Raw genomic sequence first — 144,179 nt, forward strand, 5'->3', positions numbered from 1 at the left:
GGCTTTAAAATTTTCTTTCTAGTGACCTTCGTTTGGGAGAAAAATGCAAAGGTACAAGACAGCTTTTCCTTGCCAATATCTCTCTTTTGCAAAGAGCTGCGCATTGGAAAATTCAGGGCTATGTCGTGTAGATGATGGCCTAACAGCAGGCTTTAACATTTTCTTTCTAGTGTCCTTCGTTTGGGAGAAAAATGCAATGGTACAAGACAGCTTTTCCTTGCCAATATCTCTCTTTTGCAAAGAGCTGCGCATTGGAAAATTCAGGGCTATGTCGTGTAGATGATGGCCTAACAGGGGGCTTTAAAATTTTCTTTCTAGTGACCTTCGTTTGGGAGAAAAATGCAAAGGTACAAGACAGCTTTTCCTTGCCAATATCTCTCTTTTGCAAAGAGCTGCGCATTGGAAAATTCAGGGCTATGTCGTGTAGATGATGGCCTAACAGGAGGCTTTAACATTTTCTTTCTAGTGTCCTTCGTTTGGGAGAAAAATGCAATGGTACAAGACAGCTTTTCCTTGCCAATATCTCTCTTTTGCAAAGAGCTGCGCATTGGAAAATTCAGGGCTATGTCGTGTAGATGATGGCCTAACAGGAGGCTTTAAAATTTTCTTTCTAGTGTCCTTCGTTTGGGAGAAAAATGCAATGGTACAAGACAGCTTTTCCTTGCCAATATCTCTCTTTTGCAAAGAGCTGCGCATTGGAAAATTCAGGGCTATGTCGTGTAGATGATGGCCTAACAGGAGGCTTTAAAATTTTCTTTCTAGTGTCCTTCGTTTGGGAGAAAAATGCAAAGGTACAAGACAGCTTTTCCTTGCCAATATCTCTCTTTTGCAAAGAGCTGCGCATTGGAAAATTCAGGGCTATGTCGTGTAGATGATGGCCTAACAGGAGGCTTTAAAATTTTCTTTCTAGTGTCCTTCGTTTGGGAGAAAAATGCAAAGGTAAAAGACAGCTTTTCCTTGCAAATATCTCTCTTTTGCAAAGAGCTACGCATTGGAAAATTCAGGGCTATGTCGTGTAGATGATGGCCTAACAGGAGGCTTTAAAATTTTCTTTCTAGTGACCTTCGTTTGGGAGAAAAATGCAAAGGTACAAGACAGCTTTTCCTTGCCAATATCTCTCTTTTGCAAAGAGCTGCGCATTGGAAAATTCAGGGCTATGTCGTGTAGATGATGGCCTAACAGGGGGCTTTAAAATTTTCTTTCTAGTGTCCTTCGTTTGGGAGAAAAATGCAAAGGTACAAGACAGCTTTTCCTTGCAAATATCTCTCTTTTGCAAAGAGCTACGCATTGGAAAATTCAGGGCTATGTCGTGTAGATGATGGCCTAACAGGAGGCTTTAAAATTTTCTTTCTAGTGACCTTCGTTTGGGAGAAAAATGCAAAGGTACAAGACAGCTTTTCCTTGCCAATATCTCTCTTTTGCAAAGAGCTGCGCATTGGAAAATTCAGGGCTATGTCGTGTAGATGATGGCCTAACAGCAGGCTTTAAAATGTTCTTTCTAGTGTCCTTCGTTTGGGAGAAAAATGCAATGGTACAAGACAGCTTTTCCTTGCCAATATCTCTCTTTTGCAAAGAGCTGCGCATTGGAAAATTCAGGGCTATGTCGTGTAGATGATGGCCTAACAGGAGGCTTTAAAATTTTCTTTCTAGTGTCCTTCGTTTGGGAGAAAAATGCAAAGGTACAAGACAGCTTTTCCTTGCCAATATCTCTCTTTTGCAAAGAGCTGCGCATTGGAAAATTCAGGGCTATGTCGTGTAGATGATGGCCTAACAGGAGGCTTTAAAATTTTCTTTCTAGCGTCCTTCGTTTGGGAGAAAAATGCAAAGGTACAAGACAGCTTTTCCTTGCCAATATCTCTCTTTTGCAAAGAGCTACGCATTGGAAAATTCAGGGCTATGTCGTGTAGATGATGGCCTAACAGGAGGCTTTAAAATTTTCTTTCTAGTGTCCTTCGTTTGGGAGAAAAATGCAAAGGTACAAGACAGCTTTTCCCTGCCAATATCTCTCTTTTGCAAAGAGCTGCGCATTGGAAAATTCAGGGCTATGTCGTGTAGATGACGGCCTAACAGGAGGCTTTAAAATTTTCTTTCTAGTTTCCTTCGTTTGGGAGAAAAATGCAAAGGTACAAGACAGCTTTTCCTTGCCAATATCTCTCTTTTGCAAAGAGCTGCGCATTGGAAAATTCAGGGCTATGTCGTGTAGATGATGGCCTAACAGGAGGCTTTAAAATTTTCTTTCTAGTGTCCTTCGTTTGGGAGAAAAATGCAAAGGTACAAGACAGCTTTTCCTTGCCAATATCTCTCTTTTGCAAAGAGCTACGCATTGGAAAATTCAGGGCTATGTCGTGTAGATAATGGCCTAACAGGAGGCTTTAAAATTTTCTTTCTAGTGACCTTCGTTTGGGAGAAAAATGCAAAGGTACAAGACAGCTTTTCCTTGCCAATATCTCTCTTTTGCAAAGAGCTGCGCATTGGAAAATTCAGGGCTATGTCGTGTAGATGATGGCCTAACAGGAGGCTTTAACATTTTCTTTCTAGTGTCCTTCGTTTGGGAGAAAAATGCAATGGTACAAGACAGCTTTTCCTTGCCAATATCTCTCTTTTGCAAAGAGCTGCGCATTGGAAAATTCAGGGCTATGTCGTGTAGATGATGGCCTAACAGGGGGCTTTAAAATTTTCTTTCTAGTGACCTTCGTTTGGGAGAAAAATGCAAAGGTACAAGACAGCTTTTCCTTGCCAATATCTCTCTTTTGCAAAGAGCTGCGCATTGGAAAATTCAGGGCTATGTCGTGTAGATGATGGCCTAACAGGAGGCTTTAACATTTTCTTTCTAGTGTCCTTCGTTTGGGAGAAAAATGCAATGGTACAAGACAGCTTTTCCTTGCCAATATCTCTCTTTTGCAAAGAGCTGCGCATTGGAAAATTCAGGGCTATGTCGTGTAGATGATGGCCTAACAGGAGGCTTTAAAATTTTCTTTCTAGTGTCCTTCGTTTGGGAGAAAAATGCAATGGTACAAGACAGCTTTTCCTTGCCAATATCTCTCTTTTGCAAAGAGCTGCGCATTGGAAAATTCAGGGCTATGTCGTGTAGATGATGGCCTAACAGGAGGCTTTAAAATTTTCTTTCTAGTGTCCTTCGTTTGGGAGAAAAATGGCCTAACAGGAGGCTTTAAAATTTTCTTTCTAGTGACCTTCGTTTGGGAGAAAAATGCAAAGGTACAAGACAGCTTTTCCTTGCCAATATCTCTCTTTTGCAAAGAGCTGCGCATTGGAAAATTCAGGGCTATGTCGTGTAGATGATGGCCTAACAGGAGGCTTTAAAATTTTCTTTCTAGTGTCCTTCGTTTGGGAGAAAAATGCAAAGGTACAAGACAGCTTTTCCTTGCAAATATCTCTCTTTTGCAAAGAGCTACGCATTGGAAAATTCAGGGCTATGTCGTGTAGATGATGGCCTAACAGGAGGCTTTAAAATTTTCTTTCTAGTGTCCTTCGTTTGGGAGAAAAATGCAAAGGTACAAGACAGCTTTTCCTTGCCAATATCTCTCTTTTGCAAAGAGCTACGCATTGGAAAATTCAGGGCTATGTCGTGTAGATGATGGCCTAACAGGAGGCTTTAAAATTTTCTTTCTAGTGACCTTCGTTTGGGAGAAAAATGCAAAGGTACAAGACAGCTTTTCCTTGCCAATATCTCTCTTTTGCAAAGAGCTGCGCATTGGAAAATTCAGGGCTATGTCGTGCAGATGATGGCCTAACAGCAGGCTTTAAAATGTTCTTTCTAGTGTCCTTCGTTTGGGAGAAAAATGCAATGGTACAAGACAGCTTTTCCTTGCCAATATCTCTCTTTTGCAAAGAGCTGCGCATTGGAAAATTCAGGGCTATGTCGTGTAGATGATGGCCTAACAGGAGGCTTTAAAATTTTCTTTCTAGTGTCCTTCGTTTGGGAGAAAAATGCAAAGGTACAAGACAGCTTTTCCTTGCCAATATCTCTCTTTTGCAAAGAGCTGCGCATTGGAAAATTCAGGGCTATGTCGTGTAGATGATGGCCTAACAGGAGGCTTTAAAATTTTCTTTCTAGCGTCCTTCGTTTGGGAGAAAAATGCAAAGGTACAAGACAGCTTTTCCTTGCCAATATCTCTCTTTTGCAAAGAGCTACGCATTGGAAAATTCAGGGCTATGTCGTGTAGATGATGGCCTAACAGGAGGCTTTAAAATTTTCTTTCTAGTGTCCTTCGTTTGGGAGAAAAATGCAAAGGTACAAGACAGCTTTTCCCTGCCAATATCTCTCTTTTGCAAAGAGCTGCGCATTGGAAAATTCAGGGCTATGTCGTGTAGATGACGGCCTAACAGGAGGCTTTAAAATTTTCTTTCTAGTTTCCTTCGTTTGGGAGAAAAATGCAAAGGTACAAGACAGCTTTTCCTTGCCAATATCTCTCTTTTGCAAAGAGCTGCGCATTGGAAAATTCAGGGCTATGTCGTGTAGATGATGGCCTAACAGGAGGCTTTAAAATTTTCTTTCTAGTGTCCTTCGTTTGGGAGAAAAATGCAAAGGTACAAGACAGCTTTTCCTTGCCAATATCTCTCTTTTGCAAAGAGCTACGCATTGGAAAATTCAGGGCTATGTCGTGTAGATGATGGCCTAACAGGAGGCTTTAAAATTTTCTTTCTAGTGACCTTCGTTTGGGAGAAAAATGCAAAGGTACAAGACAGCTTTTCCTTGCCAATATCTCTCTTTTGCAAAGAGCTGCGCATTGGAAAATTCAGGGCTATGTCGTGTAGATGATGGCCTAACAGGGGGCTTTAAAATTTTCTTTCTAGTGACCTTCGTTTGGGAGAAAAATGCAAAGGTACAAGACAGCTTTTCCTTGCCAATATCTCTCTTTTGCAAAGAGCTGCGCATTGGAAAATTCATGGCTATGTCGTGTAGATGATGGCCTAACAGGAGGCTTTAACATTTTCTTTCTAGTGTCCTTCGTTTGGGAGAAAAATGCAATGGTACAAGACAGCTTTTCCTTGCCAATATCTCTCTTTTGCAAAGAGCTGCGCATTGGAAAATTCAGGGCTATGTCGTGTAGATGATGGCCTAACAGGAGGCTTTAAAATTTTCTTTCTAGTGACCTTCGTTTGGGAGAAAAATGCAAAGGTACAAGACAGCTTTTCCTTGCCAATATCTCTCTTTTGCAAAGAGCTGCGCATTGGAAAATTCAGGGCTATGTCGTGTAGATGATGGCCTAACAGGAGGCTTTAAAATTTTCTTTCTAGTGTCCTTCGTTTGGGAGAAAAATGCAATGGTACAAGACAGCTTTTCCTTGCCAATATCTCTCTATTGCAAAGAGCTGCGCATTGGAAAATTCAGGGCTATGTCGTGTAGATGATGGCCTAACAGGGAGGCTTTAAAATGTTCTTTCTAGTGTCCTTCGTTTGGGAGAAAAATGCAATGGTACAAGACAGCTTTTCCTTGCCAATATCTCTCTTTTGCAAAGAGCTGCGCATTGGAAAATTCAGGGCTATGTCGTGTAGATGATGGCCTAACAGGAGGCTTTAAAATTTTCTTTCTAGTGACCTTCGTTTGGGAGAAAAATGCAAAGGTACAAGACAGCTTTTCCTTGCCAATATCTCTCTTTTGCAAAGAGCTGCGCATTGGAAAATTCAGGGCTATGTCGTGTAGATGATGGCCTAACAGGAGGCTTTAAAATGTTCTTTCTAGTGTCCTTCGTTTGGGAGAAAAATGCAATGGTACAAGACAGCTTTTCCTTGCCAATATCTCTCTTTTGCAAAGAGCTGCGCATTGGAAAATTCAGGGCTATGTCGTGTAGATGATGGCCTAACAAGAGGCTTTAAAATTTTCTTTCTAGTGTCCTTCGTTTGGGAGAAAAATGCAAAGGTACAAGACAGCTTTTCCTTGCCAATATCTCTCTTTTGCAAAGAGCTACTCATTGGAAAATTCAGGGCTATGTCGTGTAGATGATGGCCTAACAGGAGGGTTTAAAATTTTCTTTCTAGTGACCTTCGTTTGGGAGAAAAATGCAAAGGTACAAGACAGCTTTTCCTTGCCAATATCTCTCTTTTGCAAAGAGCTGCGCATTGGAAAATTAAGGGCTATGTCGTGTAGATGATGGCCTAACAGGAGGCTTTAAAATTTTCTTTCTAGTGTCCTTCGTTTGGGAGAAAAATGCAAAGGTACAAGACAGCTTTTCCTTGCCAATATCTCTCTTTTGCAAAGAGCTACGCATTGGAAAATTCAGGGCTATGTCGTGTAGATGATGGCCTAACAGGAGGCTTTAAAATTTTCTTTCTAGTGTCCTTCGTTTGGGAGAAAAATGCAATGGTACAAGACAGCTTTTCCTTGCCAATATCTCTCTTTTGCAAAGAGCTGCGCATTGGAAAATTCAGGGCTATGTCGTGTAGATGATGGCCTAACAGGAGGCTTTAAAATTTTCTTTCTAGTTTCCTTCGTTTGGGAGAAAAATGCAAAGGTACAAGACAGCTTTTCCTTGCCAATATCTCTCTTTTGCAAAGAGCTGCGCATTGGAAAATTCAGGGCTATGTCGTGTAGATGATGGCCTAACAGGAGGCTTTAAAATTTTCTTTCTAGTGTCCTTCGTTTGGGAGAAAAATGCAATGGTACAAGACAGCTTTTCCTTGCCAATATCTCTCTATTGCAAAGAGCTGCGCATTGGAAAATTCAGGGCTATGTCGTGTAGATGATGGCCTAACAGGAGGCTTTAAAATTTTCTTTCTAGTGTCCTCCGTTTGGGAGAAAAATGCAAAGGTACAAGACAGCTTTTCCTTGCAAATATCTCTCTTTTGCAAAGAGCTACGCATTGGAAAATTCAGGGCTATGTCGTGTAGATGATGGCCTAACAGGAGGCTTTAAAATTTTCTTTCTAGTGACCTTCGTTTGGGAGAAAAATGCAAAGGTACAAGACAGCTTTTCTTGCCAATATCTCTCTTTTGCAAAGAGCTGCGCATTGGAAAATTCAGGGCTATGTCGTGTAGATGATGGCCTAACAGCAGGCTTTAAAATGTTCTTTCTAGTGTCCTTCGTTTGGGAGAAAAATGCAATGGTACAAGACAGCTTTTCCTTGCCAATATCTCTCTTTTGCAAAGAGCTGCGCATTGGAAAATTCAGGGCTATGTCGTGTAGATGATGGCCTAACAGGAGGCTTTAAAATTTTCTTTCTAGTGTCCTTCGTTTGGGAGAAAATGCAAAGGTACAAGACAGCTTTTCCTTGCCAATATCTCTCTTTTGCAAAGAGCTACGCATTGGAAAATTCAGGGCTATGTCGTGTAGATGATGGCCTAACAGGAGGCTTTAAAATTTTCTTTCTAGTGACCTTCGTTTGGGAGAAAAATGCAAAGGTACAAGACAGCTTTTCCTTGCCAATATCTCTCTTTTGCAAAGAGCTGCGCATTGGAAAATTCAGGGCTATGTCGTGTAGATGATGGCCTAACAGGAGGCTTTAAAATTTTCTTTCTAGCGTCCTTCGTTTGGGAGAAAAATGCAAAGGTACAAGACAGCTTTTCCTTGCCAATATCTCTCTTTTGCAAAGAGCTACGCATTGGAAAATTCAGGGCTATGTCGTGTAGATGATGGCCTAACAGGAGGCTTTAAAATTTTCTTTCTAGTTTCCTTCGTTTGGGAGAAAAATGCAAAGGTACAAGACAGCTTTTCCTAGCCAATATCTCTCTTTTGCAAAGAGCTACGCATTGGAAAATTCAGGGCTATGTCGTGTAGATGATGGCCTAACAGGAGGCTTTAAAATTTTCTTTCTAGTGTCCTTCGTTTGGGAGAAAAATGCAATGGTACAAGACAGCTTTTCCTTGCCAATATCTCTCTTTTGCAAAGAGCTGCGCATTGGAAAATTCAGGGCTATGTCGTGTAGATGATGGCCTAACAGGAGGCTTTAAAATTTTCTTTCTAGTTTCCTTCGTTTGGGAGAAAAATGCAAAGGTACAAGACAGCTTTTCCTTGCCAATATCTCTCTTTTGCAAAGAGCTACGCATTGGAAAATTCAGGGCTATGTCGTGTAGATGATGGCCTAACAGGAGGCTTTAAAATTTTCTTTCTAGTGTCCTTCGTTTGGGAGAAAAATGCAATGGTACAAGACAGCTTTTCCTTGCCAATATCTCTCTTTTGCAAAGAGCTGCGCATTGGAAAATTCAGGGCTATGTCGTGTAGATGATGGCCTAACAGGAGGCTTTAAAATTTTCTTTCTAGTTTCCTTCGTTTGGGAGAAAAATGCAAAGGTACAAGACAGCTTTTCCTTGCCAATATCTCTCTTTTGCAAAGAGCTGCGCATTGGAAAATTCAGGGCTATGTCGTGTAGATGATGGCCTAACAGGAGGCTTTAAAATTTTCTTTCTAGCGTCCTTCGTTTGGGAGAAAAATGCAAAGGTACAAGACAGCTTTTCCTTGCCAATATCTCTCTTTTGCAAAGAGCTACGCATTGGAAAATTCAGGGCTATGTCGTGTAGATGATGGCCTAACAGGAGGCTTTAAAATTTTCTTTCTAGTGTCCTTCGTTTGGGAGAAAAATGCAATGGTACAAGACAGCTTTTCCTTGCCAATATCTCTCTTTTGCAAAGAGCTGCGCATTGGAAAATTCAGGGCTATGTCGTGTAGATGATGGCCTAACAGGAGGCTTTAAAATTTTCTTTCTAGCGTCCTTCGTTTGGGAGAAAAATGCAAAGGTACAAGACAGCTTTTCCTTGCCAATATCTCTCTTTTGCAAAGAGCTACGCATTGGAAAATTCAGGGCTATGTCGTGTAGATGATGGCCTAACAGGAGGCTTTAAAATTTTCTTTCTAGTGACCTTCGTTTGGGAGAAAAATGCAAAGGTACAAGACAGCTTTTCTTGCCAATATCTCTCTTTTGCAAAGAGCTGCGCATTGGAAAATTCAGGGCTATGTCGTGTAGATGATGGCCTAACAGCAGGCTTTAAAATGTTCTTTCTAGTGTCCTTCGTTTGGGAGAAAAATGCAATGGTACAAGACAGCTTTTCCTTGCCAATATCTCTCTTTTGCAAAGAGCTGCGCATTGGAAAATTCAGGGCTATGTCGTGTAGATGATGGCCTAACAGGAGGCTTTAAAATTTTCTTTCTAGTGTCCTTCGTTTGGGAGAAAATGCAAAGGTACAAGACAGCTTTTCCTTGCCAATATCTCTCTTTTGCAAAGAGCTACGCATTGGAAAATTCAGGGCTATGTCGTGTAGATGATGGCCTAACAGGAGGCTTCAAAATTTTCTTTCTAGTGACCTTCGTTTGGGAGAAAAATGCAAAGGTACAAGACAGCTTTTCCTTGCCAATATCTCTCTTTTGCAAAGAGCTGCGCATTGGAAAATTCAGGGCTATGTCGTGTAGATGATGGCCTAACAGGAGGCTTTAAAATTTTCTTTCTAGCGTCCTTCGTTTGGGAGAAAAATGCAAAGGTACAAGACAGCTTTTCCTTGCCAATATCTCTCTTTTGCAAAGAGCTACGCATTGGAAAATTCAGGGCTATGTCGTGTAGATGATGGCCTAACAGGAGGCTTTAAAATTTTCTTTCTAGTTTCCTTCGTTTGGGAGAAAAATGCAAAGGTACAAGACAGCTTTTCCTTGCCAATATCTCTCTTTTGCAAAGAGCTACGCATTGGAAAATTCAGGGCTATGTCGTGTAGATGATGGCCTAACAGGAGGCTTTAAAATTTTCTTTCTAGTGTCCTTCGTTTGGGAGAAAAATGCAATGGTACAAGACAGCTTTTCCTTGCCAATATCTCTCTTTTGCAAAGAGCTGCGCATTGGAAAATTCAGGGCTATGTCGTGTAGATGATGGCCTAACAGGAGGCTTTAAAATTTTCTTTCTAGTTTCCTTCGTTTGGGAGAAAAATGCAAAGGTACAAGACAGCTTTTCCTTGCCAATATCTCTCTTTTGCAAAGAGCTACGCATTGGAAAATTCAGGGCTATGTCGTGTAGATGATGGCCTAACAGGAGGCTTTAAAATTTTCTTTCTAGTGTCCTTCGTTTGGGAGAAAAATGCAATGGTACAAGACAGCTTTTCCTTGCCAATATCTCTCTTTTGCAAAGAGCTGCGCATTGGAAAATTCAGGGCTATGTCGTGTAGATGATGGCCTAACAGGAGGCTTTAAAATTTTCTTTCTAGTTTCCTTCGTTTGGGAGAAAAATGCAAAGGTACAAGACAGCTTTTCCTTGCCAATATCTCTCTTTTGCAAAGAGCTGCGCATTGGAAAATTCAGGGCTATGTCGTGTAGATGATGGCCTAACAGGAGGCTTTAAAATTTTCTTTCTAGCGTCCTTCGTTTGGGAGAAAAATGCAAAGGTACAAGACAGCTTTTCCTTGCCAATATCTCTCTTTTGCAAAGAGCTACGCATTGGAAAATTCAGGGCTATGTCGTGTAGATGATGGCCTAACAGGAGGCTTTAAAATTTTCTTTCTAGTGTCCTTCGTTTGGGAGAAAAATGCAATGGTACAAGACAGCTTTTCCTTGCCAATATCTCTCTTTTGCAAAGAGCTGCGCATTGGAAAATTCAGGGCTATGTCGTGTAGATGATGGCCTAACAGGAGGCTTTAAAATTTTCTTTCTAGTTTCCTTCGTTTGGGAGAAAAATGCAAAGGTACAAGACAGCTTTTCCTTGCCAATATCTCTCTTTTGCAAAGAGCTGCGCATTGGAAAATTCAGGGCTATGTCGTGTAGATGATGGCCTAACAGGAGGCTTTAAAATTTTCTTTCTAGTGTCCTTCGTTTGGGAGAAAAATGCAATGGTACAAGACAGCTTTTCCTTGCCAATATCTCTCTATTGCATAGAGCTGCGCATTGGAAAATTCAGGGCTATGTCGTGTAGATGATGGCCTAACAGGAGGCTTTAAAATGTTCTTTCTAGTGTCCTTCGTTTGGGAGAAAAATGCAATGGTACAAGACAGCTTTTCCTTGCCAATATCTCTCTTTTGCAAAGAGCTGCGCATTGGAAAATTCAGGGCTATGTCGTGTAGATGATGGCCTAACAGGAGGCTTTAAAATGTTCTTTCTAGTGTCCTTCGTTTGGGAGAAAAATGCAATGGTACAAGACAGCTTTTCCTTGCCAATATCTCTCTTTTGCAAAGAGCTGCGCATTGGAAAATTCAGGGCTATGTCGTGTAGATGATGGCCTAACAGGAGGCTTTAAAATTTTCTTTCTAGTGTCCTTCGTTTGGGAGAAAAATGCAATGGTACAAGACAGCTTTTCCTTGCCAATATCTCTCTTTTGCAAAGAGCTGCGCATTGGAAAATTCAGGGCTATGTCGTGTAGATGATGGCCTAACAGGAGGCTTTAAAATTTTCTTTCTAGTGTCCTTCGTTTGGGAGAAAAATGCAATGGTACAAGACAGCTTTTCCTTGCCAATATCTCTCTATAGCAAAGAGCTGCGCATTGGAAAATTCAGGGCTATGTCGTGTAGATGATGGCCTAACAGGAGGCTTTAAAATGTTCTTTCTAGTGTCCTTCGTTTGGGAGAAAAATGCAATGGTACAAGACAGCTTTTCCTTGCCAATATATCTCTTTTGCAAAGAGCTGCGCATTGGAAAATCAGGGCTATGTCGTGTAGATGATGGCCTAACAGGAGGCTTTAAAATGTTCTTTCTAGTGTCCTTCGTTTGGGAGAAAAATGCAATGGTACAAGACAGCTTTTCCTTGCCAATATCTCTCTTTTGCAAAGAGCTGCGCATTGGAAAATTCAGGGCTATGTCGTGTAGATGATGGCCTAACAGGAGGCTTTAAAATTTTCTTTCTAGTGTCCTTCGTTTGGGAGAAAAATGCAATGGTACAAGACAGCTTTTCCTTGCCAATATCTCTCTTTTGCAAAGAGCTGCGCATTGGAAAATTCAGGGCTATGTCGTGTAGATGATGGCCTAACAGGAGGCTTTAAAATTTTCTTTCTAGTGACCTTCGTTTGGGAGAAAAATGCAAAGGTACAAGACAGCTTTTCCTTGCCAATATCTCTCTTTTGCAAAGAGCTGCGCATTGGAAAATTCAGGGCTATGTCGTGTAGATGATGGCCTAACAGGAGGCTTTAAAATGTTCTTTCTAGTGTCCTTCGTTTGGGAGAAAAATGCAATGGTACAAGACAGCTTTTCCTTGCCAATATCTCTCTTTTGCAAAGAGCTGCGCTTTGGAAAATTCAGGGCTATGTCGTGTAGATGATGGCCTAACAGGAGGCTTTAAAATTTTCTTTCTAGTGTCCTTCGTTTGGGAGAAAAATGCAAAGGTACAAGACAGCTTTTCCTTGCCAATATCTCTCTTTTGCAAAGAGCTACGCATTGGAAAATTCAGGGCTATGTCGTGTAGATGATGGCCTAACAGGAGGCTTTAAAATTTTCTTTCTAGTGACCTTCGTTTGGGAGAAAAATGCAAAGGTACAAGACAGCTTTTCCTTGCCAATATCTCTCTTTTGCAAAGAGCTGCGCATTGGAAAATTCAGGGCTATGTCGTGTAGATGATGGCCTAACAGGAGGCTTTAAAATTTTCTTTCTAGTGTCCTTCGTTTGGGAGAAAAATGCAAAGGTACAAGACAGCTTTTCCTTGCCAATATCTCTCTTTTGCAAAGAGCTACGCATTGGAAAATTCAGGGCTATGTCGTGTAGATGATGGCCTAACAGGAGGCTTTAAAATTTTCTTTCTAGTGTCCTTCGTTTGGGAGAAAAATGCAATGGTACAAGACAGCTTTTCCTTGCCAATATCTCTCTTTTGCAAAGAGCTGCGCATTGGAAAATTCAGGGCTATGTCGTGTAGATGATGGCCTAACAGGAGGCTTTAAAATTTTCTTTCTAGTTTCCTTCGTTTGGGAGAAAAATGCAAAGGTACAAGACAGCTTTTCCTTGCCAATATCTCTCTTTTGCAAAGAGCTGCGCATTGGAAAATTCAGGGCTATGTCGTGTAGATGATGGCCTAACAGGAGGCTTTAAAATTTTCTTTCTAGTGTCCTTCGTTTGGGAGAAAAATGCAATGGTACAAGACAGCTTTTCCTTGCCAATATCTCTCTATTGCAAAGAGCTGCGCATTGGAAAATTCAGGGCTATGTCGTGTAGATGATGGCCTAACAGGAGGCTTTAAAATGTTCTTTCTAGTGTCCTTCGTTTGGGAGAAAAATGCAATGGTACAAGACAGCTTTTCCTTGCCAATATATCTCTTTTGCAAAGAGCTGCGCATTGGAAAATCAGGGCTATGTCGTGTAGATGATGGCCTAACAGGAGGCTTTAAAATGTTCTTTCTAGTGTCCTTCGTTTGGGAGAAAAATGCAATGGTACAAGACAGCTTTTCCTTGCCAATATCTCTCTTTTGCAAAGAGCTGCGCATTGGAAAATTCAGGGCTATGTCGTGTAGATGATGGCCTAACAGGAGGCTTTAAAATTTTCTTTCTAGTGTCCTTCGTTTGGGAGAAAAATGCAATGGTACAAGACAGCTTTTCCTTGCCAATATCTCTCTTTTGCAAAGAGCTGCGCATTGGAAAATTCAGGGCTATGTCGTGTAGATGATGGCCTAACAGGAGGCTTTAAAATTTTCTTTCTAGTGTCCTTCGTTTGGGAGAAAAATGCAATGGTACAAGACAGCTTTTCCTTGCCAATATCTCTCTATTGCAAAGAGCTGCGCATTGGAAAATTCAGGGCTATGTCGTGTAGATGATGGCCTAACAGGAGGCTTTAAAATGTTCTTTCTAGTGTCCTTCGTTTGGGAGAAAAATGCAATGGTACAAGACAGCTTTTCCTTGCCAATATATCTCTTTTGCAAAGAGCTGCGCATTGGAAAATCAGGGCTATGTCGTGTAGATGATGGCCTAACAGGAGGCTTTAAAATGTTCTTTCTAGTGTCCTTCGTTTGGGAGAAAAATGCAATGGTACAAGACAGCTTTACCTTGCCAATATCTCTCTTTTGCAAAGAGCTGCGCATTGGAAAATTCAGGGCTATGTCGTGTAGATGATGGCCTAACAGGAGGCTTTAAAATTTTCTTTCTAGTGTCCTTCGTTTGGGAGAAAAATGCAATGGTACAAGACAGCTTTTCCTTGCCAATATCTCTCTTTTGCAAAGAGCTGCGCATTGGAAAATTCAGGGCTAAGTCGTGTAGATGATGGCCTAACAGGAGGCTTTAAAATTTTCTTTCTAGTGACCTTCGTTTGGGAGAAAAATGCAAAGGTACAAGACAGCTTTTCCTTGCCAATATCTCTCTTTTGCAAAGAGCTGCGCATTGGAAAATTCAGGGCTATGTCGTGTAGATGATGGCCTAACAGGAGGCTTTAAAATTTTCTTTCTAGTGTCCTTCGTTTGGGAGAAAAATGCAAAGGTACAAGACAGCTTTTCCTTGCAAATATCTCTCTTTTGCAAAGAGCTACGCATTGGAAAATTCAGGGCTATGTCGTGTAGATGATGGCCTAACAGAAGGCTTTAAAATTTTCTTTCTAAGTATACTCGTAACAACTAGTATGACACTATGACGACGGTATAAAGAATGAAAAAAAAACCACGGTTAGGTGGTATATATTATAATAATAATACAATTATGGATGGACGGACTGCCTGCCCACTGCCGACACAGAGGTAGCCACAGCCGTGAACTACCGCACTGTACACTGGTTGATAAAGAGATAGTAGTATACTCGTAACAACTAGTATGACACTATGACGACGGTATAAAGAATGAAAAAAAAACCACGGTTAGGTGGTATATATTATAATAATAATACTACAATTATGGATGGACGGACTGCCTGCCGACTGCCGACACAGAGGTAGCCACAGCCGTGAACTACCGCACTGTACACTGGTTGATAAAGAGATAGTAGTATACTCGTAACAACTAGTATGACACTATGACGACGGTATAAAGAATGAAAAAAAAACCACGGTTAGGTGGTATATATTATAATAATAATACAATTATGGATGGACGGACTGCCTGCCGACTGCCGACACAGAGGTAGCCACAGCCGTGAACTACCACACTGTACACTGGTTGATAAAGAGATAGTAGTATACTCGTAACAACTAGTATGACACTATGACGACGGTATAAAGAATGAAAAAAAAACCACGGTTAGGTGGTATATATTATAATAATAATACAATTATGGATGGACGGACTGCCTGCCGACTGCCGACACAGAGGTAGCCACAGCCGTGAACTACCGCACTGTACACTGGTTGATAAAGAGATAGTAGTATACTCGTAACAACTAGTATGACACTATGACGACGGTATAAAGAAAGAAAAAAAAATACCACGGTTAGGTGGTATATATTGTAATACAATTATGGATGGACGGACTGCCTGCCGAGTTCCGACTGCCGACACAGAGGTAGCCACAGCCGTGAACTACCGCACTGTACTGTGTCTGCTGCTAATATAGACTGGTTGATAAAGAGATAGTATACAATACATACAACAATATACTACTATACTGGTGGTCAGGCACTGGTCACCACTAGTCACACTGGCAGTGGCACTCCTGCAGCAAAAGTGTGCACTGTTTAATTTTAAATTAATATAATATTATGTACTCCTGGGGGCTCCTGCTATAACAACCTGCAGTGCTCCCCAGTCTCCCCCACAATTATTATAAGCTTTGCCTTTTATACATTGATGTGCAGCACACTGGGCTGAGCTGAGTGCACACAGACTGAGTCACACTGTGTGACTGGCTGCTGCTGTGTATCGTTTTTTTTCAGGCAGAGAACGGATATAGCAGAGAACGGATATATTAAAATAAATAAAAGTTAACTAACAACAACTGCACTGGTCACTGTGGTAAACTCTGTCTGACTCTGCACAATCTCTCTCTCTCTTCTAATCTAATTTCTAATGGAGAGGACGCCAGCCACGTCCTCTCCCTATCAATCTCAATGCACGTGTGAAAATGGCGGCGACGCGGCTCCTTATATAGAATCCGAGTCTCGCGAGAATCCGACAGCGTCATGATGACGTTCGGGCGCGCTCGGGTTAACCGAGCAAGGCGGGAGGATCCGAGTCTGCTCGGACCCGTGAAAAAAACATGAAGTTCGTGCGGGTTCGGTTTCAGAGAAACCGAACCCGCTCATCTCTATTAAACACCCCCACCCTCTTTCGGTGTGGGGCTCATGTTGGCCATGCCCAAGCCCCTGAAGCATTCAAGCTGATTTCTTGCAGCAGCTGGGCACTGTAACAGCTTCAGAGCTGCTCTACAAGACAAGTAAAAGGGTGTGGGCCCTGCAGCACCACCTGTAGTTTGCATACACACATATATAGGACAGCATCTCTTATATGCCCCAGGGTCAATAAAATAGTATCCTTGTCTAGGCTATCCATCCCCTCAGATAAGGTATTTGTCCATGCCGCTACAGCACTACACACCCAGGCCGACGCAATTGCCGGTCTGAGTAAGGTACCTGAATGTGTATAAATGGACTTCAGGGTAATCTCCTGTTTGCGGTCAGCACACTCTTTGAAGGTAGCCGTATCCTGGGACGGGAGGGCTACCTTCTTGGATAAGCGTGTTAATGCTTTGTCCACCCTAGGGGAGCATTCCCATCGTAACCTATCCGTTGATGGGAAAGGATACGCCATAAGAATCCTTTTGGAAATCTGCAGTCTTTTATCTGGAGACTCCCAAGCTTTTTCACATAACTCGTTCAGCTCGTGTGAGGGGGGAAAGGTTACCTCAGGCTTCTTTCCCTTGTACATATGTACCCTCTTGTCAGCGACAGGGGGTTCCTCTGTGATGTGCAAAACATCTTTTATTGCCATAATCATAAATCGAATGGATTTTGCCAATTTGGGCTGTAACTTTGCATCATCGTAATCGACACTGGAGTCAGAATCCGTGTCGGTATCTGTGTCAACAATCTGGGATAGTGGGCGCTAATGAGACCCTGACAGTCCCTGCAACATAGGATCAGGCATGGGTTGAAACCCTGACTGTCCCAAAGCTTCTGCCTTGTCTAATCTTTTGTGCAATGAGTTTACACTAGCATTTAAAACATTCCACATATCCATCCAATCAGCTGTCGGCGGAGACACCACATTCATTTGCTCCCGCTCCTCTCTAATATAGCCTTCTTCCTCAGACATGTCGACACACGTGTACCGACACACTACACACACAGGGAATGCTTTTTCTGAAGACAGTTTCCCCACAAGGCCCTTTGGAGAGACAGAGAGAGAGAGTATGCCAGCACACCCCCCAGCGCTATATAACCCAGGAATAAAACAGTAACTTAATGTTTGCCCAGTAGTGCTGCTGTATGTAATTTGCGAATTATGTGCCCCCCCCACCCCTCTTTTCAACCCTCTTGTCTAACGTGGTATAAGCAGGGTAGAGTCCGGGGAGCTTCCTCTCAGCTGTGCTGTGGAGAAAAAATGGCGCTGGTGAGTGCTGAGGGAGAAGCCCCGCCCCCTCGGAGGCGGGCTTCTGTCCCGCTTAAACTGTAAAATTGGTGGGGGCTTATACATATATAAAGTGCCCAGCTGTATATATGTTATATTTTTGCGAAAGAGGTTTATATTGCTGCCCAGGGCGCCCCCCCTGCGCCCTGCACCCTTACAGTGACCGGAGTATGTGAGGTGTATGGGAGCAAAGGCGCACAGCTGCAGTGCTATGCGTTACCTCAGTGAAGATCATGAAGTCTTCTGCCGCCTCTGAAGTCTTCTTTTCTTCTCATACTCACCCGGCTTCTATCTTCCGGCTCTGCGAGGGGGACGGCGGCGCGGCTCTGGGACGGACGGCGAGGGTGAGATCCTGCGTACCAATCCCACTGGAGCTAATGGTGTCCAGTAGCCTAAGAAGCAGGACCTTGCAACTCAGAGAGTAGGGCTGCTTCTCTCCCCTCAGTCCCTCGATGAGGGAGTCTGTTGCCAGCAGTGCTCCCTGAAAATTAAAAACCTAACAAAATACTTTCTGTCAGAAAGCTCATGAGAGCTCCTGAAAAGCACCCAGTCTCCACTGGGTACAGTATCAAACTGAGTTCTGGAGGAGGGGCATAGAGGGAGGAGCCAGTGCACACCCAGAACTAAAGTCTTTCTTAAAGTGCCCATGTCTCCTGCGGAGCCCGTCTATCCCCATGGTCCTTACGGAGTCCACAGCATTCTCTAGGACGTTAGAGAAAATAGGATTTTAATACCTACCGGTAAATCCTTTTCTCTTAGGGGGTAATTCCAAGTTGATCGCAGCAGGAAATATTTTAGCAGTTGGGCAAAACCATGTGCACTGCAGGGGGGGTAGATATAATATTTGCAGAGAGAGTTAGATTTGGGTGGGTTATTTTGTTTCTGTGCACGGTAAATACTGGCTGCTATATTTTTACACTGCAATTTAGATTGCAGATTGAACTCACCACACCCAAATCTATCTCTCTCTGCACATGTTATATCTGCCTCCCCTGCAGTGCACATGGTTTTGCCCAATTGCTATCAAAAATCCTGCTGCGATCAACTTGGAATTACCCCCTTAGTCCGTAGAGGATGATGGGCACCCGTCCCAGTGCGTACTGTGTCTGCAGTTATTAAATGGCCCTTAACTCCAGAACATTTATGTGGAGATGAAAACATCCAAGGAAGACTTGACCATCTTCCTTGGATGTTTTCCCCCTGTGTGACTGCTCTCCAGCCTCGGAGGGTTGCATCCGTGGTCCCTAGGATCCCGTCCTGGATCCCGAACCATCGCCCCTCTAGGTGGTGAGAACTGTGCAGCCACCAATGGAGTGAGATTCTGGTCTTGGAAGACAGGATTATCCTCCGGTGCATGTGTAGGTGGGATCCGGACCACTTGTCCAACAGGTCCCACTGGAACACTCTGGCATGGAACCTGCCAAACTGAATGGGCTCGTAGGCCGCAACCATCTTCCCCAGCAACTGAATGCATTGATGGATTAACACTCTTGCTGGTTTCAGAATTTGTTTGACCAGACTCTGGATCTCCAGAGCCTTTCCACTAGAAGAAAACCTCTTCTGTGTCCAGTATCACTCCCAAAAACAACAACCGCGTCATTGGGACCAACTGCGATTTTGGCAAGTTTAGGAGCCAACCATGTTGTTGAAGAACTGTCAGGGAGAGTAGATGTTTTGCACCAACTGGTCCCTGGATCTCGCCTTAATCAGGAGATCATCCAAGTACGGGATAATTGTGACTCCTTGCTTGCGAAGGAGAACCATCATTTCCGCCATCACCCTGGTGAAAATCCTCGGAGCCGTGGACAGACCAAACGGCAACGTCTGAAATTGGTAATGACAATCCTGAATTGCAAACCTCAGGTAGCTTGATGCAGTGGCTAAATGGGAACATATAAGTAGGCATCCTTTATGTCTACCAAAACCATGAAATCTCCTTTATCCCCCGGACTGGAGATCACTACCCTGAGAGATTCCATCTTGAAATTGAATTTCTTTAGGTAGAAATTAAGGGATTTCAGATTTAAGATTGGTCTGACTGAGCCGTCCGGCTTCGGGACCACGAAGAGGCTTGAATAAAAACCTTCTCCCTGCTGACTAAGGCTGATTTGAACAATCGGTGAGGGGGAACGTCTTGAAACCCCAGTTTGTACCCTTGGGACACTATTTGTAAAACCCACGAGTCCAGGTCCGAATGAATCCAGAACTGACTGAAGAGTTTTAGACGTGCCCCCCACTGGTGCGGGCTCCTGCAAGAGAGCCCCAGCGTCATGCAGTGGATTTGGCAGAAGCAGAGGACGATCTCTGCTCCTGCGATCTTGAAGAGGCTACAGACCTCTTCCCTCTTTTCCTTCCTCTACCTGCAAAGAAAGGGGAATCTTAACTTCTTGCATATCTATTGGGCCGAAATGACTGCGTCAGATAATGATGCGTCTTCATCCGTTGAGAGGGAACATAGGGCAAGAAGGATGACTTACCTGCGGGAGCTGCCGAGATCAAATGAACTAGGCCGTCGCCAAACAAGGCTTCACCTTCATAGGGAAGAGACTCCCTTTCTTCTTGGAGTCAGCATCAGCATTCCCTTGGTGAATCCACAATGCCCTCCTATCCGAGACTGCCATGAAATTGGCCCGTGAGCACTTGTGCCCGGTGTAGGATTTTTAAATATGTGTAGTTTACTGTATGCAAGGGTTTAAAACCTTTTAGGAACTGAGCTCTAAGGTGTATTACATGTAGTTTAAAAAAAACAAAAAAGGTTTATTTTATGGCAGTAGTTTCCAAACTGGGGTTCTTGCACTGGTAGCATAGTTTGGTGGTCCAGGACCAATTAAAATTATTTATACTTTATTAAATTGGCAAAACCATTCCCTCACAACATAACTGAACCTGAGGATGACATGCTATAAACACAATTTACTTAATTTTATATTTTTTTCTGAATTTCTCAATAAAAAAAACTTTGGCCTAGGGGTGCCGTGAAACAAATTTTGATACTCTAGGGCAGGGGTGTCAAACCCATGGGCCGCATGCCGCCCCCAATGCATCCTTTTGTGGCCCACAGGCCGGGGTCCGGCAGGGGTCCGACAGGGGTCCTTTTGTGGCCCGATCACCTTGCTTAGAGCGAGGGCAGGAGAGTGCAGCCAGAGTCTTTGCTTTCTATGTGCGGCACCATCTTCCCGAAGAGATCACCGGGAAGATAGTGCCCCTTCCACTGGCTACAGCACAGGTATACTGGGGTGGGGTAGCAAACTGGGGGCCCCAATGGGCCCCTCCAGCAGTCCCTCTACCAAAACACGTCTTTTGGTGGTTTTGCGGTGTTGTTATAACTACATGGTGACGATACTGTAGCACAGAGATTTTCAACCATTTACAACTCACGTCACACAGAACAAGATTTAAATATTGACAAGGCACACTGAAATATAATGGTGATGCATGGTGCAGTATCGTGTCCTAGGATGTCATGTCGCAGCTTCTCCATAGGTAACGCCTGAACAGGCCCGGTGACAGGGGGGACAAAGGGGACACTTGTTCAGGGCTCCAAGTATTAAGAACAGAAATAATGGGGCCACAGTGCCAATATTGCTTTTTAAAGTGTATCCACCAACTGCTCAATTTAAGCAGGAAAACAATTAACAGGCCAACTAAACCCTCCCCCCTCCTTTTACCCCATCACTTTGTCCAGTCCCTGTGGTCCATACTGTATTGCCATTATTATGCATGTTGCTGTGCTGGCCCTTTTCTGAATGTCCCTGCCACCGCCACCGAAGAGCTGGATAGCCCAGTATGAAAACCACCTGCCGGCCTCACTGACGGTCCGAGTCAAAGGCTCCATTTTTTTTTAAAGATCCCTCTGCCAAGTTAAGGGGGGGTTGAGGGGGCCCCAGAGATATCAGTGTACTGGGCCCCAAGATTTCAGTTGCTGGCCCTGACCCTCAGGGGCGTATCTACCCCTTGGCCAGGATGGCACTTGCCAGGGGCACCATCCAGCTGTGCCAACCGTGGCTAAGGGATAGAGTTCTGCAGTCTCGAAAAGGGCGCTATGGCAATCAGCGTGGGACTGACCAATTAGACGGTGAGGGAAGGATACTGAAATTGTCCCAACCCTGTTACAGTTTGAAACGCCCCTCAACTGCTGTCCACTGCTTCACTCCTAGCTCTGCCCCTTTGAAATTATTAATCCCTACCCCCCGGTAGGCGGAGTTCTCCAGGCCCATACTCAGGAGTCACCACTGCTGTACATTATGTGCCGGTTGTAGAGGCAGAGCGGGGAACATCAGAGAACGCCACAAATTACACAGTGGGCAAGGAGATGGCTGGAGACAGCTGCACAGCCATGCCTTGCAAGTTCGAGAGAGCTGTTGAATTTCAGCACTTCAAGTCAGAGCCTGCCCCCTGCTGCCCAAGCAGTCCGTGACAGTTAGTGTCGAGGAGGGGGGGATTTGTGCATGTGTGCTATCAGTGTGTGTGTGGGGGGGGTGGGGGGGTGGAGGATGTGTGTGACTGTGAGGGAGCTGTCAGTGTCAGTGGGGAGAGGAGCAGGAGGGAGTTGTCAGTGTGTGGAAGTGATGAGAGTTGTCAGTACTGGGGAAATGTGTGTGTGTGTGTGTGTGTGTGTGTGTGTGTGTGTGTGTGTGTGTGTACTAGATTTAGGAGTGTGTGTTTGTGAGAGGTTTCAGTTGGGGAATTAGAGTTCATACAGTAATTAAATGTTTTCATATTGAGAACTACATCTCCCAGCATATACAGTGTGCTGGGGATGCTAACAAGCTTTATTTAAAAGTTTAAAAAACATTGCTTTTATGACTGCAATGGTTAAAAAGGGAGAGCTATAAATCAATTTATCAGTGAATGATCGCAGTTTGAGCTGTTACATTTTACTGAACCACCTATCCCTCCACACTCACTACCTGTCCTCAGGATACATTTACCATCCCGGCAGACGGTATACCGGCGGTCATTTGACCGATGTTGGAATCCTGACACCACTTGGGAGACTGGTGCCGGCACACAGACAGCCAACATCCCGAAGGCGAGTATTGGAGGGAGGGTTAGGACCGGGGGAGGGGGTGTTAGGGAAGGCACTAGGAGGGGGGGGGTTAGTCCTAGCTGCCACCCCCTGAGGGTTAGCCCTATCCGCCACCCCCCCAGAGGGTTAGGATTAGGATTAGGTATCATGTGACTGCTGGAATCCCGAGCGCCGGATGCCATACCCAACCCCCTTTACTTTTTCAGGCATTTCTATCTCTCCTCTCTCTATGGTGTTCCGATTGCCCACTTTCCCTTGTGCTTTTCTCTCTCTCTCCTTTGTTTAGAGCATCAGTTTCTGTAGTCCACTTTATCCTTATTTTTTCCAGTGTTTCACTATCTCTCTGATGTAATGAGGATGTATGGTCTAGAGGGATCAGTAATGCATTGTACTGTATAGAGGCGTCAGGGATGTAGCGTAGGGTATAGAGGCGTCAGGGATGTAGCGTAGGTTATAGAGGCATCAGGAATGTAGCGTAGGGAATAGAGGCATCAGGGATGTAGCGTAGGGTATAGAGGCGTCAGGGATGTAGCATAGGGAATAGAGGCGTCAGGGATGTAGCGTAGGGAATAGAGGCATCAGGGATTTAGCTTAGGGAATATAGGCATCAGGGATGTACTAGCAGGTATATAGAGGTCAGTGTACTGTATAGAGGGGTCAGTAATGCAGTGATGGTTATAGAAAGGTCAGTGATGTAGTGTAGGGTATAGAGGGGTCAGTTATGTAGTGTGGGGTAAAGAGGGGTCAGTAAAGATACTAAGCTGAAGTACTTAGAACACTTCTTGAATTAAGACACAACCTGCAAGAAAAAGTATGCAATATGGGTGAAAAGGCAAATGTCAGAGGTCTGATACAAGTGACCAGCTCCACACCTTGCACCACATAGCGTTATGTTAAACTGGGATATGTTCTTTTTTGGTGTGTGTGTGTGTGTGTGTGTGTGTGTGTGTGTGTGTGTGTGTGTGTGTGTGTGTGGGGGGGGGGGGTGCCAAAGGAAATTTTTGCTATTGGCTCCTTTGGTCTAGAACCAGCCCTGATCACAAAATATTTTTGTCTGAGCAGACTGGACACTGATCAGCGTTGGCTCATTCTCAGCCCCCCGCCCAGCCTCTGCTGCCAACAGACTGCTATTAGCTAGTTAACCTTCTGCCTTCCCTATCTATGACACAGACTGCTGCTAATGCTACCAGAATGTTCCCAGTGGCTTCACACCAACAGTGAATCCCAGCCGATGATGTAGGGCAGCGTGTGGGGGAGGGGGTCAGTTGCTGTGGCTCCAACATGGTAACCGCCAATGGACTGCAATGCTTTATCGAAAGGGGGGGCGCCAGTCCCTTACTTTGCCAGGGGCGCTTGGACCCCTAGCTACACCTCTGTTGACCCTAACCGATACCCCTAAACTAACCATAATTCCTGCAGTAAAAATCCATGTTTCTATGTATATAGGGGGTCATTCCGAGTTGATCGCTTGCTGCCGTTGTTCGCTGCGTAGCAATCAGTTGAAAAAAAATGGCTAATCTGTGCATGCGCATGCTCCATTACGTTACGTGCATGCGCATCGTACGGGTACAAAGTCCATTGTGGTTTTGCACTAGTTCTAGCGATTATTCCAATCACAGAACAGGCCACAAGGAGATTGACAGAAAGAGGGCGTTTCTGGGTGTCAACTGACCGTTTTCAGGGAGTGCTTGGAAAAATGCAGGCGTGGCAGAAGAAATGCAGACGTGGCTGGGCATTCGCTGGATGGGTGTGTGACATCAAAAGCCGTCCCTCGGTTGTTAGAATCAACGCACACGAAGTGTAACTACAGTGCTGGTCTTATTTTGAAACGATTTTGCAGGCGCTCTGCTGCTCAAGTGTTCGCACTTCTCCAAAGTGAATATACACTCTCCAGTGGGCAGCGACAATGCGTTTGCATGGCTGCTAAAAACTGCTAGCGAGCAATCAACTCAGAATGACCCCCATAGTGTATTGCAAGAAAATATCTGTAAATCCAATGGTACCGTAAGTGCGGTATATACTCGCACTTCTTTGCGGGGTGAGAACATCTCCCCTAAGTGAAGTCAGCCCTATGAATAGAGTTTGTGTTTGAGTTAGCTACAATAATTATCCTGGGTACTCACTAGACCAGTGGTTCTCAAACTGCACCCTGGGGTGCCTCAGGACACTTGCAGGGGTGCCTTGGATTGGTGGTCCAGGACCAATTCAAAATATTTATAGTTAGTGTTATAGGCAAAACCAGTGCTGTTGGCTGGCAATCATAACAGATGTGCACAAGCAGAAGCAAATCCTGTCCCCTACCAAAGGGCCAGTGCTAGGGTGTTTGGCAAAACTATTAATTTGGGCCCTCTCTCCAATACTTAATAAAGGGACAGTGCGCTCCTTAAAAAAAGAAGGTGTGGTATCACAAGGAAGGGGCATGGCCACACAATAGCACCCCAAATCAAAATACGCCACACAGTAGCACTATCTTATTGTCATTACACCGCATGTAATAATAATAATAATAATAATAATAATAATACCCACAGTCGCAGTGCCCTTTATACACATAACCACCATATCAGTGCAGCTTACACACATAATGCCAACAGTAGCAGTGCCCCTTCTACACATGCCCACGGTGGCAATCCTTTACATGGCAAATATCAACCTGGTTTTGCCATGTAAAGGATTGCCACTTTAAAAAACAAACAATAAATAAAAAAAAAAACAACAGGAAAAAACACAAAATCTCTCACTTTCTGATTCTCACACCCTATTACATTCCTACCTATATATTTAAATGTTTCTATTACTGTATGTTCCCTCTTCCCTTCTCCAAACTATACACATAATCTTTTAGTATTTCCAGGTAAGTTTTGTGATGTAGGCCATGCACAATTTTAGTTGCCCTAATGTATTTACAGCCTTCTGGAGATATGGCTTCTGGAACTGAACACAGGATTCTAAATGTGGCTGTACCAAGGACCTATACAGTGGCATTACAGGTTGAGTATCCCTTATCCAAAATGCTTGGGACCAGAGGAATTTTGGATATCGGATTTTTCTGTATTTTGGAATAATTGCATACCATAACGAGATATTATGGTGATGGGACCTAAATCTAAGCACAGAATGCATTTATGTTTCATATACACCTTATACACACAGCCTGAAGGTCATTTTAGCCAATATTTTTTATAACTTTGTGCATTAAACAAAGTGTGTGTACATTCACAGAATTCATTCATGTGTCATATACACCTTATACACACAGTCTGAAGTTCATTTAATACAATATTTTTAATAACTTTGAGTATTAAACAAAGTTTGTGTACACTGAGCCATCAAAAAACAAAGGTTTCACTATCTCAGTCTCACCCAAAAAAGTCCGTATTTCGGAATATTCCGTATTTCGGAATATTTGCATATGGGATACTCAACCTGTATTACTTTTTTCTGCTACTGGTTCTTTAACCTATGCAAACAAGCATCTGACTTGCCTTTCCTATTGCTTTGTTACATTGCTCACCTGAAATAGTAATACTTAGATAGCTTTCCTCTTGCCATTATAATGCCCTTAATATTATAGTTAGCCTTTGCATTTTTGAGACGTGTATGATTTTGCATTTTTTGGCATTAAATGTTGCCATGTTCTTGACCATTCCTCTAGTCCAGGGGCAGAACTGCCAGAGACAACGGAGTCAGTTGCCGCCGGGCTCCAGCCCTGAAGGGGCTCCAGCCCTAAAGGGGCTTCCTCCATTGCCCCCCGGCTGTTACGTGCCCTTCCTACTAAATAGACAAAGGCGCTACCAGCAGGGTCTCGCAGTTTGTACATTCCATGCCGTAACACCCTTCTTTCCACCTTTTTCAAGACCCAGCCCAGCAGCCTCGCCGCTGCCACCACCGCTAGCTGCAGCACTGCCAGCGGTGGGGTGCCCCTGCTTCTTCTCACACCACAGATAGCTGGGCAGCACTGCAACTGCCTGCCTGATTGCTCCGCCCCCTTCCGGCTCCCAAGCACCTCTGCTGCCCAGTGATCCAGTAGCCTGCTGCTAGGAAGAAGTGGCCGAGCTTCAGCAAGCGAGTCTGGACACTGGCGGAGGAAGCCATGATAACCAGATAATGGGGAGTGGAGAGCCAGTTCCAAGGTAATACTTTATACAGCTGGTTGAGATCCTGGTCGGTGGATATGGATTCCAAGAAAACCCTGGAGGTGCTTCCTTTCAAGGGAGACACTCTCTTTGGAGAAGACCTCAATAAGATTGTAGCTGATCTGGCTACTGCTAAAACAGCTTGCCTACCTCGTATGACTCCTACCACGCAGAAGGCTAAAAGTACTTTCCCTTGGCCCTTTCATCCCTCAGGTAAAGCGTACCCAAGGTCAGGCATACCCAAAGAAAGCTCATGCTTCCAGACCTGCCAAGCCCAGACTGAAGCAAGCCTGGGCTGCCCATCAGCCTGCTTCCAAAACGGACAAGCCTGCCGCATGACGGTGCAGGCCTCCCTCTGGGGGATCCCAGGGTGGGGGGCCCGACTTTTAGGTTTGGCATAGAAAGGTATAATTCTAAGCTAGAGAATTCTGTTTGGAGCTCACCTTGTACTTTGTGAAGAAATAATCAGCATTGTGGCTGAGCAGATACATGTAGTGTGTGGCTGCAAACTGCATGGATCTGCTGCGTTGTAATGCTGATACTTTTTTTTTTGCAAAGTACCAATAGCTTCATATAATGTTCACAATTTTTATGCAGGATCAAATAGCTCAATAGGTAGGGTGTTTGATTAGAATTCAACAGGTTATAGGTTTGAATCCTGGGTATGGTAGTTTGAGATGTGTTATTTAATAAAGTATGTTGTTCTGACTGCTGGGATATCATACTAAATAAATGGAGTTGATCAATTTTTTTTTTATTTTTTTTTTAAACTAGGGACAATTTCCAGATACTTTTCTTTATAACTGAGATTGCCCCCTGGAACTTCACATCAGTTGACAACTATGCATGAGTGGGCAGTGCTTGCTCTGGATCTGCCCACCCATTTATGTGCCGTCATAAAAGAAAGCACAACTGACAGTTATCCTGGGCGTACACTACACAATTATCTGTCAGGCTATCTATCCAGTCTGGATGGATGGAATGAAAATCTGGTAATGTATAGTAGCAAATGTCAATTAACCATTTGCTCCCAAACACTAGAAAAGTGGTCAAAAATGGTCATTACACAAATTGGTTAAACCCAAAATTTAACCAATTTGTTTAGGGGACCATGTTTGTCCATTTTCTAGTGTTTGAGAGTAAATCGTTGATGGTCATTTGCTCACATAGATAACCGGATTTCTATTCCAACCAGCCAGTGTTGGAGATATGGTCTGCCAGATTACATAATGCATACCAGAGCCATAACTAGACTTTTTGGTGCCCTGTGACAGAGAATTATATGCCCCCCCCCTCCCCTCCCCATTTTTGCAATATGGACAAAGGGCGCATGCCTTGTGGGGAAGGGGCATAACAAGATTGGTCTCAGAGAAAGCACATGAGATATGAAGATATATCTAGTATACTTGACACTCAATGGTTTGTGGTATTGCCGGGGTGCCCTCCTTAAATGCATATACAGTCACACATGGCGTGTTTGTGCAAATGGCATATCAGCAGTCAGCACTAACTGGTGACATGCCATTTGTACAAGTAAGCCATGTGTGACTAATATATAAACATACTTTATTAAATAACACCTCAAACTATCATACCCAGGATTCAAATCTATAACCTGTTGAATTCTAATCAAACACCCTACCCATTGAGCTACTTGATCCTGCATCTATTCTAACCTCCAAAAACAGATTCAGTTGCATTTTCCAGCGTGTTTTGTTTGCGCCTTTGCAAATGTCTTACATCGACAAACTTATTTAGTACTATTTTGCAAATAGGGTTACATTGTCGCAACATTGTGTTCCCTAATTGCTTGATTTTTTAAATGCAACAATTGATAAAGACACCTGATAATTGCTCTGTGGAGTGTTATTTTGTGTCTACTTCTTATCTACATTTAATTCCCTACCTCTAATCAAGGCATTTTTAAATGCTGGGGGCTGCCAGGACGTGAGGCCTACCTAGACTTTAGATCGGAATTTGAATGTACTTGTGAACTAACTTAATTTCCTACTTCTAAATTCATTCCTAAATTCACTACTTACATTAATCCTGTAGTTGGGCATTTTGAGCCTTCAATTGTGGGTATTGTTTTGTGTCCAGACCAGCAGCTGGTGGTGTGCATTTGCTGGAAAGGCATCGAAGACCTCCGATATGCTGCATCTCCTGATGTGTGTCTCCCTCAAGTGGCTGTCAGCAAATGCATGCTAGACACCCCATTCCAAGCTGATTGTGACATCACGGAACATGCATCATAGAACAGGCATGCTAGAATATGGGTCTTCAACCTGCGACCCTCCAGCTGCTGTGGAACTACATATACCAGCATGCCCTGCCTCAGTTTTAGCATACCTTAATAGCAAAACTGTGGCAGGGCATGCTGGGATGTGTAGTTTCACAGCAGCTGGAGGGCCACAGGATGAAGACCCATGTGCTAGAGCCAAGCCGCAGGTACATTGAATGCTAGCAAGCTGAATGTTTAAATCCTTTTTGTTCCGCAGCATTCCAATGCGGAAGATTCCATGGAACCAGAGATTATTCCATTGAGAAGGACATGCTGCCTGGATGACTGCACTGTGCAAATTAAATCACGGAGCCAGTTGGCTTGTGGGTGGCTCTGGTGACTGGGTGGTTGGGTGGGCGGTGTGTCAGAGGTGGAGCACATGCAAATGAATGTGTATCATCCTGCTAGTGAGAGTGAAAACTCATGCAGGAGTGTGCCTGCTTGTCAGTGGGTTATGCACCTTGCCAGGCGTCAAATCTACATGGAGCAGCTGGAGGGGACAAGAGCAGGTTTGCAAAATATAGATAGAAGAGCATATATGCTGGCTCATTCTCCATGATTGTGTCAGCTTATGTTTTGGTGCACTGCACTTTCCTCCGCTAAGTTTTAGCCATTTTGGTTAAACGCAAGTGTAGTTGCTTCTCGCCCTTTTGGCTGTGATCTTGTATCGTGGTTGAAGAGTCTGCTGGAGGGATTGTTTTCTTCATTGACGAGAGACTGAAGATATTACAGGATGGAAGGCTTGGGAACACTATCTGTTTTTCAGTTGTGGAAGAGTTGAAAGACAGCTTTTACTTGCCAATATCTCTCTTTTGCAAAGAGCTACGCATTGGAAAATTCAGGGCTATACCGTGTAGATGAAGCACTAACAGGGGGCTTTAAAATTTTCATTCTAGTTTCCTTCGTTTGGGAGAAAAATGCAAAGGTACAAGACAGCTTTTCCTTGCCAATATCTCTCTTTTGCAAAGAGCTGCACATTGGAAAATTCAGGGCTATGCCGTGTAGATGATGGCCTAACAGGAGGCTTTAAAATTTTCTTTCTAGTGTCCTTCGTTTGGGAGAAAAATGCAAAGGTACAAGACAGCTTTTCCTTGCCAATATCTCTCTTTTGCAAAGAGCTACGCATTGGAAAATTCAGGGCTATGCCGTGTAGATGATGGCCTAACAGGAGGCTTTAAAATTTTCTTTCTAGTGTCCTTCGTTTGGGAGAAAAATGCAAAGGTACAAGACAGCTTTTCCTTGCCAATATCTCTCTTTTGCAAAGAGCTACGCATTGGAAAATTCAGGGCTATACCGTGTAGATGAAGCACTAACAGGAGGCTTTAAAATTTTCATTCTAGTGTCCTTCGTTTGGGAGAAAAATGCAAAGGTAGCTTGTGCCATCGCCACTCTGCTCCTTGTGCCGCCTTGACGGTTTACATGAGCCACTGCGGTGACGTTGTCTGACTGGATCAGAACCGGTTGGTCGCAAAGTAAGGTCTCCGCTTGACGTAGGGCATTGTATATGGCCCCTAGTTTCAGGATGTTGATGTGAAGACAAGTCTCTTGACTTGACCAAAGCCCTTGGAAATTTCTTCCCTGTGTGACTGCTCCCCAACCTTGGAGGCTTGCATCTGTGGTCACCAGGATCCAGTACTGAATGCCGAATCTGCGTCACTCGAGAAGGTGAGCACTCTGCAGCCACCACAGGAGTGATACCCTGACCCTGGGGGACAGGGTGATCAACCAATGCATCTGTAAATGTGACCCAGACCACTTGTCCAGTAGGTCCCATTGGAAAGTATTCGCATGGAACCTGCCGAATGGAATGGCTTTGTATGATGCCACCATCTTTCCCAGGACTCGAGTGCAGTGATGCACTGACACAAGTTTTGGTTTCAATAGGTTCCTGACAAGAGTCATGAGTTCCTGGGCCTTTTCTATCGGGAGATAAACCCTCTTCTGGTCTGTGTCCAGAATCATGCCCAAGAAAGACAGACGAGTCGTAGGAACCAACTGCGACTTTGGGATATTGAAAATCCAGCCGTGTTGCTGTAACACTTTCAGTGAAAGTGATACGCTGTTCAGCAACTGCTCTCTTGATCTCACTTTTATGAGATCGCTCAAGTACGGGATAATTGTGACACCTTGCTTGCGCAGGAAAACCATCATTTCCACCATTACCTTGGTGAAAATTCTCTGGGCCGTGGAGAGACCAAACAGCAACGTCTGAAATTGGCAATGACAGTCCTGTACCGCAAATCTGACGTACGACTGATGAGATGGATAAATTTGGACATGAAGGTATGCATCCTGTACACAAATGCGGACAACAGGTGTCAAACCGTGTGTTGCCTTTGTCAAGCTGTAATAAGTAGGGGTAAGGACGTTAACCACCTCAGAACATCCTCCCTTATACGTCACCTGCAGCGCATTAATCATAAGTCAGTGACAAGTTCAAAAACTTTGGATGACAGCGGAAGCAGTCCACTGACCACTAAATCCCTTCCTCTTGTAACCAATCTCCTGCAAACCACACCACCAACTCCCTCAGTGTCAATTTCCTCCTTAGACAGGAGAGCCAATAGTCCTGCAGGCCATGTCACTGGCAAGTCTGACGAGTCCTCTCCTGCCTGGGATTCCTCCGATGCATCCTTGAGTGTAACGCCTACTGCTGCTGGCGCTGCTGTTGTTGCTGCTGGGAGTCGATCGTCATCCCAGAGGGGAAGTCGGAAGACCACTTGTACTACTTCCAGTAGGCAATTGACTGTCCAACAGTCCTTTGCGAGGAAGATGAAATATCACAGCAGTCATCCTGCTGCAAAGCGGATAACTCAGGTCTTGTCAGCCTGGGTGGTGAGAAACGTGGTTCCGGTATCCATCGTTAATTCAGAGGCAACTAGAGACTTGATTGAGGTACTGTGTCCCCGGTACCAAATGCCATCTAGGTTCCATTTCTCTAGGCAGGCGATACCGAAAATGTACACAGACCTCAGAAAAAGAGTCACCAGTGTCCTAAAAAATGCAGTTGTACCCAATGTCCACTAGTCCACATGTCCGTGGTTAAGTGGAGCAGGGCAGACTCAGGACTATATGACTGTGACAGCCCACTGGGTAGATGTATTGCCTCCCGCAGCAAGAACAGCAGCGGCGGCACCAGTAGCAGCATCTCGCAAATGCCAACTCGTTCCTAGGCAGGCTACGCTTTGTATCACCGCTTTCCATAAGAGGCACACAGCTGACAACCTCTTACGGAAACTGAGGAACATCATCGCAGAATGGCTTACCCCAATTTGACTCTCCTGGGGATTTGTGACATCGGACAACGCCACCAATATTGTGCGTGCATTACATCTGGGCAAATTCCAGCACGTCCCATGTTTTGCACATACATTGAATTTGGTGGTGCAGAATTATTTAAAAAACGACAGGGGCGTGCAAGAGATGCTGTCGGTGGCCCGAAGAATTGCGGGCCACTTTCTGCATTCAGCCACCGCGTGCCGAAGACTGGAGCACCACCAAACATTCCTGAACCTGCCCTGCCATCCTCTGAAGCAAGAGGTGGTAACGAGGTGGAATTCAACCCTCTATATGCTTCAGAGGATGGAGGAGCAGCAAAAGGCCATTCAAGCCTATACATCTACCCACGATATAGGCAAAGGAGGGGGAATGCACCTGACTCAAGCGCAGTGGAAAATGATTTCAACGTTGTGCAAGGTTCTGCAATCCTTTGAACTTGCCACACGTGAAGTCAGTTCAGACACTGCCAGCCTGAGTCAGGTCATTCCCCTCATCAGGCTTTTGCAGAAGAAGCTGGAGACATTGAAGGAGGAGCTAAAACAGAGCGATTCCGCTAGGCATGTGGGACTTGTGGATGGAGCCCTTAATTCGCTTAACCAGGATTCAATCTGTTGAAATCAGAGCAATAAATTTTGGCCACCGTGCTCGATCCTAGATTTAAAACCTACATTGTATCTCTCTTTCCTGCAGACACAAGTCTGCAGAGGTTCAAAGACCTGCTGGTGAGAAAATTGTCAAGTCAAGCGGAACGTGACCCGTCAACAGCTCCTCCTTCACATTCTCCCGCAACTGGGGGTGCGAGGAAAAGGCTAAGAATTCCGAGCCCACCCGCTGGCGGTGATGCAGGGCAGTCTGGAGTGAGTGCTGACATCTGGTCCGGACTGAAGGACCTGGCAACGATTACTGACATGTCGTCTACTGTCACTGCATATGATTCTGTCACCTTTGAAAGAATGGTGGAGGATTATATGAGTGACCGCATCCAGGTAGGCACGTCAGACAGTCCGTATGTATACTGGCAGGAAAAAGAGGCAATTTGGAGGCCCTTGCACAAACTGGCTTTATTCTACCTAAGTTGCCCTCCCTCCAGTGTGTACTCCAAAAGAGTGTTTAGTGCAGCCGCTCACCTTGTCAGCAATCGGCGTACGAGGTTACTTCCAGAAAATGTGGAGAAGATGATGATCATCAAAATGAATTATAATCAATTCCTCCGTGGAGACATTCACCAGCAATTGCCTCCAGAAAGTACACAGGGATCTGAGATGGTGGATTCCAGTGGGGACGAATTAATAATCTGTGAGGAGGGCGATGTACACAGTGAAAGGGGTGAGGAATCGGAGGATGATGAGGTGAACATCTTGCCTCTGTAGAGCCAGTTTGTGCAAGGAGAGATTGATTGCTTCTTTTTTGGTGGGGGTCCAAACCAACCAGTCATTTCAGTCAGCCGTGTGGCAGACCCTGTTGCTGAAATGATGGATTCGTCAATGTTTTTCTTTTCAATCTAAGCCCCTGCAGTTTTTTGTAAGAATCTGCTTCGCTATGATGATCAACAAGTCACAAGGGCAAACACTCAGGGCTGGAGGCGTAGATCTTAGGACCAGCTGCTACAAGCATGGCAAAGGTGTCACTATCATTGGTGACACCCAGAAAGGTAGCGAGGGAGATTGTAATGCAGTGCGCGCAGATAAGCAGCGCAATGGTAAAATGGAGGCATGGTCTCATAGGTAGGGGTGTGGCCTGTTGGCCTGAATCTCCATTTTGTTGCTCCGGGTATCCCGGGGGTTGAGTGCTGCACCCGGGGACTAGTGTGTGAGTGGTGCTGGCTCCTGCACAGTGACAGAAACTGGGTGTTGCACGTAATGTCACAGTGAAACACCCATATTCTGTCACTGAAGAGGAGCCGGCACTTTGGTGTCACCCCCCTTGGCGGGTGACACTCGGGTGTGGGCCGCAACCCCGTTGTGATGCCACTGACCCATGGGAAGCTTTACGTGGCTTACCCATGTGTTAGTAGCCCCAAGCATCTTTTGTGTTAGTCCCTGAAGAAAAACTTCAAATATTTACAAATAAATTTTGTAATCAATGGGCCTAATTCAGTAAGGATTGCAAATTCTGCTAAGTAACAGGATTTGCAATCCTTTGGTTCGCATGCTGGGGCCACCCAGCATGCCGCCTCCCTTCTTGACCACGCTGAAATTGCAGTCGCAGTGCAGTTCAGCGTGATCATAAAAAATGGGTTAGCCTCCTGTTGGTGCAGACTGTATGTGTGCGCAGGAAGCCGCCACCATTTTTGTGATCGCAGCTGCTGCATGTGATGTCATGCAACCGCTCTGACCACGCCTCCTGTTTCTCCGTTGCCGACCCCATTTTGAAGCCCTGCCCACGCACCGCTCCATCTCCGACTTGGAAATGGAGTGTTGCTGACCCCCCCCCCCCCAGCACCGATTGACAGTCAGAGGCGATCGCATTAACTGCGGGGTGCCGCAGAAAATGCAGGCGCATGCGTATGCTCTTAGCAATTTTTGCAGTTGGACTGCTTATTGCGATTGCAATCCAACCTGAATCAGGCTCTATTACCTATCACAATGCACTGCGGGTAGTACAAAATGGGGTTAATATAAGAGAAAACCCCCCAGAGCTGTGCTCCTTAACTGTCCCTGGTGGCTAGTGGAGCGGCTGCCCAGTAATCAGTGTCCACGCCAGTGCGCACATGGCCCGCCCCCTACAGCCACGCTGGATCACGGTATAGTGTGGGCACAGAAGTCCCTTACCTCCCTTTCATCAGCGGCCTCGTGATCCCGGAGGGCGGTGTGTGTGTGACTGACCTTAGGAAGAAACCGGAGCCTCCGCTGCAGTGACCCAGCAACCAGGGCGCGGGAGTATACTGCGCCGCTGGGAGTGATGGAGCTGCAGTAAAGATGTCTATTAGACCTAGCCTGCTGCAGCCCTTGTAGATTCTTATAAAAAAAAGTTCTTCTTTTCTTGTCAAAATTAATAGCTAAAAATAGGCTGCCTGAGGCAGCCCCCTCTTAAGTGGCCTGCTACTGAAGGCACCAACTACAAACTGAGCTCCCTGTTCATGGAAGCGAGGTTATAGAGGAGGGGGCGCTGAGCATCTTGGGAACAGTCAAAAGCTTTGAGCCTGTTGGTGCCTCAGATCAAGATCCTACTCTACACCCCAATGTGAATCCTTGTGGAGTCCAGTGTACCCCACAGAAGAAATGAATGTGTCACACCCATTGGCAGCAACATTAGAATAGCTGTTGATGGGCACAATTGAGAAAGGAAGGGGGAAAAACATTTGAATCCAGCACATATATGTAATTTGAATATGTAATTTGTACCTTCCTACTTTAAAATGTAATGGATGAACCTCACCCTGTGAGAACTATCTTCATGATCAAGAGATCTCATATGCAAGAAAAGCATGTGCTGGGATAGGGCTGTGGAGGGCGGCTGCTCGGGCACACACCCGTCAAGTTAAGGAGATTCAACTGAGGAAGCACAAGGGAACTGCAGGGAGACCACATATTTTCAGATGAACATGAGAGGGCGGAAGGCTGCCTAATACTGAAGCACCCTCAAACATCAAACCATATGCAACAACTAGTACAAGCATTCCTGGGGAAAGGTCTGCAGCAGACGGATTTGCATACAGTGATGTCATCCAAGCAATGGGCATAGTTGGCTGCAACCCTCGTCTGCATATGAAAAGAGAAAATGGTCACGCAGGGCATGGCGGCCTTTGTGGGGTTGCGCTTGGATGACCCCTAGATCGCTTTATACACCCCCATCAGTGTGGGGCTCATGTTGGCCATGCCCAAGCCCCTGAAGCATTCAAGCTGATTTCTTGCAGCAGCTGGACCCAGTAACAGCTCCAGAGTTGCTCTACAAGACAAGTAAAAGGGTGTGAGCCCTGCAGCACCACCTGTAGTTTGCATACACACATATATAGGACAGCATCTCTTATATGCCCCAGGGGCAATAAAATAGTAGCCTTATCTAGGGTATCCGTCCATGCCGCTACAGCACTACACACCCAGGCCGACGCAATTGCCGGTCTGAGTAAGGTACCTGAATGTGTATAAATGGACTTCAGGGTAATCTCCTGTTTGCGGTCAGCAGACTCTTTGAGGGTAGCCGTATCCTGGGACGGGAGGGCTACCTTCTTGGATAAGCGTGTTAATGCTTTGTCCACCCAAGGGGAGGATTCCCATCGTAACCTATCCGTTGATGGGAAAGGGGAATCCTTTTGGAAATCTGCAGGAGATTCCCAAGCTTTTTCACATAACTCGTTCAGCTCGTGTGAGTGGGGAAAGGTTACCTCAGGCTTCTTTCCCTTGTACATATGTACCCTCTTGTCAGGGACAGGGGGCTCCTCTGTGATGTGCAAAACATCTTTTATTGCCATAATCATATATCAAATGTATTTTGCCAATTTTGGCTGTAACTTTGCATCATCGTAATGGAGTCAGAATCCGTGTCGGTATCTGTGTCAACAATCTGGATAGTGGGCGCTTATGAGACCCTGACAGTCCCTGCGACATAGGATTAGGCATTGGTTGAGACCCTGACTGTCCCAAAGCTTCTGCCTTGTCTAATCTTTTGTGCAATGAGTTTACACTAGCATTTAAAACATTCCACATATCCATCCAATCAGGTGTCGGCGGAGACACCACGTTCATTTGCTCCCGCTCCTCTCTAATATAGCCTTCTTCCTCAGACATGTCGACACACGCGTACCGACACACCACACACACAGGGAATACTTTTACTGAAGACATTTCCCCCACAAGGCCCTTTGGAGAGACAGAGAGAGAGTATGCCAGCACATACCCCAGCGCTATATAACCCAGGAATAGCACAGTAACTTAATGTTTGAACAATCGGTGAGGGGGAACATCTTGAAACCCCAGTTTGTACCCTTGGGACACTATTTGTAAAACACACGAGTCCATGTCCGAATGAATCCAGAACTGACTGAAGAGTTTTAGACGTGCCCCCACTGGTGCGGGCTCCTGCAAGAGAGCCCCAGCGTCATGCAGTGGATTTGGCAGAAGCAGAGGATGATCTCTGCTCCTGCGATCTTGAAGAGGATGCAGACCTCTTCTCTCTTCTCCTTCCTCTACCTGCAAAGAAAGGGGAATCTTAACTTCTTGCATATCTATTGGGCCGAAATGACTGCATCAGATAATGATGCGTCTTCATCCGTTGGGAGGGAACATAGGGCAAGAAGGTTGACTTACCTGCGGGAGCTGCCGAGATCAAATTAACTAGGCAGTCACCAAACAAGGCTTCACCTTCATAGGGAAGAGACTCCCTTTCTTCTTGGAGTCAGCATCAGCATTCTCTTGGTGAATCCACAATGCCCTCCTATCCGACACTGCCATGAAATTGGCCCGTGAACTCAAGAGTCCTATATCCCTTGCAGTCTCACGTAAGTATGCTGCAGTGTCCTTGATATGATACAACGTAAGGAGTATCCCATCTCTCCAGGGTATCTATATCGGATGACAAGGTATTCGACCAATTCTTGAATACTACTACTCACCCATGCACATGTAATGGCAGGTCTAAGTAATGTACCCGTGGTTACATAACTAGAAATAATGTAGCTTCCTGCATACGATTCGCTGGATTTGTGACAGGGCCCCGTGCAGAACAGGGGGCGACTCCCACTTTATTCTGTCCGCGGCGGGAAATGAATAAACAACCAGAATCCTTTTGGGGATTTGAAACCATCTTGTCGAGCTGGCCCAGACTTTCTCAAACAGAGATGGAGGAACGTTACATCAGCTTTCATTATATATCTATATATACATACATATAGACCCCTTTGTCAGGAACAGCAGGGTCTTCAGTGATTTTAATATGTCCTTAATATCCACAATCATGTACTGAATGCTCCTTGCCAATATTGGATCTAATCAGGAAACATTATGGTCGACATAAGTATCAGTATCCGTGTCAGTATCAGTGTGTAGTAACTGGGCAAAATAACATTTTTGCGACCCAGCGGGGCCTGAGGGAAAAGAAACATAGCCATGAATATCACATCTATTCTCTACGTCTGTGTCTGGGACACAGATTTATCCAACCTTACTCTGATATTACTGAAACATTTACCCAGTCAGTTATTGGTGGTGCCAACAGGGCCACCATCATATGTCTGCATTCCTAATATAGTTTCCTCTTGGGAAAAACATTCAGCCACCGACATGTTGACACACATATACCAAGTACCCACAGACACACCGGCTTATGGGGGACAGACCGTCAGTAAATCTGTCAGAGGGACACAGAGGATTTTTCAGCTCACAATCCAGCGCCAAAAGTACACAGTCTGGGAAATAATAAACTCTATAGTGATAGACTTGTAATGCTCTAAAGATGTTCTGGTGAGGTGAGGAAGAAGCCCCGCCGCTGTAATGGCGCGTATCTGTCCCGCTCAGAAATAATTAATTACGCTAGTGGGGTAAGGACAGTGCCCAGGCACTAATGTCCACTTTTTCCAGCCTTTTGTGAGGAATTTATGCTGCCCAGGGTGCCCCCCCCCCCCGTGCCCTGCACCCTGCAGTGCCTGTGTTTGTGTGTGAGCATGGCGCGCAGCGTTCCGCTCGCTGCTCGGTACCTCAGAATGCTGTCACTGAAGAAGAAGTCTTCTGTTCTTCTGCTACTCACCTGTCTTCTGGCTCTGTAAGGGGGTGACGGCAGGCTGCGGGAGTGTGCATCTAGGCGTACCCAGCGATCAGCACCCTCAGGAGCTAATGGTGTCCTGTCAGCCTGAAGCAGAGCCATTGAACTCACTAGAAGTTGGTCATACTTCTCTCCCCTAAGTCCCACGAAGCAGGGAGACTGTTGCCAGCAGCCTCCCTCAAAATAAAAAAAACTAACAAGTCTTTTCAGAGAAACTCAGTAGAGCTCCCCTGTAGTGCATCCAGTATCACTGCGCACAATACTAAAACTGGAGTCTGGAGGAGGGGCATAGAGGGAGGAGACAGTTCACACCCTTTGAAAGTCTTAAAGTGCCCATGTCTCCTGCGGATCCCGTCTATACCCCATGGTTCTTAATGTGACCCCAGCATCCTCTAGGACGTATGAGAAAACAAATAACGCACACACGAGGAGGAGAGAACTAAGGAAGCTATAAGGAGAAGAGGGGAGGGAGGGGGGGGGTTGAAAGGTAAGGTAGTAAAGGCATATTGGATAAACTACAACCTTATACATATTCATTAATGTACCAGTAGTTAGAAGTAGAAGAGCTCTAACAGAAACCACAAAGCTTATCTAAAGCCACACCACACTGGATATGCCCAATCTCATTTGATTTTTGAAGCAAAGCAGTATTGGACTTTGTTAATACATGGATGGGAGACTGCTTGGTAGTATCAGATTCTTTAGGTGTTTTTAAACTAGCAACACCATTTTCTTGGTACATTTAATTTTTACATGTATTCTTTTATGTACCAGAAGTTAGAAGTAGAAGAGCTGTAACAGAAACCACCAGCTCATCTACAGCCACAGCACACTGGATTTGCCCAATCTCTCCTGATCATGGAAGCTGAGCAGTGTTGGTCCTGGTTTTAGTACTTGGATGGGAGACCACAAGGAAATACCAGGAGCTGTGTGTATTTTTACAATACTAACACCGTTCTCTTGATGCATTCCATTTTGAAACATTGGGGCAGATCTATTAAGCCTGGTGAACTGATAAAGTGCAAGGTGATAAAGTACCAGCCAGTCAGCTCCTAACTGTCATTTTTCAAACCCAGCCTGTGACATGGCAATTAGGAGCTGATTGGCTGGTACTTTATCACCATGCAAATTATCATTTCACCAGGTTTAATAAATCGGCTGCTTACTCATTTATGTACGAGTAGTTAGAAGTAGAAGAACTCTAACAGAAACCACTAAGCTCATCTACAGCCACACCACACTGTATATGCCCAATATCACCTGATTTTAGGCCTGGTTTGTTCTTGGATGTGAGACCACCTGGGAATACCAGGTGCTGTAGGTAGTTTTATACTACCAACACCGTTCTCTTGATGCATTATATTTTGAAACTTATTCATTGATGTACCAGTAGTTAGAAGTAGAAGTTAGAAACAGCAAAAATCATCTACAGCCGCATCACACTGGATATGTCCAATCTCATCTGATGTTGGAAGCTAAGCAGTGTTGTGCCTGGTTAGTTTTTGGATCTCAGGTCCTGCCTTCTGGTTTGGCCACGGCACCTCGGAAATTCACCAAGGTCATGGCCGTGATGACGACCCTTCACCATCGGTGGACCAGGGAGGAATCTCTCCTCCCGATAAACATTCTGGAATTGCGGGCAGTGTTCAATTCATTGACACTGGCCCTGCCTCTAGTACAGAACAGGCCTGTTCAAGTACAATCGGACAACGACACCACGGTAGTGTACACAAATCATCAAGGCAGCACTCGAAATTGCATGGCAAAGCTGGAAGTATCAAAAATCCTCAGTTGGGTAGAACGTCATCTGCCAGCAATATCGGCAGTGTTCATTCCCGGAGTCCTCACCTGGGAAGCGGATTTCCTCAGTCGTCAGTACGTTAACGCTGGAGAGTGGAGAGGCCGCAGCAGAAATGTCTGCACTGGTGTCAGTAGGTGACTGAGGCAGGGATGACTGGGAGATAGTGGGTGACTGAAGCATGTATGACTAGGAGATAGTGGGTGACTGATGCCGGGGTGACTGGGAGATAGTCAGTGACTAAGGCAGGGGTGATAGGGATATAGTGGATGACTGTGGCAGGGGTGACAGGGACAGTAGGAGACTGAGGCAGGGGTGACAGGGATAGTGGGTGACTGAGGCAGGGGTGATAGGGTGACAGTGGGTGACTGAGGCAGAGGTGACAGGGATAGTGGGTGACTGAGGTAGGGGTGATATGGAGATAGTGGTTGACTGAGGCAGGGGTGACAGAGATAGTGGGTGACTAAAGCAGGGGTGACTGGTATAGTGGGTGACTGAGGCAGGGGTCGCAGGTATAGTGGTTAACTGAGGCAGCGGTGACTGGGAGATAGTGGGTAACTGGGGCAGGGGTGACAGGGAAAGTGTGTGACTCAGGCAGGGGTGATAGGGAGATAGTGGGCAGCAGATCACTGCCTCGCTGACAGCAGCACATCCCTGCTTCACTGACAGCAGCACATCCCTGCCTCATTGACAGCAGCACATACCTGCCTCACTTATAGCAGCACATCCCTGCCTCACTGGCAGCAGCAGATCCCTACCTCACTGGCAGCAGCAGATCACTGCTTCACTGACAGCAGCACATCCCTGCCTCACTGGCAGCAGCAGATCCCTGCCTTACTGACAGCTGTATTCAGACCTGATCTCTGCTGTGCATATTCACACAACAGGAGATCAGGTCTGAAGTGTGTGTGTGTGTGTGTGTGCTGGTGCCGCAGTGCACCGGCACATGCCAGAGATGCGATCAGCATCTCTGCCCAGTGAGCGCCTCTGCCAACACATACTTATCTTGCATATGAGATCTCTTGATCATGAAGATAGTTCTCACAGGGTGAGGTTCATCCATTACATTTTAAAGTAGGAAGGTACAAATTACATATTCAAATTACATATATGTGCTGGATTCAAATGTTTTCCCCCCTTCCTTTCTCAATTGTGCCCATCAGCAGCTATTCTAATGTTGCTGCCAATGGGTGTGACACATTCATTTCTTCTGTGGGGTACACTGGACTCCACAAGGATTCACATTGTGGTGTAGAGTAGGATCTTGATCTGAGGCACCAACAGGCTCAAAGCTTTTGACTGTTCCCAAGATGCTCAGCGCCCCCTGCTCTATAACCTCGCTTCCATGAACAGGGAGCTCAGTTTGTAGTTGGTGCCTTCAGTAGCAGGACACTTAACAGGGGGCTGCCTCAGGCAGCCTATACTTAGCTATTAATTTTGACAAGAAAAGAAGAACTTTTTTTATAAGAATGTACAAGGGCTGCAGCAGGCTAGGTCTAATAGACATCTTTACTGCAGCTCCATCACTCCCAGCGGCGCAGTATACTCCCGTGCCCTGGTTGCTGGGTCACTGCAGCGGAGGCTCCGGTTTCTTCCTAAGGTCAGTCACACACACACCGCCCTCCGGGATCACGAGGCCGCTGATGAAAGGGAGGTAAGGGGCTTCTGTGCCCACACTATACCGTGATCCAGCATGGCTGTAGAGGGCGGGCCGTGTGTGCACTGGCGTGGACACTGATTACTGGGCAGCCGCTCCACTAGCCACCAGGGACAGTTAAGGAGCACAGCTCTGGGGGGTTTTCTCCTATATTAACCCCATTTTGTACTACCTGCAGTGCATTGTGATAGGTAATAGAGCCTGATTCAGGTTGGATTGCAATCACAATAAGCAATCCAACTGCAAAAATTGCTAAGAGCATACGCATGCGCCTGCATTTTCTGTGACTGTCAATCGGTGCGGGGCGGGGGGGGGTCAGCAACACTCCATTTCAAAGTCGGAGATGGAGCGGTGCGGGGGCAGGGCTTCAACGGAGAAACAGGAGGCGTGGTCAGAGCGGCTGCATGACATCACATGTAGCCGTTGCGATCACAAAAATGGTGGCGGCTTCCTGCGCACACGTACAGTCTGCACCAACAGAAGGCTAACCCATTTTTTATGATCACGCTGAACTGCACTGAGACTGCAATTTCAGCGTGGTCAAGAAGGGAGGCGGCATGCTGGGTGGCCATGCCCTGTGATGGGTGGCCCCAGCATGCGAACCAAAGGATTGCAAATTCTGTTACTTAGCAGAATTTGCAATCCTTACTGAATTAGGCCATTGATTACAAAATTGTAAACAATATTTGAAGTTTTTCTTCAGGGACTAACACAAAAGATGCTTGGGGCTACTAACACATGGGTAAGCCACGTAAAGCTTCCCATCGGTCAGTGGCATCACAACGGGGTTGCGGCACACACCCGAGTGTCACCCGCCAAGTGGGGTGACACCAAAGTGCCGGCTCTTCTTCAGTGACAGAATATGGGTGTTTTACTGTGACATTACGTGCAACACCCAGTTTCTGTCACTGTGCAGGAGCCAGCACCACCCACACACTAGTCCCCGGGTACAGCCCCCAACCCCCGGGATACCCGCAGCAACAAAATGGTGATTCAGGTCACGCCCCTACCTATGAGACCATGCCTCCTTTTTACCATTGCGCTGCTTATCTGCGCGCACTGCATTACAATCTCCCTCGCCGCCTCTCTGGGTGTCACCAGTGATAGTGACACCTCTGCCATGCTTGTAGCAGCTGGTCCTAAGATCTACGCCTCCAGCCCTGAGTGTTTTCCCTTGTGACTTGTTGATCATCATTGCGAAGCAGATGCTTACAGAAAACTGCAGGGGTTTAGATTGAAAAGAAAAACATTGACGAACCCATCATTTCAGCGACAGGGTCTGCCACACGACTGACTGAAATGACTGGTTGGTTTGGGCCCCCACCAAAAAAGAATCAATCAATCTCTCCTTGCACAAACTGGCTCTACAGAGGCAAGATGTCCACCTCATCATCCTCCGATTCCTCACCCCTTTCACTGTGTACATCCCCCTCCTCACAGATTATTCATTCGTCCCCACTGGAATCCACCATCTCAGATCCCTGTGTACTTTCTGGAGGCAATTGCTGGTGAATGTCTCCACGGAGGAATTGATTATAATTAATTTTGATGATCATCATCTTCTCCACATTTTCTGGAAGTAACCTTGTACGCCGATTGCTGACAAGGTGAGCGGCCGCACTAAACACTCTTTCGGAGTACACACTGGAGGGAGGGCAACTTAGGTAGAATAAAGCCAGTTTGTGCAAGGGCCTCCAAATTGCCTCTTTTTCTCCACCATTCTTTCAAAGGTGACAGAATCATATGCAGTGACAGTAGACGACATGTCAGTAATCGTTGCCAGGTCCTTCAGTCTGGACCAGATGTCAGCACTCACTCCAGACTGTCCTGCATCACCGCCAACGGGTGGGCTCGGAATTCTTAGCCTTTTCCTCGCACCCCCAGTTGCGGGAGAATGTGAAGGAGGAGCTGTTGACGGGTCACGTTCTGCTTGACTTGACAATTTTCTCACCAGCAGGTCTTTGAACCTCTGCAGACTTGTGTCTGCCGGAAAGAGAGATACAATGTAGGTTTTAAATCTAGGATCGAGCACGGCGGCCAAAATGTAGTGCTCTGATTTCAACAGATTGAATCCTGGTTAAGCAAATTAAGGGCTCCATCCACAAGTCCCACATGCCTAGTTGAATCGCTCTGTTTTAGCTCCTCCTTCAATGTCTCCAGCTTCTTCTGCAAAAGCCTGATGAGGGGAATGACCTGACTCAGGCTGGCAGTGTCTGAACTGACTTCACGTGTGGAAAGTTCAAAGGGTTGCAGAACCTTGCACAACGTTGAAATCATTCTCCACTGCGCTTGAGTCAGGTGCATTCCCCCTCCTTTGCCTATATCGTGGGCAGATGTATAGGCTTGAATGGCCTTTTGCTGCTCCTCCATCCTCTGAAGCATATAGAGGGTTGAATTCCACCTCGTTACCACCTCTTGCTTCAGATGATGGCAGGGCAGGTTCAGGAATGTTTGGTGGTGCTCCAGTCTTCGGCATGCGGTGGCTGAAGGCATAAAGTGGCCCGCAATTCTTCGGGCCACCGACAGCATCTCTTGCACGCCCCTGTCGTTTTTTAAATAATTCTGCACCACCAAGTTCAATGTATGTGCAAAACATGGGACGTGCTGGAATTTGCCCAGATGTAATGCACGCACAATATTGGTGGCGTTGTCCGATGTCACAAATCCCCAGGAGAGTTCAATTGGGGTAAGCCATTCTGCGATGATGTTCCTCAGTTTCCGTAAGTGGTTGTCAGCTGTGTGCCTCTTATGGAAAGCGGTGATACAAAGCGTAGCCTGCCTAGGAACGAGTTGGCAATTGCGAGATGCTGCTACTGGTGCCGCCGCTGCTGTTCTTGCTGCGGGAGGCAATACATCTACCCAGTGGGCTGTCACAGTCATATAGTCCTGAGTCTGCCCTGCTCCACTTAACCACAGACAAGTGGACATTGGGTACAACTGCATTTTTTAGGACACTGGTGACTCTTTTTCTGAGGTCTGTGTACATTTTCGGTATCGCCTGCCTAGAGAAATGGAACCTAGAGGGTATTTGGTACCGGGGACACAGTACCTCAATCAAGTCTCTAGTTGCCTCTAAATTAACGATGGATACCGGAACCACGTTTCTCACCACCCAGACCTGAGTTATCCGCTTTGCAGCAGGATGACTGCTGTGATATTTCATCTTCCTCGCAAAGGACTGTTGGACAGTCAATTGCTTACTGGAAGAAGTACAAGTGGTCTTCCGACTTCCCCTCTGGGATGACGATCGACTCCCAGCAGCAACAACAGCAGCGCCAGCAGCAGTAGGCGTTACACTCAAGGATGCATCGGAGGAATCCCAGGCAGGAGAGGACTCGTCAGACTTGCCAGTGACATGGCCTGCAGGACTATTGGCTCTCCTGTCTAAGGAGGAAATTGACACTGAGGGAGTTGGTGGTGTGGTTTGCAGGAGCTTGGTTACAAGAGGAAGGGATTTAGTGGTTAGTGGACTGCTTCCGCTGTCATCCAAAGTTTTTGAACTTGTCACTGACTTATGATGAATGCGCTGCAGGTGACGTATAAGGGAGGATGTTCCGAGGTGGTTAACGTCCTTATCCCTACTTATTACAGCTTGACAAAGGCAACACACGGCTTGACACCTGTTGTCCGCATTTGTGTACAGGATGCATACCTTCATGTCCCCATTTATCCACCTCATCAGGCGTAACTCAGATTTGCGGTACAGGACTGTCATTGCCAATTTCAGATGTTGCTGTTTGGTCTCTCCATGGCCCTGAGAATTTTCACCAAGGTAATGGCGGAAATGATGGTGCTCCTGTGCAAGCAAGGTGTCACAATTATCCCGTACTTGGGCGATCTCATAAAAGCGAGATCAAGAGAGCAGTTGCTGAACAGCGTATCACTTTCACTGAAAGTGTTACAGCAACACGGCTGGATTCTCAATATCCCGAAGTCGCAGTTGATTCCTACTACTCGTCTGTCTTTCTTGGGCATGATTCTGGACACAGACCAGAAGAGGGTTTATCTCCTGATAGAAAAGGCCCAGGAACTCATGACTCTTGTCAGGAACCTATTGAAACCAAAACTTGTGTCAGTGCATCACTGCACTCGAGTCCTGGGAAAGATGGTGGCATCATACGAGGCCATTCCATTCGGCAGGTTCCATGCGAGGACTTTCCAATGGGACCTACTGGACAAGTGGTCCGGGTCACATTTACAGATGCATTGGTTGATCACCCTGTCCCCCAGGGTCAGGGTATCACTCTTGTGGTGGCTGCAGAGTGCTCACCTTCTCGAGGGACGCAGATTCAGCATTCAGGGCTGGATCCTGGTGACCACAGACGCAAGCCTCCAAGGTTGGGGAGCAGTCACACAGGGAAGAAATTTCCAAGGTCTTTGGTCAAGTCAAGAGACTTGTCTTCACATCAACATCCTGGAACTAAGGGCCATATACAATGCCCTACGTCAAGCGGAGACCTTACTTTGCGACCAACTGATTCTGATCCAGTCAGACAACGTCACCGCAGTGGCTCATGTAAACCGCCAAGGCGGCACAAGAAGCAGAGTGGCGATGGCACAAGCCACCAGAATTCTTCGCTGGGTGGAGAATCACGCAAGCGCACTGTCAGCAGTGTTCATTCCGGGAGTGGACAACTGGGAAGCAGACATCCTCAGCAGACACGACCTACATCCGGGAGAGTGGGGACTTCATCAGGAAGTCTTTGCACAGATTACAAGTCGGTGGGAACTGCCACAGATAGACATGATGCCGTCCTGGCTCAACAAAAAGCTACAGAGGTATTGCGCAAGGTCAAGAGACCCTCAGGCAGTAGCTGTAGACGCCCTAGTGACACCGTGGGTGTTCCGGTCGGTCTATGTATTTCCTCCTCTTCCTCTCATACCCAAGGTGTTGAGGATAATAAGACAAAGAGGAGTGAGAACAATCCTCATTGTTCCAGATTGGCCACGGAGGACCTGGTATCCGGATCTGCAGGAAATGCTCACAGAAGATCTGTGGCCTCTCCCTCTAAGACAGGACCTGTTGCATCAGGGGCCCTGTCTGTTCCAAGACTTACCGCGGCTGCATTTGACGGCATGGCGGTTGAATGCCGGATCCTAGCATTCCGGTTGAGGTCATCACTACGCTGATAAAGGCTAGGAAGGATGTAACGTTAAAACATTACACCGTATATGGCGAAATTATGTTTCTTGGTGTGAGGCCAGGAATGCTCCTACGGAAGAATTCCATCTGGGCCGTTTCCTTCACTTCCTACAAACTGGAGTGAATTTGGGCCTAAAATTAGGCTCTATTAAGGTCCAGATTTCAGCCTTATCCATTTTCTTTCAAAAAGAATTGGCTTCTCTTCCAGAAGTTCAGACTTTTGTAAAAGGAGTGCTGCATATTCAGCCTCCTTTTGTGCCTCCGGTGGCACCTTGGGACCTTAACGTGGTGTTAAGTTTTCTAAAATTACACTGGTTTGAACCACTTAAAACAGTGGAGTTAAAATATCTCACATGGAAGGTGGTCATGTTATTTGCCTTGGCTTCGGCTAGGCAAGTGTCGGAATTAGCGGCTTTGTCACATAAAAGCCCATATTTGGTATTCCATGTGGATAGAGCGGAATTGCAGACCCGTCCTCAATTCCTACCAAAAGTGGTCTCATCTTTTCATATGAACCAACCTATTGTGGTGCCTGTGGCTACGCGTGACTTGGAGGATTCCGAGTTACTTGATGTGGTTAGGGCTTTGAAAATTTACGTGGCCAGGACGGCTAGAGTCAGGAAAACTGAAGCGCTGTTTGTCCTGTATGCAACCAACAAGATTGGTGCCCCTGCTTCAAAGCAGGCTATTGCTCGCCGGATTTGTAACACGATTCAGCAAGCGCATTCTATGGCTGGATTGCAGTTACTGAAATCGGTCAAGGCCCATTCCACGAGGAAAGTGGGCTCTTCTTGGGCGGCTGCCCGAGGGGTCTTGGCACTACAGCTGTGTCAAGCTGCTACTTGGTCGGGTTCACACACCTTTGCAAAATACTATAAGTTTGATACCCTGGCTGAGGAGGAACTCATGTTTGCTCAATCGGTGCTGCAGAGTCATCCGCACTCTCCCGCCCGTTTTGGAGCATTGGTATAATCCCCATGGTCCTTACGGAGTCCCCAGCATCCTCTAGGACGTTAGAGAAAATAAGATTTTAAACCTACTGGTAAATCTTTTTCTCGTAGTCCGTAGATGATGCTGGGCGCCCGTCCCAAGTGCGGACTACTTCTGCAATACTTGTATATAGTTATTGCTTCAATAAGGGTTATGTTATAGTTGCATCGGTCCTGCACTGATGCTATGTTGTTTTTTCATACTGATAACTGGGTAGTTTATCACAAGTTATACGGTGTGATTGGTGTGGCTGGTATGAATCTTGCCCAGGATTAACAAATTCCTTTCCTCATACTGTCCGTCTCCTCTGGGCACAGTTTCTCTAACTGTGGCATAGAGGGAGGAGCCAGTGCACACCCAGAACTAAAGTCTTTCTTAAAGTGCCCATGTCTCCTGTGGAGCCCGTCTATCCCCATGGTCCTTACGGAGTCCCCAGCATCCTCTACGGACTACGAGAAAATGATTTACCGGTAGGTTTAAAATCTTATTTACTACTTTATTCTTTTCTATCCTAGTTTATTACGACCAACTCTCATCCAAGGAGTTTGATATTCTACTACCTGCATGCAATTTAAATTGCTTAAATTGTTTATATGGTTGATTTGTCCTTCACAATCCATAATCTGCAACTTGGATGTACTTGTGTCATTGAAAATCTTATAATAAAAATGTATATACAGATACTCAACCTGTATATTGAAAAAAAAAAAAAGTTATAAGACATATGCATTCAATATTTGAAGAAACAAAATAAAATAAAGCTATCTATTGGGTTTCACTAACAAGCACATTGGAAGACTTGACTACTGTTAAAAGACATGCATTACATGGTATAGAGCCACAAACCACAATGTAGTAAAATAAAAACAAACTTACATGTGTATCAAACCTATGTGAGGCTTACATTGATAGTGCAAGATCAACACTCTATCAACTGTGCAAACTAGACTGCACATAAATGCCATAAAATTTATCTGAGATTTTAGTAAATAAGGCCCGTTGCTGTCCGGGTCACGCAGCCGTCACGGCCCGCCCCCATACGGTCCGGTCATGTCTGCGTTGTCCTGACTGTGCCCCCAAAATGGCGGCACAACGCCGCTGGCCCGACTCCTCCTGCCCAGTGACCGCCTCTGCCTGTCAATCAGGCAGAGGCGCTCACTGGGCAGAGATGCTGATCGCATCTCTGGCATGTGCCGGTGCACTGCGGCACCAGCACACACGCACTTCAGACCTGATCTCCTGTTGTGTGAATATGCACAGCAGGGATCAGGTCTGAATTAGGCCCTATATACAGCTGTCAGTAAGGCAGGGATGTGCTGCTGCCAGTGAGGCAGGGATGTGCTGCTGGTAGTGAAGCAGTGATGTGCTGCTGTCAGCGAAGCAGTGCTGTGCTGCTGTCAGCGAGACAGGGATGTGCTGCTGTCAGCGAGGCAGGGATGTGCTGCTGTCAGCGAAGCAGGGATGTGCTGCTGTCAGCGAAGCAGGGATGTGCTGCTGTCAGCGAAGCAGGGATGTGCTGCTGTCAGTGAAGCAGGGATGTGCTGCTGTCAGCGAGGCAGGGATGTGCTGCTGTCAGCGAGGCAGGGATGTGCTGCTGTCAGCGAGGCAGGGATGTGCTGCTATAAGTGAGGTAGGGATGTGCTGCTGTCATTGAAGCAGGAATGTGCTGCTGCAGTGAGGCAGAGATATGCAGCCCACTATCTCCCTATCACCCCTGCCTGAGTCACACACTTTCCCTGTCACCCCTGCCTCAGTTACCCACTATCTCCCAGTCACCGCTGCCTCAGTCAACCACTATATCTGCGATCCCTGCCTCAGTCACCCACTATACCAGTCACCCCTGCTTTAGTCACCCACTGTCACCCTATCACCCCTGCTTCAGTCACCCACTATCCCTGTCAACCCTGCCTCAGTCACCCACTATCTCCCAGTCACCCCTGCCTCAGTCAGCCACTATCCCTGTCACCCCTGCCTCAGTCTCTTACTGTCCCTGTCAGCCCTGCCACAGTCATCCACTATCTCCCTATCACCCCTGCCTTAGTCATTTATTATACCTGTCACCCACTTTCTTCCCATACTTACCCAACCCCTTCCTATCACCCCTCCCTCAGTAACCCACTATCTCCCAGTCACCCCGGCCTCAGTCACCCACTATCTCCCACTCATACATGCTTCAGTCACCCACTATCTCCCAGTCATCCCTGCCTCAGTCACCTACTGACACCAGTGCAGACATTTCTGCTGCGGCCTCTCCACTCTCCAGCGTGAACGTCCTGACGACTGAGGAAATCCGCTTCCTAGTTGAGGACTCCGGGAATGAACACTGCCGATATTGCTGTCAGATGACTTTCTACCCAACGGAGGATTTTTGATACTTCCAGCTTTGCCATGCAGTTTCGAGTGCCGCCTTGATGATTTGTGTACACTACCGTGGTGGCGTTGTCAGATTGTACTTGAACAGGCCTGTTCTGTACTAGAGGCAGGGCCAGTGTCAATTAATTGAACACTGCCTGCAATTCCAGAATGTATATCAGGAGGAGAGATTCCTCCCTGGTCCACCGACCCTGGAGAAAGTGTTGCTCCAACACCATGGCCCAGCCCAAAAGACTGGCATCCATTGTCAGGAGGACACAGTTGGAGATCCAGAAGGGATGGCCCCTGCTCAACTGTTGGTCCTGTAGCCACCAGCTCAGTGTCAGACGAACCTCCGGAGTCAAGGAGATCATTTGAGACATCATCCGATGAGGCAGGCCGTCCCACTTGGAGAGGATTAACCTCTGCAGAAGGCGGTAATGAAATTGAGCGTACTCTACCATATCGAAAGCCGACACCATGAGGTCTAGTACTTGCATCGCTGTGTGTATCAACACTCTTGGGCGAGAGAGGACGATACTGTCCTGAATTTTCAGGACTTTCTCTGGAGACAGAAACAATTGTTGGCTGTGTGTGTCCAGCAGTGCCCCTAGGTGCACAATGTTCCGAGCAGGGACCAGCGAGGACTTTTTTCAGTTGATGAGCCACCCGTGGACTTTTAGGAATTGGACCGCCAGTTCCAGATAACTGTGGAGAACCTCTTGGGAGTTCACCAGGATCAGCAAGTCGTCCAGATTTGGCAGGATCCTGATTCTCTGATGGTGAAGGGTCGTCATCACGGCCATGACCTTGGTGAATATCCGAGGTGCCGTGGCCAAACCAGAAGGCAGGACTTGAAATCCAAAAACAAACCAGGCACAACACTGCTTAGCTTCCATCATCAGATGAGATTGGACCAGTGGCGTAACTACTGCCCCCGCAGTCCTCGCGGTGGCTTGGGGGCGAGGGGCTGCGGGGGCGCCACTGATTTACAGCAGACTGACATGCGGACGAGCGTCCGCATGTCAGTCTGCAGTCTCCTTCCCTCCGCTGCTTTTTGGAGGGACACGGAGGGCACACAGCGCGCCTCCCTGTGTCCCTCCTGCTGCATCATCTCCGGCGGCCGCGGGTCTAATAGGGGGAAGTGCCGTCCGTGAGCTCTAATTGGCTCACGAACCGGCACTTCCCCCTATTAGACCCGCGGCCGCCGGAGATGATGCAGCAGGAGGGACACAGGAGAGACGAGCTGTGCCCTCCGTGTCCCTCCAAAAAGCGACGGCGGGGGGGGGGGGGGGTAAATATCTGGCACTGGGGGCATATATGGCACGGGGGGGGGGAGGGAGGAATATCTGGCACTGGGGCATTTCTGGCACTGGGGGGAATATCTGGCACTGGGGGCATATCTGGCACTGGGGGGGATATCTGGCACTGGGGCATATATGGCACTGGGGGGGAATATCTGGCACTGGGGGCATATATGGCACTCGGGGGGGGGATCTGGCACTGGGGGCATATATGGCACGGGGGGCATATATGGCACTGGGGGGAATATCTGGCACTGGGGGCATATATGGCACTGGGGGGGAATATCTGGCACTGGGGGCATATGTGTACCTGGCACATGGGGGGGACGACTATATTTGGCACTGGGGCATGTAAGTACCTGGCACCGTGGGGGAATATCTGGCACTGGGGACATATGTGGCACTGGGAGCACAGCCCTAGCAACAAGGACTACCTCCTAGCAACGAGCATGACACCCAGTGCATGAAACATCTGGCAACGAGCATGACACCCAGTGCATGAAACACCTGGCAACGAGCATGACACCCAGTGCATGAAACCCCTGGCAACGAGCATGACACCCTGAGCATGAAAACCCCTGGCACCGTGCATGGAACCAAGAGCATGAAACCCCTGGCAACGAGCATGACACCCAGTGCATGAAACCCCTGACAACGAGCAGGTAATTGAAAAGTAATTAGAAGCCTTACTGTAGGACTTAATGTGTAATGGGCATTACGGTGTGTGGCATAATGTATCACGGACATTGCGGTGTGTGTCATAATGTGTCGCAGGCATTACGGTGTATGGTATACTATATCGCGGGCATTGTGATATGTGGTATAATGTCTCAGGGTCATTGCAGTGTGTGGCATAATGTATCACGGACATTGCGGTGTGTGTCATAATGTGTCAGGCATTACGGTGTGTGGTATACTATATCACGGGCATTGTGGTATGTGGTATAATGTCTCAGGGTCATTGCAGTGTGGCATAATACATAACGGGCATTGCGATGTGTGGCATAGGGTATAACGGGCAGGGCATTGCGGTATGTGTCACAGGCATTACGGTGTATGGTATACTATATCACGGGCATTGTGGTATAATGTCTCAAGGTCATTGCAGTGTGTGGCATAATGTGTCACAGGCATTGTATGTGCTATAATGTATCGGGCATTGCAGTGTGTGGCATAATGTATCACGGACATTGCGGTGTGTGTCATAATGTGTCACAGACATTGTATGTGCTATAATGTATCAGGGGCATTGCAGTGTGTAGCATAATGTATAACGGGCATTGCGATTCCTGTCATAATGTGTCACAGGCATTACGGTGTGTGGCATAATGTGTCACAGACATTACGGTGTGTGGCATAATGTGTCGGGGGCATTACAGTGTGTGCATATTGTGTCGTGCATTATTGTGTGCGGCATAATGTCTAAGGGCCATTGCAGTATGTGGCATAATGTATACTGGGCATTACTATAAGGAGGAAAAATGACAAATAATGTAAGGGGCATGAATCAGGATTATTTTTCTTTCCTGTGGTGGCCAACGTATGGGCGTGCAGGTTGCAAAACTGGGGTATAAGGTAGTCTTTTCCTGCAATGCCACGCCCCCTTTATGTGAAACCACGCCCACTCCAACAAAACCACGCCCCTTTTTTGACGCGCGCGCCTTAGGCGCGCGCATATTTATCCCTTTCTTGCTCCCAATTATGGAGCATGAAGGGGGGGGGGGGGGGGGCGCCGAAGAATTTCTTGGCTTGGGGGAGAAAAATTTCTAGTTACGCCACTGGATTGGACATATCCAGTGTGATGCGGCTGTAGATGATTTTTGCTGTTTCTAACTTCTACATCAATGAATAAGTTTCAAAATAGAATGCATCAAGAGAACGGTGTTGGTAGTATAAAACTACCTACAGCACCTGGTATTCCCAGGTGGTCTCACATCCAAGAACAAACCAGGCCTAAGATCAGGTGATATTGGGCATATACAGTGTGGTGTGGCTGTAGATGAGCTTAGTGGTTTCTGTTAGAGTTCTTCTACTTCTAACTACTCGTACATAAATGAATAAGCGGACGATTTATTAAACCTGGTGAAATGATAATTTGCATGGTGATAAAGTACCAGCCAATCAGCTCCTAATTGCCATGTCACAGGCTGGGTTTGAAAAATGACAGTTAGGAGCTGACTGGCTGGTACTTTATCACCTTGCACTTTATCAGTTCACCAGGCTTAATAGATCTGCCCCAATGTTTCAAAATGGAATGCATCAAGAGAACGGTGTTGGTATTGTAAAAATACACACAACTCCTGGTATTTCCTGGTGGTCTCCCATCCAAGTACTAAAACCAGGACCAACACTGCTCAGCTTCCATGATCAGGAGAGATTGGGCAAATCCAGTGTGCTGTGGCTGTAGATGAGCTCGTGGTTTCTGTTAGAGCTCTTCTACTTCTAACTTCTGGTACATAAAAGAATATGTGTAAAAATTAAATGTACAGTACCAAGAAAAGGGTGTTGATAGTTTAAAAACACCTAAAGAATCTGATAATACATGGATGGGAGACTGCTTGGTAGTAACAAAGTCCAATACTGCTTTGCTTCAAAGATCAAATGAGATTGGGCATATCCAGTGTGGTGTGGCTTTAGATAAGCTTTGTGGTTTCTGTTAGAGCTCTTCTACTTCTAACTACTGGTACATTAATGAATATGTATAAGGTTGTAGTTTATCCAATATCCCTTTACTACCTTACCTCCCCCCCCCCTCCCCTCCCCTCCCCTCCCCTCCTTATAGCTTCCTTTGTTCTCTCCTCCTCGTGTGTGCGTTATTTGTTTTCTCATACGTCCTAGAGGATGCTGGGATCACATTAAGAACCATGGGGTATAGACGGGATCCGCAGGAGACATGGGCACTTTAAGACTTTCAAAGGGTGTGAACTGTCTCCTCCCTCTATGCCCCTCCTCCAGACTCCAGTTTTAGAATTGTGCCCAGTGAGACTGGATGCACTACAGGGGAGCTCTACTGAGTTTCTCTGAAAAGACTTATGTTAGTTTTTCTTATTTTCAGGGAGGCTGCTGGCAACAGTCTCCCTGCTTCGTGGAACTTAGGGGAGAGAAGTATGACCAACTTCTAGTGAGTTCAATGGCTCTGCTTCTGGCTGACAGGACACCATTAGCTCCTGAGGGTGCTGATCGCTGGGTACGCCTAGATGCCCACTCCCGTAGCCTGCCATCACCCCCTTACAGAGCCAGAAGTCAGAAGACAGGCGAGTAGCAGAAGAACAGAAGACTTCTTCTCCAGTGACGGCATTCTGAGGTACCACGCAGCGAGCGGAATGCTGTGCGCCATGCTTCCACACAAACACAGGCACTGCAGGGTGCAGGGCATGTGGGTGGGTGGGGGGGGGCACCGTGGGCAGCATAAATTCCTCACAAAAGGCTGGCAAAAGTGGACATTAGTGCCTGGGCACTGTCCTTACCCCGCCAGCGTAATTAATTATTTGTTTCTGAGCGGGACAGAAGCGTGCCATTACAGCGGCGGGGCTTCTTCCTCACCTCACCAGCACATCTATAGAGCGTTACAAGTCTATCACTATAGAGTTTATTATTTCCCAGACTGTGTACTTTTGGCGCTGGGTTGTGAGCTGAAAAATCCTCTCTGTCCCTCTGACAGATTTACTGTAGGTCTATCCCCCATAAGCCGATGTGTCTGTGGGTACTTGGTACATGTGTGTCAACATGTCGGTGGCTGAATGTTTTTCCCAAGAGGAAACTATATTAGGAATGCAGACATATGATGGTGGCCCTGTTGGCACCACCAATAACTGACTGGGTGAAAGTTTCAATAATATCAGAGTGAGGTTGGATAAATCTGTGTCCCAGACACAGACGTAGAGAATAGATGTGATGGCGTTACCTATGGAGAAGCTGCGACATGACATCCTAGGACACGATACTGCACCATGCATCACCGTTATATTTCAGTGTGCCTTGTCAATATTTAAATCTTGTTCTGTGAGACGTGAGTTGTAAATTGCTAGGAGGTAGTCCTTGTTGCATGGCTGTTGAACACCGGATCCTGAAGGAAAAGGGCATTCCGGAGGAAGTCATTCCTACGCTGATCAAAGCCAGGAAGGACGTGACCGCAAAACATTATCACCACATATGGCGAAAATATGTTGCTTGGTGTGAGGACAGGAAGGCCCCAACGGAGGAATTTCAACTGGGTCGATTCCTGCACTTCCTACAGTCAGGGGTGAATATGGGCCTCAAATTGGGGTCCATTAAGGTCCAGATTTCGGCTCTGTCGATTTTCTTCCAAAAAGAACTGGCTTCCCTGCCGGAAGTTCAGACTTTTGTTAAAGGAGTGCTGCATATTCAGCCTCCTTTTGTGCCTCCAGTGGCACCTTGGGATCTCAACGTGGTGTTGGATTTCCTTAAATCACATTGGTTTGAGCCACTTAAAACCGTGGAGTTAAAATATCTCACGTCGAAAGTGGTCATGCTATTGGCCCTGGCTTCGGCCAGGCGTGTGTCAGAGTTGGCGGCTTTGTCATGTAAAAGCCCTTATGTGATTTTCCATATGGATAGGGCGGAATTGAGGACTCATCCCCAATTTCTGCCTAAGGTGGTTTCAGCGTTTCATTTGAACCAACCTATTGTGGTGCCTGCGGCTACTCGGAACTTGGAGGATTCCAAGTTGCTGGATGTAGTCAGGGCCCTGAAAATTTATGTTTCCAGAATGGCTGGAGTCAGGAAAACTGACTCGCTGTTTATCCTCTACGCACCAAACAAGATGGGTGCTCCTGCTTCAAAGCAGACTATTGCTCGCTGGATATGTAGCACAATTCAGCTTGCACATTCTGCGGCGGGACTGCCGCATTCTAGATCAGTAAAAGCCCATTCCACGAGGAAGGTGGGCTCTTCTTGGGCGGCTGCCCGAGGGGTCTCTGCTTTACAACTTTGCCGAGCTGCTACTTGGTCGGGGTCAAACACATTTGCAAGATTTTACAAGTTTGACACCCTGGCTGAGGAGGACCTGGAGTTCGCTCATTCGGTGCTGCAGAGTCATCCGCACTCTCCCTCCCGTTTGGGAGCTTTGATATAATCCCCATGGTCCTTACGGAGTCCCAGCATCCACTTAGGACGTCAGAGAAAATAAGATTTTACTCACCGGTAAATCTATTTCTCGTAGTCCGTAGTGGATGCTGGGCGCCCATCCCAAGTACTTGTACATAGTTATTGTTAACAAAAGGGTTATTGTTGAGAGCCATCTGTGCAGAGGCTCCGTTGTTGTCATACTGTTAACTGGGTATAATATCACGAGTTGTACGGTGTGATTGGTGTGGCTGGTATGAGTCTTACCCGGGATTCAAAATCCTTCCTTAGTGTCAGCTCTTCCGGGCACAGTATCCTAACTGAGGTCTGGAGGAGGGTCATAGGGGGAGGAGCCAGTGCACACCAGGTAGTCCTAAAGCTCTCTTTAGTTGTGCCAAGTCTCCTGCGGAGCCGCTATTCCCCATGGTCCTTACGGAGTCCCAGTATCCACTACGGACTACGAGAAATAGATTTACCGGTGAGTAAAATCTTATTATATATATATATATATATATATATATATATATGACTTGGGGTTTGTTTTATTAGATAGAGCATGTCCCTGTGAAGTGCCTTTTGGGGTTGTGGTTTTTCAGAAAGTTACAGGTTTTTTTTAATTAAGAGAAATATGCCCCATTATAGAGATCGGGCATTTCAATTTGTTGCGCCTGCGCAGTGGCCGCCAGCAGGGGGTGTACTAGAGTGCCTTCTCTTGAGAGCCGCAATGTGGCCGCCTTCTCCCCGGTTATTCTGTAAATAGGAAAATAACCTCACAGGTTCACATAGGGCAGAGTTGCCACTACTAGTGCAGGGCTGTAACTTACAGTACTAAGGAAAAGCCATATACTAAAGCGGCACGGTGACCTCACCCCTCTCAGAGACACCAGGGCGCAGCACACTGGTACACACACCTGTTAGCTCAGGGCAGCACTATAGGACCCTCCTGTAATGCTGTGCTGGCGGCGTGTAGTGATCAGGGCACTGGGAGACTGGCTGGCTGGTCTCCGTCTCTGCTGCCTATAGAACTTCCACCTCTGTTATATATCAGGGCTGCTCTCCTGTTGTTATGATTCCAATACTCTGGTCTGGGGATATCTTATAGCAAGGACCTGAGTACTGGAACGTAATGCTTGGAAAGGGAGTGGGAACGGGAATAGCCCCTGGCGCCCTATCTCCGTTGTCTCGCCCGTGCTGTCAGAAATCTCTTGCGAGACTATGGTTGCTTGGGCCCATGGCAGCCGCGTTTGAAGGGCGGATTACGTCTGCCCAACTCCGATGCCCCCTCAGGTCTTAATGGGAGACAAAGAGAAATCCGAGACAGGGTGATAACAAGGGGCCCTCTACTAAACAACAAAGCCAGGGGCTCAAAACTAACTTTAAACTAGAGTATGTGCGGAAAACCGCCAGGGAAAAGGACAACCAAAATACCCACTTGTCCACTCTTCTACCCGGCACTGGCGAGTTCCGGAGAGGAGTGTGGGAGCGTAAACCTCCGCAAATGCACCAACACAGAATACAAAATAAAGCGGCCTAGGCCGCAGCACGCGGCAGAGCCGCCACTCACGAAAACCACACGAGATCCTCTAGCGACTGTTGCGGGTAAATGAGGACTGGAAGACTCCTTGGGAAGAGATGACAACACTAAGATTCAGGAACTCTGAGGACAGGAATGACCGGACACAGCAGAACTGGAACAGACGTCAGCAAACCAAAGCAGCATGCAGGAAGCTATTACCGGCGTCTGTGTGAAGCACTGAGAAGGTATTTAGCAGGGAGTCCTTCAATCAGAAGTTCAGAGCCTGATTAGCACAATGCCGTGCAGCTGCCTTGCTGCACGACCAGAAGACAAGTGTGTGTGTGTAGTTCACTTGATTGACCCTGCAAGGGGAGCGCAGTCCGTCCGTGGCGTCCCCGTTGCTAGGGTCCAGGCGGCTCAGCGCGCCCGGCGTCCTAGCGTTGCTAGGGAGCCGGCGGCTAGCACGCTCGGCGTCCCTAGTTGCTAGGCGCCGGGCCGCGAGGACATCGCGGACCACGGCGCCTAACACCTGTGTGTTCTCTTCCTCTCCTACCTCACACTGGAACTGGCCGCCCAGAGAACGAGAGGGCAGCGGCTGACATCAGAGAGGGTGCAGCAATCTGTGTGGGCAGAGCCCCTCACAGCAAGGTGTCCTTATGCTGTGCCCCGTGTAATCACTGTGATCCATACAGACTCTCACCCTGGTATGCTCTCTATTATTTATTTTTTTACACTGCGGCATGCTCGAGGGAAGGGAGCAGGCACCACCCCACCGCCACTACTCCTCCGCCAGCATCACTGCCGAGCCGGTCAGTGTTCCGGCGGCAATGAGCAGTAGGCAGCCACCAGCAACAACAGTCAGGAAGCTGTTACTCCCGGCAGCAGTAGCGTCAAGCTGCAATTCAGCCAGCGGCACGATGATCCGGGAGACAGTGGCAGCACAGGGAAGCAGTACCCCCTCCAATCGCAGCACCAACTAGGAGACTGAGGCAGCAACCTGCCCCCAGCAGCAGCACCACCCTGATGATAGGTAAGATGCATTTTGGTGTCACAAGAAGGTGGCCGGAGTAGTGGCTGGCTGTGGTCACACCCCGGGGAAAAGTGATAGTGATTTCAGTGTTCCCTTGCGCGGGGATTGGATGTGTAGATGTATGGAGGCTATGTATGTATAGATGTGAGCGGCAGTGTGCGGATGTATGAGAGCGGCAGTGTGCGGATGTATGAGAGCGGCAATGTACGGCTGTATAACTGCGTCGGTGTGCGGCTGTATGAGTGCGATGGTGTGCGGCTGTATGCGTGCGGCGGTGTGCTGCTGTAAGAGTGCGGCAGTCTGCGGCTGTAAGAGTACGGCTGTAAGAGTGCGGGGTTGTACGGATGTATGAGAGCGGGGTTGTACGGATGTATGAGAGCGGGGTTGTACGGATGTATGAGAGCGGGGTTGTACGGATGTATGAGAGCGGCAGTGTATGGATGTATGAGAGCAACAGTGTACAGTTGTGTGAGAGCGGCAGTGTGCGGATGTATGAGAGTGGCGGTGTACGGATGTATGAGAGCGGCAGTGTATGGATGGCAGCGTCATAGGGAGGGATGTCGGAATGCTGTTATAGGGTTCCTAATACAAAATGCCACGTTGGGCTTGATGGGCAGGTAGTGCGGCAAGCACACCCAAATTGGCATCTGACGTCGCCTGCAGTCCACACTGTTGTGAGGAGTCAGAGTTAATTTTGACTGTGTAGTGTACTCACAGAGGACCTACCGCCCGTCCCCTCCTCGCATCTGAGCAGCAGGTCAGGCTCTTATTTTCTTTTTAATCAGGAGAGGCCGAGTGAACTGTGAGCAGGGGGGCAGAGCTACATGGGACCCAGAGGGGCTGCTGTGCTGTCAGAGAGGGAGAGGAAGAGAGAGATGAAGCTACTGCAGATCCCCAGCTGATTGTGAGGTGCCGGGTTGAAGGGTGATGCCACTGGGCCGCTGGGGACCGCATCTAGGCTTCCTCCATCGAGGGCATGCGGCGCAGCAGTGGGCAGCGTGTAATGAGTTTGTCTGACTCATTATACTGCTGCCTGTTGTGGACACCTCCGTCCGTACGGACTGGTGTACATGCCCAGCACAGAGGTGACAGTGTTGGTGGAAGTGCTGCCCAGTTCTGACCCTGCAGGCCTCCCTGATCTGACTGCGGCCGCTGCTACTGCTGCGGCCCGAAACCCCTGCCGGTCCCCTCCATAGACTTCTGCCTGTCCAGCGCTGAGGTACTAGGGGTATCCCAGCTGCGGGAAGGGTATGTCTCTGGCTTTCTCTCCGGCAGGGGAAGGTGACAGCGGCGGAGGAAGTGTTGCCCACCTCAGACACTGCAGGCCTCCCCGATCCAGCTGCGGCCACAGCTGATGCTGCCAGAACCCCCTGCTGGTCTCCTTTGTTGACTGCCGCATGGCCAGTGCTGAAGTACTGGGGGTAGGCCAGCTACGGGAAGAGTGTCTCTGCCTCGGGCTCTCTCTTTCTGTCAGGGGAAGGAAGGGCTGATTCTCTGGCACAACAGGGAGGGCTAGGCTGCAGGAACACAGCACTGGAAGAAACAGGAGGCCGAACTCATGACCAAAAAGTGAGCAGTGCAGTGATCAGCCCCCTAGTCTTTCCCTCTCTCTGGGTGCAGAGCTGTATTCTACAGAGAGAGCTGGGATGGGAAGAAGGGGAACGGCACCTGACACACACATACACGCGCGGCACCTGACACACACATACACGCGCAACACCTGACACACACACATACACGTGCGGCACCTGACACACACACACGTAGCATCAGACACAATAAAATAAACATGCAGCACCTGACCCACACATACACGCGCAACACCTGACACACACACATACACGTGCGGCACCTGACACACACACACGTAGCATCAGACACAATAAAATAAACATGCAGCACCTGACCCACACATACACGCGCAACACCTGACACACACACATATACACGTGCGGCACCTGACACACACACGTACCATCAGACACAATAAAATAAACATGCAGCACCTGACACATGCATATACACGCAGCACCTGACACATGCATATACACGCAGCACCTGACACATACATATACACGCACACCATCAGACACACACATACACACGCAGTGCCTTACTCACACACACATAGACACGTGCAGCACCTGACACAGACATACGTATTCATGCACAGCACCAGACATACACTTGTACACACGCGGAGCACCTGATACTCACACACATATACACCCGCAACACCTGACACACACACACACACACACACACACGTGCGGCAGCTGACGCATACACACGCACCATCAGACACACTCATATATACACGCAGCACCTGACACACACATACACACAGGAGCTGACACACACATACACAGGCAGCACCTGACACACACACACATATACACGCGCAGCACCTGACACCACGCACTCACACGTACAAGCAATGCATTTCACGCCTACCTCCAGCCTCAGTTACAGGCTGCTGCCGCCTACCCCCCTCCCTGCATCAGCTGCAAAGGCAGCAAAATATTTTGACCAAAGTCTAAAGGCCCGTACACATTAAACGATGTCGCTCTGTGAGCGACATCGTCTAATGTTTCCCCTCCCGGGCCGGCCGGCGGCCGACTGTACACACTGAGCGATATGACCGCTCATATCGCTCAGTGACGTCACGCCCCCGCCAGCCCTGCATGAAGGTCGTGGACGACAGTCCACATCCTTCCTGCATGCCCTACCGACAGCGAAGATTGTTGCCGACCCGCGGGGCCGCGCATCGTTTGTCGCTGGCTGCATACACACTTAACGATAAAATGAGCGACGTCGCTCATTAAATCGTTAAGTGTGTACGGACCTTAAACAATTTGGTTTGGTTAATAAAATAATTTTGCACAGAACAGTGATGTTATACGAACATTTTCATTAAACATTTAAAAAATCAAATGTTTATTCTTACAGTGAAATTTTACATTTCTGAATGAAAAAAATAAATTTAAAAAAAGCGATGAAATTCCATAGACAAAAAACCTTATGGTTTCACATGTCCCATTAAGGCTTCTTAGACATGATCGAAATTTCAGAAACCTGTTGTAACTCTTCCACTCAAACTCCAAAAAGCAATGAAATTCCGATCATTAAGGCTGACGCCTTAATGGACGTGTTCCTTGCGCAATACAGATATGGTATGCCATCACAGCCTGTGGGTAAGTGCAGATTCAGCACTCTCACAGAGTGAGATTGCTGTCACTCACACAATGGTGGAGCTGCTAATTCACAGATTTGTGTGCTCATTGGAATACACACATGCAGTCTATGCAACTGAAGGTCTGAGCAGTTTTGTGGTGCTCCCATCCCACACAGTGCCCACAACCATCCCATTCAGTCAACACAACAAAGCCACCTTGTTACAACATCCTTCTAACTCCATACATCCATCTCACTTAGTATACACATTTAGCTCCCTCAAACATGTCTATGCAACTGAAGGTCTGAGCGGAAGACAAAGCTGCTCAGATGAGGTAAGAGTGTTGTTGATTGGAGGGAGGAGAGCGGTGTGGATGGGGGAACAGAAGTGTGTGGATAGAGGGAACACTAAGCAGCACTAATGGGGGGGACAGAGAAACACAGGGGGTAATTCAGACCGCAGCAGCAGCAGCGATTGCAGTCTGAATTAGTTTGTGAGGTGCGCACGTGCAATGGCCGCACTGCGCGTGCGTACCCCAGGAGCCCAGTGAGATGCTATCACCCTGCCTGATTGATAGGCAGAGGTGGTTGCGGGGAAGGAGGGGGGCGTGCAAACAGCGTTAGAATGCCATTGGCAGGGCATGGTCTGCACAACGGAGGCGTTTCCGGACCACTGGGGGGTGGGCTGTGGCGGTTATCCCCCTGCCAAGAGCGCAGGATCCACTAAATTTACCTTCAGGATGTCAGCTACATGAATAGGGTAAGAGTGGTGTGGATAGGGGGTAGATTAAGCAGCAAGTATGGGAAGGGAGACAGAGCGGTGCAGATGGGGGAAATGGTGCAGATGGGTTGAAAACACTGGCATGGATGGGTAGAAAACTGGTGCAGATGGGAGAAAAGACAGTGTGCCATGTACTGGAGGAGGCAGAGTGACGTTGAAGAAGGAAACACTGAGCAGCACAGAGAGAAGGAAACGGTGGTACAGACAATGCACAGGTGGGGAAAGACAGATGGTACAGATAAGTTAGTACAGACTAGCACAGATGGGAGAACACAGCAGTAGGGATTGGGGAAGACCGGGCAGCATGGGGGTGTATAGGGGAAGTAAGTGTAGATGCATAGACCGTAGATGGGGTATTATAGTTTAGCAATTAACCAAGATGTTTGAGGGAGCTAAATGTGTATACTAAGTGAGATGGATGTATGGAGTTAGAAGGATGTTGTAACAAGGTGGCTTTGTTGTGTTGACTGAATGGGATGGTTGTGGGCACTGTGTGGGATGGGAGCACCACAAAACTGCTCAGACCTTCAGTTGCATAGACTGCATGTGTGTATTCCAATGAGCACACAAATCTGTGAATTAGCAGCTCCACCATTGTGTGAGTGACAGCAATCTCACTCTGTGAGAGTGCTGAATCTGCACTTACCCACAGGCTGTGATGGCATACCATATCTGTATTGCGCAAGGAACACGTCCATTAAGGCGTCAGCCTTAATGATCGGAATTTCATTGCTTTTTGGAGTTTGAGTGGAAGAGTTACAACAGGTTTCTGAAATTTCGATCATGTCTAAGAAGCCTTAATGGGACATGTGAAACCGTAAGGTTTTTTGTCTATGGAATATATATATACATCACAAACATATATGATTCATACATATATCACACACACATACATGATACATACATGAGAAAGACCTGGGATGGTGATGAGGCCAGGGCCCCCTGCTGATGTTGCATTGAGGAAGGCAGTGTTCCAGGGCGGATGCCAGTCGGGGAGAGCGCCGCGCAGCCCGGGAAAAATACTGCTGAGGAGCTACATCTGGAAGAGCCCCTGGGAGGGAGAGTGCCACATGCCCCATCCTGCGCGGCAGACTCTGCAGGCCTGCACATGGGAAGGGAGGTCTCTGGCCACACATACTCACCCTTCTGCTGAAGCCCCGCTGCTGTCCCCATCAGCGATCTCCAGCGGGGAGCGGGGCCAGGATGAACCTCAACCTGTGAGAACTATCTTCATAAACAAGAGATCTCATATGCAAGATAAGTATGTGTTGGGATAGGGCTGGGGAGGGCGACTGCTCGGGCACCCCCCCGTCAAGTTAAGGAGATTTAACTGAGGAAGCACAAGGGAACTCTCGTCTGGGGACAACAACTGCAGGGAGACCACATCTTTTCAGATGAACATGGGAGGGCGGAAGGCTGCCTAATACTGAAGCACCCTCAGACATTAAACCATATGCAACAACTATTGCAATCATTCCTGGGGGAAGGTCTGCAGCAGACGGATTTGCATACGGTGATGTCATCCAAGCAGTGGGCCAAAGTTGGCTGGAACCCTCATCTGTATATGAAAAGAGAAAAGGGGCATGCAGGGCATGGCGGCCTTTTGCGGCGCTTGGATAACCCCAAGTTTGCATTAAACACCCCCACCCTCCTTCGGTGTGGGGCTCATGTTGGCCATGCCCAAGCCCCTGAAGCATTCAAGCTGATTTCTTGCAGCAGCTGGGCACTGTAACAGCTTCAGAGCTGCTCTACAAGACAAGTAAAAGGGTGTGGGCCCTGCAGCACCACCTGTAGTTTGCATACACACATATATAGGACAGCATCTCTTATATGCCCCAGGGTCAATAAAATAGTATCCTTGTCTAGGCTATCCATCCCCTCAGATAAGGTATTTGTCCATGCCGCTACAGCACTACACACCCAGGCCGACGCAATTGCCGGTCTGAGTAAGGTACCTGAATGTGTATAAATGGACTTCAGGGTAATCTCCTGTTTGCGGTCAGCACACTCTTTGAGGGTAGCCGTATCCTGGGACGGGAGGGCTACCTTCTTGGATAAGCGTGTTAATGCTTTGTCCACCCTAGGGGAGGATTCCCATCGTAACCTATCCGTTGATGGGAAAGGATACGCCATAAGAATCCTTTTGGAAATCTGCAGTCTTTTATCTGGAGATTCCCAAGCTTTTTCACATAACTCGTTCAGCTCGTGTGAGGGGGGAAAGGTTACCTCAGGCTTCTTACCCTTGTACATATGTACCCTCTTGTCAGCGACAGGGGGTTCCTCTGTGATGTGCAAAACATCTTTTATTGCCATAATCATAAATCGAATGGATTTTGCCAATTTTGGCTGTAACTTTGCATCATCGTAATCGACACTGGAGTCAGAATCCGTGTCGGTATCTGTGTCAACAATCTGGGATAGTGGGCGCTTATGAGACCCTGACAGTCCCTGCAACATAGGATCAGGCATGGGTTTAAACCCTGACTGTCCCAAAGCTTCTGCCTTGTCTAATCTTTTGTGCAATGAGTTTACACTAGCATTTAAAACATTCCACATATCCATCCAATCAGCTGTCGGCGGAGACACCACATTCATTTGCTCCCGCTCCTCTCTAATATAGCCTTCTTCCTCAGACATGTCGACACACGTGTACGACACACTACACACACAGGGAATGCTTTTTCTGAAGACAGTTTCCCCACAAGGCCCTTTGGAGAGACAGAGAGAGAGTATGCCAGCACCCCCCCCAGCGCTATATAACCCAGGAATAAAACAGTAACTTAATGTTTGCCCAGTAGTGCTGCTGTATGTAATTTGCGAATTATGTGCCCCCCCCTCTTTTCAACCCTCTTGTCTAACGTGGTATAAGCAGGGTAGAGTCCGGGGAGCTTCCTCTCAGCGGTGCTGTGGAGAAAAAATGGCGCTGGTGAGTGCTGAGGGAGAAGCCCCGCCCCCTCGGAGGCGGGCTTCTGTCCCGCTTAAACTGTAAAATTGGTGGGGGCTTATACATATACAGTGCCCAGCTGTATATATGTTATATTTTTGCGAAAGAGGTTTATATTGCTGCCCAGGGCGCCCCCCCTGCGCCCTGCACCCTTACAGTGACCGGAGTATGTGAGGTGTATGGGAGCAAAGGCGCACAGCTGCAGTGCTGTGCGTTACCTCAGTGAAGATCATGAAGTCTTCTGCCGCCTCTGAAGTCTTCTTTTCTTCTCATACTCACCCGGCTTCTATCTTCCGGCTCTGCGAGGGGGACGGCGGCGCGGCTCTGGGACGGACGGCGAGGGTGAGATCCTGCATACCAATCCCACTGGAGCTAATGGTGTCCAGTAGCCTAAGAAGCAGGACCTTGCAACTCAGAGAGTAGGGCTGCTTCTCTCCCCTCAGTCCCTCGATGAGGGAGTCTGTTGCCAGCAGTGCTCCCTGAAAATTAAAAACCTAACAAAATACTTTCTGTCAGAAAGCTCAGGAGAGCTCCTGAAAAGCACCCAGTCTCCACTGGGTACAGTATCAAACTGAGGTCTGGAGGAGGGGCATAGAGGGAGGAGCCAGTGCACACCCAGAACTAAAGTCTTTCTTAAAGTGCCCATGTCTCCTGCGGAGCCCGTCTATCCCCATGGTCCTTACGGAGTCCCCAGCATCCTCTAGGACGTTAGAGAAAATAGGATTTTAATACCTACCGGTAAATCCTTTTCTCTTATTCCGTAGAGGATGCTGGGCACCCGTCCCAGTGCGTACTGTGTCTGCAGTTATTAAATGGCCCTTAACTCCAGAACATTTATGTGGAGATGAAAACATCCAAGGAAGACTTGACCATCTTCCTTGGATGTTTTCCCCCTGTGTGACTGCTCTCCAGCCTCGGAGGGTTGCATCCGTGGTCCCTAGGATCCCGTCCTGGATCCCGAACCATCGCCCCTCTAGGTGGTGAGAACTGTGCAGCCACCAATGGAGTGAGATTCTGGTCTTGGAAGACAGGATTATCCTCCGGTGCATGTGTAGGTGGGATCCGGACCACTTGTCCAACAGGTCCCACTGGAACACTCTGGCATGGAACCTGCCAAACTGAATGGCCTCGTAGGCCGCAACCATCTTCCCCAGCAACTGAATGCATTGATGGATTAACACTCTTGCTGGTTTCAGAATTTGTTTGACCAGACTCTGGATCTCCAGAGCCTTTCCACTAGAAGAAAACCTCTTCTGTGTCCAGTATCACTCCCAAAAACAACAACCGCGTCATTGGGACCAACTGCGATTTTGGCAAGTTTAGGAGCCAACCATGTTGTTGAAGAACTGTCAGGGAGAGTAGATGTTTTGCACCAACTGGTCCCTGGATCTCGCCTTTATCAGGAGATCATCCAAGTACGGGATAATTGTGACTCCTTGCTTGCGAAGGAGGACCATCATTTCCGCCATCACCCTGGTGAAAATCCTCGGAGCCGTGGACAGACCAAACGGCAACGTCTGAAATTGGTAATGACAATCCTGAATTGCAAACCTCAGGTAGCTTGATGCAGTGGCTAAATGGGAACATATAAGTAGGCATCCTTTATGTCTACCAAAACCATGAAATCTCCTTTATCCCCCGGACTGGAGATCACTACCCTGAGAGATTCCATCTTGAAATTGAATTTCTTTAGGTAGAAATTAAGGGATTTCAGATTTAAGATTGGTCTGACTGAGCCGTCCGGCTTCGGGACCACGAAGAGGCTTGAATAAAAACCTTCTCCCTGCTGACTAAGGCTGATTTGAACAATCGGTGAGGGGGAACGTCTTGAAGCCCCAGTTTGTACCCTTGGGACACTATTTGTAAAACCCACGAGTCCAGGTCCGAATGAATCTAGAACTGACTGAAGAGTTTTAGACGTGCCCCCCACTGGTGCGGGCTCCTGCAAGAGAGCCCCAGCGTCATGCAGTGGATTTGGCAGAAGCAGAGGACGATCTCTGCTCCTGCGATCTTGAAGAGGCTACAGACCTCTTCCCTCTTTTCCTTCCTCTACCTGCAAAGAAAGGGGAATCTTAACTTCTTGCATATCTATTGGGCCGAAATGACTGCGTCAGATAATGATGCGTCTTCATCCGTTGAGAGGGAACATAGGGCAAGAAGGATGACTTACCTGCGGGAGCTGCCGAGATCAAATTAACTAGGCCGTCGCCAAACAAGGCTTCACCTTCATAGGGAAGAGACTCCCTTTCTTCTTGGAGTCAGCATCAGCATTCCCTTGGTGAATCCACAATGCCCTCCTATCCCAAACTGCCATGAAATTGGCCCGTGAGCACTTGTGCCCGGTGTAGGATTTTTAAATATGTGTAGTTTACTGTATGCAAGGGTTTACAACCTTTTAGGAACTGAGATCTAAGGTGTATTACATGTAGTTTAAAAAAAACAAAAAAGGTTTATTTTATGGCAGTAGTTTCCAAACTGGGGTTCTTGCACTGGTAGCATAGTTTGGTGGTCCAGGACCAATTAAAATTATTTATACTTTATTAAAGTGGCAAAACCATTCCCTCACAACATAACTGAACCTGAGGATGACATGCTATAAACACAATTTACTTAATTTTATATTTTTTTCTGAATTTCTCAATAAAAAAAACTTTGGCCTAGGGGTGCCGTGAAACAAATTTTGATACTCTAGGGCAGGGGTGTCAAACCCATGGGCCGCATGCCGCCCCCAATGCATCCTTTTGTGGCCCACAGGCCGAGGTCCGACAGGGGTCCTTTTGTGGCCCGATCACCTTGCTTAGAGCGAGGGCAGGAGAGTGCAGCCAGAGTCTTTGCTTTCTATGTGCGGCACCATCTTCCCGAAGAGATCACCGGGAAGATAGTGCCCCTTCCACTGGCTACAGCACAGGTATACTGGGGTGGGGTAGCAAACTGGGGGCCCCAATGGGCCCCTCCAGCAGTCCCTCTACCAAAACACGTCTTTTGGTGGTTTTGCGGTGTTGTTATAACTACATGGTGACGATACTGTAGCACAGAGATTTTCAACCATTTACAACTCACGTCACACAGAACAAGATTTAAATATTGACAAGGCACACTGAAATATAATGGTGATGCATGGTGCAGTATCGTGTCCTAGGATGTCATGTCGCAGCTTCTCCATAGGTAACGCCTGAACAGGCCCGGTGACAGGGGGGACAAAGGGGACACTTGTTCAGGGCTCCAAGTATTAAGAACAGAAATAATGGGGCCACAGTGCCAATATTGCTTTTTAAAGTGTATCCACCAACTGCTCAATTTAAGCAGGAAAACAATTAACAGGCCAACTAAACCCTCCCCCCTCCTTTTACCCCATCACTTTGTCCAGTCCCTGTGGTCCATACTGTATTGCCATTATTATGCATTTTGCTGTGCTGGCCCTTTTCTGAATGTCCCTGCCACCGCCACCGAAGAGCTGGATAGCCCAGTATGAAAACCACCTGCCGGCCTCACTGACGGTCCGAGTCAAAGGCTCAATTTTTTTTAAAGATCCCTCTGCCAAGTTAAGGGGGGGTTGAGGGGGCCCCAGAGATATCAGTGTACTGGGCCCCGAGATTTCTGTTGCTGGCCCTGACCCTCAGGGGCGTATCTACCCCTTGGCCAGGATGGCACTTGCCAGGGGCACCATCCAGCTGTGCCAACCGTGGCTAAGGGATAGAGTTCTGCAGTCTCGAAAGGGCGCCATGGCAATCAGCGTGGGACTGACCAATTAGACGGTGAGGGAAGGATACTGAAATTGTCCCAACCCTGTTACAGTTTGAAACGCCCCTCAACTGCTGTCCACTGCTTCACTCCTAGCTCTGCCCCTTTGAAATTATTAATCCCTACCCCCCGGTAGGCGGAGTTCTCCAGGCCCATACTCAGGAGTCACCACTGCTGTACATTATGTGCCGGTTGTAGAGGCAGAGCGGGGAACATCAGAGAACGCCACAAATTACACAGTGGGCAAGGAGATGGCTGGAGACAGCTGCACAGCCATGCCTTGCAAGTTCGAGAGAGCTGTTGAATTTCAGCACTTCAAGTCAGAGCCTGCCCCCTGCTGCCCAAGCAGTCCGTGACAGTTAGTGTCGAGGAGGGGGGGATTTGTGCATGTGTGCTATCAGTGTGTGTGTGGGGGGGGGGTGGGGGGGTGGAGGATGTGTGTGACTGTGAGGGAGCTGTCAGTGTCAGTGGGGAGAGGAGCAGGAGGGAGTTGTCAGTGTGTGGAAGTGATGAGAGTTGTCAGTACTGGGGAAATGTGTGTGTGTGTGTACTAGATTTAGGAGTGTGTGTTTGTGAGAGGTTTCAGTTGGGGAATTAGAGTTCATACAGTAATTAAATGTTTTCATATTGAGAACTACATCTCCCAGCATATACAGTGTGCTGGGGATGCTAACAAGCTTTATTTAAAAGTTTAAAAAACATTGCTTTTATGACTGCAATGGTTAAAAAGGGAGAGCTATAAATCAATTTATCAGTGAATGATCGCAGTTTGAGCTGTTACATTTTACTGAACCACCTATCCCTCCACACTCACTACCTGTCCTCAGGATACATTTACCATCCCGGCAGACGGTATACCGGCGGTCATTTGACCGATGTTGGAATCCTGACACCACTTGGGAGACTGGTGCCGGCACACAGACAGCCAACATCCCGAAGGCGAGTATTGGAGGGAGGGTTAGGACCGGGGGAGCGGGTGTTAGGGAAGGCACTAGGAGGGGGGGGGGGGTTAGTCCTAGCTGCCACCCCCTGAGGGTTAGCCCTATCCGCCACCCCCCCCAGAGGATTAGGATTAGGTATCATGTGACTGCTGGAATCCCGAGCGCCGGATGCCATACCCAACCCCCTTTACTTTTTCAGGCATTTCTATCTCTCCTCTCTCTATGGTGTTCCGATTGCCCACTTATCCTTGTGCTTTTCTCTCTCTCTCTCTCCTTTGTTTAGAGCATCAGTTTCTGTAGTCCACTTTATCCTTATTTTTTCCAGTGTTTCACTATCTCTCTGATGTAATGAGGATGTATGGTCTAGAGGGATCAGTAATGCATTGTACTGTATAGAGGCGTCAGGGATGTAGCGTAGGGTATAGAGGCGTCAGGGATGTAGCGTAGGTTATAGAGGCATCAGGAATGTAGCGTAGGGAATAGAGGCATCAGGGATGTAGCGTAGGGTATAGAGGCGTCAGGGATGTAGCATAGGGAATAGAGGCGTCAGGGATGTAGCGTAGGGAATAGAGGCGTCAGGGATGTAGCGTAGGGAATATAGGCATCAGGGATGTACTAGCAGGTATATAGAGGTCAGTGTACTGTATAGAGGGGTCAGTAATGCAGTGATGGTTATAGAAAGTAGAGATGAGCGGGTTCGGTTTCTCTGAAACCGAACCCGCACGAACTTCATGTTTTTTTCACGGGTCCGAGCAGACTCGGATCCTCCCGCCTTGCTCGGTTAACCCGAGCGCGCCCGAACGTCATCATGACGCTGTCGGATTCTCGCGAGACTCGGATTCTATATAAGGAGCCGCGCGTCGCCGCCATTTTCACACGTGCATTGAGATTGATAGGGAGAGGACGTGGCTGGCGTCCTCTCCATTAGAAATTAGATTAGAAGAGAGAGAGAGATTGTGCAGAGTCAGACAGAGTTTACCACAGTGACCAGTGCAGTTGTTGTTAGTTAACTTTTATTTATTTTAATATAATATATCCGTTCTCTGCTATATCCGTTCTCTGCCTGAAAAAAAACGATACACAGCAGCAGCCAGTCACACAGTGTGACTCAGTCTGTGTGCACTCAGCTCAGCCCAGTGTGCTGCACATCAATGTATAAAAGGCAAAGCTTATAATAATTGTGGGGGAGACTGGGGAGCACTGCAGGTTGTTATAGCAGGAGCCCCCAGGAGTACATAATATTATATTAATTTAAAATTAAACAGTGCACACTTTTGCTGCAGGAGTGCCACTGCCAGTGTGACTAGTGGTGACCAGTGCCTGACCACCAGTATAGTAGTATATTGTTGTATGTATTGTATACTATCTCTTTATCAACCAGTCTATATTAGCAGCAGACACAGTACAGTGCGGTAGTTCACGGCTGTGGCTACCTCTGTGTCGGCAGTCGGAACTCGGCAGGCAGTCCGTCCATCCATAATTGTATTACAATATATACCACCTAACCGTGGTATTTTTTTTTCTTTCTTTATACCGTCGTCATAGTGTCATACTAGTTGTTACGAGTATACTACTATCTCTTTATCAACCAGTGTACAGTGCGGTAGTTCACGGCTGTGGCTACCTCTGTGTCGGCAGTCGGCAGGCAGTCCGTCCATCCATAATTGTATTATTATTATAATATATACCACCTAACCGTGGTTTTTTTTTCATTCTTTATACCGTCGTCATAGTGTCATACTAGTTGTTACGAGTATACTACTATCTCTTTATCAACCAGTGTACAGTGCGGTAGTTCACGGCTGTGGCTACCTCTGTGTCGGCAGTCGGCAGGCAGTCCGTCCATCCATAATTGTATTATTATTATAATATATACCACCTAACCGTGGTTTTTTTTTCATTCTTTATACCGTCGTCATAGTGTCATACTAGTTGTTACGAGTATACTACTATCTCTTTATCAACCAGTGTACAGTGCGGTAGTTCACGGCTGTGGCTACCTCTGTGTCGGCAGTCGGCAGGCAGTCCGTCCATCCATAATTGTATTATTATTATAATATATACCACCTAACCGTGTTTTTTTTTTCATTCTTTATACCGTCGTCATAGTGTCATACTAGTTGTTACGAGTATACTACTATCTCTTTATCAACCAGTGTACAGTGCGGTAGTTCACGGCTGTGGCTACCTCTGTGTCGGAACTCGGCAGGCAGTCCGTCCATCCATAATTGTATTATATACCACCTAACCGTGGTTTTTTTATACCACCTAACCGTGGCAGTCAGTCCATAATTGTATACTAGTATCCAATCCATCCATCTCCATTGTTTACCTGAGGTGCCTTTTAGTTCTGCCTATAAAATATGGAGAACAAAAAAGTTGAGGTTCCAAAATTAGGGAAAGATCAAGATCCACTTCCACCTCGTGCTGAAGCTGCTGCCACTAGTCATGGCCGAGACGATGAAATGCCAGCAACGTCGTCTGCCAAGGCCGATGCCCAATGTCATAGTACAGAGCATGTCAAATCCAAAACACCAAATATCAGAAAAAAAAGGACTCCAAAACCTAAAATAAAATTGTCGGAGGAGAAGCGTAAACTTGCCAATATGCCATTTACCACACGGAGTGGCAAGGAACGGCTGAGGCCCTGGCCTATGTTCATGGCTAGTGGTTCAGCTTCACATGAGGATGGAAGCACTCAGCCTCTCGCTAGAAAAATGAAAAGACTCAAGCTGGCAAAAGCAGCACAGCAAAGAACTGTGCATTCTTCGAAATCCCAAATCCGAATTCCGAGCCCACCCGCTGGCGGTGATGCAGGGCAGTCTGGAGCGACTGCTGATGCTGACATCTGGTCCGGACTGAAGGACCTGACAACCATTACGGACATGTCGTCTACTGTCACTGCATATGATTCTCTCACCATTGATAGAATGGTGGAGGATTATATGAGTGACCGCATCCAAGTAGGCACGTCACACAGTCCGTACTTATACTGGCAGGAAAAAGAGGCAATTTGGAGGCCCTTGCACAAACTGGCTTTATTCTACCTAAGTTGCCCTCCCACAAGTGTGTACTCCGAAAGAGTGTTTAGTGCCGCCGCTCACCTTGTCAGCAATCGGCGTACGAGGTTACATCCAGAAAATGTGGAGAAGATGATGTTCATTAAAATGAATTATAATCAATTCCTCCGCGGAGACATTGACCAGCAGCAATTGCCTCCACAAAGTACACAGGGAGCTGACATGGTGGATTCCAGTGGGGACGAATTGATAATCTGTGAGGAGGGGGATGTACACGGTGATATATCGGAGGATGATGATGAGGTGGACATCTTGCCTCTGTAGAGCCAGTTTGTGCAAGGAGAGATTAATTGCTTCTTTTTTGGTGGGGGTCCAAACCAACCCGTCATTTCAGTCACAGTCGTGTGGCAGACCCTGTCACTGAAATGATGGGTTGGTTAAAGTGTGCATGTCCTGTTTTGTTTATACAACATAAGGGTGGGTGGGAAGGGCCCAAGGACAATTCCATCTTGCACCTCTTTTTTCTTTTATTTTTCTTTGCGTCATGTGCTGTTTGGGGAGGGTTTTTTGGAAGGGACATCCTGCGTGACACTGCAGTGCCACTCCTAGATGGGCCCGGTGTTTGTGTCGGCCACTAGGGTCGCTTATCTTTCTCACACAGTCAGCTACCTCATTGCGCCTCTTTTTTTCTTTGCGTCATGTGCTGTTTGGGGAGGGTTTTTTGGAAGGGACATCCTGCGTGACACTGCAGTGCCACTCCTAGATGGGCCCGGTGTTTGTGTCGGCCACTAGGGTCGCTAATCTTACTCACACAGCTACCTCATTGCGCCTCTTTTTTTCTTTGCGTCATGTGCTGTTTGGGGAGGGTTTTTTGGAAGGGACATCCTGCGTGACACTGCAGTGCCACTCCTAGATGGGCCCGGTGTTTGTGTCGGCCACTAGGGTCGCTGAGCTTAGTCATCCAGCGACCTCGGTGCAAATTTTAGGACTAAAAATAATATTGTGAGGTGTAAGGTGTTCAGAATAGACTGAAAATGAGTGTTAATTATGGTTATTGAGGTTAATAATACTATGGGATCAAAATGACCCCCAAATTCAATGTTTTAAGATGTTTTTTAGGGTTTTTTGAAAAAACCACCCGAATCCAAAACACACCCGAATCCGACAAAAAAAATTCGGTGAGGTTTTGCCAAAACGCGGTCGAACCCAAAACACGGCCGCGGAACCGAACCCAAAACCAAAACACAAAACCCGAAAAATTTCAGGCGCTCATCTCTAATAGAAAGGTCAGTGATGTAGTGTAGGGTATAGAGGGGTCAGTTATGTAGTGTGGGGTAAAGAGGGGTCAGTAAAGATACTAAGCTGAAGTACTTAGAACACTTCTTGAATTAAGACACAACCTGCAAGAAAAAGTATGCAATATGGGTGAAAAGGCAAATGTCAGAGGTCTGATACAAGTGACCAGCTCCACACCTTGCACCACATAGCGTTATGTTAAACTGGGATATGTTCTTTTTTGGTGTGTGTGTGTGTGTGTGTGTGTGTGTATGTGTGTGTGTGTGGGGGGGGGGTGCCAAAGGAAATTTTTGCCTTTGGCTCCTTTGGTCTAGAACCAGCCCTGATCACAAAATATTTTTGTCTGAGCAGACTGGACACTGATCAGCGTTGGCTCATTCTCAGCCCCCCGCCCAGCCTCTGCTGCCAACAGACTGCTATTAGCTAGTTAACCTTCTGCCTTCCCTATCTATGACAAAGACTTCTGCTAATGCTACCAGACTGTTCCCAGTGGCTTCACACCAACAGTGAATCCCAGCCGATGATGTAGGGCAGCGTGTGGGGGAGGGGGTCAGTTGCTGTGGCTCCAACATGGTAACCGCCAATGGACTGCAATGCTTTATCGATAGGGGGGGCGCCAGTGCCTTACTTTGCCAGGGGCGCTTGGACCCCTAGCTACACCTCTGTTGACCCTAACCGATACCCCTAAACTAACCATAACTCCTGCAGTAAAAATCCATGTTTCTATGTATATAGGGGGTCATTCCGAGTTGATCGCATGCTGCCGTTGTTCGCTGCGTAGCAATCAGTTGAAAAAAAATGGCTAATCTGTGCATGCGCATGCTCCGTAATGTGCATGCGCATCGTACGGGTACAAAGTCCATTGTGGTTTTGCACTAGTTCTAGCGATTATTCCAATCACAGAACAGGCCACAAGGAGATTGACAGAAAGAGGGCGTTTCTGGGTGTCAACTGACCGTTTTCAGGGAGTGCTTGGAAAAATGCAGGCGTGGCAGAAGAAATGCAGACGTGGCTGGGCATTCGCTGGATGGGTGTGTGACATCAAAAGCCGTCCCTCGGTTGTTAGAATCAACGCACACGAAGTGTAACTACAGTGCTGGTCTTATTTTGAAACGATTTTGCAGGCGCTCTGCTACTCAAGTATTCGCACTTCTCCAAAGTGAATATACACTCTCCAGTGGGCAGCGACAATGCGTTTGCATGGCTGCTAAAAACTGCTAGCGAGCAATCAACTCAGAATGACCCCCATAGTGTATTGCAAGAAAATATCTGTAAATCCAATGGTACCGTAAGTGCGGTATATACTCGCACTTCTTTGCGGGGTGAGAACATCTCCCCTAAGTGAAGTCAGCCCTATGAATAGAGTTTGTGTGATCCCTGTGCAGCAGTCACAGAAAGGGTTCATCTCTGCAGTTTGTCACTCAAATTACATTGCTGCATTTTTTCTAGAAGTGGATCTGAGAGCTGTTACCCGCAGACCAGCTACAATAATTATCCTGGGTACTCACTAGACCAGTGGTTTCTTAAACTGCACCCTGGGGTGCCTCAGGACACTTGCAGGGGTGCCTTGGATTGGTGGTCCAGGACCAATTCAAAATATTTATAGTTAGTGTTATAGGCAAAACCAGTGCTGTTGGCTGGCAATCATAACATATGTGCACAAGCAGAAGCAAATCCTGTCCCCTACCAAAGGGCCAGTGCTAGGGTGTTTGGCGCCTCCCTGCAAACTATTAATTTGGGCCCTCTCTCCAATACTTAATAAAGGGACAGTGCGCTCCTTAAAAAAAGAAGGTGTGGTATCACAAGGAAGGGGCATGGCCACACAATAGCACCCCAAATCAAAATACGCCACACAGTAGCACTATCTTATTGTCATTACACCGCATGTAATAATAATAATAATAATACCCACAGTCGCAGTGCCCTTTATACACATAACCACCATATCAGTGCAGCTTACATACATAATGCCAACAGTAGCAGTGCCCCTTCTACACATGCCCATGGTGGCAATCCTTTACATGGCAAATATCAACCTGGTTTTGCCATGTAAAGGATTGCCACTTTAAAAACAAACAATCAAACAAAAACAAAAAAAAACAACAGGAAAAAACACAAAATCTCTCACTTTCTGATTCTCACACCCTATTACATTCCTCCCTATATATTTAAATGTTTCTATTACTGTATGTTCCCTCTTCCCTTCTCCAAACTATACACATCAACATTTTTTTGTATTTCCAGGTAAGTTTTGTGATGTAGGCCATGCACAATTTTAGTTGCCCTAATGTATTTACAGCCTTCTGGAGATATGGCTTCTGGAACTGAACACAGGATTCTAAATGTGGCTGTACCAAGGACCTATACAGTGGCATTACAGGTTGAGTATCCCTTATCCAAAATGCTTGGGACCAGAGGAATTTTGGATATCGGATTTTTCTGTATTTTGGAATAATTGCATACCATAACGAGATATTATGGTGATGGGACCTAAATCTAAGCACAGAAGGCATTTATGTTTCATATACACCTTATACACACAGCCTGAAGGTCATTTTAGCCAATATTTTTTATAACTTTGTGCATTAAACAAAGTGTGTGTACATTCACAGAATTCATTTATGTTTCATATACACCTTATACACACAGTCTGAAGTTCATTTAATACAATATTTTTAATAACTTTGAGTATTAAACAAAGTTTGTGTACACTGAGCCATCAAAACACAAAGGTTTCACTATCTCAGTCTCACTCAAAAAAGTCCGTATTTCGGAATATTCCGTATTTCGGAATATTTGGATATGGGATACTCAACCTGTATTACTTTTTTCTGCTACTGGTTCTTTAACCTATGCAAACAAGCATCTGACTTGCCTTTCCTATTGCTTTGTTACATTGCTTACCTGAAATAGTAATACTTAGATAGCTTTCCTCTTGCCATTATAATGCCCTTAATATTATAGTTAGCCTTTGCATTTTTGAGACGTGTATGATTTTGCATTTTTTGGCATTAAATGTTGCCATGTTCTTGACCATTCCTCTAGTCCAGGGGCGGAACTGCCAGAGACAACGGAGTCAGTTGCCGCCGGGCTCCAGCCCTAAAGGGGCTTCCTCCATTGCCCCCCGGCTGTTACGTGCCCTTCCTACTAAATAGACAAAGGCGCTACCAGCAGGGTCTCGCAGTTTGTACATTCCATGCCGTAACACCCTTCTTTCCACCTTCACAATGAAGCTATTGGTACTTTGCAAAAAAAAAAAAATTTATTAGCATTGCAACTCAGCAGATCAATGCAGTGTGCAGCCACACACTCCATATATCTGCTCAGCCACAAAGCTGATTATTTCTTCACAAAGTACAAGGTGAGCTCCAAATAGAATTCTCTAGCTTAGATTATACCTTTCTATGCAAGGGTAAATAGCTCAATTGTTTGACTGCAATGCCACAGGAAATGGTTTGGATCCAAGACAGTGTGACTGAATAATAAAGAAACCTTAAGATGAGTTCATGAATGTTGTATAAGTATTAGTGAGAGAAGGGGTCAGGAGCATGCTAGGCTGCAAAAAATAAGGTAGGCTGCAAGTGAAAGTAATGATCTCCTATATATTTTCCCAGATCTGTCACTCTGTGTGGCTAACTCTGGGGGAAGTCACAGCAATGGGCGGAGACGGCAACTGCAGGACGATACACCAGTGCCAGCAGCAGACCGTAACAAAGTGACAGATCAAGGAGAATATATAGGAGGTAGGGAGGTGGCCATGGTACATGGCTGGCCAAGGGACACTAGCTCATGTACCCCTTTACCACTGAGGCTGGCCACCAAGGATGGACCTGTCACCAGTGCACAAGCAATAACCTCTTCTGCTGCCCTCTTTGCAACTCAGATTGCCCAGTGCTCCCCTTCGCTAACAGTCCACAAAGTTTCCCCATCTCACGATCTGCCTCCTCACCCCCACTTTCATCTCTACAGCACACGCGCATATCATACAAGATCCCATCATGCGTACGTAGGTCTGAAATGCAAGAGGGAGGTTGGGGGGAGATTGGCATGCGCCAGCAACACCACACCGCTCACTGTGACCACAGTGGAGAGGCGCTGCAACAGGACAATACACCAACCTCGGAGCAAGGAACTGCGTCGGTCAGGAGGAGAACTATTTCAATAGCATAAAAAGGTTAATGCGTCCCACCCTATGGACACCAGACTCATCAAGTCACTGTTGCCAGAGTCTCATACAATGACTCTGAACCTCTAAGCACACTATTTGACTGTCCACACCCTGCTGTGCCTATTACCCATCTCCTCCACCACCCTCAACACTGACCCACACATCATTCACCCACAAAGATACAATAAAGGTAGTTTGGATAAATTAGCTAAATGAAATGGATTTAACCAATTTATCTAAATGACCATTTTTGGATGTTTTCCAGTGTTTGTGAGCAAATGGTCAATTGTCATTTGCTGCCACATATTAGCATAATTTTGTTTCAACTAGAAAAAAAAATTGGACAGATAATCTAAGTGTGGATCCAGTTTAAAGGTCCGTATTCACGGCCCGATTTTGGGGAGAGATGTGTGCTGAGCGAACTGCTCAGCACACATCTCTCCACCCGCTCAGCACAGCGTGATGTGTGCTGAGCATACGGGGGGTGGGGGGGGCGCTCATTTCACCCCCTGTGTAGGGCATTCTGTGTGTATCCAGCTTAACAGGTGTGAGCATCATACAACTACTGACTTGCGAGTAACTATACAGCAGCTCCATACCTTGTGACTTGAAGAAACACCAGTTAACCCCGGGAATGCTGCAGTCAAAGCAACAATTCCTCTTCTTACATTCCGCTGCACTTATTGTGGGGTAGCCGCAATCCCTTCTGCTGTACGGTTCCACATTACATTGTTTCTTGTCACTTCCTGTTGATGCAGTAAGGAAACATCCAGGAATTACAGCAGCTTAGTTTTTTTTTTTTTTAACTGGGGCAATTTAGCTAGATCACAGGGCAATTTAGCTCCTTTGGTCCTTTTTTAGGACCCGTTAATCAGACAGTTGAGCAAACTGAAAAACAGCTAACAGGAAATTTCCACTTAAATGGTATTTTCTAATCTTATCTGACCATGACTAAGAATAAAGGATACACAAGATAAACTCTTAGAGCCATGGACCTTATCCATGTTTAAGCTCCATCAAATCTGTAATCAATAGCACTACATGCTCCCACTTTACCACTGTACTATATACTCTACCTGTGTTTTTAAGGTAAAAACACCATTTAACCCCAGTGACACTTGAATTAAAGCAGCAGCCTCTGGAATAGCATTCCTTAGCATTAATCCCAGGAAATCTGCAATCTTCACGCTCTTTGATAGCCATGCTACATTGCTGTTTACTTGGATGGAGCAGAGAGCACAACATCAGGACATAGGAAATATTACAATGCATGATAAGAAAGGTGTGAGCTCTACAGCAAGGCCTCTAACCCTTCGCCAGTGCCAAATACATAGGGCTTAACTCAGATCTGATCACAGCAGCAAATTTATTAGCTAAAACCATGTACACTGCAGGGGGGGGGGGGGGTATAATATGTGCAGAGAGAGTTAGATTTTGGTGCGGTGTGTTCAAACTGAAATCTAAATTGCAGTGTAAAAACAAAACAGCCAGTATTTACCCTGCACACAAACAATATAACCCACCTAAATCTCTCTGCAAATGTTATATCTGCCCCCCCCCCCATCCCTGCAGTGCACATGGTTTTGCCCACTAGCTAACAAATTTGCTGCATCTGGGAATTACAGCATCTTAATATTTCTTTTTACAGAAGGTTCAGCAAATTAAATTATTTAGTGAAATACTGTAATCATAACAGTTACAGGGATATTGTAGGTAGATTTATTGTCAGTGGATAAATGTAAAAATTAAACCCTTAGGCATAGTTCCAAAATGCTGTCATTGCAATCCAGATTTTAAGGATATCATGCTTGAGCACAGGTGACTTAATTAGAACTTCGGTCAATGTGAATTAACCATTGGACTCAACCATGGTTATCCTTAAAACCCAGGGGTCTATTTAAGATCGATCTTAATCGATGTTGGGCTTCCAGGTTGAAAAAAACACACACATTTACTAACATTTTAAAATTTATATAAAAAAATCATCTGTTCGTAAATGCAGTGCACATGGTTTTGCCCAACTGCTAACAAAAATCCTGCTGCGATCAACTCAGAATTACCCCCCATGGCCCTCATTCCGAGTTGTTCGCTCGCAAGCTGCTTTAAGCAGCATTGCACACGCTAAGCTGCCGCCTACTGGGAGTGAATCTTAGCATCTTAAAATTGCGAACGAAAGATTTGCAATATTGCGATAAGACATCTCTGTGCAGTTTCTGAGTAGCTCGAGACTTACTCTGCCAGTGCGATCAGTTCAGTGCTTGTCGTTCCTGGTTTGACGTCACAAACACACCCAGCGTTCGCCCAGACACTCCTCCGTTTCTCCAGCCACTCCCGCGTTTTTCCCAGAAACGGTAGCATTTTTTCCCACACGCACCTAAAGCGGCCTGTTTCCGCCCAGAAACACCCACTTCCTGTCAATCACATTACGATCACCAGAACGATGAAAAAACCGTGAGTAATATTCCTAACTGCATAGCAAATTTACTTGGCGCAGTCGCAGTGTGAACATTGCGCATGCGCATTAAGCGGAAAATCGCTGCGATGCGAAGAAAATTACAGAGCGAACAACTCGGAATGACCACCTATGTGCACTGCAGGGAAGGCAGATTTAACATGTGCAGAGAGAGTTAGATTTGGGTGTGGTGTGTTCAATCTGCAATCTAATTTGCAGTGTAAAAATAAAGCAGTCAGTATTTACCCTGCACAGAAACAAAATAACTCACCCAAATCTAACTCTTTCTGCACATGTTATATCTGCCTCCCCTGCAGTACACATGGTTTTGCCCAACTGCTAACAAAATTCCTGCTGCGATCATCTTGGAATTACCCCCATCGATTGATGTTTTCACACTGCTCGTGTATATAAGACATAGGGCCTAATTCAGTTTGGATCGTAATACGCGTTCCAACCGCAAAACCTATGAAGAGGATGGGGGCATATACGCAGGGTCCATCCTGTGCGTGTGCCTACATTTTCTCCGGGTGCCCCGCAGAAAATGCGAATGCCTCTGCCTGTCAATCAGTAGAGGGCGTACCTTCGCAGGTATATCGCGATCATGAGCCATGTCTCCCATTTTTGTCATTATAGGTGCTCTGTGAGCTGCTGGCCATGGCCCAGCCCCTCTGTCTCCCGTGAATAGACATTGAGGCTTATTCAGACCAGGTTATTGAGCTTAATACTATAGGATCAAAATTACCCCCAAATTCTATGATTTTAGCTGTTTGAGGTTTTTAAAAAAAATCACCCGAATACAAAATCCGAAAGGGTGGTTTTGCCAAAACGCGTCCGTATCCAAAACACAACTGCGGATCCGAAACCAAAACCAAAACATGAAACACGAAAAATGCCCGCTGCACATCTCTAGTTAGGGGAGAAGCATGTAGCCTTGTAGACTATGCACAGCTATATCTAGAAAAATATACGATCTAATCTTTAACCAACCAATGCAAGAAAGTATTTAATGTGAAAATACGAAACACTAGACTAATTGGAGGTGCGCCCTAAAGCAAATTACAATGTTAGGATTAGGGGGTTCGGAAAGACCTCTAGTGTAAACACTACTATATACATTTTAAGATAGGAAGGTACAAATTACATATTCACATTGCATCTATGGGCTGGATTCAAATGTCCCTTTCCTCCCTCAATCGTGCCCGTCAGCAGCTATTCTAATGTTGCTGCCAACGGGTGCGACATGTTTATTTCAGCTCGCTACCCCCAGGGGAAACAAGCTGAAATGTGTGCAAAGAGACCCATTTGGGCAACCAAACGGTGTCTTTTCATGATCGCGCCCATTACTTTATTCAGGTTTAGGTGCTTTGTGCACCTAAACCAGAGTGTAATGGGCGCAATAATTGAGGGCATTTGAATTTCCCTTATATGTGTGTGTGTGTGATATACACACAGACACACATACTGTATTTCTTTATATAATGGACACCTCAGTTTCTATTCATTCATGTCCTGCCCCCTACTCTGTCAGACCCCTTCCCCTCTACTTTTCTGACCCCAAACGCCACTCATTCTTGTTGAGTGCTGGTGGGCCCATTCAGAATTTTGCTATGGGGCCCACAAAGGTCTAGTTACGCCACTGGGCAGGGTTATAGAGGAGGCGGTGCAAGGCATCCTGGGAACAGTCAAAGCTTTAGCCTGTTGGTGCCTTGGATCAAGATCCAACTCTACACCCCGATGTTAGTGTAGTGCCTTTTGGGGTTAAGGTTTTACAGAAAGTTACAGGTTTTTTTAATTTAGTAAAATATGCCCCATTTTAAAGATAGGGCATTTACATTTGTTGCACCTGTGCAGTACATAGCAGCCTGCAGGGCATGTACAGTGGCTTCATTTGGGTGCACATACATTGCCGGCTCCTGGTCGCAAACTGAAATTATTGTGTGTAAGTGGAATTAGCGGTGTTTATGTCATACAGGGGGGTTGGGGAGGTTTGTGGTTGGTGGGGGGCACGCTGTGTGATTATTATCCTGCATCTATACATACATGCGCTAACACCTGGACATACACTGATGTACCCACACCTAATATCCATACATACACGCCCTGACACCTGGACATACACCAACATTTCCACACCTGCATCTATACATACACATGCTGACACCTGGACATACACCAACATACAAGCACCTGCATCTATATATACACGCGCTGACAAATGGACATACACCGACGTACCCACACTTGCATCTATACATACATGCACTGACATCTGGACATACAAGCACCTGCATCTATACATACACGCGCTGACACCTGAACCTACACTGACGTTCCCACACCTGCATCTATACATACACATTCTGACACCTGGACATACACAGACGTACCCACACCTGCATCTATACATACACGCGTTGACACCTGGACGTACACTGACGTACACACACCTACATCTATATATGCATGGATGCAAATGTGGGTACGTCTGTATACGTCCAGGTGTTAGCATGTGTATGTATAGATGTTAGGTGTGGGTACATCAGTGTATGTCCAGGTGTCAGCACATGTATGTATAGATTCACATGTGGGTAAGCCGGTGTACGTCCACGTGTCAGCATGTGTAGGTATAGATGCAGGTGTGGGTACGTTGGTGTACGTTTAGGGGTCAGCGTGTTTATGTATAGATGTTGGTGTGTGTATGTCAGTGTACGTACAGATATAGGTGTGTGTATGTATGTATGTATGTATGTATGTATATGTATAGAGGAAGGTGTGATACATACATATAACACATACATGATAGATACATACATATATCACACACACGATAGATAGATAGATAGATAGATAGATAGATAGATAGAACGAACACATACATACAAGATAGATAGATACATATATATACACACACATACGATAGATAGATAGATAGATAGATAGATAGATAGATAGATACACATATATATATATATATATATATATATCACAAACATATATGATTCATACATATATCACACACACATACATGATACATACATGAGAAAGACCTGGGATGGTGATGAGGCCAGGGCCCCCTGCTGATGTTGCATTGAGGAAGGCAGTGTTCCAGGGCGGATGCCAGTCGGGGAGAGCGCCGCGCAGCCAGGGAAAAATACTGCTGAGGAGCTACATCTGGAAGAGCCCCTGGGAGGGAGAGTGCCACATGCCCCATCCTGCGTGGCAGACTCTGCAGGCCTGCACATGGGAAGGGAGGTCTCTGGCCACACATACTCACCCTTCTGCTGAAGCCCCGCTGCTGTCCCCATCAGCGCTCTCCAGCGGGGAGCGGGGCCAGGATGAACCTCAACCTGTGAGAACTATCTTCATGATCAAGAGATCTCATATGCAAGATAAGTATGTGCTGGAATAGGGCTGGGGAGGGCGGCTGCTCGGGCACCCCCCCGTCAAGTTAAGGAGATTTAACTGAGGAAGCACAAGGGAACTCTCGTCTGGGGACAACAACTGCAGGGAGACCACATCTTTTCAGATGAACATGGGAGGGCGGAAGGCTGCCTAATACTGAAGCACCCTCAGACATTAAACCATATGCAACAACTATTGCAAGCATTCCTTGGGGAAGGTCTGCAGCAGACGGATTTGCATACGGTGATGTCATCCAAGCAGTGGGCCAAAGTTGGCTGGAACCCTCATCTGTATATGAAAAGAGAAAAGGGGCATGCAGGGCATGGCGGCCTTTTGCGGCGCTTGTATAACCCCAAGTTTGCATTAAACACCCCCACCCTCCTTCGGTGTGGGGCTCATGTTGGCCATGCCCAAGCCCCTGAAGCATTCAAGCTGATTTCTTGCAGCAGCTGGGCACTGTAACAGCTTCAGAGCTGCTCTACAAGACAAGTAAAAGGGTGTGGGCCCTGCAGCACCACCTGTAGTTTGCATACACACATATATAGGACAGCATCTCTTATATGCCCCAGGGTCAATAAAATAGTATCCTTGTCTAGGCTATCCATCCCCTCAGATAAGGTATTTGTCCATGCCGCTACAGCACTACACACCCAGGCCGACGCAATTGCCGGTCTGAGTAAGGTACCTGAATGTGTATAAATGGACTTCAGTGTAATCTCCTGTTTGCACACTCTTTGAGGGTAGCCGTATCCTGGGACGGGAGGGCTACCTTCTTGGATAAGCGTGTTAATGCTTTGTCCACCCTAGGGGAGGATTCCCATCGTAACCTATCCGTTGATGGGAAAGGATACGCCATAAGAATCCTTTTGGAAATCTGCAGTCTTTTATCTGGAGATTCCCAAGCTTTTTCACATAACTCGTTCAGCTCGTGTGAGGGGGGAAAGGTTACCTCAGGCTTCTTTCCCTTGTACATATGTACCCTCTTGTCAGCGACAGGGGGTTCCTCTGTGATGTGCAAAACATCTTTTATTGCCATAATCATAAATCGAATGGATTTTGCCAATTTTGGCTGTAACTTTGCATCATCGTAATCGACACTGGAGTCAGAATCCGTGTCGGTATCTGTGTCAACAATCTGGGATAGTGGGCGCTTATGAGACCCTGACAGTCCCTGCAACATAGGATCAGGCATGGGTTGAAACCCTGACTGACCCAAAGCTTCTGCCTTGTCTAATCTTTTGTGCAATGAGTTTACACTAGCATTTAAAACATTCCACATATCCATCCAATCAGCTGTCGGCGGAGACACCACATTCATTTGCTCCCGCTCCTCTCTAATATAGCCTTCTTCCTCAGACATGTCGACACACGTGTACCGACACACTACACACACAGGGAATGCTTTTTCTGAAGACAGTTTCCCCACAAGGCCCTTTGGAGAGACAGAGAGAGAGTATGCCAGCACCCCCCCCAGCGCTATATAACCCAGGAATAAAACAGTAACTTAATGTTTGCCCAGTAGTGCTGCTGTATGTAATTTGCGAATTATGTGCCCCCCCCCCACCCCTCTTTTCAACCCTCTTGTCTAACGTGGTATAAGCAGGGTAGAGTCCGGGGAGCTTCCTCTCAGCGGTGCTGTGGAGAAAAAATGGCGCTGGTGAGTGCTGAGGGAGAAGCCCCGCCCCCTCGGAGGCGGGCTTCTGTCCCGCTTAAACTGTAAAATTGGTGGGGGCTTATACATATATAAAGTGCCCAGCTGTATATATGTTATATTTTTGCGAAAGAGGTTTATATTGCTGCCCAGGGCGCCCCCCCTGCGCCCTGCACCCTTACAGTGACCGGAGTATGTGAGGTGTATGGGAGCAAAGGCGCACAGCTGCAGTGCTGTGCGTTACCTCAGTGAAGATCATGAAGTCTTCTGCCGCCTCTGAAGTCTTCTTTTCTTCTCATACTCACCCGGCTTCTATCTTCCGGCTCTGCGAGGGGGACGGCGGCGCGGATCTGGGACGGACGGCGAGGGTGAGATCCTGCGTACCAATCCCACTGGAGCTAATGGTGTCCAGTAGCCTAAGAAGCAGGACCTTGCAACTCAGAGAGTAGGGCTGCTTCTCTCCCCTCAGTCCCTCGATGAGGGAGTCTGTTGCCAGCAGTGCTCCCTGAAAATTAAAAACCTAACAAAATACTTTCTGTCAGAAAGCTCAGGAGAGCTCCTGAAAAGCATCCTGTCTCCACTGGGTACAGTATCAAACTGAGTTCTAGAGGAGGGGCATAGAGGGAGGAGCCAGTGCACACCCAGAACTAAAGTCTTTCTTAAAGTGCCCATGTCTCCTGCGGAGCCCGTCTATCCCCATGGTCCTTACGGAGTCCCCAGCATCCTCTAGGACGTTAGAGAAAATAGGATTTTAATACCTACCGGTAAATCCTTTTCTCTTAGTCCGTAGAGGATGCTGGGCACCCGTCCCAGTGCGTACTGTGTCTGCAGTTATTAAATGGCCCTTAACTCCAGAACATTTATGTGGAGATGAAAACATCCAAGGAAGACTTGACCATCTTCCTTGGATGTTTTCCCCCTGTGTGACTGCTCTCCAGCCTCGGAGGGTTGCATCCGTGGTCCCTAGGATCCCGTCCTGGATCCCGAACCATCGCCCCTCTAGGTGGTGAGAACTGTGCAGCCACCAGTGGAGTGAGATTCTGGTCTTGGAAGACAGGATTATCCTCCGGTGCATGTGTAGGTGGGATCCGGACCACTTGTCCAACAGGTCCCACTGGAACACTCTGGCATGGAACCTGCCAAACTGAATTGCCTCGTAGGCCGCAACCATCTTCCCCAGCAACTGAATGCATTGATGGATTAACACTCTTGCTGGTTTCAGAATTTGTTTGACCAGACTCTGGATCTCCAGAGCCTTTCCACTAGAAGAAAACCTCTTCTGTGTCCAGTATCACTCCCAAAAACAACAACCGCGTCATTGGGACCAACTGCGATTTTGGCAAGTTTAGGAGCCAACCATGTTGTTGAAGAACTGTCAGGGAGAGTAGATGTTTTGCACCAACTGGTCCCTGGATCTCGCCTTTATCAGGAGATCATCCAAGTACGGGATAATTGTGACTCCTTGCTTGCGAAGGAGAACCATCATTTCCGCCATCACCCTGGTGAAAATCCTCGGAGCCGTGGACAGACCAAACGGCAACGTCTGAAATTGGTAATGACAATCCTGAATTGCAAACCTCAGGTAGCTTGATGCAGTGGCTAAATGGGAACATATAAGTAGGCATCCTTTATGTCTACCAAAACCATGAAATCTCCTTTATCCCCCGGACTGGAGATCACTACCCTGAGAGATTCCATCTTGAAATTGAATTTCTTTAGGTAGAAATTAAGGGATTTCAGATTTAAGATTGGTCTGACTGAGCCATCCGGCTTCGGGACCACGAAGAGGCTTGAATAAAAACCTTCTCCCTGCTGACTAAGGCTGATTTGAACAATCGGTGAGGGGGATACTGTAGCACAGAGATTTTCAACCATTTAGTTAATTTGATCTCGGCAGCTCCCGCAGGTAAGTCAACCTTCTTGCCCTATGTTCCCTCTCAACGGATGAAGACGCATCATTGTCTAACGCAGTCATTTTGTCCCAATAGATATGCAAGAAGTTAAGATTCCCCTTTCTTTGCAGGTAGAGGAAGGAGAAGAGGGAAGAGGTCTGTAGCCTCTTCAAGATCGCAGGAGCAGAGATCGTCCTCTGCTTCTGCCAAATCCACTGCATGACGCTGGGGCTCTCTTGCAGGAGCCCACACCAGTGGGGGCACGTCTAAAACACTTCAGTCAGTTCTGGATTAATTTGGACCTGGACTCGTGGGTTTTACAAATAGTGTCACAAGGGTACAAACTGGGGTTTCAAGACGTTCCCCCTCACCGATTGTTCAAATCGGCCTTAGTCAGCAGGGAGAAGGTTTTTATTCAAGCCTCTTCGTGCTCCCGAAGCCGGACGGCTCAGTCAGACCAATCTTAAATCTGAAATCCCTCAATTTCTACCTAAAGAAATTCAATTTCAAGATGGAATCTCTCAGGGTAGGGATCTCCAGTCCGGAGGAAGGAGATTTCATGGTTTTGGTAGACATAAGGATGCCTAATTACATGTTCCCGTTTAGCCACTGCATCAAGCTACCTGAGGTTTGCAATTCAGGATTGTCATTACCAATTTCAGACGTTGCCGTTTGGTCTGTCCACGGCTCCGAGGATTTTCACCAGGGTGATGGTGGAAATGATGGTTCTCCTTCGCAAGCAAGGAGTCACAATTATGCCGTACTTGGATGATCTCCTGATAAAGGCGAGATCCAGGGACCAGTTGGTGCAAAACATCTACTCTCCCTGACAGTTCTTCAACAACATGGTTGGCTCCTAAACTTGCCAAAATCGCAGTTGGTCCCAATGACGCGGTTGTTGTTTCTGGGAGTAATACTGGACACAGAAGAGGCTTTCTTCCAGTGGAAAGGCTATGGAGTTCCAGAGTCTGGTCAAACAAATTCTGAAACCAGCAAGAGTGTTAATCCATCAATGCATTCTGTTGCTGGGGAAGATGGTTGCGGCCTACGAGGCCATTCAGTTTGGCAGGTTCCATGCCAGAGTGTTCCAGTGGGACCTGTTGGACAAGTGGTCCGGATCCCACCTACACATGCACCGGAGGATAATCCTGTCTTCCAAGACCAGAATCTTACTCCATTGGTGGCTGCACAGTTCTCACCTCCTAGAGGGGCGATGGTTCGGGATCCAGGACTGGATCCTAGGGACCATGGATGCAACCCTTCGAGGCTGGGGAGCAGTCACACAGGGGGAAAACATCCAAGGAAGATGGTCAAGTCTTCCTTGGATGTTTTCATCTCCACATAAATGTTCTGGAGTTAAGGGCCATTTAATAACTGCAGACACAGTACGCACTGGGACGGGTGCCCAGCATCCTCTACGGACTAAGAGAAAAGGATTTACCGGCAGGTATTAAAATCCTATTTTCTCTAACGTCCTAGAGGATGCTGGGGACTCCGTAAGGACCATGGGGATAGATAGGCTCCGCAGGAGACATGGGTACTTTAAGAAAGACTTTAGTTCTGGGTGTGCACTGGCTCCTCCCTCTATGCCCCTCCTCCAGACCTCAGTTTGATACTGTGCCCAGTGGAGACTGGGTGCTTTTCAGGAGCTCTCCTGAGCTTTCTGACAGAAAGTATTTTGTTAGGTTTTTAATTTTCAGGGAGCACTGCTGGCAACAGACTCCCTCATCGAGGGACTGAGGGGAGAGAAGCAGCCCTACTCTCTGAGTTGCAAGGTCCTGCTTCTTAGGCTACTGGACACCATTAGCTCCAGAGGGATTGGTACGCAGGATCTCACCCTCGCCGTCCGTCCCAGAGCCGCGCCTCCGTCCCCCTTGCAGAGCCGGAAGATAGAAGCCGGGTGAGTATGAGAAGAAAAGAAGACTTCAGAGGCGGCAGAAGACTTCATGATCTTCACTGAAGTAACGCACAGCACTGCAGCTGTGCGCCATTGCTCCCATACACCTCACACACTCCGGTCACTGTAAGGGTGCAGGGCGCAGGGGGGGGGGGGGGCACCCTGGGCAGCAATATAAACCTCTTTTTGGCAAAAATATAACACATATACAGCCGGGCACTGTATATATGTATGAGCCCCCGCCAATTTTACAGTTTAAGCGGGACAGAAGCCTGCCGCCGAGGGTGCGGGGCTTCTCCCTCAGCACTCACCAGAACCATTTTTTCTTCACAGCACCGCTGAGAGGAAGCTCCCCGGACTCTCCCCTGCTTATACCACGGTAGACAAGAGAGTTGAAAAGAGGGGGGGGGGCACATAATTTGGCGCAAATTACATGCTGCAGCAGTACTACTGGGCAAACATTAAGTTACTGTGTATTCCTGGGTTATATAGCGCTGGGGTGTGTGCTGGCATACTCTCTCTCTGTCTCTCCAAAGGGCCTTGTGGGGAAACTGTCTTCAGAAAAAGCATTCCCTGTGTGTGTGGTGTGTCGGTACACGTGTGTCGACATGTCTGAGGAAGAAGGCTATATTAGAGAGGAGCAGGAGCAAATGAATGTGGTGTCTCCGCCGACAGCTGATTGGATGGATATGTGGAATGTTTTAAATGCTAGTGTAAACTCATTGCACAAAAGATTAGACAAGGCTGAAGCTTTGGGACAGTCAGGGTCTCAACCCATGCCTGATCCTATGTTGCAGGGACTGTCAGGGTCTCATAAGCGCCCACTATCCCAGATTGTTGACACAGATACAGACACGGATTCTGACTCCAGTGTCGATTACGATGATGCAAAGTTACAGCCAAAATTGGCAAAATCCATTCGATATATGATTATGGCAATAAAAGATGTTTTGCACATCAGAGAGGAACCCCCTGTCCCTGACAAGAGGGTACATATGTACAAGGTGAAAAAGCCTGAGGTAACCTTTGAGGGGTTCACACGAGCTGAACGAGTTATGTGAAAAAGCTTGGGAATCTCCAGATAAAAGACTGCAGATTTCCAAAAGGATTCTTATGGCGTATCCTTTCCCATCAATGGATAGGTTACGATGGGAATCCTCCCCTAGGGTGGACAAAGCATTAACACGCTTATCCAAGAAGGTAACCCTCCCGTCCCAGTATACGGCTACCCTCAAAGAGTCTGCTGACCGCAAACAGGAGATTACCCTGAAGTCCATTTATACACATTCAGGTACCTTACTCAGACCGGCAATTGCGTCGGCCTGGGTGTGTAGTGCTGTAGCGGCATGGACGGATACCTTATCTGAGGGGATGGATACCCTAGATAAGGATACTATTTTATTGACCCTGGGGCATATAAGAGATGCTGTCCTATATATGTGTGTATGCAAACTACAGGTGGTGCTGCAGGGCTCACACCCTTTTACTTGTCTTGTAGAGCAACTCTGGAGCTGTTTCTGGGTCCAGCTGCTGCAAGAAATCAGCTTGAATGCTTCAGGGGCTGGGGCATGGCCAACATGAGCCCACACTGATGGGGGGTGGTGGTGTATAAAGCGATTTAGGGGTCATCCAAGCGCAACCCCACAAAGGCCGCCATGCCCTGCGTGACCCTTTTCTCTTTTCATATGCAGACGAGGGTTGCAGCCAACTATGCCCACTGCTTGGATGACATCACTATATGCAAATCCATCTGCTGCAGGCCTTCCCCCAGGAATGCTTGCAGTAGTTGTTGCATTTGGTTTGTTGTTAGGGGGTGCTTCAGTATTAGGCAGCCTTCTGCCCTCCCACATTCGTCTGAAAATGTGTTCTCCCTGCAGTTGTTGTTCCCAGATGAGAGTTCCCTTGTGCTTCCTCAGTTGAATCTCCTTAACTTGACAGGGGTGTGCCCGAGCAGCCGCCCTCCACAGCCCTATCCCAACACATACTTATCTTGCATATGAGATCTCTTGATCATGAAGATAGTTCTCACAGGGTGAGTTTCTTCCATTACATTTTAAAGTAGGAAGGTACAAATTACATATTCAAATTACATATATGTGCTGGATTCAAATGTTTTCCCCCCTTCCTTTCTCAATTGTGCCCATCAGCAGCTATTCTAATGTTGCTGCCAATGGGTGTGACGCATTCATTTCTTCTGTGGGGTACACTGGACTCCACAAGGATTCACATTGTATGTACACCAGAGTAGGATCTTGATCTGAGGCACCCACAGGCTCAAAGCTTTTGACTGTTCCCAAGATGCTCAGCGCCCCCTCCTCTATAACCTCGCTTCCATGAACAGGGAGCTCAGTTTGTAGTTGGTGCCTTCAGTAGCAGGCCACTTAACAGGGGGCTGCCTCAGGCAGCCTATTCTTAGCTATTAATTTTGGCAAGAAAAGAATAACTTTTTTTATAAGAATCTACAAGGGCTGCAGCAGGCTAGGTCTAATAGACCTCTTTACTGCAGCTCCATCACTCCCAGTGGCGCAGTATACTCCCGTGCCCCGGTTGCTGGGTCACTGCAGCGGAGGCTCCGGTTTCTTCCTAAGGTCAGTCACACACACACCGCCCTCCGGGATCACGAGGCCGCTGATGGGGGCGGGCCGTGTGCGCACTGGCGTGGACACTGATTACTGGGCAGCCGCTCCACTAGCCACCAGGGACAGTTAAGGAGCACAGCTCTGGGGGTTTTTCTCCTATATTAACCCCATTTTGTACTACCCGCAGTGCATTGTGATAGGTAATGGGGCCTGATTCAGGTTGGATCGCAATCCAACTGCAAAAACTGCTAAGAGCATACGCATCCGCCTGCATTTTCTGCGGCACCCCGCAGATAATGCGATCACCTCTGCCTGTGAATCGGTGAAGGGGGGGGGGGAGGGGGGTCAACAACACTCCATTTCCAAGTCGGAGATGGAGCGGTGCGGGGGCACGGTTTCAAAATGGGGTCGGCAACGGAGAAACAGGAGGCGTGGTCAGAGCAGCTGCATGACATCACATGGGCCGGACTCTGCCAGTGGAGCCCCAGCGTCATGAGGTAGATTTTGTAGAGGCCGGGGAGGACTTCTGTTCCTGGGAACTAGCTGTGTTGTGCAGCTTTATTCCTCTGCCCCTACCTCTGGCAAGAAAGGACGCACCTCGCACTTTCTTGTTTCTTTGTGACCGAAAGGACTGCATTTGATAATGCGGAGCTTTCTTATGCTGTGAGGGAACATAAGGTAAAAAATTAGATTTTCCAACTGTAGCTGTGCGTGTTAATGCTTTGTCCATCCTACGGGAGGATTTCCATCGTAACCTATCCGTTGATGGAAAAGGATACGCCATAAGAATCCTTTTGGAAATCTGCAGTCTTTTATCTGGAGATTACCAAGCTTTTTCACATAACTCGTTCAGCTCGTGTGACCCCCTCAAAGGTTACCTCAGGCTTCTTTCCCTTGTACATATGTACCCTCTTGTCAGGGACAGGGGGTTCCTCTGTGATGTGCAAAACATCTTTTATTGCCATAATCATATATCGAATGGATTTTGCCAATTTTGGCTGTAACTTTGCATCATCGTAATCGACACTGGAGTCAGAATCCGTGTCGGTATCTGTGTCAACAATCTGGGATAGTGGGCGCTTATGAGACCCTGACAGTCCCTGCAACATAGGATCAGGCATGGGTTGAGTCCCTGACTGTCCCAAAGCTTCAGCCTTGTCTAATCTTTTGTACAATGAGTTTACACTAGCATTTAAAACATTCCACATATCCATCCAATCAGGTGTCAGCGGAGACACCACATTCATTTGCTCCCGCTCCTCTCTAATATAGCCTTCTTCCTCAGACATGTCGACACATGTGTACCGACACACCACACACACAGGGAATACTTTTTCTGAAGACAGTTTCCCCACAAGGCCCTTTGGAGAGACAGAGAGAGAGTATGCCAGCACACTCCCCAGCGCTATATAACCCAGGAATAACACAGTAACTTAATGTTTGTCCAGTAGCGCTGCTGTATGTAATTTGCGCCGAATTATGTGCCCCCCCTCTCTTTTCAACCCTCTTCTCTACCGTGGTATAAGCAGGGGAGAGTCCGGGGAGCTTCCTCTCAGCGGTGCTGAGGAGAAAAAATGGCGCTGGTGAGTGCTGAGGGAGAAGCCCCGCCCCCTCGGCGGCGGGCTTCTGTCCCGCTTAAACTGTAAAATTGGTGGGGGCTCATACATATATACAGTGCCCAGCTGTATATATGTTATATTTTTGCCAAAAAGAGGTTTATATTGCTGCCCAGGGCGCCCCCCCTGCGCCCTGCACCCTTACAGTGACCGGAGTATGTGAGGTGTATGGGAGCAATGGCGCACAGCTGCAGTGCTGTGCGCTACCTCAGTGAAGATCATGAACTCTGTGGAGCCCGTCTATCCCCATGGTCCTTACGGAGTCCCCAGCATCCTCTAGGACGTTAGAGAAACTAGGATTTTAATACCTACCGGTAAATCCTTTTCTCTTAGTCTGTTGAGGATGCTGGGCACCCGTCCCAGTGTGTACTGTGTCTGCAGTTATTAAATGGCCCTTAACTCCAGAACATTTATGTGGAGACAACTTTCCTGACTTGACCATCTTCCTTGGACGTTTTCCCCCTGTGTGACTGCTCCCCAGCCTCGGAGGGTTGCATCTGTGGTCCCTAGGATCCAGTCCTGGATCCCGAACCATCGCCCCTCTAGGAGGTGAGAACTGTGCAGCCACCAATGGAGTGAGATTCTGGTCTTGGAAGACAGGATTATCCTCCGGTGCATGTGTAGGTGGGATCCGGACCAATTGTCCAACAGGTCCCACTGGAACACTCTGGCATGGAACCTGCCAAACTGAATGGCCTTGTAGGCCACAACCATCTTCCCCAGCAACTGAATGCATTGATGGATTAACACTCTTGCTGGTTTCAGAATTTGTTTGACCAGACTCTGGATCTCCATAGCCTTTCCACTGGAAGAAAACCTCTTCTGTGTCCAGTATGTGTTATGATTCCAGCACTCTGGTCAGAGAAGATCTTATGGCAAGGACCGGAGCACTGGAACGGAATGCTGGGGAAGGGAGCAGGACAGGAAAATAGCCCCTGGCGCCCTAACTCTGTTGTCTCACCCGTGTTGTCAGAAATCCCCTGCGAGACTATGGTTTCTTGAGCCCTTGGCAGCCGCGTTTGAAGGGCGGATTATGTCTGCCCAACTTCGATGCCCCCCGGTCTTAATGAGAGACAAAGGGAAACCCGAGACAGGGTGATAACAAGAGGCCCTCTAACTAAACAACCAGGCCAGGGGCTAAGCAAACTCAAAACTATAATATGTGCGGAGAAACCGCCAGGAAAAAGGACAACCAAAATATCCACTTGTCCAATTCTCCTACCCGGCACCGCCGAGTACCAGAGAGGACTTGTGGAAGCGGAACCCTCCGCAAATGCTCCAAACACAAAATATAAAAGGTAAAGCGGCTGAGCCGCAACACACGGCAGAGCCGCAACTCACGAACACCACTGGATATAAAACGGTGATCAGTCAGGACTCCAGGGAACCAAACGACCTCTTGGGATGAGATGACAACTCCCGAATACCGGACTTCTGCGGACTGGAATGACCGGATACAGCAGGACTGGAAACAGACTCTCAGCAAACAAATCTACAAAGAAATATAACTGCATCAATTGTATTCTGACTAAAATGATCTTATTTGGATCTAGATTTAAGAGTTTTTTTGAAATACTTTAAGATTTAGAGATTATTTGGTATTAGGTTGGGTAATTTTACTGTCTATATTCATGGATTTCTACAGATCTGAATGGTCAATCTGGCATTAATATATGGTTAAAAGAGCTTCTTGGTTTTAAGGGTAATAAAAATTCCATGAGCATCATTCTCATAAGAGTAATAAAAATTAGGAGGTTTATGAAAGATTTATAAACATAATGATTGAGAGTATCGTTATTGTTTAATCGTGATTTAAAGTAACTTCTGGCTATGAGACATTGGTTTTTATATTATTGTTTTTTAATAGTTCATTTAAGTGTATTTTAAATAATTCGAGTCCACTCTCCTTTGTTTCTCTGCAAATGTGTTAATATATATATGTATAAGAAATTTTTTGACTGCCACTGCTTGAATAGGAGTCTGCAAGTCATTAATAGATTAAATTAAATGATGGCAGCTGAGCTCCTTCTGATTACAAGTGATTACCAACAGACAGGTGTATTGCCAATTAAGGAAGCAGAGGAGTATAAAGGAGACCAGGGGCTCTAGAGGCGGTACTTCTGAGGAAACAGCCCCAGGATTGAGGCTGAGAAACGCGTCAAGCAATCCGTCTGATTACATTGCCCGACATTCTGCATGGCATCCAGCTAACCATCACGAACAGAGACTGATTTCTGCAGCACGTCCCCGACAGCATCCGCCGCTCAGCGCCTCACCCAGCATCTGTTCGGCATTTGGCTCACCGCACCAAACGGAGATTCAGCTTATGACAGCTAGCAGTATGCTCCAGGTGAAGCTTGATGGAAAGTGGTGAGAGAGCATTATAGTCTTTGAATTTTTATGCCGATCTGAATGAGACTGTGAGCATTTTATCTATTATTTCTCACAAGCCCTGCACATTCTATTGCAGTGTCCCAGAGCGGGCAGCCGGCACCCTACGGACATAACACAATTGTTGCCCATTGCATAAGTTGGGTTAAGTATAATAACAGACTCCAAAATAGCGTCACATGCTTAATCTGTTATTGTGCAATTATAAGCTTCATAAGAAAAGCTGATCAATTCTGGACGGCATTATTGAGAAATAAGAGCTAAATAGGGATTTCACAAATAATGGAGCGGATGACATCAATGTGAATAATCCCTATATACATCACGGATGAACTTTTAAACCCTCTACCAATATATGGTTTCAAGTGTTTCAATCAGCCCACGCGTGGAGCTTACTCTAAGGAATTCCTGTTAATCACAAGAGTTACTATACATTATATAAAGGGTAGATTGATACATTGTTCCAAAGGAGACCTTAGTGAGGAATACAAATTGTTACATGTTTTGATGTGTTGCTGCTAAAAGATTTTTTAAAGTCACAGGATGTTTAGGTTTTCTCATAATTTTTATATATGAATAAGGTCATTTTTAATAAAATATATTAATACTTTAGTGACAGCGCTTCTCTCTGTGGTTCTCAGCAAACAAAGGCAGCATGCAGGAAGCTATTACCGGCATCTGTGAGAAGCCCTGGGAGTGTATTTAACAAGGAGTCCTCCAATCAGCTGCTAAAGGCTGATTAGAATAAATGCCGTGCAGCTGCCTTGCTGCACGGCCAGAGAGCAGGTGAATATCTTAATTTCCTAAAGCCTAGCAACGGGGAACGCGGTCCACCAGTGGCGTCCCCGTTGCTAGGGTCCGTGCGGCTCAGCGCGCCCGGCGTCTAGCGTTGCTAGGGAGCCGGCGGCTGTACATGCACGGCATCTCTAGTTGCTAGGCGCCGGGCCGCGCAGACCATCAAGCGGACCCCGGCGCCTAACAGTACCCCCCCCTTGAGGAGGGGTCAAGGAACCCCTAAAGCCAGGTTTCTGAGGAAATTCCCGAAAAAATGCCCTCTTGAGCCTCGGGGCATGAAGATCCTTATCCAGGACCCAAGACCTTTCCTCCGGACCATAGCCTTTCCAGTGAACCAGAAAATACAGCCGATCCCGGGACAATTTGGAATCGAGAACCTTCTCTACCAAGAACTCCTGTTGTCCCTGTACATCCACTGGAGATCTACCCTGAGAGATCTTCCGAGGAAATCTACTGGAAGAAACGTATTGTTTCAACAGGGAACAATGAAACGTATTTCCAATCCTGAGAGATCTTGGTAAACGTAACCGAAAGGCAACTGGGTTGACTCTTTTAATAATAAGAAATGGCCCAATAAATTTGGGTCCCAGTCTAGCTGAGGATTGTCGAAGCCTGATGTTGCGAGTCGACAACCACACCCTATCTCCCACCTTAAAAGTGCAAGGACGTCGGAGCCTGTCAGAAAATTTCTTCTCTCGAAAGGCCGCTTTTCTGAGAGCAAGGTGCACCTTTTTCCAAATGGCTCTGAGATGGGAGGTTAAGGTAAGCGAGGAGACTGAGGAATGATGAAAAAAAGAATTAGCTCTGGGGTGAAAACCAAAAACTGAAAAGAATGGAGACTCTTTAGTGGAGGAATGACAAGAATTATTGTAAGCAAATTCAGCCAACGGAAGAAACTCGGACCAATCATTCTGGAGTTTGGCTGAATACAAGCGCAAATATTGTTTCAATGATTGGTTAACTCGTTCGGTTTGCCCGTTGGATTGTGGGTGGTAACCGGATGTTAACGACAATTTCATCTTCAATGAGGCACAAAAACATTTCCAGAATTGTGCGATGAATTGTGGACCCCGATCAGAAACAATATCAGTAGGCAACCCATGAAGCCTGAATACATGGCGGAGAAACAAAACTGCCAACCCTTGGGCAGAAGGCAATCGGGGAAGAGCAATAAAATGAGCCATTTTACTAAAACGGTCCACTACCACCCATATGACTCGGAATCCGGCTGAAAGGGGAAGGTCAACCACAAAATCCATGGAAATATGAGACCACGGCCTGAGAGGAACATTTAAGGGCATAAGTTGCCCGATGGGCAAGGAACGGGGAACCTTATGCTTTGCACAAACCTGACATGAATAAACAAATTCCTTGACGTCTTTAGAAAGACCAGGCCACCATACTGAGCGAGAGACTAACTCCAATGTCTTAGAGACTCCTGGATGCCCTGAAACTTTGTTATCATGGAATTCCGTTAAAACAGTAACTCTCAAAAACTCAGGGACGTAAAGACGACCAGCAGGAGTAATTCTAGGAGCTTGGTGTTGAAGCTGTTTTAACTGGGTAAATAAATCTTGTGTGAGGCCCGCCCAGATGACCGAAGATGGAAGTATGGGGGTAACAGGATTGTTATTGTGAACCGGAAGAAAGCTATGTGACAGGGCATCAGCCTTAGTATTCTTGGAACCAGGCCTGAAAGTGATTATAAATTTGAAACGCGTAAAAAATAATGCCCAACGTGCCTGCCGGGCATTAAGCCGCTTAGCCGATTCAATCTATTGCAGGTTCTTATGGTCAGTCAATACCGAAATAGTATGTTTTGCTCCCTCCAGCCAATGCCTCCACTCCTCGAAAGCCCATTTTACCGCCAGTAACTCCCGATTACCAACGTCATAGTTGGATTCAGCGGAGGAGAATTTCCTGGACATAAAGGCACAAGGATGTAACTCCAGAGACTCCGGATCCTTTTGAGAAAGGATAGCCCCCACTCCAACCTCCGAGGCATCAACCTCCACCACAAAGGGCAATTCCGGATTAGGAAGTCTGAGGACTGGAGCCGAGACAAAGGCTTGTTTCAAGGCCCGGAAGGACAACTCAGCTTCACGCGACCAGTTGGTAGGATCCGCTCCTTTCTTTGTCAGAGCTACAATGGGAGCAACCAGGTCAGAAAAAGAATGAATGAACCTCCTATAATAATTCGCAAACCCTAAAAAACGCTTAATTGCTTTTAAATTGGTGGGTTGCGCCCAACTAAGGATGGCCTGGAGTTTCTTTGGTTCCATGGAAAATCCCTGAGGGGAAATTATGTACCCTAAAAAAGATACTTCCGTGACATGAAACTCACACTTCTCCAGCTTGGCATATAAATGATTCTCACATAACTTTTGAAGAACCAGACGCACCTGGGTAACATGTTGTTCCATTGATTTAGAAAAAATCAGGATGTCGTCTAAGTAAACGACCACGAATTTCCCTAGGAAGTCACGGAGCACATCGTTAATGAGGTCTTGAAAAACTGCCGGAGCATTGGACAGGCCGAACGGCATCACCAGGTATTCGTAGTGACCCGACTGAGTACTGAAGGCCGTTTTCCACTCATCTCCAGATTTAATTCGGATGAGGTTGTACGCTCCTCTAAGGTCAATTTTAGAAAAAATCACAGCAGAACGTAACTGATCAAAGAGTACAGAAATCAACGGCAAAGGATAGGTGTTTTTAACTGAGATCTTATTCAGGGCTCTAAAATCAATGCAAGGTCTAAGCGAGCCATCCTTTTTCTCCACAAAGAAGAAGCCTGCACTTAAAGGAGATTTTGATGGTCTAATAAATCCTTTCTCAAGGCTCTCCTTTACATAATCATTCATAGCCGCAGTTTCTGGCCCGGATAATGCATATAATCTTCCCTTTGGCAATGCGGCACCAGGAATTAACTCAATATCACAATCATAAGGCCGATGGGGAGGCAGAATGTCCGCATTGCCTTTGGAGAAAACATCAGCAAACTCCTGGTATTCCACCGGAATGAGTTCTGGAATGATAGCTGCTACTCTGACTGGAAACATGATACATTCCTTATCACAAAAAGTACCCCAATGTGAAATCTCCCCCGACCGCCAATCAATGGTGGGATTATGAAAGGCCAGCCAAGGGTGACCCAGAACAACTGGAACTGCTGGGCAATGTGTAAGAAAGAACTCGATTTTCTCGGAATGTAGAGCTCCTACTGTAAGTAGTACAGGGGGTGTACGGAGAGAAATAATCCCATTAGACAGCGGACTCCCATCTAAGCCATGCATGGTGACACACCTACCCAAAGGTAACTGAGGAATGCCTAAGGCCTTAGCCCAAGTTAAATCCATAAAGTTTCCTGCAGCTCCACTGTCAACAAAAGCCGACACCAAAGAACTGAGGCTGCCAAAGGAAACTTTAACTGGGACTAAAAGGGAGTTATTCGAGGAGATAAGCTGCAGACCTAGGTGAACCCCCTCACAATTCACCTGGTCAAAGCGTTTCCCGACTTGTTCGGACAATTACGAGCAAAATGTCCCTTACCCCCACAGTACAGACAAAGACCAGAATTTTGCCTTCTGGCTCTTTCTTCAGGAGACAGCCGGGAGAGACCCATCTGCATGGTCTCCTCTACGTCTTCAGGAATGGAATATACACACGGACTTGACCTTACAGGTGCTCCTTTTTCAGCCCTCCGCTCTCTGAGACGACGATCAATCTTAATAGAAAGCTCCATGAGTTTATCGAGAGTCTCAGGAGCGGGGTACTGAAGGAGACTGTCTTTTATAGACTCTGATAAGCCGAGGCGAAACTGACTGCGCAGGGCTGGGTCATTCCAGCCACAGTCGTTCGACCAACGGCGAAACTCCGTACAATAAACCTCTGCAGGATTTCTACCCTGTCTGAGAGCGCGCAACTGACTTTCAGCGGACGCCTCTCTATCAGGGACATCATACAAGAGCCCTAAAGACTCAAAAAAAGCGTCAATTGACAACAATGCCGGATCCTCTGCTCTTAAACCAAATGCCCAGGTCTGAGGATCCCCCTGGAGCAAAGAAATAATAAACCCGACCCGCTGAGATTCAGTACCCGAGGAAGTCGGTCTTAAACGAAAATAAAGTTTACAGGATTCTTTAAAATTAAAAAAACTCTTTTCTATCACCAGAAAAACGGTCAGGCAAATGCATCTTTGGTTCAGGGACTACCCTTGGGGAAGCTCGCAAAAGATCTTCCTGCGACTTCACCCGAAGAGAAAGATCCTGAACCATCTGAGTAAGTTCTTGAATCTGGCTGACTAAGAGCTGACCAGGATTTGGCCCTAAACCTGTTGGATTCATGAGGCCGATAAACTCTCACAAAACTGAATGAGCAAAAATTAAACCCCGTTTAATTTTAAGTTTTGGTATGGCCGGTAATAATGTTATGATTCCAGCACTCTGGTCAGAGAAGATCTTATGGCAAGGACTGGAGCACTGGAACGGAATGCTGGGGAAGGGAGCAGGACAGGAAAATAGCCCCTGGCGCCCTAACTCTGTTGTCTCACCCGTGTTGTCAGAAATCCCCTGCGAGACTATGGTTTCTTGAGCCCTTGGCAGCCGCGTTTGAAGGGCGGATTATGTCTGCCCAACTTCGATGCCCCCCGGTCTTAATGAGAGACAAAGGGAAACCTGAGACAGGGTGATAACAAGAGGCCCTCTAACTAAACAACCAGGCCAGGGGCTAAGCAAACTCAAAACTATAATATGTGCGGAGAAACCGCCAGGAAAAAGGACAACCAAAATATCCACTTGTCCAATTCTCCTACCCGGCACCGCCAAGTACCAGAGAGGACTTGTGGAAGCGGAACCCTCCGCAAATGCTCCAAACACAAAATATAAAAGGTAAAGCGGCTGAGCCGCAACACACGGCAGAGCCGCAACACACGAACACCACTGGATATAAAACGGTGATCAGTCAGGACTCCAGGGAACCAAACGACCTCTTGGGATGAGATGACAACTCCCGAATACCGGACTTCTGCGGACTGGAATGACCGGATACAGCAGGACTGGAAACAGACTCTCAGCAAACAAAGGCAGCATGCAGGAAGCTATTACCGGCGTCTGTGAGAAGCCCTGGGAGTGTATTTAACAAGGAGTCCTCCAATCAGCTGCTAAAGGCTGATTAGAATAAATGCCGTGCAGCTGCCTTGCTGCACGGCCAGAGAGCAGGTGAATATCTTAATTTCCTAAAGCCTAGCAATGGGGAACGCGGTCCGCCAGTGGCGTCCCCGTTGCTAGGGTCCGTGCGGCTCAGCGCGCCCGGCGTCTAGCGTTGCTAGGGAGCCGGCGGCTGTACGTGCACGGCGTCTCTAGTTGCTAGGCGCCGGGCCGCGCAGACCATCAAGCGGACCCTGGCGCCTAACAGTATGACTCCCAAAAACAACAACCGCGTCATTGGGACCAACTGCGATTTTGGCAAGTTTAGGAGCCAACCATGTTGTTGAAGAACTGTCAGGGAGAGTGCAATGTTTTGCACCAACTGGTCCCTGGATCTCGCCTTTATCAGGAGATCATCCAAGTACGGGATAATTGTGACTCCTTGCTTGCGAAGGAGAACCATAATTTCCGCCATCACCCTGGTGAAAATCCTCGGAGCCGTGGACAGACCAAACGGCAATGTCTGAAATTGGTAATGACAATCCTGAATTGCAAACCTTAGGTAGCTTGAGGCAGTGGGTAAATGGGAACATGTAAGTAGGCATCCTTTATGTCTACCAAAACCATGAAATCTCCGTCCTCCGGACTGGAGATCACTGCCCTGAGAAATTCCATCTTGAAATTGAATTTCTTTAGGAAGAAATTGAGGGATTTCAGATTTAAGATTGGTCTGACTGAGCCGTCCGGCTTCGGGACCACGAAGAGGCTTGAATAAAAACCTTCTCCCTGCTGACTAAGGCCAATTTGAACAATCGGTGAGGGGGAACGTCTTGAAACCCCAGTTTGTACCCTTGGGACACTATTTGTAAAACCCACGAGTCCAGGTCCGAATGAATCCAGAACTGACTGAAGAGTTTTAGACGTGCCCCCACTGGTGTGGGCTCCTGCAAGAAAGCCCCAGTGTCATGCAGTGGATTTGGCAGAAGCAGAGGACAATCTCTGGTCCTGCGATCTTGAAGAGGCTACAGACCTCTTCCTTTTCCTTCCTCTACCTGCAAAGAAAGGGGAATCTAAACTTCTTGCATATCTATTGGGCCAAAATGACTGCGGTAGATAATGATGCGTCTTCATCCGTTGACAGGGAACATAGAGCAAGAAGGTTGACTTACCATTGAAATGAGGATGCATCTTGCTGCCTTTCCAATGAAGCAAGTTTAATTTAGTAATAGGTGAAAAACCATCCTTACAAAGGTGTTAATCAGAGACTTGGCTTTGTGGACACTTTTCAGAGAACAAATTTGTTAGCATAAAAATAAAGCCAGAAAATGAAGAGCTTTTTAATCACTCAATTGGATTTTTCTGCCAGCATATTTTTTTTCTCTGCAACCCACTGCTAAATTGTGCTTCCTAGCTGTTTTTATAAAATCACTGAATCAAATCTAACTCTGATTACATCAGAGAAGGCCAGGTACCCTACACCATAACATGGGGTTTGAAATTTTGACTTGTCTACTTAAAGTTCACCAAAATCTGATAACAAGGTCAATTAGGTCCCTGGGTGGGATTGAACCACCAACCTTATGGTTAATAGCCGTACATACTAACTGATTGCGCCACAGAGACACTTTGCGAAAGTCCATACTGACAAAGGCTAATAAGCATTCATCTAAAACGTTTCCTAGAAAAACTTTAAAAAGTCAATAATCTGGAGAGTTTTTGTAAGATGTTTCTTCCATCAACCAACGAAGAAACACATTGGTACTTTCCCATGATGAGTGAGTGCTTCAGGATCTCTTGCACTTACATGTACAGCAGAGTACTGCAATGGAAGCATACTGGGCCCCTAACCCAGAGGTAGGCAGATTGAAACTATCCTCTGCTATATGCATTTTTTTTTGTTAATTAAAGTAATCCAAAACTGGGATTGATATTTTGTCTCTTTTATTTTTACTTAAAGTACAATAACTTTTACCATTTTAATTTGTTTTAATAGTATATTGACAGTATTGTTTTCTTTCAAAAATCCACTTCATTTTCTTTACCCTATTATTAAAATGGTAATTGACAAAAACAAACTACATTGTCACCAGAAGAGCAATACAAAATGTACAAGTGATATATTAAAATCATCTTTCCAGCTTGAATTTCAATGATGCATTGGGTCAACAATTTTGTGAGAAACATCTTCACCCTTAAATAAAGATTTTCTTAATTCCTTACCTGTGTGCTAATTAGATATCACCTTGTTTTCACATTAAACAGACTTCCACATGAGAAAGCAGCAAGGATGCAGTGGCGTTAATGTTTCCTGGTGTCAACCTGTATTATTTCAGTAGACATTGAAATGAGGATACATCTTGCTGCCTTTCCAATGAAGCAAGTTTAATTTAGTAATAGGTGAAAAACCATCCCTACAAAGGTGTTAATCAGAGACTTGGCTTTGTGGACACTTTTCAGAGAACAAATTTGTTAGCATAAAAATAAAGCCAGAAAATGAAGAGCTGTTTAATCACGCAATTTGATTTTTTTGCCAGCATATTTCTTTTTCTCTGCAACCCACTGCTAAATTGTGATTCCTAGATGTTTTTATAAAATCACTGAATCAAATCTAACTCTGATTACATCAGAGAAGGCCAGGTACCCTACACCATAACAGGGGGTATGAAATTTGACTTGTCTACTTAAAGATCACCAAAATCTGATAACAAGGTCAAGTACGTCCCTGGGTGGGATTGAACCACCAACCTTTCGGTTAATAGCCGTACACACTAACTGATTGCGCCACAGAGACACTTTGCAAAAGTACATACTGACAAAGGCTAATAAGCATTCATCTAAAACGTTTCCTAGAAAAACTTTAAAAAGTCAATAATCTGGAGAGTTTTTGTAAGATGTTTCTTCCATCAACCAACGAAGAAACACATTGGTACTTTCCCATGATGAGTGAGTGCTTCAGGATCTCTTGCACTTACATGTGCAGCAGAGTACAGCAATGGAAGCATGCTAGGCCCATAACCCAGAGGTAGGCAGATTGAAACTATCTTCTGCTATATGCATTTTTTTTTGTTAATTAAAGTAATCCAAAACTGGGATTGATATTTTGGCTCTTTTATTTTTACTTAAAGTACAACAACTTTTACCATTTTAATTTGTTTTAATAGTATATTGACAGTATTGTTTTCTTTCAAAAATCCACTTCATTTTCTTTACCCTATTATTAAAATGGTAATTGACAAAAACAAACTACATTGTCACCAGAAGAGCAATACAAAATGTACAAGTGATATATTAAAATCATATTTCCAGCTTGCATTTCAATGATGCATTGGGGCAACGATTTTGTGAGAAACATCTTCACCCTTAAATAAAGATTTTCTTAATTCCTTACCTGTGTGCTAATTAGATATCACCTTGTTTTCATATTAAACAGACTTCCACATGAGAAAGCAGCAAGGATGCAGTGGCGTTAATGTTTCCTGGTGTCAACTTGTATTATTTCAGTAGACATTGAAATGAGGATGCATCTTGCTGCCTTTCCAATGAAGCAAGTTTAATTTAGTAATAGGTGAAAAACCATCCTTACAAAGGTGTTAATCAGAGACTTGGCTTTGTGGACACTTTTCAGAGAACAAATTTGTTAGCATAAAAATAAAGCCAGAAAATGAAGAGCTGTTTAATCACTCAATTGGATTTTTCTGCCAGCATATTTTTTTTCTCTGCAACCCACTGCTAAATTGTGCTTCCTAGCTGTTTTTATAAAATCACTGAATCAAATCTAACTCTGATTACATCAGAGAAGGCCAGGTACCCTACACCGTAACAGGGGGTTTGAAATTTTGACTTGTCTACTTAAAGATCACCAAAATCTGATAACAAGGGAAATTAGGTCCCTGGGTAGGATTGAACCACCAACCTTATGGTTAATAGCCATACATACTAATTGATTGCGCCACAGAGACACTTTGCAAAAGTCCATACTGACAAAGGCTAATAAGCATTCATCTAAAACGTTTCCTAGAAAAACTTTAAAAAGTCAATAATCTGGAGAGTTTTTGTAAGATGTTTCTTCCATCAACCAACGAAGAAACACATTGGTACTTTCCCATGATGAGTGAGTGCTTCAGGATCTCTTGCACTTACATGTGCAGCAGAGTACTGCAATGGAAGCATGCTGGGCCCATAACCCAGAGGTAGGCAGATTGAAACTATCCTCTGCTATATGCATTTTTTTTTGTTAATTAAAGTAATCCAAAACTGGGATTGATATTTTGTCTCTTTTATTTTTACTTAAAGTACAATAACTTTTACCATTTTAATTTGTTTTAATAGTATATTGACAGTATTGTTTTCTTTCAAAAATCCACTTCATTTTCTTTACCCTATTATTAAAATGGTAATTGACAAAAACAAACTACATTGTCACCAGAAGAGCAATACAAAATGTACAAGTGATATATTAAAATCATCTTTCCAGCTTGAATTTCAATGATGCATTGGGTCAACAATTTTGTGAGAAACATCTTCACCCTTAAATAAAGATTTTCTTAATTCCTTACCTGTGTGCTAATTAGATATCACCTTGTTTTCACATTAAACAGACTTCCACATGAGAAAGCAGCAAGGATGCAGTGGCGTTAATGTTTCCTGGTGTCAACCTGTATTATTTCAGTAGACATTGAAATGAGGATACATCTTGCTGCCTTTCCAATGAAGCAAGTTTAATTTAGTAATAGGTGAAAAACCATCCCTACAAAGGTGTTAATCAGAGACTTGGCTTTGTGGACACTTTTCAGAGAACAAATTTGTTAGCATAAAAATAAAGCCAGAAAATGAAGAGCTGTTTAATCACGCAATTTGATTTTTTTGCCAGCATATTTCTTTTTCTCTGCAACCCACTGCTAAATTGTGATTCCTAGATGTTTTTATAAAATCACTGAATCAAATCTAACTCTGATTACATCAGAGAAGGCCAGGTACCCTACACCATAACAGGGGGTATGAAATTTGACTTGTCTACTTAAAGATCACCAAAATCTGATAACAAGGTCAAGTACGTCCCTGGGTGGGATTGAACCACCAACCTTTTGGTTAATAGCCGTACACACTAACTGATTGCGCCACAGAGACACTTTGCAAAAGTACATACTGACAAAGGCTAATAAGCATTCATCTAAAACGTTTCCTAGAAAAACTTTAAAAAGTCAATAATCTGGAGAGTTTTTGTAAGATGTTTCTTCCATCAACCAACGAAGAAACACATTGGTACTTTCCCATGATGAGTGAGTGCTTCAGGATCTCTTGCACTTACATGTGCAGCAGAGTACAGCAATGGAAGCATGCTAGGCCCATAACCAAGAGGTAGGCAGATTGAAACTATCTTCTGCTATATGCATTTTTTTTTGTTAATTAAAGTAATCCAAAACTGGGATTGATATTTTGGCTCTTTTATTTTTACTTAAAGTACAACAACTTTTACCATTTTAATTTGTTTTAATAGTATATTGACAGTATTGTTTTCTTTCAAAAATCCACTTCATTTTCTTTACCCTATTATTAAAATGGTAATTGACAAAAACAAACTACATTGTCACCAGAAGAGCAATACAAAATGTACAAGTGATATATTAAAATCATATTTCCAGCTTGCATTTCAATGATGCATTGGGGCAACGATTTTGTGAGAAACATCTTCACCCTTAAATAAAGATTTTCTTAATTCCTTACCTGTGTGCTAATTAGATATCACCTTGTTTTCATATTAAACAGACTTCCACATGAGAAAGCAGCAAGAATGCAGTGGCGTTAATGTTTCCTGGTGTCAACTTGTATTATTTCAGTAGACATTGAAATGAGGATGCATCTTGCTGCCTTTCCAATGAAGCAAGTTTAATTTAGTAATAGGTGAAAAACCATCCTTACAAAGGTGTTAATCAGAGACTTGGCTTTGTGGACACTTTTCAGAGAACAAATTTGTTAGCATAAAAATAAAGCCAGAAAATGAAGAGCTGTTTAATCACTCAATTGGATTTTTCTGCCAGCATATTTTTTTTCTCTGCAACCCACTGCTAAATTGTGCTTCCTAGCTGTTTTTATAAAATCACTGAATCAAATCTAACTCTGATTACATCAGAGAAGGCCAGGTACCCTACACCGTAACAGGGGGTTTGAAATTTTGACTTGTCTACTTAAAGATCACCAAAATCTGATAACAAGGGAAATTAGGTCCCTGGGTAGGATTGAACCACCAACCTTATGGTTAATAGCCATACATACTAATTGATTGCGCCACAGAGACACTTTGCAAAAGTCCATACTGACAAAGGCTAATAAGCATTCATCTAAAACGTTTCCTAGAAAAACTTTAAAAAGTCAATAATCTGGAGAGTTTTTGTAAGATGTTTCTTCCATCAACCAACGAAGAAACACATTGGTACTTTCCCATGATGAGTGAGTGCTTCAGGATCTCTTGCACTTACATGTGCAGCAGAGTACTGCAATGGAAGCATGCTGGGCCCATAACCCAGAGGTAGGCAGATTGAAACTATCCTCTGCTATATGCATTTTTTTTTGTTAATTAAAGTAATCCAAAACTGGGATTGATATTTTGTCTCTTTTATTTTTACTTAAAGTACAATAACTTTTACCATTTTAATTTGTTTTAATAGTATATTGACAGTATTGTTTTCTTTCAAAAATCCACTTCATTTTCTTTACCCTATTATTAAAATGGTAATTGACAAAAACAAACTACATTGTCACCAGAAGAGCAATACAAAATGTACAAGTGATATATTAAAATCATCTTTCCAGCTTGAATTTCAATGATGCATTGGGTCAACAAATTTGTGAGAAACATCTTCACCCTTAAATAAAGATTTTCTTAATTCCTTACCTGTGTGCTAATTAGATATCACCTTGTTTTCACATTAAACAGACTTCCACATGAGAAAGCAGCAAGGAAGCAGTGGCGTTAATGTTTCCTGGTGTCAACTTGTATTATTTCAGTAGACATTGAAATGAGGATGCATCTTGCTGCCTTTCCAATGAAGCAAGTTTAATTTAGTAATAGGTGAAAAACCATCCTTACAAAGGTGTTAATCAGAGACTTGGCTTTGTGGACACTTTTCAGAGAACAAATTTGTTAGCATAAAAATAAAGCCAGAAAATGAAGAGCTGTTTAATCACTCGATTGGATTTTTCTGCCAGCATATTTTTTTTCTCTGCAACCCACTGCTAAATTGTGCTTCCTAGCTGTTTTTTTATAAAATCACTGAATCAAATCTAACTCTGATTACATCAGAGAAGGCCATGTACCCTACACCATAAGAGGGGGTTTGAAATTTTGACTTGTCTACTTAAATATCACCAAAATCTGATCACAAGTTTAATTAGGTCCCTGGGTAGGATTGAACCACCAACCTTTCGGTTAATAGCCGAACACACTAACCGATTGCGCCACAGAGACACTTTGCAAAAAGTGCCTACTGACAAAGGCTAATAAGCATACATCTAGAACGTTTCCTAGAAAAACATTAAAAAATCAATAATCTGGAGAGTTTTTGTAAGATGTTTCTTCCATCAACTAACGAATAAACACATTGGTACTTTCCCATGATGAGTGAGTGCTTCAGGATCTCTTGCACTTACATGTGCAGCAGAGTACTGCAATGGAAGCATGCTGGACCCATAACCCAGAGGTAGGCAGATTGAAACTATCCTTTGCTATATGCATTTTTTTTGTTAATTTAAGTAATCAAAACTGGGATTGATATTTTTGCTCTTTTATTTTTACTTAAAGTACAATAACTTTTACCATTTTAATTTGTTTTAATAGTATATTGACAGTATAGTTTTCTTTCAAAAATCCACTTAATTTTCTTTACCCTGTTATTAAAATGGTAATTGACAAAAAAAACTACATTGTCACCAGAAGAGCAATACAAAATGTACAAGTGATATATTAAAATCATCTTTCCAGCTTGAATTTCAATGATGCATTGGGGCAACAATTTTGTGAGAAACATCTTCACCCTTAAATAAAGATTTTCGTAATTCCTTACCTGTGTGCTAATTAGATATCACCTTGTTTTCACATTAAACAGACTTCCACATGAGAAAGCAGCAAGGATGCAGTGGCGTTAATGTTTCCTGGTGTCAACCTGTATTATTTCAGTAGACATTGAAATGAGGATGCATCTTGCTGCCTTTCCAATGAAGCAAGTTTAATTTAGTAATAGGTGAAAAACCATCCCTACAAAGGTGTTAATCAGAGACTTGGCTTTGTGGACACTTTTCAGAGAACAAATTTGTTAGCATAAAAATAAAGCAAGAAAATTAAGAGCTGTTAAATCAAGCAATTTGATTTTTTTGCAAGCATATTTCTTTTTCTCTGCAACCCACTGCTAAATTGTGCTTCCTAGATGTTTTTATAAAATCACTGAATCAAATCTAACTCTGATTACATCAGAGAAGGCCAGGTACCCTACACAATAAGAGGGGGTTTGAAATTTTGACTTGTCTACTTAAATATCACCAAAATCTGATAACAAGGTCAATTACGTCCCTGGGTGGGATTGAACCACTAACCTTTTGGTTAATAGCCGTACACACTAACTGATTGCGCCACAGAGACACTTTGCAAAAGTACATACTGACAAATGCTAATAAGCATTCATCTAAAACGTTTCCTAGAAAAACTTAAAAAAGTCAATAATCTGGAGAGTTTTTGTAAGATGTTTCTTCTATCAACCAACGAAGAAACACATTGGTACTTTCCCATGATGAGTGAGTGCTTCAGGATCTCTTGCACTTACATGTGCAGCAGAGTACAGCAATGGAAGCATGCTGGGCCCATAACCCAGAGGTAGGCAGATTGAAACTATCCTCTGCTATATGCATTTTTTTTTGTTAATTAAAGTAATCCAAAACTGGGATTGATATTTTGGCTCTTTTATTTTTACTTAAAGTACAATAACTCTTACCATTTTAATTTGTTTTAATAGTATATTGACAGTATTGTTTTCTTTCAAAAATCCACTTCATTTTCTTTACCCTATTATTAAAATGGTAATTGACAAAAACAAACTACATTGTCACCAGAAGAGCAATACAAAATGTACAAGTGATATATTAAAATCATCTTTCCAGCTTGAATTTCAATGATGCATTGGGGCAACGATTTTGTGAGAAACATCTTCACCCTTAAATAAAGATTTTCTTAATTCCTTACCTGTGTGCTAATTAAATATCACCTTGTTTTCACATTAAACAGACTTCCACATGAGAAAGCAGCAAGAATGCAGTGGCGTTAATGTTTCCTGGTGTCAACTTGTATTATTTCAGTAGACATTGAAATGAGGATGCATCTTGCTGCCTTTCCAATGAAGCAAGTTTAATTTAGTAATAGGTGAAAAACCATCCCTACAAAGGTGTTAATCAGAGACTTTGCTTTGTGGACACTTTTCAGAGAACAAATTTGTTAGCATAAAAATAAAGCCAGAAAATGAAGAGCTGTTTAATCACTCAATTGGATTTTTCTGCCAGCATATTTCTTTTTCTCTACAACCCACTGCTAAATTGTGCTTCCTAGCTGTTTTTATAAATCACTGAATCAAATCTAACTCTGATTACATCAGAGAAGGCCAGGTACCCTGCACCATAACAGGGGGTTTGAAATTTTGACTTGTCTACTTAAAGATCACCAAAATCTGATAACAAGGTCAATTACGTACCTGGGTGGGATTGAACCACCAACCTTTTGGTTAATAGCCGTACACACTAACTGATTGCGCCACAGAGACACATTGCGAAAGTATATACTGACAAGGGTTAATAAGCATTCATCTAAAACGTTTCCTAGAAAAACTTTAAAAAGTTAATAATCTGGAGAGTTTTTGTAAGATGTTTCTTCCATCAACCAACGAAGAAACACATTGGTACTTTCCCATGATGAGTGAGTGCTTCAGGATCTCTTGCACTTACATGTGCAGCAGAGTACAGCAATGGAAGCATGCTGGGCCCATAACCCAGAGGTAGGCAGATTGAAACTATCCTCTGCTATATGCTTTTTTTTTGTTAATTAAAGTAATCCAAAACTGGGATTGATATTTTGGCTCTTTTATTTTTACTTAAAGTACAATAACTTTTACCATTTTAATTTGTTTTAATAGTATATTGACAGTATTGTTTTCTTTCAAAAATCCACTTCATTTTCTTTACCCTATTATTAAAATGGTAATTGACAAAAACAAACTACATTGTCACCAGAAGAGCAATACAAAATGTACAAGTGATATATTAAAATCATCTTTCCAGCTTGAATTTCAATGATGCATTGGGGCAACGATTTTGTGAGAAACATCTTCACCCTTAAATAAAGATTTTCTTAATTCCTTACCTGTGTGATAATTAGATATCACCTTGTTTTCGCATTAAACAGACTTCCACATGAGAAAGCAGCAAGGATGCAGTGGCGTTAATGTTTCCTGGTGTCAACTTGTATTATTTCAGTAGACATTGAAATGAGGATGCATCTTGCTGCCTTTCCAATGAAGCAAGTTTAATTTAGTAATAGGTGAAAAACCATCCTTACAAAGGTGTTAATCAGAGACTTGGCTTTGTGGACACTTTTCAGAGAACAAATTTGTTAGCATAAAAATAAAGCCAGAAAATGAAGAGCTGTTTAATCACTCAATTGGATTTTTCTGCCAGCATATTTTTTTTCTCTGCAAACCACTGCTAAATTGTGCTTCATCGCTGTTTTTATAAAATCAATGAATCAAATCTAACTCTGATTACATCAGAGAAGGCCAGGTACCCTACACCATAAGAGGGGGTTTGAAATTTTGACTTGTCTACTTAAAGATCACCAAAAGCTGATAACAAGATCAATTACATCCCTGGGTGGGATTGAACCACCAACCTTTTAGTTAATAGCCGTACACACTAACTGATTGCGCCACAGAGACACTTTGCAAAAAGTGCATACTGACAAAGGCTAATAAGCATTCATCAAGAACGTTTCCTAGAAAAACTTTAAAAAGTCAATAATCTGGAGAGTTTTTGTAAGATGTTTCTTCCATCAACCAATGAAGAAACACATTGGTACTTTCCCATGATGAGTGAGTGCTTCAGGATCTCTTGCACTTACATGTGCAGCAGAGTACTGCAATGGAAGCATGCTGGGCCCATAACCCAGAGATAGGTAGATTGAAACTATCCTCTGCTATATGCATTTTTTTTTGTTAATTAAAGTAATCCAAAACTGGGATTGATATTTTGTCTCTTTTATTTTTACTTAAAGTACAATAACTTTTACCATTTTAATTTGTTTTAATAGTATATTGACAGTATTGTTTTCTTTCAAAAATCCACTTCATTTTCTTTACCCTATTATTAAAATGGTAATTGACAAAAACAAACTACATTGTCACCAGAAGAGCAATACAAAATGTACAAGTGATATATTAAAATCATCTTTCCAGCTTGAATTTCAATGATGCATTGGGGCAACGATTTTGTGAGAAACATCTTCACCCTTAAATAAAGATTTTCTTAATTCCTTACCTGTGTGATAATTAGATATCACCTTGTTTTCACATTAAACAGACTTCCACATGAGAAAGCAGCAAGGATGCAGTGGCGTTAATGTTTCCTGGTGTCAACCTGTATTATTTCAGTAGACATTGAAATGAGGATGCATCTTGCTGCCTTTCCAATGAAGCAAGTTTAATTTAGTTATAGGTGAAAAACCATCCCTACAACGGTGTTAATCAGAGACTTGGCTTTGTGGACACTTTTCAGAGAACAAATTTGTTAGCATAAAAATAAAGCCAGAAAATGAAGAGCTGTTTAATCACTCAATTGGATTTTTTTTTGCCAGCATATTTTTTTTCTCTGCAACCCACTGCTAAATTGTGCTTCCTAGCTGTTTTTTATAAAATCACTGAGTCAAATCTAACTCTGATTACATCAGAGAAGGCCATGTACCCTACACCATAAGAGGGGGTTTGACATTTTGACTTGTCTACTTAAATATCACCAAAATCTGATCACAAGTTTAATTAGGTCCCTGGGTGGGATTGAACCACCAACCTTTCGGTTAATAGCCAAACACACTAACCGATTGCGCCACAGAGACACTTTGCAAAAAGTGCCTACTGACAAAGGCTAATAAGCATACATCTAGAACGTTTCCTAGAAAAACATTAAAAAATCAATAATCTGGAGAGTTTTTGTAAGATGTTTCTTCCATCAACTAACGAATAAACACATTGGTACTTTCCCATGATGAGTGAGTGCTTCAGGATCTCTTGCACTTACATGTGCAGCAGAGTACTGCAATGGAAGCATGCTGGACCCATAACCCAGAGGTAGGCAGATTGAAACTATCCTTTGCTATATGCATTTTTTTTGTTAATTTAAGTAATCAAAACTGGGATTGATATTTTTGCTCTTTTATTTTTACTTAAAGTACAATAACTTTTACCATTTTAATTTGTTTTAATAGTATATTGACAGTATAGTTTTCTTTCAAAAATCCACTTAATTTTCTTTACCCTGTTATTAAAATGGTAATTGACAAAAAAAACTACATTGTCACCAGAAGAGCAATACAAAATGTACAAGTGATATATTAAAATCATCTTTCCAGCTTGAATTTCAATGATGCATTGGGGCAACAATTTTGTGAGAAACATCTTCACCCTTAAATAAAGATTTTCGTAATTCCTTACCTGTGTGCTAATTAGATATCACCTTGTTTTCACATTAAACAGACTTCCACATGAGAAAGCAGCAAGGATGCAGTGGCGTTAATGTTTCCTGGTGTCAACCTGTATTATTTCAGTAGACATTGAAATGAGGATGCATCTTGCTGCCTTTCCAATGAAGCAAGTTTAATTTAGTAATAGGTGAAAAACCATCCCTACAAAGGTGTTAATCAGAGACTTGGCTTTGTGGACACTTTTCAGAGAACAAATTTGTTAGCATAAAAATAAAGCAAGAAAATTAAGAGCTGTTAAATCAAGCAATTTGATTTTTTTGCAAGCATATTTCTTTTTCTCTGCAACCCACTGCTAAATTGTGCTTCCTAGATGTTTTTATAAAATCACTGAATCAAATCTAACTCTGATTACATCAGAGAAGGCCAGGTACCCTACACAATAAGAGGGGGTTTGAAATTTTGACTTGTCTACTTAAATATCACCAAAATCTGATAACAAGGTCAATTACGTCCCTGGGTGGGATTGAACCACCAACCTTTTGGTTAATAGCCATACACACTAACTGATTGCGCCACAGAGACACTTTGCAAAAGTACATACTGACAAAGGCTAATAAGCATTCATCTAAAACGTTTCCTAGAAAAACTTAATAAAGTCAATAATCTGGAGAGTTTTTGTAAGATGTTTCTTCTATCAACCAACGAAGAAACACATTGGTACTTTCCCATGATGAGTGAGTGCTTCAGGATCTCTTGCACTTACATGTGCAGCAGAGTACAGCAATGGAAGCATGCTGGGCCCATAACCCAGAGGTAGGCAGATTGAAACTATCCTCTGCTATATGCATTTTTTTGTTTGTTAATTAAAGTATTTCAAAACTGGGATTGATATTTTGGCTCTTTTATTTTTACTTAAAGTACAATAACTTTTACCATTTTAATTTGTTTTAATAGTATATTGACAGTATTGTTTTCTTTCAAAAATCCACTTCATTTTCTTTACCCTATTATTAAAATGGTAATTGACAAAAACAAACTACATTGTCACCAGAAGAGCAATACAAAATGTACAAGTGATATATTAAAATCATCTTTCCAGCTTGAATTTCAATGATGCATTGGGGCAACGATTTTGTGAGAAACATCTTCACCCTTAAATAAAGATTTTCTTAATTCCTTACCTGTGTGATAATTAGATATCACCTTGTTTTCGCATTAAACAGACTTCCACATGAGAAAGCAGCAAGGATGCAGTGGCGTTAATGTTTCCTGGTGTCAACTTGTATTATTTCAGTAGACATTGAAATGAGGATGCATCTTGCTGCCTTTCCAATGAAGCAAGTTTAATTTAGTAATAGGTGAAAAACCATCCTTACAAAGGTGTTAATCAGAGACTTGGCTTTGTGGACACTTTTCAGAGAACAAATTTGTTAGCATAAAAATAAAGCCAGAAAATAAAGAGCTGTTTAATCACTCAAAAGGATTTTTCTGCCAGCATATTTTTTTTCTCTGCAACCCACTGCTAAATTGTGCTTCCTAGCTTTTTTTTATAAAATCACTGAATCAAATCTAACTCTGATTACATCAGAGAAGGCCAGGTACCCTACACCATAACAGGGGGTTTGAAATTTTGACTTGTCTACTTAAAGATCACCAAAATCTGATAACAAGGTCAATTACGTACCTGGGTGGGATTGAACCACCAACCTTTTGGTTAATAGCCATACACACTAACTGATTGCGCCACAGAGACACATTGCAAAATTATATACTGACAAGGGCTAATAAGCATTCATCTAAAACGTTTCCTAGAAAAACTTTAAAAAGTTAATAATCTGGAGAGTTTTTGTAAGATGTTTCTTCCATCAACCAACGAAGAAACACATTGGTACTTTCCCATGATGAGTGAGTGCTTCAGGATCTCTTGCACTTACATGTGCAGCAGAGTACAGCAATGGAAGCATGCTGGGCCCATAACCCAGAGGTAGGCAGATTGAAACTATCCTCTGCTATATGCTTTTTTTTTGTTAATTAAAGTAATCCAAAACTGGGATTGATATTTTGGCTCTTTTATTTTTACTTAAAGTACAATAACTTTTACCATTTTAATTTGTTTTAATAGTATATTGACAGTATTGTTTTCTTTCAAAAATCCACTTAATTTTCTTTACCCTATTATTAAAATGGTAATTGACAAAAACAAACTACATTGTCACCAGAAGAGCAATACAAAATGTACAAGTGATATATTAAAATCATCTTTCCAGCTTGAATTTCAATGATGCATTGGGGCAACGATTTTGTGAGAAACATCTTCACCCTTAAATAAAGATTTTCTTAATTCCTTACCTGTGTGATAATTAGATATCACCTTGTTTTCGCATTAAACAGACTTCCACATGAGAAAGCAGCAAGGATGCAGTGGCGTTAATGTTTCCTGGTGTCAACTTGTATTATTTCAGTAGACATTGAAATGAGGATGCATCTTGCTGCCTTTCCAATGAAGCAAGTTTAATTTAGTAATAGGTGAAAAACCATCCTTACAAAGGTGTTAATCAGAGACTTGGCTTTGTGGACACTTTTCAGAGAACAAATTTGTTAGCATAAAAATAAAGCCAGAAAATGAAGAGCTGTTTAATCACTCAATTGGATTTTTCTGCCAGCATATTTTTTTTCTCTGCAAACCACTGCTAAATTGTGCTTCCTCGCTGTTTTTATAAAATCAATGAATCAAATCTAACTCTGATTACATCAGAGAAGGCCAGGTACCCTACACCATAAGAGGGGGTTTGACATTTTGACTTGTCTACTTAAAGATCACCAAAATCTGATAACAAGATCAATTACATCCCTGGGTGGGATTTAACCACCAACCTTTTAGTTAATAGCCGTACACACTAACTGATTGCGCCACAGAGACACTTTGCAAAAGTGCATACTGACAAAGGCTAATAAGCATTCATCTAAAACGTTTCCTAGAAAAACTTTAAAAAGTCAATAATCTGGAGAGTTTTTGTAAGATGTTTCTTCCATCAACCAACGAAGAAACACATTGGTACTTTCCCATGATGAGTGAGTGCTTCAGGATCTCTTGCACTTACATGTGCAGCAAAGTACAGCAATGGAAGCATGCTGGGCTCATAACCCAGAGGTAGGCAGATTGAAACTATCCTCTGCTGTATGCTTTTTTTTTTTATTAAAGTAATCCAAAACTGGGATTGATATTTTGGCTCTTTTATTTTTACTTAAAGTACAATAACTTTTACCATTTTAATTTGTTTTAATAGTATATTGACAGTATTGTTTTCTTTCAAAAATCCACTTAATTTTCTTTACCCTATTATTAAAATGGTAATTGACAAAAACAAACTACATTGTCACCAGAAGAGCAATACAAAATGTACAAGTGATATATTAAAATCATCTTTCCAGCTTGAATTTCAATGATGCATTGGGGCAACGATTTTGTGAGAAACATCTTCACCCTTAAATAAAGATTTTCTTAATTCCTTACCTGTGTGCTAATTAGATATCACCTTGTTTTCGCATTAAACAGACTTCCACATGAGAAAGCAGCAAGGATGCAGTGGCGTTAATGTTTCCTGGTGTCAACTTGTATTATTTCAGTAGACATTGAAATGAGGATGCATCTTGCTGCCTTTCCAATGAAGCAAGTTTAATTTAGTAATAGGTGAAAAACCATCCCTACAAAGGTGTTAATCAGAGACTTGGCTTTGTGGACACTTTTCAGAGAACAAATTTGTTAGCATAAAAATAAAGCCAGAAAATGAAGAGCTGTTTAATCACTCAATTGGATTTTTTTTGCCAGCATATTTTTTTTCTCTGCAACCCACTGCTAAATTGTGCTTCCTAGCTGTTTTTTATAAAATCACTGAATCAAATCTAACTCTGATTACATCAGAGAAGGCCAGGTACCCTACACAATAAGAGGGGGTTTGAAATTTTGACTTGTCTACTTAAATATCACCAAAATCTGATCACAAGGTCAATTACGTTCCTGGGTGGGATTGAACCACCAACCTTTTGGTTAATAGCCTTACACACTAACCAATTGCACCACAGAGACACTTTGCAAAAAGTACATACTGACAAAGGCTAATAAGCATACATCTAGAACGTTTCCTAGAAAAACATTAAAAAGTCAATAATCTGGAGAGTTTTTGTAAGATGTTTCTTCCATCAACCAATGAAGAAACACATTGGTACTTTCCCATGATGAGTGAGTGCTTCAGGATCTCTTGCACTTACATGTGCAGCAGAGTACTGCAATGGAAGCATGCTGGGCCCATTACCCAGAGATAGCTAGATTGAAACTATCCTCTGCTATATGCATTTTTTTTGTTAATTAAAGTAATCCAAAACTGGGATTGATATTTTGTCTCTTTTATTTTTACTTAAAGTACAATAACTTTTACCATTTTAATTTGTTTTAATAGTATATTGACAGTATTGTTTTCTTTCAAAAATCCACTTCATTTTCTTTACCCTATTATTAAAATGGTAATTGACAAAAACAAACTACATTGTCACCAGAAGAGCAATACAAAATGTACAAGTGATATATTAAAATCATCTTTCCAGCTTGAATTTCAATGATGCATTGGGGCAACGATTTTGGGAGAAACATCTTCACCCTTAAATAAAGATTTTCTTAATTCCTTACCTGTGTGCTAATTAGATATCACCTTGTTTTCACATTAAACAGACTTCCACATGAGAAAGCAGCAAGGATGCAGTGGCGTTAATGTTTCCTGGTGTCAACCTGTATTATTTCAGTAGACATTGAAATGAGGATGCATCTTGCTGCCTTTCCAATGAAGCAAGTTTAATTTAGTAATAGGTGAAAAACCATCCCTACAACGGTGTTAATCAGAGACTTGGCTTTGTGGACACTTTTCAGAGAACAAATTTGTTAGCATAAAAATAAACCAGAAAATGAAGAGCTGTTTAATCACTCAATTGGATTTTTTTGCCAGCATATTTTTTTTCTCGGCAACCCACTGCTAAATTGTGCTTCCTAGCTGTTTTTTATAAAATCACTGAATCAAATCTAACTCTGATAACATCAGAGAAGGCCAGGTACCCTACACAATAAGATGGGGTTTGAAATTTTGACTTGTCTACTTAAATATCACCAAAATCTGATCACAAGGTCAATTACATCCCTGGGTGGGATTGAACCACCAACCTTTTGGTTAATAGCCTTACACACTAACCAATTGCACCACAGAGACACTTTGCAAAAGTCCATACTGACAAAGGCTAATAAGCATTCATCTAGAACGTTTCCTAGAAAAACTTTAAAAAGTCAATAATCTGGAGAGTTTTTGTAAGATGTTTCTTCCATCAACCAATGAAGAAACACATTGGTACTTTCCAATGATGAGTGAGTGCTTCAGGATCTCTTGCACTTACATGTGCAGCAGAGTACTGCAATGGAAGCATGCTGGGCCCATAACCCAGAGGTAGGCAGATTGAAACTATCCTTTGCTATATGCATTTTTTTTGTTAATTAAAGTAATCCAAAACAGGGATTGATATTTTGGCTCTTTTATTTTTACTTAAAGTACAATAACTTTTACCATTTTAATTTGTTTTGATAGTATATTGACAGTATTGTTTTCTTTCAAAAATCCACTTAATTTTCTTTACCCTATTATTAAAATTGTAATTGACAAAAACAAACTACATTGTCACCAGAAGAGCAATACAAAATGTACAAGTGATATATTAAAATCATCTTTCCAGCTTGAATTTCAATGATGCATTGGGGCAACGATTTTGTGAGAAACATCTTCACCCTTAAATAAAGATTTTCTTAATTCCTTACCTGTGTGCTAATTAGATATCACCTTGTTTTCACATTAAACAGACTTCCACATGAGAAAGCAGCAAGGATGCAGTGGCGTTAATGTTTCCTGGTGTCAACCTGTATTATTTCAGTAAACATTGAAATGAGGATGCATCTTGCTGCCTTTCCAATGAAGCAAGTTTAATTTAGTAATAGGTGAAAAACCATCCCTACAAAGGTGTTAATCAGAGACTTGGCTTTGTGGACACTTTTCAGAGAACAAATTTGTTAGCATAAAAATAAAGCCAGAAAATGAAGAGCTGTTTAATCACTCAATTTGATTTTTCTGCCAGCATATTTTTTTTCTCTGCAACCCACTGCTAAATTGTGCTTCCTAGCAGTTTTTTATAAAATCACTGAATCAAATCTAACTCTGATTACATCAGAGAAGGCCAGGTACCCTACACAATAAGAGGGGGTTTGAAATTTTGACTTGTCTACTTAAATATCACCAAAATCTGATAACAAGGTCAATTACGTCCCTGGGTGGGATTGAACCACCAACCTTTTGGTTAATAGCCATACACACTAACTGATTGCGCCACAGAGACACTTTGCAAAAGTACATACTGACAAAGGCTAATAAGCATTCATCTAAAACGTTTCCTAGAAAAACTTAATAAAGTCAATAATCTGGAGAGTTTTTGTAAGATGTTTCTTCTATCAACCAACGAAGAAACACATTGGTACTTTCCCATGATGAGTGAGTGCTTCAGGATCTCTTGCACTTACATGTGCAGCACAGTACAGCAATGGAAGCATGCTGGGCCCATAACCCAGAGGTAGGCAGATTGAAACTATCCTCTGCTATATGCATTTTTTTGTTTGTTAATTAAAGTATTCCAAAACTGGGATTGATATTTTGGCTCTTTTATTTTTACTTAAAGTACAATAACTTTTACCATTTTAATTTGTTTTAATAGTATATTGACAGTATTGTTTTCTTTCAAAAATCCACTTCATTTTCTTTACCCTATTATTAAAATGGTAATTGACAAAAACAAACTACATTGTCACCAGAAGAGCAATACAAAATGTACAAGTGATATATTAAAATCATCTTTCCAGCTTGAATTTCAATGATGCATTGGGGCAACGATTTTGTGAGAAACATCTTCACCCTTAAATAAAGATTTTCTTAATTCCTTACCTGTGTGCTAATTAGATATCACCTTGTTTTCACATTAAACAGACTTTCACATGAGAAAGCAGCAAGGATGCAGTGGCGTTAATGTTTCCTGGTGTCAACCTGTATTATTTCAGTAGACATTGAAATGAGGATGCATCTTGCTGCCTTTCCAATGAAGCAAGTTTAATTTAGTAATAGGTGAAAAACCATCCTTACAAAGGTGTTAATCAGAGACTTGGCTTTGTGGACACTTTTCAGAGAACAAATTTGTTAGCATAAAAATAAAGCCAGAAAATAAAGAGCTGTTTAATCACTCAATTGGATTTTTCTGCCAGCATATTTTTTTTCTCTGCAACCCACTGCTAAATTGTGCTTCCTAGCTTTTTTTATAAAATCACTGAATCAAATCTAATTACATCAGAGAAGGCCAGGTACCCTACACAATAACAGGGAGTATGAAATTTGACTTGTCTACTTAAAGATCACCAAAATCTGATCACAAGGTCAATTGCGTCCCTGGGTGGGATTGAACCACTAACCTTTTGGTTAATAGCCTTACACACTAACTGATTGCGCCACAGAGACACTTTGCAAAAGTACATACTGACAAATGCTAATAAGCATTCATCTAAAACGTTTCCTAGAAAAACTTAAAAAAGTCAATAATCTGGAGAGTTTTTGTAAGATGTTTCTTCTATCAACCAACGAAGAAACACATTGGTACTTTCCCATGATGAGTGAGTGCTTCAGGATCTCTTGCACTTACATGTGCAGCAGAGTACAGCAATGGAAGCATGCTGGGCCCATAACCCAGAGGTAGGCAGATTGAAACTATCCTCTGCTATATGCATTTTTTTTTGTTAATTAAAGTAATCCAAAACTGGGATTGATATTTTGGCTCTTTTATTTTTACTTAAAGTACAATAACTCTTACCATTTTAATTTGTTTTAATAGTATATTGACAGTATTGTTTTCTTTCAAAAATCCACTTCATTTTCTTTACCCTATTATTAAAATGGTAATTGACAAAAACAAACTACATTGTCACCAGAAGAGCAATACAAAATGTACAAGTGATATATTAAAATCATCTTTCCAGCTTGAATTTCAATGATGCATTGGGGCAACGATTTTGTGAGAAACATCTTCACCCTTAAATAAAGATTTTCTTAATTCCTTACCTGTGTGCTAATTAGATATCACCTTGTTTTCACATTAAACAGACTTCCACATGAGAAAGCAGCAAGGATGCAGTGGCGTGAATGTTTCCTGGTGTCAACTTGTATTATTTCAGTAGACATTGAAATGAGGATGCATCTTGCTGCCTTTCCAATGAAGCAAGTTTAATTTAGTAATAGGTGAAAAACCATCCCTACAAAGGTGTTAATCAGAGACTTTGCTTTGTGGACACTTTTCAGAGAACAAATTTGTTAGCATAAAAATAAAGCCAGAAAATGAAGAGCTGTTTAATCACTCAATTGGATTTTTCTGCCAGCATATTTCTTTTTCTCTACAACCCACTGCTAAATTGTGCTTCCTCGCTGTTTTTATAAATCACTGAATCAAATCTAACTCTGATTACATCAGAGAAGGCCAGGTACCCTACACCATAACAGGGGGTTTGAAATTTTGACTTGTCTACTTAAAGATCACCAAAATCTGATAACAAGGTCAATTACGTACCTGGGTGGGATTGAACCACCAACCTTTTGGTTAATAGCCGTACACACTAACTGATTGCGCCACAGAGACACATTGCAAAAGTATATACTGACAAGGGCTAATAAGCATTCATCTAAAACGTTTCCTAGAAAAACTTTAAAAAGTTAATAATCTGGAGAGTTTTTGTAAGATGTTTCTTCCATCAACCAATGAAGAAACACATTGGTACTTTCCCATGATGAGTGAGTGCTTCAGGATCTCTTGCACTTACATGTGCAGCAGAGTACTGCAATGGAAGCATGCTGGACCCATAACCCAGAGGTAGGCAGATTGAAACTATCCTTTGCTATATGCATTTTTTTTGTTAATTTAAGTAATCAAAACTGGGATTGATATTTTTGCTCTTTTATTTTTACTTAAAGTACAATAACTTTTACCATTTTAATTTGTTTTAATAGTATATTGACAGTATAGTTTTCTTTCAAAAATCCACTTAATTTTCTTTACCCTGTTATTAAAATGGTAATTGACAAAAAAAAACTACATTGTCACCAGAAGAGCAATACAAAATGTACAAGTGATATATTAAAATCATCTTTCCAGCTTGAATTTCAATGATGCATTGGGGCAACAATTTTGTGAGAAACATCTTCACCCTTAAATAAAGATTTTCGTAATTCCTTACCTGTGTGCTAATTAGATATCACCTTGTTTTCACATTAAACAGACTTCCACATGAGAAAGCAGCAAGGATGCAGTGGCGTTAATGTTTCCTGGTGTCAACCTGTATTATTTCAGTAGACATTGAAATGAGGATGCATCTTGCTGCCTTTCCAATGAAGCAAGTTTAATTTAGTAATAGGTGAAAAACCATCCCTACAAAGGTGTTAATCAGAGACTTGGCTTTGTGGACACTTTTCAGAGAACAAATTTGTTAGCATAAAAATAAAGCCAGAAAATGAAGAGCTGTTAAATCAAGCAATTGGATTTTTTTGCAAGCATATTTCTTTTTCTCTGCAACCCACTGCTAAATTGTGCTTCCTAGATGTTTTTATAAAATCACTGAATCAAATCTAACTCTGATTACATCAGAGAAGGCCAGGTACCCTACACAATAAGAGGGGGTTTGAAATTTTGACTTGTCTACTTAAATATCACCAAAATCTGATAACAAGGTCAATTACGTCCCTGGGTGGGATTGAACCACCAACCTTTTGGTTAATAGCCATACACACTAACTGATTGCGCCACAGAGACACTTTGCAAAAGTACATACTGACAAAGGCTAATAAGCATTCATCTAAAACGTTTCCTAGAAAAACTTAATAAAGTCAATAATCTGGAGAGTTTTTGTAAGATGTTTCTTCTATCAACCAACGAAGAAACACATTGGTACTTTCCCATGATGAGTGAGTGCTTCAGGATCTCTTGCACTTACATGTGCAGCACAGTACAGCAATGGAAGCATGCTGGGCCCATAACCCAGAGGTAGGCAGATTGAAACTATCCTCTGCTATATGCATTTTTTTGTTTGTTAATTAAAGTATTCCAAAACTGGGATTGGTATTTTGGCTCTTTTATTTTTACTTAAAGTACAATAACTTTTACCATTTTAATTTGTTTTAATAGTATATTGACAGTATTGTTTTCTTTCAAAAATCCACTTCATTTTCTTTACCCTATTATTAAAATGGTAATTGACAAAAACAAACTACATTGTCACCAGAAGAGCAATACAAAATGTACAAGTGATATATTAAAATCATCTTTCCAGCTTGAATTTCAATGATGCATTGGGGCAACGATTTTGTGAGAAACATCTTCACCCTTAAATAAAGATTTTCTTAATTCCTTACCTGTGTGCTAATTAGATATCACCTTGTTTTCACATTAAACAGACTTCCACATGAGAAAGCAGCAAGGATGCAGTGGCGTTAATGTTTCCTGGTGTCAACCTGTATTATTTCAGTAGACATTGAAATGAGGATGCATCTTGCTGCCTTTCCAATGAAGCAAGTTTAATTTAGTAATAGGTGAAAAACCATCCTTACAAAGGTGTTAATCAGAGACTTGGCTTTGTGGACACTTTTCAGAGAACAAATTTGTTAGCATAAAAATAAAGCCAGAAAATAAAGAGCTGTTTAATCACTCAATTGGATTTTCCTGCCAGCATATTTTTTTTCTCTGCAACCCACTGCTAAATTGTGCTTCCTAGCTTTTTTTATAAAATCACTGAATCAAATCTAACTCTGATTACATCAGAGAAGGCCAGGTACCCTACACAATAACAGGGAGTATGAAATTTGACTTGTCTACTTAAAGATCACCAAAATCTGATCACAAGGTCAATTGCGTCCCTGGGTGGGATTGAACCACTAACCTTTTGGTTAATAGCCGTACACACTAACTGATTGCGCCACAGAGACACTTTGCAAAAGTACATACTGACAAATGCTAATAAGCATTCATCTAAAACGTTTCCTAGAAAAACTTAAAAAAGTCAATAATCTGGAGAGTTTTTGTAAGATGTTTCTTCTATCAACCAACGAAGAAACACATTGGTACTTTCCCATGATGAGTGAGTGCTTCAGGATCTCTTGCACTTACATGTGCAGCAGAGTACAGCAATGGAAGCATGCTGGGCCCATAACCCAGAGGTAGGCAGATTGAAACTATCCTCTGCTATATGCATTTTTTTTTGTTAATTAAAGTAATCCAAAACTGGGATTGATATTTTGGCTCTTTTATTTTTACTTAAAGTACAATAACTCTTACCATTTTAATTTGTTTTAATAGTATATTGACAGTATAGTTTTCTTTCAAAAATCCACTTAATTTTCTTTACCCTATTATTAAAATGGTAATTGACAAAAAAAACTACATTGTCACCAGAAGAGCAATACAAAATGTACAAGTGATATATTAAAATCATCTTTCCAGCTTGAATTTCAATGATGCATTGGGGCAACAATTTTGTGAGAAACATCTTCACCCTTAAATAAAGATTTTCGTAATTCCTTACCTGTGTGCTAATTAGATATCACCTTGTTTTCACATTAAACAGACTTCCACATGAGAAAGCAGCAAGGATGCAGTGGCGTTAATGTTTCCTGGTTTCAACCTGTATTATTTCAGTAGACATTGAAATGAGGATGCATCTTGCTGCCTTTCCAATGAAGCAAGTTTTATTTAGTAATAGGTGAAAAACCATCCCTACAAAGGTGTTAATCAGAGACTTGGCTTTGTGGACACTTTTCAGAGAACAAATTTGTTAGCATAAAAATAAAGCCAGAAAATGAAGAGCTGTTTAATCACGCAATTTGATTTTTTTGCCAGCATATTTCTTTTTCTCTGCAACCCACTGCTAAATTGTGCTTCCTAGATGTTTTTATAAAATCACTGAATCAAATCTAACTCTGATTACATCTGAGAAGGCCAGGTACCCTACACAATAACAGGGGGTATGAAATTTGACTTGTCTACTTAAAGATCACCAAAATCTGATAACAAGGTCAATTACGTCCCTGGGTGGGATTGAACCACCAACCTTTTGGTTAATAGCCTTACACACTAACCAATTGCACCACAGAGACACTTTGCAAAAGTCCATACTGACAAAGGCTAATAAGCATTCATCTAGAACGTTTCCTAGAAAAACTTTAAAAAGTCCATAATCTGGAGAGTTTTTGTAAGATGTTTCTTCCATCAACCAATGAAGAAACACATTGGTACTTTCCCATGATGAGTGAGTGCTTCAGGATCTCTTGCACTTACATGTGCAGCAGAGTACTGCAATGGAAGCATGCTGGGCCCATAACCCAGAGGTAGGCAGATTGAAACTATCCTTTGCTATATGCATTTTTTTTGTTAATTAAAGTAATCCAAAACTGGGATTGATATTTTGGCTCTTTTATTTTTACTTAAAGTACAATAACTTTTACCATTTTAATTTGTTTTGATAGTATATTGACAGTATTGTTTTCTTTTAAAAATCCACTTAATTTTCTTTACCCTATTATTAAAATTGTAATTGACAAAAACAAACTACATTGTCACCAGAAGAGCAATACAAAATGTACAAGTGATATATTAAAATCATCTTTCCAGCTTGAATTTCAATGATGCATTGGGGCAACGATTTTGTGAGAAACATCTTCACCCTTAAATAAAGATTTTCTTAATTCCTTACCTGTGTGCTAATTAGATATCACCTTGTTTTCACATTAAACAGACTTCCACATGAGAAAGCAGCAAGGATGCAGTGGCGTTAATGTTTCCTGGTGTCAACCTGTATTATTTCAGTAAACATTGAAATGAGGATGCATCTTGCTGCCTTTCCAATGAAGCAAGTTTAATTTAGTAATAGGTGAAAAACCATCCCTACAAAGGTGTTAATCAGAGACTTGGCTTTGTGGACACTTTTCAGAGAACAAATTTGTTAGCATAAAAATAAAGCCAGAAAATGAAGAGCTGTTTAATCACTCAATTGGATTTTTCTGCCAGCATATTTTTTTTCTCTGCAACCCACTGCTAAATTGTGCTTCCTAGCAGTTTTTTATAAAATCACTGAATCAAATCTAACTCTGATTACATCAGAGAAGGCCAGGTACCCTACACAATAACAGGGGGTATGACATTTGACTTGTCTACTTAAAGATCACCAAAATCTGATAACAAGGTCAATTACGTCACTGGGTGGGATTGAACCACCAACCTTTTGGTTAATAGCCGTACACACTAACTGATTGCGCCACAGAGACACTTTGCAAAAGTACATACTGACAAATGCTAATAAGCATTCATCTAAAACGTTTCCTAGAAAAACGTAAAAAAGTCAATAATCTGGAGAGTTTTTGTAAGATGTTTCTTCTATCAACCAACGAAGAAACACATTGGTACTTTCCCATGATGAGTGAGTGCTTCAGGATCTCTTGCACTTACATGTGCAGCAGAGTACAGCAATGGAAGCATGCTGGGCCCATAACCCAGAGGTAGGCAGATTGAAACTATCCTCTGCTATATGCATTTTTTTTTGTTAATTAAAGTAATCCAAAACTGGGATTGATATTTTGGCTCTTTTATTTTTACTTAAAGTACAATAACTCTTACCATTTTAATTTGTTTTAATAGTATATTGACAGTATTGTTTTCTTTCAATAATCCACTTCATTTTCTTTACCCTATTATTAAAATGGTAATTGACAAAAACAAACTACATTGTCACCAGAAGAGCAATACAAAATGTACAAGTGATATATTAAAATCATCTTTCCAGCTTGAATTTCAATGATGCATTGGGGCAACGATTTTGTGAGAAACATCTTCACCCTTAAATAAAGATTTTCTTAATTCCTTACCTGTGTGCTAATTAGATATCACCTTGTTTTCACATTAAACAGACTTCCACATGAGAAAGCAGCAAGGAAGCAGTGGCGTTAATGTTTCCTGGTGTCAACTTGTATTATTTCAGTAGACATTGAAATGAGGATGCATCTTGCTGCCTTTCCAATGAAGCAAGTTTAATTTAGTAATAGGTGAAAAACCATCCTTACAAAGGTGTTAATCAGAGACTTGGCTTTGTGGACACTTTTCAGAGAACAATTTGTTAGCATAAAAATAAAGCCAGAAAATGAAGAGCTGTTTAATCACTCGATTGGATTTTTCTGCCAGCATATTTTTTTTCTCTGCAACCCACTGCTAAATTGTGCTTCCTAGCTGTTTTTTTATAAAATCACTGAATCAAATGTAACTCTGATTACATCAGAGAAGGCCATGTACCCTACACCATAAGAGGGGGTTTGAAATTTTGACTTGTCTACTTAAATATCACCAAAATCTGATCACAAGTTTAATTAGGTCCCTGGGTGGGATTGAACCACCAACCTTTCGGTTAATAGCCGAACACACTAACCGATTGTGCCACAGAGACACTTTGCAAAAAGTGCCTACTGACAAAGGCTAATAAGCATACATCTAGAACGTTTCCTAGAAAAACATTAAAAAATCAATAATCTGGAGAGTTTTTGTAAGATGTTTCTTCCATCAACTAACGAATAAACACATTGGTACTTTCCCATGATGAGTGAGTGCTTCAGGATCTCTTGCACTTACATGTGCAGCAGAGTACTGCAATGGAAGCATGCTGGACCCATAACCCAGAGGTAGGCAGATTGAAACTATCCTTTGCTATATGCATTTTTTTTGTTAATTTAAGTAATCAAAACTGGGATTGATATTTTTGCTCTTTTATTTTTACTTAAAGTACAATAACTTTTACCATTTTAATTTGTTTTAATAGTATATTGACAGTATAGTTTTCTTTCAAAAATCCACTTAATTTTCTTTACCCTGTTATTAAAATGGTAATTGACAAAAAAAACTACATTGTCACCAGAAGAGCAATACAAAATGTACAAGTGATATATTAAAATCATCTTTCCAGCTTGAATTTCAATGATGCATTGGGGCAACAATTTTGTGAGAAACATCTTCACCCTTAAATAAAGATTTTCGTAATTCCTTACCTGTGTGCTAATTAGATATCACCTTGTTTTCACATTAAACAGACTTCCACATGAGAAAGCAGCAAGGATGCAGTGGCGTTAATGTTTCCTGGTGTCAACCTGTATTATTTCAGTAGACATTGAAATGAGGATGCATCTTGCTGCCTTTCCAATGAAGCAAGTTTAATTTAGTAATAGGTGAAAAACCATCCCTACAAAGGTGTTATTCAGAGACTTGGCTTTGTGGACACTTTTCAGAGAACAAATTTGTTAGCATAAAAATAAAGCCAGAAAATGAAGAGCTGTTAAATCAAGCAATTTGATTTTTTTGCAAGCATTTTTCTTTTTCTCTGCAACCCACTGCTAAATTGTGCTTCCTAGATGTTTTTATAAAATCACTGAATCAAATCTAACTCTGATTACATCAGAGAAGGCCAGGTACCCTACACAATAAGAGGGGGTTTGAAATTTTGACTTGTCTACTTAAATATCACCAAAATCTGATAACAAGGTCAATTACGTCCCTGGGTGGGATTGAACCACCAACCTTTTGGTTAATAGCCATACACACTAACTGATTGCGCCACAGAGACACTTTGCAAAAGTACATACTGACAAAGGCTAATAAGCATTCATCTAAAACGTTTCCTAGAAAAACTTAATAAAGTCAATAATCTGGAGAGTTTTTGTAAGATGTTTCTTCTATCAACCAACGAAGAAACACATTGGTACTTTCCCATGATGAGTGAGTGCTTCAGGATCTCTTGCACTTACATGTGCAGCACAGTACAGCAATGGAAGCATGCTGGGCCCATAACCCAGAGGTAGGCAGATTGAAACTATCCTCTGCTATATGCATTTTTTTGTTTGTTAATTAAAGTATTCCAAAACTGGGATTGATATTTTGGCTCTTTTATTTTTACTTAAAGTACAATAACTTTTACCATTTTAATTTGTTTTAATAGTATATTGACAGTATTGTTTTCTTTCAAAAATCCACTTCATTTTCTTTACCCTATTATTAAAATGGTAATTGACAAAAACAAACTACATTGTCACCAGAAGAGCAATACAAAATGTACAAGTGATATATTAAAATCATCTTTCCAGCTTGAATTTCAATGATGCATTGGGGCAACGATTTTGTGAGAAACATCTTCACCCTTAAATAAAGATTTTCTTAATTCCTTACCTGTGTGCTAATTAGATATCACCTTGTTTTCACATTAAACAGACTTTCACATGAGAAAGCAGCAAGGATGCAGTGGCGTTAATGTTTCCTGGTGTCAACCTGTATTATTTCAGTAGACATTGAAATGAGGATGCATCTTGCTGCCTTTCCAATGAAGCAAGTTTAATTTAGTAATAGGTGAAAAACCATCCTTACAAAGGTGTTAATCAGAGACTTGGCTTTGTGGACACTTTTCAGAGAACAAATTTGTTAGCATAAAAATAAAGCCAGAAAATAAAGAGCTGTTTAATCACTCAATTGGATTTTTCTGCCAGCATATTTTTTTTCTCTGCAACCCACTGCTAAATTGTGCTTCCTAGCTTTTTTTATAAAATCACTGAATCAAATCTAATTACATCAGAGAAGGCCAGGTACCCTACACAATAACAGGGAGTATGAAATTTGACTTGTCTACTTAAAGATCACCAAAATCTGATCACAAGGTCAATTGCGTCCCTGGGTGGGATTGAACCACTAACCTTTTGGTTAATAGCCGTACACACTAACTGATTGCGCCACAGAGACACTTTGCAAAAGTACATACTGACAAATGCTAATAAGCATTCATCTAAAACGTTTCCTAGAAAAACTTAAAAAAGTCAATAATCTGGAGAGTTTTTGTAAGATGTTTCTTCTATCAACCAACGAAGAAACACATTGGTACTTTCCCATGATGAGTGAGTGCTTCAGGATCTCTTGCACTTACATGTGCAGCAGAGTACAGCAATGGAAGCATGCTGGGCCCATAACCCAGAGGTAGGCAGATTGAAACTATCCTCTGCTATATGCATTTTTTTTTGTTAATTAAAGTAATCCAAAACTGGGATTGATATTTTGGCTCTTTTATTTTTACTTAAAGTACAATAACTCTTACCATTTTAATTTGTTTTAATAGTATATTGACAGTATTGTTTTCTTTCAAAAATCCACTTCATTTTCTTTACCCTATTATTAAAATGGTAATTGACAAAAACAAACTACATTGTCACCAGAAGAGCAATACAAAATGTACAAGTGATATATTAAAATCATCTTTCCAGCTTGAATTTCAATGATGCATTGGGGCAACGATTTTGTGAGAAACATCTTCACCCTTAAATAAAGATTTTCTTAATTCCTTACCTGTGTGCTAATTAGATATCACCTTGTTTTCACATTAAACAGACTTCTACATGAGAAAGCAGCAAGGATGCAGTGGCATGAATGTTTCCTGGTGTCAACTTGTATTATTTCAGTAGACATTGAAATGAGGATGCATCTTGCTGCCTTTCCAATGAAGCAAGTTTAATTTAGTAATAGGTGAAAAACCATCCCTACAAAGGTGTTAATCAGAGACTTTGCTTTGTGGACACTTTTCAGAGAACAAATTTGTTAGCATAAAAATAAAGCCAGAAAATGAAGAGCTGTTTAATCACTCAATTGGATTTTTCTGCCAGCATATTTCTTTTTCTCTACAACCCACTGCTAAATTGTGCTTCCTAGCTGTTTTTATAAATCACTGAATCAAATCTAACTCTGATTACATCAGAGAAGGCCAGGTACCCTACACCATAACAGGGGGTTTGAAATTTTGACTTGTCTACTTAAAGATCACCAAAATCTGATAACAAGGTCAATTACGTACCTGGGTGGGATTGAACCACCAACCTTTTGGTTAATAGCCGTACACACTAACTGATTGCGCCACAGAGACACATTGCAAAAGTATGTACTGACAAGGGCTAATAAGCATTCATCTAAAACGTTTCCTAGAAAAACTTTAAAAAGTTAATAATCTGGAGAGTTTTTGTAAGATGTTTCTTCCATCAACCAATGAAGAAACACATTGGTACTTTCCCATGATGAGTGAGTGCTTCAGGATCTCTTGCACTTACATGTGCAGCAGAGTACTGCAATGGAAGCATGCTGGACCCATAACCCAGAGGTAGGCAGATTGAAACTATCCTTTGCTATATGCATTTTTTTTGTTAATTTAAGTAATCAAAACTGGGATTGATATTTTTGCTCTTTTATTTTTACTTAAAGTACAATAACTTTTACCATTTTAATTTGTTTTAATAGTATATTGACAGTATAGTTTTCTTTCAAAAATCCACTTAATTTTCTTTACCCTGTTATTAAAATGGTAATTGACAAAAAAAACTACATTGTCACCAGAAGAGCAATACAAAATGTACAAGTGATATATTAAAATCATCTTTCCAGCTTGAATTTCAATGATGCATTGGGGCAACAATTTTGTGAGAAACATCTTCACCCTTAAATAAAGATTTTCGTAATTCCTTACCTGTGTGCTAATTAGATATCACCTTGTTTTCACATTAAACAGACTTCCACATGAGAAAGCAGCAAGGATGCAGTGGCGTTAATGTTACCTGGTGTCAACCTGTATTATTTCAGTAGACATTGAAATGAGGATGCATCTTGCTGCCTTTCCAATGAAGCAAGTTTAATTTAGTAATAGGTGAAAAACCATCCCTACAAAGGTGTTAATCAGAGACTTGGCTTTGTGGACACTTTTCAGAGAACAAATTTGTTAGCATAAAAATAAAGCCAGAAAATGAAGAGCTGTTAAATCAAGCAATTGGATTTTTTTGCAAGCATATTTCTTTTTCTCTGCAACCCACTGCTAAATTGTGCTTCCTAGATGTTTTTATAAAATCACTGAATCAAATCTAACTCTGATTACATCAGAGAAGGCCAGGTACCCTACACAATAAGAGGGGGTTTGAAATTTTGACTTGTCTACTTAAATATCACCAAAATCTGATAACAAGGTCAATTACGTCCCTGGGTGGGATTGAACCACCAACCTTTTGGTTAATAGCCATACACACTAACTGATTGCGCCACAGAGACACTTTGCAAAAGTACATACTGACAAAGGCTAATAAGCATTCATCTAAAACGTTTCCTAGAAAAACTTAATAAAGTCAATAATCTGGAGAGTTTTTGTAAGATGTTTCTTCTATCAACCAACGAAGAAACACATTGGTACTTTCCCATGATGAGTGAGTGCTTCAGGATCTCTTGCACTTACATGTGCAGCACAGTACAGCAATGGAAGCATGCTGGGCCCATAACCCAGAGGTAGGCAGATTGAAACTATCCTCTGCTATATGCATTTTTTTGTTTGTTAATTAAAGTATTCCAAAACTGGGATTGATATTTTGGCTCTTTTATTTTTACTTAAAGTACAATAACTTTTACCATTTTAATTTGTTTTAATAGTATATTGACAGTATTGTTTTCTTTCAAAAATCCACTTCATTTTCTTTACCCTATTATTAAAATGGTAATTGACAAAAACAAACTACATTGTCACCAGAAGAGCAATACAAAATGTACAAGTGATATATTAAAATCATCTTTCCAGCTTGAATTTCAATGATGCATTGGGGCAACGATTTTGTGAGAAACATCTTCACCCTTAAATAAAGATTTTCTTAATTCCTTACCTGTGTGCTAATTAGATATCACCTTGTTTTCACATTAAACAGACTTTCACATGAGAAAGCAGCAAGGATGCAGTGGCGTTAATGTTTCCTGGTGTCAACCTGTATTATTTCAGTAGACATTGAAATGAGGATGCATCTTGCTGCCTTTCCAATGAAGCAAGTTTAATTTAGTAATAGGTGAAAAACCATCCTTACAAAGGTGTTAATCAGAGACTTGGCTTTGTGGACACTTTTCAGAGAACAAATTTGTTAGCATAAAAATAAAGCCAGAAAATAAAGAGCTGTTTAATCACTCAATTGGATTTTTCTGCCAGCATATTTTTTTTCTCTGCAACCCACTGCTAAATTGTGCTTCCTAGCTTTTTTTATAAAATCACTGAATCAAATCTAATTACATCAGAGAAGGCCAGGTACCCTACACAATAACAGGGAGTATGAAATTTGACTTGTCTACTTAAAGATCACCAAAATCTGATCACAAGGTCAATTGCGTCCCTGGGTGGGATTGAACCACTAACCTTTTGGTTAATAGCCGTACACACTAACTGATTGCGCCACAGAGACACTTTGCAAAAGTACATACTGACAAATGCTAATAAGCATTCATCTAAAACGTTTCCTAGAAAAACTTAAAAAAGTCAATAATCTGGAGAGTTTTTGTAAGATGTTTCTTCTATCAACCAACGAAGAAACACATTGGTACTTTCCCATGATGAGTGAGTGCTTCAGGATCTCTTGCACTTACATGTGCAGCAGAGTACAGCAATGGAAGCATGCTGGGCCCATAACCCAGAGGTAGGCAGATTGAAACTATCCTCTGCTATATGCATTTTTTTTTGTTAATTAAAGTAATCCAAAACTGGGATTGATATTTTGGCTCTTTTATTTTTACTTAAAGTACAATAACTCTTACCATTTTAATTTGTTTTAATAGTATATTGACAGTATTGTTTTCTTTCAAAAATCCACTTCATTTTCTTTACCCTATTATTAAAATGGTAATTGACAAAAACAAACTACATTGTCACCAGAAGAGCAATACAAAATGTACAAGTGATATATTAAAATCATCTTTCCAGCTTGAATTTCAATGATGCATTGGGGCAACGATTTTGTGAGAAACATCTTCACCCTTAAATAAAGATTTTCTTAATTCCTTACCTGTGTGCTAATTAGATATCACCTTGTTTTCACATTAAACAGACTTCTACATGAGAAAGCAGCAAGGATGCAGTGGCATGAATGTTTCCTGGTGTCAACTTGTATTATTTCAGTAGACATTGAAATGAGGATGCATCTTGCTGCCTTTCCAATGAAGCAAGTTTAATTTAGTAATAGGTGAAAAACCATCCCTACAAAGGTGTTAATCAGAGACTTTGCTTTGTGGACACTTTTCAGAGAACAAATTTGTTAGCATAAAAATAAAGCCAGAAAATGAAGAGCTGTTTAATCACTCAATTGGATTTTTCTGCCAGCATATTTCTTTTTCTCTACAACCCACTGCTAAATTGTGCTTCCTAGCTGTTTTTATAAATCACTGAATCAAATCTAACTCTGATTACATCAGAGAAGGCCAGGTACCCTACACCATAACAGGGGGTTTGAAATTTTGACTTGTCTACTTAAAGATCACCAAAATCTGATAACAAGGTCAATTACGTACCTGGGTGGGATTGAACCACCAACCTTTTGGTTAATAGCCGTACACACTAACTGATTGCGCCACAGAGACACATTGCAAAAGTATGTACTGACAAGGGCTAATAAGCATTCATCTAAAACGTTTCCTAGAAAAACTTTAAAAAGTTAATAATCTGGAGAGTTTTTGTAAGATGTTTCTTCCATCAACCAATGAAGAAACACATTGGTACTTTCCCATGATGAGTGAGTGCTTCAGGATCTCTTGCACTTACATGTGCAGCAGAGTACTGCAATGGAAGCATGCTGGACCCATAACCCAGAGGTAGGCAGATTGAAACTATCCTTTGCTATATGCATTTTTTTTGTTAATTTAAGTAATCAAAACTGGGATTGATATTTTTGCTCTTTTATTTTTACTTAAAGTACAATAACTTTTACCATTTTAATTTGTTTTAATAGTATATTGACAGTATAGTTTTCTTTCAAAAATCCACTTAATTTTCTTTACCCTGTTATTAAAATGGTAATTGACAAAAAAAACTACATTGTCACCAGAAGAGCAATACAAAATGTACAAGTGATATATTAAAATCATCTTTCCAGCTTGAATTTCAATGATGCATTGGGGCAACAATTTTGTGAGAAACATCTTCACCCTTAAATAAAGATTTTCGTAATTCCTTACCTGTGTGCTAATTAGATATCACCTTGTTTTCACATTAAACAGACTTCCACATGAGAAAGCAGCAAGGATGCAGTGGCGTTAATGTTACCTGGTGTCAACCTGTATTATTTCAGTAGACATTGAAATGAGGATGCATCTTGCTGCCTTTCCAATGAAGCAAGTTTAATTTAGTAATAGGTGAAAAACCATCCCTACAAAGGTGTTAATCAGAGACTTGGCTTTGTGGACACTTTTCAGAGAACAAATTTGTTAGCATAAAAATAAAGCCAGAAAATGAAGAGCTGTTAAATCAAGCAATTGGATTTTTTTGCAAGCATATTTCTTTTTCTCTGCAACCCACTGCTAAATTGTGCTTCCTAGATGTTTTTATAAAATCACTGAATCAAATCTAACTCTGATTACATCAGAGAAGGCCAGGTACCCTACACAATAAGAGGGGGTTTGAAATTTTGACTTGTCTACTTAAATATCACCAAAATCTGATAACAAGGTCAATTACGTCCCTGGGTGGGATTGAACCACCAACCTTTTGGTTAATAGCCATACACACTAACTGATTGCGCCACAGAGACACTTTGCAAAAGTACATACTGACAAAGGCTAATAAGCATTCATCTAAAACGTTTCCTAGAAAAACTTAATAAAGTCAATAATCTGGAGAGTTTTTGTAAGATGTTTCTTCTATCAACCAACGAAGAAACACATTGGTACTTTCCCATGATGAGTGAGTGCTTCAGGATCTCTTGCACTTACATGTGCAGCACAGTACAGCAATGGAAGCATGCTGGGCCCATAACCCAGAGGTAGGCAGATTGAAACTATCCTCTGCTATATGCATTTTTTTGTTTGTTAATTAAAGTATTCCAAAACTGGGATTGATATTTTGGCTCTTTTATTTTTACTTAAAGTACAATAACTTTTACCATTTTAATTTGTTTTAATAGTATATTGACAGTATTGTTTTCTTTCAAAAATCCACTTCATTTTCTTTACCCTATTATTAAAATGGTAATTGACAAAAACAAACTACATTGTCACCAGAAGAGCAATACAAAATGTACAAGTGATATATTAAAATCATCTTTCCAGCTTGAATTTCAATGATGCATTGGGGCAACGATTTTGTGAGAAACATCTTCACCCTTAAATAAAGATTTTCTTAATTCCTTACCTGTGTGCTAATTAGATATCACCTTGTTTTCACATTAAACAGACTTCCACATGAGAAAGCAGCAAGGATGCAGTGGCGTTAATGTTTCCTGGTGTCAACCTGTATTATTTCAGTAGACATTGAAATGAGGATGCATCTTGCTGCCTTTCCAATGAAGCAAGTTTAATTTAGTAATAGGTGAAAAACCATCCTTACAAAGGTGTTAATCAGAGACTTGGCTTTGTGGACACTTTTCAGAGAACAAATTTGTTAGCATAAAAATAAAGCCAGAAAATAAAGAGCTGTTTAATCACTCAATTGGATTTTTCTGCCAGCATATTTTTTTTCTCTGCAACCCACTGCTAAATTGTGCTTCCTAGCTTTTTTTATAAAATCACTGAATCAAATCTAACTCTGATTACATCAGAGAAGGCCAGGTACCCTACACAATAACAGGGAGTATGAAATTTGACTTGTCTACTTAAAGATCACCAAAATCTGATCACAAGGTCAATTGCGTCCCTGGGTGGGATTGAACCACTAACCTTTTGGTTAATAGCCGTACACACTAACTGATTGCGCCACAGAGACACTTTGCAAAAGTACATACTGACAAATGCTAATAAGCATTCATCTAAAACGTTTCCTAGAAAAACTTAAAAAAGTCAATAATCTGGAGAGTTTTTGTAAGATGTTTCTTCTATCAACCAACGAAGAAACACATTGGTACTTTCCCATGATGAGTGAGTGCTTCAGGATCTCTTGCACTTACATGTGCAGCAGAGTACAGCAATGGAAGCATGCTGGGCCCATAACCCAGAGGTAGGCAGATTGAAACTATCCTCTGCTATATGCATTTTTTTTTGTTAATTAAAGTAATCCAAAACTGGGATTGATATTTTGGCTCTTTTATTTTTACTTAAAGTACAATAACTCTTACCATTTTAATTTGTTTTAATAGTATATTGACAGTATTGTTTTCTTTCAAAAATCCACTTCATTTTCTTTACCCTATTATTAAAATGGTAATTGACAAAAACAAACTACATTGTCACCAGAAGAGCAATACAAAATGTACAAGTGATATATTAAAATCATCTTTCCAGCTTGAATTTCAATGATGCATTGGGGCAACGATTTTGTGAGAAACATCTTCACCCTTAAATAAAGATTTTCTTAATTCCTTACCTGTGTGCTAATTAGATATCACCTTGTTTTCACATTAAACAGACTTCCACATGAGAAAGCAGCAAGGATGCAGTGGCGTGAATGTTTCCTGGTGTCAACTTGTATTATTTCAGTAGACATTGAAATGAGGATGCATCTTGCTGCCTTTCCAATGAAGCAAGTTTAATTTAGTAATAGGTGAAAAACCATCCCTACAAAGGTGTTAATCAGAGACTTTGCTTTGTGGACACTTTTCAGAGAACAAATTTGTTAGCATAAAAATAAAGCCAGAAAATGAAGAGCTGTTTAATCACTCAATTGGATTTTTCTGCCAGCATATTTCTTTTTCTCTACAACCCACTGCTAAATTGTGCTTCCTAGCTGTTTTTATAAATCACTGAATCAAATCTAACTCTGATTACAGTACATCAGAGAAGGCCAGGTACCCTACACCATAACAGGGGGTTTGAAATTTTGACTTGTCTACTTAAAGATCACCAAAATCTGATAACAAGGTCAATTACGTACCTGGGTGGGATTGAACCACCAACCTTTTGGTTAATAGCCGTACACACTAACTGATTGCGCCACAGAGACACATTGCAAAAGTATATACTGACAAGGGCTAATAAGCATTCATCTAAAACGTTTCCTAGAAAAACTTTAAAAAGTTAATAATCTGGAGAGTTTTTGTAAGATGTTTCTTCCATCAACCAACGAAGAAACACATTGGTACTTTCCCATGATGAGTGAGTGCTTCAGGATCTCTTGCACTTACATGTGCAGCAGAGTACTGCAATGGAAGCATGCTGGACCCATAACCCAGAGATAGGCAGATTGAAACTATCCTTTGTTATATGCATTTTTTTTGTTAATTTAAGTAATCAAAACTGGGATTGATATTTTTGCTCTTTTATTTTTACTTAAAGTACAATAACTTTTACAATTTTAATTTGTTTTAATAGTATATTGACAGTATAGTTTTCTTTCAAAAATCCACTTAATTTTCTTTACCCTGTTATTAAAATGGTAATTGACAAAAAAAACTACATTGTCACCAGAAGAGCAATACAAAATGTACAAGTGATATATTAAAATCATCTTTCCAGCTTGAATTTCAATGATGCATTGGGGCAACAATTTTGTGAGAAACATCTTCACCCTTAAATAAAGATTTTCGTAATTCCTTACCTGTGTGCTAATTAGATATCACCTTGTTTTCACATTAAACAGACTTCCACATGAGAAAGCAGCAAGGATGCAGTGGCGTTAATGTTTCCTGGTGTCAACCTGTATTATTTCAGTAGACATTGAAATGAGGATGCATCTTGCTGCCTTTCCAATGAAGCAAGTTTAATTTAGTAATAGGTGAAAAACCATCCCTACAAAGGTGTTAATCAGAGACTTGGCTTTGTGGACACTTTTCAGAGAACAAATTTGTTAGCATAAAAATAAAGCCAGAAAATGAAGAGCTGTTAAATCAAGCAATTTGATTTTTTTGCAAGCATATTTCTTTTTCTCTGCAACCCACTGCTAAATTGTGCTTCCTAGATGTTTTTATAAAATCACTGAATCAAATCTAACTCTGATTACATCAGAGAAGGCCAGGTACCCTACACAATAAGAGGGGGTTTGAAATTTTGACTTGTCTACTTAAATATCACCAAAATCTGATAACAAGGTCAATTACGTCCCTGGGTGGAATTGAACCACCAACCTTTTGGTTAATAGCCATACACACTAACTGATTGCGCCACAGAGACACTTTGCAAAAGTACATACTGACAAAGGCTAATAAGCATTCATCTAAAACGTTTCCTAGAAAAACTTAATAAAGTCAATAATCTGGAGAGTTTTTGTAAGATGTTTCTTCTATCAACCAACGAAGAAACACATTGGTACTTTCCCATGATGAGTGAGTGCTTCAGGATCTCTTGCACTTACATGTGCAGCACAGTACAGCAATGGAAGCATGCTGGGCCCATAACCCAGAGGTAGGCAGATTGAAACTATCCTCTGCTATATGCATTTTTTTGTTTGTTAATTAAAGTATTCCAAAACTGGGATTGATATTTTGGCTCTTTTATTTTTACTTAAAGTACAATAACTTTTACCATTTTAATTTGTTTTAATAGTATATTGACAGTATTGTTTTCTTTCAAAAATCCACTTCATTTTCTTTACCCTATTATTAAAATGGTAATTGACAAAAACAAACTACATTGTCACCAGAAGAGCAATACAAAATGTACAAGTGATATATTAAAATCATCTTTCCAGCTTGAATTTCAATGATGCATTGGGGCAACGATTTTGTGAGAAACATCTTCACCCTTAAATAAAGATTTTCTTAATTCCTTACCTGTGTGCTAATTAGATATCACCTTGTTTTCACATTAAACAGACTTCCACATGAGAAAGCAGCAAGGATGCAGTGGCGTTAATGTTTCCTGGTGTCAACCTGTATTATTTCAGTAGACATTGAAATGAGGATGCATCTTGCTGCCTTTCCAATGAAGCAAGTTTAATTTAGTAATAGGTGAAAAACCATCCTTACAAAGGTGTTAATGAGAGACTTGGCTTTGTGGACACTTTTCAGAGAACAAATTTGTTAGCATAAAAATAAAGCCAGAAAATAAAGAGCTGTTTAATCACTCAATTGGATTTTTCTGCCAGCATATTTTTTTTCTCTGCAACCCACTGCTAAATTGTGCTTCCTAGCTTTTTTTTATAAAATCACTGAATCAAATCTAACTCTGATTACATCAGAGAAGGCCAGGTACCCTACACAATAACAGGGAGTATGAAATTTGACTTGTCTACTTAAAGATCACCAAAATCTGATCACAAGGTCAATTGCGTCCCTGGGTGGGATTGAACCACTAACCTTTTGGTTAATAGCCGTACACACTAACTGATTGCGCCACAGAGACACTTTGCAAAAGTACATACTGACAAATGCTAATAAGCATTCATCTAAAACGTTTCCTAGAAAAACTTAAAAAAGTCAATAATCTGGAGAGTTTTTGTAAGATGTTTCTTCTATCAACCAACGAAGAAACACATTGGTACTTTCCCATGATGAGTGAGTGCTTCAGGATCTCTTGCACTTACATGTGCAGCAGAGTACTGCAATGGAAGCATGCTGGACCCATAACCCAGAGGTAGGCAGATTGAAACTATCCTTTGCTATATGCATTTTTTTTGTTAATTTAAGTAATCAAAACTGGGATTGATATTTTTGCTCTTTTATTTTTACTTAAAGTACAATAACTTTTACCATTTTAATTTGTTTTAATAGTATATTGACAGTATAGTTTTCTTTCAAAAATCCACTTAATTTTCTTTACCCTGTTATTAAAATGGTAATTGATAAAAAAAACTA

The 144,179-nt window shown here is 43.6% G+C and overlaps 1 non-coding gene across 1 annotated transcript; it reads right to left on the reverse strand.

Annotated features, from left to right (window-relative positions):
* Window positions 1-130,814: 130,814 nt before the first annotated feature.
* On the reverse strand, window positions 130,815-130,888 carry TRNAN-AUU (transfer RNA asparagine (anticodon AUU)). The gene has a single exon. It is a non-coding gene; the product is annotated as a tRNA-Asn (tRNA).
* Window positions 130,889-144,179: the final 13,291 nt, after the last annotated feature.

This window comes from Pseudophryne corroboree, unplaced genomic scaffold, assembly GCF_028390025.1.
Source record: "Pseudophryne corroboree isolate aPseCor3 unplaced genomic scaffold, aPseCor3.hap2 scaffold_443, whole genome shotgun sequence".
Classification (NCBI taxonomy): domain Eukaryota; kingdom Metazoa; phylum Chordata; class Amphibia; order Anura; family Myobatrachidae; genus Pseudophryne; species Pseudophryne corroboree.